This window comes from Pocillopora damicornis, chromosome 7 (genome assembly GCF_964200805.1).
Source record: "Pocillopora damicornis chromosome 7, jaPocDami1.2, whole genome shotgun sequence".
Taxonomy (NCBI): domain Eukaryota; kingdom Metazoa; phylum Cnidaria; class Anthozoa; order Scleractinia; family Pocilloporidae; genus Pocillopora; species Pocillopora damicornis.
This window is the reverse complement of record NC_142676.1, coordinates 22,123,607-22,267,785: the sequence shown is the minus strand read 5'-3', so window position 1 is coordinate 22,267,785 and position 144,179 is coordinate 22,123,607. Positions and strand designations below refer to the sequence as shown.

General features: G+C 37.7%; 8 protein-coding genes across 10 annotated transcripts; all 8 read right to left on the bottom strand.

The window, feature by feature from the left end:
* Positions 1 to 14,194: 14,194 nt before the first annotated feature.
* Positions 14,195 to 19,840, bottom strand: LOC149043144 (CUB and peptidase domain-containing protein 1-like). Its single transcript, XM_089213700.1, has 5 exons — positions 19,715 to 19,840; positions 19,324 to 19,384; positions 18,525 to 18,623; positions 17,906 to 18,062; positions 14,195 to 14,384 (listed from the first exon to the last, which is right to left on the bottom strand). Exons 3-5 carry the CDS (start codon positions 18,616 to 18,618, stop codon positions 14,195 to 14,197), a joined length of 441 nt encoding a protein of 146 aa, XP_089069826.1. The 5' UTR covers positions 18,619 to 18,623; positions 19,324 to 19,384; positions 19,715 to 19,840.
* Positions 19,841 to 23,924: 4,084 nt separating this feature from the next.
* On the bottom strand, positions 23,925 to 32,317 carry LOC149043143 (cysteine repeat modular protein A-like). Of its 2 annotated transcripts, none has more exons than XM_089211340.1 (10): positions 32,145 to 32,317; positions 31,568 to 31,639; positions 30,290 to 30,361; positions 29,945 to 30,019; positions 29,517 to 29,585; positions 28,866 to 29,065; positions 28,199 to 28,324; positions 25,906 to 27,456; positions 25,181 to 25,592; positions 23,925 to 24,545 (listed from the first exon to the last, which is right to left on the bottom strand). In XM_089211340.1, exons 1-9 carry the CDS (start codon positions 32,192 to 32,194, stop codon positions 25,192 to 25,194), a joined length of 2,616 nt encoding a protein of 871 aa, XP_089067466.1. In that variant the 5' UTR covers positions 32,195 to 32,317; the 3' UTR covers positions 23,925 to 24,545; positions 25,181 to 25,191. The 2 variants fall into 2 exon arrangements, with proteins under 2 accessions (XP_089067466.1, XP_089067464.1); XM_089211338.1 differs by having other exon boundaries at positions 25,196 to 25,592.
* Positions 32,318 to 50,294: 17,977 nt separating this feature from the next.
* Positions 50,295 to 51,287, bottom strand: LOC149043142 (uncharacterized). Its single transcript, XM_089213699.1, has one exon. It carries the CDS (start codon positions 51,285 to 51,287, stop codon positions 50,295 to 50,297), a length of 993 nt encoding a protein of 330 aa, XP_089069825.1.
* An 18-nt stretch (positions 51,288 to 51,305) lies between these two features.
* On the bottom strand, positions 51,306 to 55,835 carry LOC149043141 (uncharacterized). The gene has a single exon (XM_089213698.1). It carries the CDS (start codon positions 55,833 to 55,835, stop codon positions 51,306 to 51,308), a length of 4,530 nt encoding a protein of 1,509 aa, XP_089069824.1.
* Positions 55,836 to 57,509: 1,674 nt separating this feature from the next.
* LOC149043139 (uncharacterized) lies at positions 57,510 to 107,471 on the bottom strand. The gene is made up of 6 exons (XM_089211367.1): positions 107,416 to 107,471; positions 106,531 to 106,629; positions 64,774 to 64,930; positions 61,081 to 61,253; positions 59,559 to 59,789; positions 57,510 to 58,800 (listed from the first exon to the last, which is right to left on the bottom strand). The coding sequence occupies exons 2-6, from the start codon at positions 106,622 to 106,624 to the stop codon at positions 58,682 to 58,684; spliced, it is 774 nt and encodes a 257-aa protein (XP_089067493.1). The 5' UTR covers positions 106,625 to 106,629; positions 107,416 to 107,471; the 3' UTR covers positions 57,510 to 58,681.
* Positions 72,581 to 80,948, bottom strand: LOC149043140 (uncharacterized). Of its 2 annotated transcripts, XM_089211337.1 has the most exons (10): positions 80,776 to 80,948; positions 80,199 to 80,270; positions 78,930 to 79,001; positions 78,585 to 78,659; positions 78,163 to 78,231; positions 77,525 to 77,724; positions 76,857 to 76,982; positions 74,561 to 76,111; positions 73,852 to 74,248; positions 72,581 to 73,203 (listed from the first exon to the last, which is right to left on the bottom strand). In XM_089211337.1, the coding sequence occupies exons 1-10, from the start codon at positions 80,823 to 80,825 to the stop codon at positions 73,113 to 73,115; spliced, it is 2,703 nt and encodes a 900-aa protein (XP_089067463.1). In that variant the 5' UTR covers positions 80,826 to 80,948; the 3' UTR covers positions 72,581 to 73,112. The 2 variants fall into 2 exon arrangements, with proteins under 2 accessions (XP_089067463.1, XP_089067462.1); XM_089211336.1 differs by lacking the exon at positions 80,776 to 80,948 and having other exon boundaries at positions 80,199 to 80,411.
* Positions 107,472 to 114,235: 6,764 nt separating the features above from the next.
* LOC149043138 (uncharacterized) lies at positions 114,236 to 120,125 on the bottom strand. Its single transcript, XM_089211347.1, has 3 exons — positions 119,047 to 120,125; positions 115,163 to 115,559; positions 114,236 to 114,458 (listed from the first exon to the last, which is right to left on the bottom strand). Exons 1-3 carry the CDS (start codon positions 119,942 to 119,944, stop codon positions 114,368 to 114,370), a joined length of 1,386 nt encoding a protein of 461 aa, XP_089067473.1. The 5' UTR covers positions 119,945 to 120,125; the 3' UTR covers positions 114,236 to 114,367.
* LOC113672065 (uncharacterized) lies at positions 120,111 to 125,770 on the bottom strand. Its single transcript, XM_089211366.1, has 7 exons — positions 125,139 to 125,770; positions 123,481 to 123,552; positions 123,127 to 123,201; positions 122,696 to 122,764; positions 122,021 to 122,220; positions 121,356 to 121,481; positions 120,111 to 120,597 (listed from the first exon to the last, which is right to left on the bottom strand). The coding sequence occupies exons 3-7, from the start codon at positions 123,138 to 123,140 to the stop codon at positions 120,230 to 120,232; spliced, it is 777 nt and encodes a 258-aa protein (XP_089067492.1). The 5' UTR covers positions 123,141 to 123,201; positions 123,481 to 123,552; positions 125,139 to 125,770; the 3' UTR covers positions 120,111 to 120,229.
* Between the last annotated feature and the right edge of the window lie 18,409 nt (positions 125,771 to 144,179).

The following is a 144,179-nucleotide window of genomic DNA, read 5'->3' as shown; positions in this document are numbered from 1 at the left end:
ATCTGCTGGTTCTTAAGAAGAGAGCCTCGCACTCGTCTTTGAACTAGTACTAGACAAACTCGTGTTAAATCAGAACCATTCCATGTTGATCAAGTTTTCAAACAATCCTTCAGGTAGAAAGGCTATATTATTATCTGGTAGTACCCCGTGAAAACATCGACTCATCAGAATAAGCCTTTTAATTAATTGATTCATTCATTCTTTGAGTACTAAGGTTCGACTAAAAATGACTGCTTTAAACAAAACGTGTAGCGAAATTTGACAGCACTAAATGAACTTGACCTCACTATAACTTTAAGCCCTTGCGTTCTCCCAATAACTTCAGGTTGATCTCTTGGTTCTTCCGGAGAAAGCCTCTTAAGTTTATTAGACAAGCGAAACAAACTCGTGTTCACTCACAGCACTTTCAGGTTGATCAAGTTGTCAAACAATCCCTCAGGTAAAAAGGTTATATCAGTAGCCTTTAGGTCCCGGTAAAAACATCGACTCGTTAAGGTTATATTATTAACGTCCAGCTCCCTGGACTACCCAGATTAAGATAAGATAAGCCTTTTTATTAATTGATTCATTCAAATTTGCTGTGAATACTAAGGTTCGATTAAAAATGACGGCTTTCACTTAGCTTGCTTTAAAGTATTAGATAAGCTAAACAATCTCGTGTTAACTCACAGCCACTTCAGGTTGATCAAGTTGTCAAACAATCCCTCAGGTAAAAGGGTTATATCAGTAGCCTCCAGGCTCCTGTACAAACATCGAATCATTAAGGTTATTTAATTGGTTTGAGCCCCAGAGGTGTCACTATAATCTCAGTTATACTGATCCTTAGCTCTTGCAGAGAAAGCCTTTCGAATTAATAGAAAACCTACACAAACTCATGTTCACTCACAGCCCTTTCAGGTTGATCAAGTTGCCAAACAGTCGGCTTCTTGAGGAACAGCAGTTCTTTGTATATAGCCATATAATTGTTATAATTTTCTCTCAAAACTCTTATAATTTTCTCTCAAAAATGAGTGCTTTAAATAAAACAGAAAGCCAAATTTGACGTCAATATATGAACTTATCCTTACACTGGTTAAGCTTGGGCCCGAATTGTCACTATGATCATGTTTTATTTTTCAGACCGAGCCTATGGGTTTTGATGAGATACAGTTTTGATACATGAAAAGGGAGTTTTAGAGCTTGTTAAGGGGCAGCAGTTCTTAATAGATAGCCATATAATTCTAGTAGTACAATAATATTTAACTACTTGCTAAAAGCACCTTTCCAAAATAATACTCATTTTTCCCTTCCTCGAGGATGGGTTTGTATTTTTTAATTGAAGAAGAGGTATTTCCTTAATTTCAAGAGAAAAAAACAGGTATTTACGGCTACTGCAGCTGTTTGCCAGGTAAAGGGACGTTTTACCTTCCTTGAGAGGTCAGACTATACAAGACAATTCTCCATTTTTTAAATGTCCACGATACTTGCACAGTAAGTGTCTGCTATGAAAAATTGCGAAATGACCTTATAGGGGGCACAGACGACACCCTAGATTACTTGGGTTCGATTGAAAATGACGGCTTTCAACAAAACATATAGCAAAATTTGACGGCAGTAAATGAACTAGTCCTGACTATTGCTAGTTTTGAGCCCTTGCGTTCTCCCAATAACCTCAGGCTGATCTCTCGGTTCTTTTGGAGAAAGCCTCTTCAGTTTATTAGATAAGCTAAACAATCTCGTGTTAACTCACAGCCCCAACAAGTTGATCAAGTTGTCAAACAATCCCTCAGGTAAAAAGGTTATATCATCAGCCCTCAGGATCCTGTGAAAACATCGACTCGTTAAGGTTATTTTATTGCACAAGTTTGAGTCCCAGAGGTGTCACTATAATCTCAGCCAGACTGATCCTTAGCTCTTGCAGAAAAAGCATTTCGATTTGATAGAAAACCTACACAAACTCATGTTCACTCACAGCCCCTTTAGGTTGATCAAGTTGCCAAACAGTCGGCTTCTTGAGGAACAGCAGTTCTTTGTATATAGCCATATAATTGTTATAATTTTCTCTCAAAACTCTTATCATTTTCTCTCAAAAATGAGTGCGTTAAATAAAACAGAGAGCGAAATTTGACGTCATTATATGATCTTATCCTTACACTTGTTAAGCTTGGGCCCGAATTGCCACCATGATCATGTTTCATTTTTCAGACCGAGCCTATGGGTTTTGATGAGATACAGTTTTGATACATGAAAAGAGAGTTTAAGAGTTTGTTAAGGGCAGCAGTTCTTTATAGATAGACATATAATTCTAGTAGTACAATAATATTTAAGTACTTGCTAAAAACACCTTTCCAAAATATACTCATTTTTCCCTTCCTCGAGAATGGGTTTGTCGTTTTTGATTGAAGAAGGGGTATTTCTTAATTCCAAATGAAAAAAAAGGTATCTAAGGTTACTGCAGCTGTTTGCCAGTTAAAGGGACGTTTTACCTTTCTTAAGAGGTCAGACTATACAGGACAATTCTCCATTTTTTAAATGTGCACGATACATACACAGTAAGTGTCTGCTATGAAAAATTGCGAAATGACCCTATAGAGGACACAGACGACACCCCAGATTACTTGGGTTCGATTAAAAATGACGGCTTTCAACAAAACATATAGCAAAATTTGACGGCAGTAAATGAACTTGTCCTGACTATTGCTAGTTTTGAGCCCTTGCGTTCTCCCAATAACCTCAGGCTGATCTCTCGGTTCTTTTGGAGAAAGCCTCTTCAGTTTATTAGATAAGCTAAACAATCTCGTGTTAACTCACAGCCCCAACAAGTTGATCAAGTTGTCAAACAATCCCTCAGGTAAAAAGGTTATATCATCAGCCCTCAGGATCCTGTAAAAACATCGACTCGTTAAGGTTATTTTATTACACAAGTTTGAGTCCCAGAGGTGTCACTATAACCTAAACTGATCCTTAGCTCTTGCAGAGAAAGCCTTTCCATTTAATAAAAAACCTAGACAAACTCATGTTCGCTCACAGCCCTTTCAGGTTGATCAAGTTGCCAAACAATCCGCTTGTTAAGGAGCAGCAGCTCTTTACATATAACTATATAATTGTTATAATTTTCTCTCAAAACTCTTATCATTTTCTCTCAAAAATGAGTGCTTAAAATAAAGTAGAAAGCGAAATTTGACGTCAATATATGAACTTATCCTCACTATTGTTAAGCTTGAGCCCAAAGTTGTCACTATGATCATGTTTTGTTTCTCAGACCGAGCCTATGGGTTTTAATGAGATACAGTTTTGATACATGAAAAGGGAGTTTTAGAGTTTTTTAATGAGCAGCACTTCTTTATCGATAGCCATATATTTCTAGTAGTAAAATAATATTTAACTATTTGCTAAAAGCACCTTTCCAAAATATTGTTCATTTTTCCTACATCGACAATGGGTTTGTATTTTTTAATTGAAAAAGGGGTATTTCCTTAATTCCAAGAGAAAAACAGGTATATACGGTTACTGCACCGGTTTGCCTGTTTAAGGGACGTTTTATCTTTCTTTAGAGATCAGACTATACAGGACAATTCTCCATTTTTTAAAAATGTGCAAGATAGTTTCACAGTAAGTATGTGCAATGCAAAATTGCGAAATGACCTTATAAAGGGCACAGATTACACCCCAGATTACTTGGGTTCGATTAAAAATTACGGCTTTCAACAAAACATATAGCAAAATTTGACAGCAGTAAATGAACCTGTCCTCACTATTGCTAGTTTTGAGCCCTTCTGTTTTCCCAATAATTTCAGGCTGATCTCTCGGTTCTTTAGGAAACAAATGAATAAAGGGGTAAGTTTCTAAAGAAACTGTGGTGCTGCGTCGGTGGGAGAGTATAGCAGGTAATTTAGTGTCAACAACTGGGTTGAAAACGTAAATTAGCCACCGTAAAGGGTAAAAAAGCTAACGTTTCGAGCGTTAGCCCTTCGTCAGAGTGATTAGAGTTTATTAGATAAGCTAAACAAACTCGTGTTAACTCACAGCCGGTAAAGGTTGATCAAGTTGTCAAACAATCCCTCAGGTAAAAAGGTTATATTATTAGCATTCAGCTCCCTGTAAAAACATCGACTCATTAAGGTTATTTTTTTATTGCACAAGTTTGAGCCCTCCATTTTTTAAATGTGCACGATACTTGCACAGTAAGTGTGTGCAATGAAAAATTGCGAAATGACCTTATAAAGGGCACAGATGACACCCCAGACTACTTGGTTTCGAATAAAAAATGACGGCTTTCAACAAAACATATAGCAAAATTTGACAGCAGTAAATGAACTAGTTCTGACTATTGCTAGTTTTAAGCCCTTGCCTTCTCCCAATAACTTCAGGCTGATCTTTCGGAGAAAGCCTCTTCAGTTTATTAGATAAGCTAAACAAACTCGTGTTCACTCACAGCCAGTCCAGGTTGATCAAGTTGTCAAACAATCCCCCACGTAAAAAGGTTATATTATTAGCCTCCAGCTCCCTGTAAAAACATCGACTCATTAAGGCTATTTAATTGCACAAGTTTGAGCGCTAGAGTTGTCACTATAATCTCAAATAGACTGATCCTTAGCTCTTGCAGAGAAAGCCTTTCCATTTAATAGAAAACCTAGACAAACTCATGTTCGCTCACAGCCCTTTCAGGTTGATCAAGTTGCCAAACAATCCGTTTGTTAAGGAGCAGCAGCTCTTTACATATAACTATATAATTGTTATAATTTTCTCTCAAAACTCTTATCATTTTCTCTCAAAAATGAGTGCTTAAAATAAAGTAGAAAGCGAAATTTGACGTCAATATATGAACTTATCCTCACTATTGTTAAGCTTGAGCCCAAAGTTGTCACTATGATCATGTTTTGTTTCTCAGACCGAGCCTATGGGTTTTAATGAGATACAGTTTTGATACATGAAAAGGGAGTTTTAGAGTTTGTTAATGAGCAGCACTTCTGTATCGATAGCCATATATTTCTAGTAGTAAAATAATATTTAACTACTTGCTAAAAGCACCTTTCCAAAATATTGTTCATTTTTCCTACATCGAGGATGGGTTTGTATTTTTTAATTGAAAAAGGGGTATTTCCTTAATTCCAAGAGAAAAAACAGGTATATACAGTTACTGCACCGGTTTGCCTGTTTAAGGGACGTTTTATCTTTCTTTAGAGATCAGACTATACAGGACAATTCTCCATTTTTTAAATGTGCAAGATAGTTTCACAGTAAGTATGTGCAATGCAAAATTGCGAAATGACCTTATAAAGGGCACAGATTACACCCCAGATTACTTGGGTTCGATTAAAAATTACGGCTTTCAACAAAACATATAGCAAAATTTGACAGCAGTTAATGAACCTGTCCTCACTATTGCTAGTTTTGAGCCCTTACGTTCTCCCAATAATTTCAGGCTGATCTCTCGGTTCTTTCGGAGACAAATGAATAAAGGGGTAAGTTTCTAAAGAAACTGTGGTGCTGCGTCGGTGGGAGAGTATAGCAGGTAATTTAGTGTTAACAACTGGGTTGAAAACGTAATTAGCCACCGTAAAGGGTAAAAAAGCTAACGTTTCGAGCGTTAGCCCTTCGTCAGAGCGATTAGAGTCTATTAGATAAGCTAAACAAACTCGTGTTAACTCACAGCCGGTAAAGGTTGATCAAGTTGTCAAACAATCCCTCAGGTAAAAAGGTTATATTATTAGCCTTCAGCTCCCTGTAAAAACATCGACTCATTAACAGTAAGTGTGTGCAATGAAAAATTGCGAAATGACCTTATAAAAGGCACAGATGGCACCCCAGACTACTTGGTTTCGATTAAAAATGACGGCTTTCAACAAAACATATAGCAAAATTTGACAGCAGTAAATGAACTAGTTCTGACTATTGCTAGTTTTAAGCCCTTGCGTTCTGCCAATAACTTCAGGCTGATCTTTCAGACAAAGCCTCTTCAGTTTATTAGATAAGCTAAACAAACTCGTGTTAACTCACAGCAGCTCCAGGTTGATCAAGTTGTCAAACAATCCCTTAGGTAAAAAGGTTATATCATCAGCCCTCAGGATCCTGTAAAAACATCAACTCGTAAAGGTAATTTAATTGCACAAGTTTGAGCCCTAGAGTTGTCACTATAATCTCAACTAGACTGATCCTTAACTCTTGCCGAGAAAGCCTTTCCATTTAATAGAAGACCTAAACAAACTCGTGTTTACTCACAGCCAGTCCAGGTTGATCAAGAGAAAAAACAGGTATATACGGTTACTGCACCGGTTTGCCTGTTTAAGGGACGTTTTATCTTTCTTTAGAGATCAGACTATACAGGACAATTCTCCATTTTTTAAAAATGTGCAAGATAGTTTCACAGTAAGTATGTGCAATGCAAAATTGCGAAATGACCTTATAAAGGGCACAGATTACACCCCAGATTACTTGGGTTCGATTAAAAATTACGGCTTTCAACAAAACATATAGCAAAATTTGACAGCAGTAAATGAACCTGTCCTCACTTTTGCTAGTTTTGAGCCCTTATGTTTTCCCAATAATTTCAGGCTGATCTCTCGGTTCTTTCGGAAACAAATGAATAAAGGGGTAAGTTTCTAAAGAAACTGTGGTGCTGCGTCGGTGGGAGAGTATAGCAGGTAATTTAGTGTTAACAACTGGGTTGAAAACGTAATTAGCCACCGTAAAGGGTAAAAAAGCTAACGTTTCGAGCGTTAGCCCTTCGTCAGAGCGATTAGAGTTTATTAGATAAGCTAAACAAACTCGTGTTAACTCACAGCCGGTAAAGGTTGATCAAGTTGTCAAACAATCCCTCAGGTAAAAAGGTTATATTATTAGCCTTCAGCTCCCTGTAAAAACATCGACTCATTAACAGTAAGTGTGTGCAATGAAAAATTGCGAAATGACCTTATAAAAGGCACAGATGGCACCCCAGACTACTTGGTTTCGATTAAAAATGACGGCTTTCAACAAAACATATAGCAAAATTTGACAGCAGTAAATGAACTAGTTCTGACTATTGCTAGTTTTAAGCCCTTGCGTTCTGCCAATAACTTCAGGCTGATCTTTCAGACAAAGCCTCTTCAGTTTATTAGATAAGCTAAACAAACTCGTGTTAACTCACAGCAGTTCCAGGTTGATCAAGTTGTCAAACAATCCCTTAGGTAAAAAGGTTATATCATCAGCCCTCAGGATCCTGTAAAAACATCAACTCGTAAAGGTAATTTAATTGCACAAGTTTGAGCCCTAGAGTTGTCACTATAATCTCAACTAGACTGATCCTTAACTCTTGCCGAGAAAGCCTTTCCATTTAATAGAAGACCTAAACAAACTCGTGTTTACTCACAGCCAGTCCAGGTTGATCAAGAGAAAAAACAGGTATATACGGTTACTGCACCGGTTTGCCTGTTTAAGGGACGTTTTATCTTTCTTTAGAGATCAGACTATACAGGACAATTCTCCATTTTTTAAAAATGTGCAAGATAGTTTCACAGTAAGTATGTGCAATGCAAAATTGCGAAATGACCTTATAAAGGGCACAGATTACACCCCAGATTACTTGGGTTCGATTAAAAATTACGGCTTTCAACAAAACATATAGCAAAATTTGACAGCAGTAAATGAACCTGTCCTCACTTTTGCTAGTTTTGAGCCCTTATGTTCTCCCAATAATTTCAGGCTGATCTCTCGGTTCTTTCGGAGACAAATGAATAAAGGGGTAAGTTTCTAAAGAAACTGTGGTGCTGCGTCGGTGGGAGAGTATAGCAGGTAATTTAGTGTCAACAACTGGGTTGAAAACGTAAATTAGCCACCGTAAAGGGTAAAAAAGCTAACGTTTCGAGCGTTAGCCCTTCGTCAGAGTGATTAGAGTTTATTAGATAAGCTAAACAAACTCGTGTTAACTCACAGCCGGTAAAGGTTGATCAAGTTGTCAAACAATCCCTCAGGTAAAAAGGTTATATTATTAGCATTCAGCTTCCTGTAAAAACATCGACTCATTAAGGTTATTTTTTTATTGCACAAGTTTGAGCCCTCCATTTTTTAAATGTGCACGATACTTGCACAGTAAGTGTGTGCAATGAAAAATTGCGAAATGACCTTATAAAGGGCACAGATGACACCCCAGACTACTTGGTTTCGAATAAAAAATGACGGCTTTCAACAAAACATATAGCAAAATTTGACAGCAGTAAATGAACTAGTTCTGACTATTGCTAGTTTTAAGCCGTTGCCTTCTCCCAATAACTTCAGGCTGATCTTTCGGAGAAAGCCTCTTTAGTTTATTAGATAAGCTAAACAAACTCGTGTTAACTCACAGCAGTTCCAGGTTGATCAAGTTGTCAAACAATCCCTCAGGTAAAAAGGTTATATCATCAGCCCTCAGGATCCTGTAAAAACATCGACTCGTTAAGGTTATTTTATTGCACAAGTTTGAGCCCTAGAGTTGTCACTATAATCTCAACTAGACTGATCCTCAACTCTTGCCGAGAAAGCCTTTCCATTTAATAGAAGGCCTAACCAAACTCGTGTTCACTCACAGCCAGTCCAGGTTGATCAAGTTGTCAAACAATCCCCCACGTAAAAAGGTTATATTATTAGCCTCCAGCTCCCTGTAAAAACATCGACTCATTAAGGCTATTTAATTGCACAAGTTTGAGCGCTAGAGTTGTCACTATAATCTCAAATAGACTGATCCTTAGCTCTTGCAGAGAAAGCCTTTCCATTTAATAGAAAACCTAGACAAACTCATGTTCGCTCACAGCCCTTTCAGGTTGATCAAGTTGCCAAACAATCCGCTTGTTAAGGAGCAGCAGCTCTTTACATATAACTATATAATTGTTATAATTTTCTCTCGAAACTCTTATCATTTTCTCTCAAAAATGAGTGCTTAAAATAAAGTAGAAAGCGAAATTTGACGTCAATATATGAACTTATCCTCACTATTGTTAAGCTTGAGCCCAAAGTTGTCACTATGATCATGTTTTGTTTCTCAGACCGAGCCTATGGGTTTTAATGAGATACAGTTTTGATACATGAAAAGGGAGTTTTAGAGTTTGTTAATGAGCAGCACTTCTGTATCGATAGCCATATATTTCTAGTAGTAAAATAATATTTAACTACTTGCTAAAAGCACCTTTCCAAAATATTGTTCATTTTTCCTACATCGAGGATGGGTTTGTATTTTTTAATTGAAAAAGGGGTATTTCCTTAATTCCAAGAGAAAAAACAGGTATATACGGTTACTGCACCGGTTTGCCTGTTTAAGGGACGTTTTATCTTTCTTTAGAGATCAGACTATACAGGACAATTCTCCATTTTTTAAATGTGCAAGATAGTTTCACAGTAAGTATGTGCAATGCAAAATTGCGAAATGACCTTATAAAGGGCACAGATTACACCCCAGATTACTTGGGTTCGATTAAAAATTACGGCTTTCAACAAAACATATAGCAAAATTTGACAGCAGTAAATGAGCCTGTCCTCACTATTGCTAGTTTTGAGCCCTTACGTTCTCCCAATAATTTCAGGCTGATCTCTCGGTTCTTTCGGAGACAAATGAATAAAGGGGTAAGTTTCTAAAGAAACTGTGGTGCTGCGTCGGTGGGAGAGTATAGCAGGTAATTTAGTGTTAACAACTGGGTTGAAAACGTAATTAGCCACCGTAAAGGGTAAAAAAGCTAACGTTTCGAGCGTTAGCCCTTCGTCAGAGCGATTAGAGTTTATTAGATAAGCTAAACAAACTCGTGTTAACTCACAGCCGGTAAAGGTTGATCAAGTTGTCAAACAATCCCTCAGGTAAAAAGATTATATTATTAGCCTTCAGCTCCCTGTAAAAACATCGACTCATTAACAGTAAGTGTGTGCAATGAAAAATTGCGAAATGACCTTATAAAAGGCACAGATGGCACCCCAGACTACTTGGTTTCGATTAAAAATGACGGCTTTCAACAAAACATATAGCAAAATTTGACAGCAGTAAATGAACTAGTTCTGACTATTGCTAGTTTTAAGCCCTTGCGTTCTGCCAATAACTTCAGGCTGATCTTTCAGACAAAGCCTCTTCAGTTTATTAGATAAGCTAAACAAACTCGTGTTAACTCACAGCAGCTCCAGGTTGATCAAGTTGTCAAACAATCCCTCAGGTAAAAATGTTATATAATCAACCCTCAGGATCCTGTAAAAACATCGACTCGTTAAGGTTATTTTATTGCACAAGTTTGAGCCCTAGAGTTGTCATTATAATCTCAACTAGACGGATCCTTAACTCTTTCCGAGAAAGCCTTTCCATTTATTAGAAGACCTTAACAAACTCGTGTTCACTCACAGCCCTTTCAGGTTGATCAAGTTGTCAAACAATCCCTCACGTAAAAAGGTTATATTATTAGCCTCCAGCTCCCTGTAAAAACATTGATTCGTTAAGGTTATTTTATTACACAAGTTTGAGCCCTAGATTTGTCACTATAATCTCAGCTAGACTGATCCTTAGCTCTTGAAGAGAAAGCCTTTCCATTTAATAAAAAACCTAGACAAACTCATGTTCACTCACAGCCCTTTCAGGTTGATCAAGTTGCCAAACAATCCGCTTGATAAGGACCAGCAGTTCTTTACATATAGCCATATAATTCTTATAATTTTCTCTCAAAACTCTTATCATTTTCTCTCAAAAATGAGTGCTTAAAATAAAGTAGAAAGCGAAATTTGACGTCAATATATGAACTTATCCTTACTGTTGTTAAGCTTGAGCCCACAGTTGTCACTATGATCATGTTTTGTTTTTCAGACAGAGCCTATGGGTTTTAATGAGATACAGTTTTGATACATGAAAAGGGAGTTTTAGAGCTTGTTAAGGGACAGTAGTTCTTAATAGATAGCCATATAATTCTAGTCGTACAATAACATTTAACTACTTGCTAAAAGCACCTTTCCAAAATATTGTTCATTTTTCCTACATTGAGGATGGGTTTGTATTTTTTAATTGAAGAAGGGGTATTTCCTTAATTCCAAGAGAAACAAAGCATTTACGGTTACTGCACCTGTTTGCCAGTTAAAGGGACGTATTAATTTTCTTGAAAAGTCAGACTATACAGGAAAAGCCTCTATTTTTTAAATGTGCACGTTAGTTTCACAGTAAGTATGTGCAATGAAAACTTGCGAAATGACCTTATAAAGGGCACAGATTGCACCACAAAAAGAATGACCATTAAAAGAAAAAGCCTCTAAGAATCACAAGAATTTCAGCTAGGCTCAACTCTTGGGTTACAGAGGCAGCCTCTCAAATTTAGTATATTCACTAGACGTACGTTCTCTCAATAATTTCAGGCTTATCTCTTGGCTCTTACAGAGAACCTCAAGTTCATTAGATCCCAGAACCTAAAACCAAGTCGTCAAACAGTCCGTCGGATAAAAGGTCCATGTAACTATTCTTCATACTTCTGTGAATACATCAACTTATCAATTCAAAGTTCTTGTTGTTGTTTACTCAACCTTCCTATGAGTTATTTTTTACGGTTATTCCTTTGGAAAAGAACTCAGGCAGATTTTTATTTTCAAACTGTACCCTCGGGTGTTTATCTTAAACAACCTAAAGTTTTGAAATGAAAAAGGACGGCTCTCGAGCTCAAGCATGTTATCAATACAAAGCAACGATAATTATTAGTCTAGTCCTTAGTGAATCTAATTTTAAAAATACAGTCTACTGTAGGTTCATATGCCAGTGTACAAGTGCCCTGAGCCTTAGCTTGTTGTCAATCAGAGCTCAACTTGGCACTAAAAAGCTTGTTTGTGCCTTCTTTTCACAGCATTTTACAATGTTTCCGTCAACGGCGAAAGACACCTCTTTAGTTGTGTTGCTGTCACCTTCTCGCATAAGAGTTTATTTCCAACGCGACTGTTGAACCTCGGAGAACAGGCATGTCCACAATCTGAAAGAAAGGAAAGTAAGGGAAAGGAAAACCAGCAAAACTGATTTAAAAAAGGCCCCAGATCAATAAACTCCAGTCAATAACACCATTGACCTTAAGTTGAGAACAAAGCGTTATGAAGTTGAATCTAAGTGTAGAGGAAAATAAATAGCAGTTGTAGTAATGGTGGTAGCAATAATAATTAGGACTGTGAATACATGAAATCATGTGAACTGCAATGAAAAAATGAATATAGGAGCGCCATCTTCCCGACCTTATTTTCACTCAGTTGGTGGAACGCTGCATCGGTATCGCAGAGGTCATGGGATCAAACTCCGTACGGGCCTGAATCTTTTTTCAGACCTTATTTTTACAACTGTTTAAGTAGTTCAGTTTTGATTAATGCCAAGATCGTTTTATCTACAATAATAGTAGTAACCGTAGCTACCGAAATCTCCCAAAATCAAAGTAAGTAGTATTTATGAGCGAGATTCTGTACATTAAGTGGTCAATTATGGTAAAAGTTGCATTGTTTATCTTTATTTTAATACCCCTCATTTGAGGATCCTGTATTATGCATCCAACCTGTATTTAGCGGTCACCACGCCATTCCATATGGGTTTAATTATTTGTGATTTGATCGTTTGTTCAACTTCCGGAACTATCCATTCAAGTACTATGATTTAGGACGTACCGAGTATGGGGTACAGGACGTACTCCGTATGTCCTTGTTGCAGTGAAGAGGTTAATACAGGTTCGATTGTAGGGGTAGAATTTTCAGAACCTTATTTAACTCAGATGAGTCATGTTCTTAGATTTATGAAATGTCCTTACCTTTAAAAATCACAGAGAACTCTCTCGTATCATATCCATACTTGTTAAAGGCAACAGAGGTGCAATTTGACTCCTTATAGAACTGAAAGGCTGCAGCATATGTTGTGTTCACCAACACGGTAGAGTTTCGTATTACTGCTGTGTATATCGGTGGAGTTCCAGTCACTGGAATTTTCACTCTGTAACCTGGGAGAGCTTCCACAACGGCAGGTAAGGTTATTTTGGGTGGGGCTAACGAAAAGTTGCAAAAAAAAATGAAATGAAAAATAGCTCGTAGTCAGACGAAGTTGGTAATACACGACATCTCTCCGCATTCGTTTTATAATAACATATATGGAAAACGAAATGCGCGGGGAGTTTTGGTATTGAGACATGTCTCAGAGTGCAATGATCTTACATCGTAAAATATGGCTAAGAAAAATGCCGATCGGGAGGATTGTCGGTGCGCAAACCATCTCCGAATGGACAACGGTCGAAATAGGAATGTGCAGCCTTGACTACGTCTTTTGACAGGAATAACAGTGATGGTAAAGCCTAAAACGGAAGTAATCACCAGAAACTACAACGGACACACAGGATGTGAGTAAGTGTTATTGGTTTTACGTGTAAAATATTCATATTTCGAAATATTTACCGTCGTAAATCGACCGTATTTCGTTCCCCATACTATTCCTTATAACGTGTTCAAATTTTCAACGGTTCCTCTCGTAACTTAACACCGAGTCACACAACGCGTGACGCGTCCATGAATTAATCGTTGGCTTTTTCTCGAGACGCGAGCTTGGGTTGCCTGTGCTTGATTAAAATCAAAACGTCCAGCAAAGCGCAAACAACTGGCTAAATGTCGGTGAGTGATGGGCTCCCAAAAACGGCTATGACAAAAATGTTTAAAAGGTAAGAACTGGAGGACCTGAACAAAATTACATCAGAGTTTACGCAACAGCTAGTACGAATGACAGGGATTACATTGCGAGAGTGATAGCCTTCGTGTAAAGCCAATTCTAACTGAGAAAGATCGCAAATACTCAATTGTTCCTGACAGAAAGTTTAAAAGTTGATCCTGATTCTTGCGGGAGGATCCCCAAGACTCTGGAAACAATGCAAAGGTAAGTGGCCGCACCAATGAAAACTGAGTCAAATCTTTGCATGTATATTATTATCAAGTAATCACACGATTTTATCTCCTGCAAATTGGGACAAATCAGGACTCGTAACGTTTTCATAAACTACACATTGAACTTACCCTAGGAGCTCGTGCAATTTGGTTAGCTTTTAAATAGTTTACTTGTGTTGATTTTTCCCAAATTGCACTCGAAATCATGTGATTACCTATAGGAAATAGTTGCCATCGTCCATGAGAGGTTCAGTGACGCCGCTGATAAAAAACGATTTCAGTTGTATAATTATTTTGTTTCTCTCTTTGAGATAACATTACACTGTCACCACTTCATTAAACATTTTGAGAGATTTCCATCCTAAGAACTATACAAACCAGCTGGAACCGTTTTGAAACGGAAGAAGAATCCTCTTTTTCCGACAAAGGAGTCTGTGTGGAATGTTATCAAGGCGAAGTTTCCATAAACAGCAACTGTCTGCCCAGTCCTCCGACCACAGTATTCACCAAGGGTATAGTTCTGATCATTAGCAATCTTCACTATGTCATAACTAGTGAGGAAAATATTAATCGAAGATTTTTTCACAGAAAAACATATTATCCATGATCGAGTTTACTTGACTATAATTAATCTTCAACAAAGATAGAATGAAAGAATAAAGTACAATTTTAAAGATCCACTGATAGTTGAAACGACATTAAAAGTCGTTGAGCTAATTGGAAACCACGAGACATAGCTAGGGATGAAGCTGGCAAATTTAACTATCGTTTCTAATATGTGACCCTCTACGGGATTTCAGGGAATAAGGTGAACGCACGCTCACGGTACACTAGCACGCTTACACAAAAGAACGAGCTTTTAGCACATTAGCTGCGTCTAAGTTACCTGCCTCATTAACTTGGCAGCCATTGTCTTGCTTCGCACGTTAGAAACAAAGGAACGGGTTAAGATCTTGCTTGCAACTTTGCACGATATAACACGGTGACCGTGCCAATTTTATAACACGCTTCTTAAAGTTAAAGTTGCTTTCGATTTGTACAAGAAGTATGTCCTAAGCTTTAAGGCTTTTTAGCTTACCGATACGCCCGACCGATGTACGATACTCAGTATTCAGTGTAACTAATTCGCCAAACATTAAGGACTATCTCGACTTGTTGTGCATTATTTCAAACTGTGTTTGAGTTTTTTCTTACATTTTCGAATTCCTCATTTTCTTAAAACAGCTTGCGAAACACGGGCCGAACGAGTAGACTCCTCTGCTCTTGAAATCGTGCATGAACTTTTGAAGGTAGTAAGCACAAGCTTTTAAAATAATAAGAGCGAACCTGTATGATGCAAAGCAAACGGCTCGAGTGTAAACGGTGTTCTCACCGTGTTTGTCTGTTCTGCTAGTCTCCGAGGCATTATTTATTTATTTTGTTAAATTTGTAAACCGACAAGTACGACAGTCCGTGTGGTGCAGTGGTAGCGTCGTCGTTTTTTTTTCTTTCTACGGATGGAGTTTACAAAATAATGAAATATCTTCTATACCCTTTTGTTATAAACAGACAGTCTATTTGCCAAAGTTTAAGCGTTATAGATTACTTTGACTGTCGTCACCTAACCTTTTTGTAAATGCATTATTTTGGGCACATAAATGATTTTCTAGTTTGCGTTTCATGCCCTCTTTATTCTCTTAATAGTTAGCAATGTTTACTTACGAGGATCAGCCAAAATCAAAATAACTCAGAAGGCAGTTTTGTTGAACAATGGCTAAACTCTGTTCAATTAACCGACCCATAATGTTTTCATGTTAAATGATAGACTAAACATAATAAAATAATAAACTAGTTTTCTTAAGTCTGTGGATAAGAGTCCTCCTCTTTCCTCTATATTTCATGTTAATGCGAGCGGCTATCTGATTTCACTGCTCACTCAAACATAGCGAGTCAAACTTCCTTTATAAAACGGACACAAGAAAGCCTGATTTTCCGCTATCCAACTGCTGGAAATCTTTAGTTCCTGACGTGTTGCACCTGGCCATCTCGTCGTCCGTGAAGAGAACATCAACAGAAGCAAGGGCGGCAGTAAACATCTCAGTTCCCTTCGCTACAATTGCGGTTACTTTGGTTCGTTGCTGATTCGTTGGACCGTGGCTGCCTGATACTATTAGGGAGACGTTCTGATCAAAAGGCTGCAGAGGTGGTCTTGATGGCACCATTGGCGAAGAAAGCACGAGCGACAGGTTTTCTTTGTGGCTTTGACAGAGTGTGCTCAGGACGGGACGCTGAAATTCAGTGGGCTATTTACTGAATGTGGCTGTTTTCTGATAAGTCTGAGCAGGGAGGCTGCTACAGAAACTCACCAGAGATGCAATTGCTTTGGAATTCAGCGTTGAGAAGTCCGAATCATCATCAAATGACGGCATAGAAGTAGGCTCCGACTCATGCTGATGGAGACACTTGAGTGCTGTGAACTACTTAACTACTTCTGTCAGGTTCAATATATGCTGTCGGAGCTCGGTAGTCAAATACTTGTTATATGCTGTTCACTTCAATTCACTTTTCCCATAATAATTAAGTTGTTGTAGATGCAGAAAAGAAAAGTCACACAATGTACGCGCGATCGAGGATACACTTAATTTCACTTTGTCTCAGAATAATAAGTTGTTCCAAATACCGAGCTTTTGTTTCAGAAAGGAAAAACTCACAACTCACACGCCTGCACTTTCGATCGTTCAGATAAATCACACTCCGAAAAGTTAATGTCAACATCGGAGTCAATTTCCTGATCAGTTTTGTCGCTGCTGTCAGAACCGTAGACGTACGGTTGATCATCTTCCACTTCTGTTGGTCTAGCGCGAAAACAATCTTCTGCCAGGGACTCTGAATCTTTTCCGCAGTTCAGAAAGTATGAGAATTCATGACTTTGAGGTTGCATTTTGAAACTTGATAATGAACGATCACGAAGCGTTGGCTTGTTCCTTTGTGCGTGCAAATGTTTTAACTATGGAAACCAAAAGCAAGTGAATGCACGCACAGGGTCCAGAGGAGTTTGAAACTTTTAAGTTTGCTCAGTTTGCGAACTGAAAAACTCGTTAATATCTTTGACAATTTTAATTTTAATTATCCTCGCGTTACAGTTGCGTTGCGCAAGGTATAGACCGCAGTTCTAAAGACTAAGAGCTCGTAAGATGCCAAGATCGGCGTACAAGAAATAATTCGTGGCTTCTCTAGGAAAGCTTCGTTTTGCGCTAGCTAACTAGCAGTTATTTATTTAAAAAATGCCGGTTTACATAGAGTGACGAACAGCGACCGCGTAGGGACATAGAGCCGGATATCTGTTGCGAAAGGATTCACAAAGATTCGGTACTTACAGAAGCGGTAAGGATTTATATATTACAGGTAAGAATTAAGTTTTAAAAAAGTAATTCATGTGTTCAAACTGAGCTCCTCCGGACCTAGTGTTCACTGAATTCCTTGTGAAAATCCTGGGGGAAAGAGCCGTGATTTGCCGTGGATGTTTCCTTTTTTTTATTACAACTTTCGGATAGGACAGAAGATCTTCATTTTCGCCTGTATTTTGTAAGTAATACACTGTACAAACACCATTTTCACAATAATTTACTGTTAAAAAAGGAACAAAAAAATCTAGTGTGTTGTAATAACAAAGTTCTATACCGTGTTAGCCAGATCTGAACAACACACACTTTTTAAAATCAATTGTTGTTATGCGCATATCTGCACGGTAAGCGTGTTATGCCACTAGTGTGCGAGCGTGTCATAACGTGCCGTGTGCGTGCGTTCACATTATTCCCTGAAATCCTGTGGAGGGTCACATATAGAGAAACGCAACGGAAATGACGAAATATTTTCTTGTATAATGATACGAAGGTTTGAAGGAAGTTTTCCTTGCATTTTTTGGACGAGTGTTGTAAAGTTTGCTTCAGCTAAATCATCTGCCCTAGTTTGAATTTTTTATGAAGCTTATTTTGCAAGAGTAGCATCCAAACATAATAGCAGAAACAGAACTCTTGGACCGGACGCCTTTAATGAAAAAATAATCAATTCGTGGCAGAGAGGACTATCTTACCTGCATGATGGGTGAAACTCCACATCAAAGTCAACGAAATATATTCCCATTGGCCCTCCGGGTGGAATAGGAACAGAGTATTCACAATCCATACCTGCTGGATATCTAAATGGATATCCTGGACTTTTCAATGTGCTGTTTACCAAAACCCCACATTCTAAAGAAATAGTAGTGTCAGTACACCTTTGTCACTATCTATTTTTTTTCAACAATGTAGAAATTGTAATAATACTATTATTATTATTATCATTATTATTATTACTATCGTATAATTAATATTGCTATTTGACGTGAGGGTTTGTCACCCTAATGCCCACTCGTACCGGAACATGGGTACGAGAAAAAGCGCCAGTATTCTAGAAGAGTACTTTATGTGGAAAGAGGAACATTCACCCCGCTGGTTTTTACGACAACGAGTGGGATGGGGAAATAATGTCTTAGGTTTCACTGTAGATCGGCAGAGTTCATTGCCTCAAAGAAAGAAGAGCAATATTCCACAGCCATCTCCTGGATAAGAACTCAAGTTTCGTTTGCGCTTTTGCGATCTGCTCTTGCCTGTTTAAGAGGCTCCGGGAACATTATCAAAGTTCAGCATGACATTAACAACTTCATTTCCCACCTTGTGTAGCGAAGGCACTAGAATTTCCATTCCACGCGTTCAAATAAATTGCCAAAAGCAGTGCCATAATGAGCGGGGGTTCCACTGCAACCATAGTTTCTGAAAACGGGTAAAACAGAGTAAAAGAGAAATTAATTCAGTGATAAATCGATTTTATCACCTATCGTATAGAATATCAATATTTGTATTAATTTCCAAATGATCATATTTAATTCTTTCGCCGATTGGTGACAACCAGGTGCAGAAACTCTCTTATAATAGCTCACATAACGCGAAGGCAGGTTTAATTGTGGTCTGTCCAAGCTTCTCCTACGGATCTCTGAGTTGACAAATGATTGCAATGTCATATAAAGCTGTTGCCCAGACGTCACATGGCAAATAATGTACACTCTAAGGTAGCTTCCTGTCAAAAACGCTGCTTCCTACAAGAATTCGTACTTATCTGAGGATATGTTCCAAAAATAATGCCCTTTCGAAAACGTTTGATCCTCTCGCCGAGTAATTCTCATCAACTGTCGATCAAATATTTCATGGTGCATGCAAAAACTCGAGGTGTTTTACAGCAAGTTTTATAGTACGAATACATTTAACCATTTGGGCTGACTGTGTTAGAGAAAGCGAAATCACAGTTTTAGCAAATGTGATTATTCTTATGTATTACTATTTGTTTCGTTGGATCAACCAAACCAATCTTTGTCTTGATCGTAACCATTTCAAGAACAGAAAATTTAATAAATGCCATGTTTTGGTTGCTTAACATCTACTTGACAGGAAGGACACAAGAAAAACATATTCTTACCAATAAAATGACGTTTCGCACCAGTTTATTGATACTCTCTGTCCTTTTACGCCCAAACCACCTGTTTGGAAAATAGGAACCGGAAAAATTGTTCAAGCGAAATTCTCTGAAACAAAAAAGGAATCACGGGAAACACATATGTCTGATTAAAACGAGAAAAAAATTCTACGAGAAATGCTTTCGGTCAGCGCACAAAGCTAAATCTATTTCACATCACCGCTTTTAAATTCTGGAAAGCTTTTAGGAAGTTACAGAGCTTCCGCGATTTGTTTCGTTGAGTTTGTTTGTCAGTAAAGTGATGAACAAGACAGTTGATCCTGTGTTACTAAATTAGAATGATATTCGGTTTTTACAAGAGTTCTAACGATGGAGTTCTTTAAGATTTTCTTACCTCCGTTAACTGATGGGCGCCTCTTCGCTCTGAAGTTTAAATTAAGTTACCAAGACTTTCAAATCTCTTCATAATCGAGAAACTAATGATATTTTTTCAGAGTTGTTTTCATACCGCATAGAGAGCCCCTAACCCAGTGGGAAAGATTGATATTTTTCCTGAGAGTAATGATTCCAACTGCTCGACTTTTTTTTTTAAATGACTCCAAAAAGACTTTTCAATATGACATTCGTTGAATTGTTGCGAAAATGATGTCAAGAAGGATCTCACCAAACTCTACAGCCGAGGAAAGTAAAATTTCTGATACTGAGGTTCGAATGAAGAAAAATGTCAGACAGCTGAGTAAACCTTTTTCTATTATCTAAACTTTAGGGTGTCAGTTTCAAATTTGATTTGTGTTTTGTTTGTTTAAAATTATCTTGAATAATAAAACCATAGGCTTTGTATCAACACCTTCAAATTACCCAAGGTTGCGTTTTTTCTTTTTTTTCGTAATTTGCGTAGATATAAATGAAGGTATAGAGGAGTGTTCATGAAAGGGTAGGAGACGTCAACTAGCTCTTGCAATGTGAAAGTCGCCGAAGCAATCAAATTCGGGTTAAAAGAAACCTTTTCAGCAGAATTTGAGGTTTTTAATGGCTTTAATAATCTGGAGCGAAACAGATGTCTCACAATAAGTTCCTGTATGGAGAAAACAGGTTTAATCTACAAGAAATATTAAAGTTTAGGATTCAGGCGAAATTGTTTAATGAAAAAGTCACCGGTCATATTCAGAAATTCCTGAAGAAATATCTCATTTGAAGAGCTCCGTCACTGAGATAGAAAAATTCTAGAAGACGCAAATGAAACCGACCATAATTATGCTTCACAGTTCACAGAACATTTTCGGCTCCAGATAAAGCTGTTAATAGCTATTCATATACTTTCGACTTATAATGAAAAATTGATTGGTCGTGAGCATTCGTTCAACTATTTACAATAGCTTGTGAAGTTGGCATGATAACCCATACTGCATTAATCATGTTCGAGTTCTCAAATTTTTGCGAACTCAAACAGAAGTGTCTTCTTTTTCAGATTGTTTAAAAAGTTTGTAATAAAACGATTAATGAATTCGGCTTTCGCATTTTATCATGAATTATCAAAACTCTGTGTTATTTGCCTCAGCCTTCTGCTTCGGTTTTGCTAATATATGCTCAAACTCATCCAATAATGGCTTTTTTAGTGGCTGAAGCAAAAAAAACACCTTTTCTTTGCACAAGATTGCTGAGAAGGTAATGTCAGATCTTAAAGTGAAAGGAAACTACCTAAAGCCACAAAGTGAAAAGACGCCCGCAGAGAGTAAACAAAATGGGATGAGAATTTCGCAAAAGTTACTTAACTGCGCCTCAACAATACACTTTATTGACTTGTGGTCATATAAAAATATCCTATGCTCAAGAAAAGTCTGTCTTTCAAATTTCGTCATATTCAATTGCACATGTATGCATATAGTTTACAGAAGACGAAGAATGCAATTTCCTGGAGTCCTATATTTGGAAAACAAAACAAACAAGCTATAATTTATAAGGACTAGGTCTATTTAGAATAACGAATATTCACTAACATTAGCCTATGGTTTTCTTCTCCAGTCTTTTCCATCAGAAAACCTAATATTTCGGTGAAAGCTGCTTCTTACAGTTGTATTTTTAAGTTTCTCTTTTGATTTCAAAAAATACTTACATTCCCCCAACAATGTACAGTACGAAATTCGCGAGGGGTTTCTGTTGTTTGTGTTTGAGGAGGGAGGGAGGGGAAGTTTGAGGACATTAACTCGTTATTATAATTATTTGTTTATCAAGTAAGCTCGAAGATATTAGCATTTTGGCGCTGCTCTGTCCTAACACATACACAACAAAGTCGTGTGAGTGCAGGGCCGGACGGCTTTTTCAGGACTTGCTCATGTCAACCCGTTCGGTCCTACACACATCAGCTTTCACTATTGTGTGCGCGAGGCCGTAAGGGTCATACGATAATATGTACTTACTTCAAACATACTGAGATTGACACAGGAAAAAAGCCCGTCTAAAATTCTTGCGAGACACCCAACTAACCAGGCAATAAGAAAAGCGAGCGACTGTGAAAATTCATCGTTCGTCCAGTCAGAGACACAAACGATAGTACTTTACAGAGGTGAACAACGAGCATGCGACTTTCTGCCAAAATTTGCTCGCCTTCAAATAGCAATAGATGACTTCATAGATGAGCAAGAAGACAAAAACGAGAGAGCAAAGACCGACAGAGACATAAGCCTGTTGAAAAACCTTTCTTCTCAGTATGTATGAAATAAAAAACATCATATCTTGGAAAGTGCTCGAACGATTTTTATTTACGAGTTAGGATATATCAAAAACTTACTCCTTCGCTGCCTTTACTGGTTCGATGGATCCGACTCCTGAGTAAAAATCGTCCGTGTGTAGTTTCCATAGATAATATGTAATTGTCATTTCATTTACCTGACATGACGTAATCTGAAACAAAAAAATGAAAAATAATTAGGCCTCCTGCCTAAAAGCAATCGTTATTGATAAAATTTCACGAGGTCAAAGACTTATCCATAGGAGAAAAAATATTTTTTTTTACTAGTTAAGAAATTTTTTTCTGTAAAACAACGTTCTGAGGGATTGTAAATAGTGGATTCATCTATCTGTGAAGTCGATCTTCACCACAGATGCACTTACTTGCAGAATTTCGAAAAGAACATTTATGCGCAAAACGAACGCTCTAGCAAATAACTGTGAATGGTCACATCAGTTTAGCAGACGAAGCTATCACCAAAGAGTCCAAAATATATCTTTGTACGTGTGAAGTGCAAATAAAAGTCAGTTTACGAGGAAATGATTGTTATTCAAATATTAAACTGGTTTCTCTTCATTGCCCAGGTTGCAGGACGGGCGGGAAATTCAAGACTTGTTTTTGGCTTTATTTTGAAACCGATAAATAGAAAAACGCTAGACTCAAGGAATTAGCAATCATCTAAACCAGGGAGTATGTTTTATCGTAGCATGTTTCATGTTATACATAGAATCAATTTTGAGGAGTGTTTCTACAAACGTAAATCTATCACGCCTTTCAGGTGTGTCCTTGATATTCTCCCTCAGCAAAACGGTGTGGCTTCATGGGAAAAGCACGCTTTGGAATTAAAGAGAGATCTCAGAACCTTTTTTCATCACAAAACTACAGTAAGAGAAACCCTTCCCTCCATGAATTGTTCAATTTCAGCCGTGCCGTTAATGTGTTTCTAGCCTCAACGAAATCTTCTCTAAAAATGATTGGTAATCTATTTGTTAGGCTTTATTATTTAATCTTCATTTGAGGGGTCGCAAGTTATTGTTTACCGTAAGAGTACTGTCTACGTTTGGCTGAAAATGTTTCTATTTTTGGCAAAACCTGAATTAAATGCTCAAACTTAAGGCTGGTTTCTTTTCCAAGACTAAACTATTTGGCTATGTATCACACAAATTTACCAAACTCTTATGGTAGCCGTATTTAAAAAGCAAAAAAAAAGCTTAAACCCGATTTCATTAAAGAGAAAATTCTGTCTGTAGGGGTAGTTGATAATAGCCAATTAACAATACTGTGTTGTTCAATAATTGACAACTAATCACCGAAGTGAAGAGAAAAGTGGTGGACATTTACCGAGCCGCGAAAAGGCAAGGCAACTATCCACCCAAATATGGTCAGGAATTATATTCTTGACTTGCGAATTTGTCTCTTCCGCTGCTTGAGGATAAATAGTACTGGCTAATCACTTTCAAATTAGCCAATCAGAGCGCGCGAAAAGAACTACTCCCTTGGTATAAACTAAAATTAATTATTTACGTTCATATTTACGCGAAAGAATTTTAATTGTGTCATGACGAAATATGTCTCATCCTCTGTAAGGCTCTATAATCACCCTTCCTCCCCCCCCCCCCCTCATTGAAAGTTACTTGGCAGTCAGTTTTCTATAGTCCTTCCTCTAAACTCTGATTTCCCCCCCCCCTCCTTTACCCCTGAAAAACCGTGTGATCCCCTCAAAATTCTTCCTTCTCTAAAGATAATTACAGGTCCCCTAGTTATTTTTTTCCATCCTAAAAGTATTTACATTTGAGATAACTGATTTAAATATCATGTGTCTTTTCGAAAGGGGCTAGGGATCGCATACGTAGCAACAAAGCAAATGATAATATTTGTGCTAAGACTATATTAAAATCACGTATGAACTGAGGTACTTAATTTTACATGTATCGCTGCTATCTTCCTGGACAAGCATTACTACAAACTGAAGAGTACCCGTTTAATAATAAATTCAACTGAAACTGTATCAGTTATTAGCTTATAACAATATTTATGAATATCGCCACTACATGTACCACCTCTACATACATGATACTGCTAATAATGACACCGTACGTTTGTTCAAAACCGGTGCAGCCCGTTTTCAAACGGGAATATCACATGCATATCTGATTATTCTATAGAGTATAGGTTTATGTAAATCTGAACGCTGTCTTCATCTTGGAAATATCCAATGCTACAATTAATACGAGTATTATATGTCTTAAGGTATAAATAATACCCCAAAAAACGTTACCAGAGCTAATCATTAAAAGCCATGTTTCGCCTAAACATATCTGCTCTCGCTATTCTATTAAATATTTTAAAGGAAAGGGGATGCGTTGCCTTGTATGCTAAATTCTATAATATTTCCGGCCGTCTTCTTCATTCTTCATTATTCCTGTCTCTCTTTTCTTCTATTGAGATGGCTTCCTCTGCTTCAGTAAGTGGTATGTGATGGTCAGAGAGCCGACTCCTGAAAAGAAGAGCAATTTTTCAAAGGGTAATTTAGAGTTATCAACTGAGTTGAAAACGTAAATTGGCCAGTGTAAAGAGTTTAAAGGCTGACGTTTCGAGCGTTAGCCCTTTGTCAGAGCGATTGGATCCTTGTGTCTCTTTTACATACTCTTACTTTACTCTAAGAAAATACCACAGTAACTGACCAGCGTACGTAGGAGCTCATTCTCATCGCCTCCCAAAAGAAAGACAATCCTTGAAAATGTGTAACAATTAAATCTATATCACAAATTAGAGAGTCCATTATATTTTTTCTTCAAATGAACGATCACCAACATATCGTATGTCGACGACTAACCAAGAATACAGGTTGGCAGATTCTATAGATGTACAAGCGTGAAAAAATTTCACTTTTGTACATCTCTTTCACAAACGAAATAAAGAGTTCAGTCGGCTTATAGTCTGGAAGAAGTTGCATAACTTATTATTATAATATGTAGGTCAATTCTAAGAGTAAGGGAGACGACTTTGTATTAGGATGACACTTTTCGCTTCTCAAGAGATTTATTAGACCATTAAAGTGGACGATATCTCTGAAACAACATCGCCATCCAAAACACAAAATCAAACAAACAAACGAAAACAGGAACTTACTAGCCATGTACTCACATGGTTATCTGCTGGCACGCTTTCCATGATGCCTGTGCATGTTCAGCAGTAGCGGTAGATACCGGTGCGAGTATTTCTGTTTGTGTCCCACGGTCATATTTAGTGTTGCTGCATTTGGTCACCCTGGATTTTACTGAACTTCTTTCTTGTCTTTCACTGTCTTCATGGGTTGGAGAAAAACTTAATGCTCCACTATCTTTTGCACTGGCCGCAATGGAGGGCTTCCCAATGATCCCTGACTGAAGTTGTGTTTTAAGCATGTTCTTGCCAACCATTCCACGAATCTCGCCTTGAAGGTCATTAAGTGGAAGAAGCAAGGCTAGGCAGCAAGACAAGGACCATTTTGGATTTTTGCGCCACTCTTTGAAGAACTGATGTAAGAATGCCAGGTACTGAACTAAGAAGAAAATGAATGATCAAAGAATTGAACTTTCCCTGTTGAACGATAAACCTTAATCAATTACGTAGGTTCAATTGTTAACCAAATCAATTGAGCTCCTATAGAGAGACTAAATTCCTATTGAGCGTTTCATTAAGTTTAACGTTTAGTTGCTGTTCAGATAAATTCAAGATACGATAAGGTTATCTTTAATGTGTATGATATAACACTTGTGTGGTTATTATTTCATAAAATGGAATTACAGCAATACAAAGTAACAGATAAAAGTTGCAGTTAAGTTTTTTTCTCATCAAACTAATGTTTATCTTACCAGCAAGAAGGCCAATCACCAACGTATTTGCCCCAATAATCAGTATTTTCATTGCCAAAGCGTCCTTGTGATGGTCCTCCATGTTTAATATGTTCTCTGCCGGAATTCTGCTGACAGCACCAATACCCAAGTTTACAATTGTAACGGCAAGGGAAGTGGACATCAGTCTGTTCTCAAAAGTGTCTTGCATGGGTTTGATCCAGCAGAAAAGCACTGCATACATACCGGCAACAACCCAGGCCAATCCAATGAAGGATCTGCTTTCTTGACCCACAAGAATGAGGCCGCATGTAAGAATGAACTTGCGGGACATTTCAACCAGTTCCCAATACCAGGAACGAGGCTTGTAATTTTCGAAGAGAAATCGCAATCCGTCGACAATTTCTGGATCAGAGCCATTATCACGGTCTTTCTTGGTTATGATTGTTCGCCGATGCCTCCAGAGGGCAACGAGAGAAAGAGCAGGTAAAGCAATGATGTATGCAGCTGAAACATAAGCTACAATCACAAGATGATTGTAATTTGCTCCTCGGCATTTTATGCTGTAATCTACTTTCAGGTACTCGTCACATAACTCTTCTCTTTTATCTTTGCAGAGTTTCTGGCAGGCGAACGGCATAACACTGGCTGTCCTCGAACAAGTGCTTAGGTATGTCACGTACAAGAAGAAAAAAACGTTTCTGTAAATAAGAACTTTCCTCTGTGAAATTGTTTGTGCCCTTTCGTCCTCCTCCAGGCCCTGTTTTTTTGAGATCATTATATACCAAAAACCATAGATCACACACGAACCAACAATAACAACGGCGTTCATTGACAAGAGCACAAACAAATCTCCCAAGGCATCCACGTGTAAATTGTGATTAAGGCAGTGAATCGGTGCTACCTGAAGCAGATTCATCTGTAAAATTCCTGAATACTTGGACACAATCTGCAATGAATCTGGCCATTCAATGAACGAGAACACGTCTAGCAAGCCATGAGTGACTTGATAAAAACCAATCATGATCTTAAGCTTTGACAACAAATTGTCAAAACGAGAGAGTCCCCGGTCCTTTGAAAGATTATTTTTCTTTCTGCATACTAAAAGGGCCAACAATATCGCTATAATAGCAGCAATGAGAGATAACTGTCCTGCGATCCAGGTCCGTGAAGGACATTTTTCACAAGAGTGAAATTGTTTGTGGTACCCTGGATTGCATACAGCGCAAAGTGGACCTTGATACCCTTCTCCGCATGGTGAGTCCAAACCACCTTTGCAAGACTCCTCTACCTGACATCTGTGTGGTGTTGGTATTGCATAAGGATATTGCACTGAGAAATCATCCAATGCAGGTAACTCTCGGGCGAGATTTTTCATGAAATATTCGTAGCGATGTTTATGGGACTCGTTCCGCCATTGCCACCAAAAGCCAGGTTTTAGTGAGGCATACTCATCTTGGCATTGCAGCCCGCTTCGGCCACATGTAAAACACTTTTTGAAGAGATGAGCTCGGTAATGTCCTCCCAAGCAGGGACAAGCACGATGTCCAGCGAAAAAATCGGTTTCTGTTCCTGTAAAAATTCAAAATTGTATTAATGAATCAAATCTTACTCACTCCTACCTTCAGTTAGATGAAGCTTGAGCCCAAAAAAACAGCTAGACTCATCATGGTTCCTGTTGTCCTTTTTAATTGTCATTTTGAAAAAGTAGGCTCAAAGTCGTTTTCGTTCTCGCTCCAAATGTTTGGTTGAAGAATAGACAACTCGCAAAAAATGCGGAATCATTGGTGTTATTTATCGGCGCAGGGTGGAAAGAATTCTCTCTTTGAGACCCGATGTTCTGGCAAATGTTGATTGAGGGAACGATCAACTAATAGGTTCACCTATAAACCTTGGGGCGTCAAATAGTACCCTTGAAGTCACTTGACATTGAAGATGACTTCCGCTCGGGTTGTCGAAACGTCAGTTACCAATACCGACAAAATTTTTCCTCAGGACTACACTCACCTGCACGATCCAACTACACTATTACATGTTACCCCCGGGGTTCAAACCATTTACTGTAGTACCCTTGAAGTAAAAAAAAATCTTCAAACCAACCATACACAATGAAGCGAACACAGGGACGGGTTTCGAGACATTCGACTCTTGCCGCGTGCTGGGTTTGTTTCTTAAGATAAATACGACTGTTCGAATTCTATCCTCTACTTTTACGTCATTCTTTCCAGGCTTCTGGACAGCATTTGATTACGTGTGTACACACTGACAACTCAAACCCTTTAGTGACGTTGAGGAGCACATGTTTGGATTTTACCTTCAGGACATGTCTTGCAGTCCAATACAGATTTTCCAGGTTTTTTGTCATATGCCACGTAAGAACCATTTGGACATTTCTTGCAGCCGTCTGCAACATAACCGAGTGTGTCGGAGTAAAAACCACCTGAAAGAGGAACGTGTCAAAGTGCCAGTTGTGGTTATGAGTGGTTTCAAGTACATTTTGATTATATGTGAAAATAAAAATATAAACCGTCAACATACCTGAAACTTGGTGGAATAAGAAGTTTCCACCAGCTTCAAGGTTGAGCGTTTACTTTGGTTCAAAGTCAAATTTTTTTATCAATTTCAGTTTAGTTGATTAAGGAAAAGTTTCCTTTGCAAGTCGTTTTTCTTAAATTGAAATAGTTATGCTTTGGACAAACAGAGGCTATTCTTCATTTATATACTGAAACCTCAAATCCTCTCTCAAGCCGAAATAAATTGGTGTGGTTACTGATGCTTAAAATAAAACGACCCCAACGGACTTTGAGCATTCAAGCTTCCCCAGAGTAAGTGCTGTGGCAATATTGTACATGTACAAGCATGAATAGGTCTATAAAAAGATTATTCCTAGACACACGTCTCCACAAATTAATCGCTTTCACCGTTTCTCATTGTGGCACGAGCTATATCGGGTTCTTACAAACGTCCAGACTATAACATACCAGGAGAACAATAAACGCATTTCCAGCTTCTTGTCCCCAAAGACTTCGAAAATGATCCCAAAGGACATGGGAGAAATACAACGTGTGACTGCTTTTGATTTTCGGTGAAACCCATACTGAGTAGTACTGGCCTAAGGAAGGAGAGTTCACTGCTGCCACGTAAAACTACAATAGCTTCATCGTAGGAATAAAGAGAGTTCCTAAGAGTGAAGATGGTAACAGAGGTATTTTTGGAAATATTGTAGTATATTTACATATATATATATATATATATGATTGCTTAAGCTTGCGTGACTATATCATTCTAAACTTTATCAGACTATACCAGACATTAATGCCGATGACGCTGGTAACGGATTTATATATCATTTCTACTACTTTGATTTTAAACGCTCTGCTTTTCCCCTCAGATCGGTATAGTAGTGTTCCAAACATTCTACATTTGAATGTTAAGTTTTTTTAAATGTTTCTACTCTCCCCGGGTTGTTATTATTCCGTGTTAAAATGCCTCAAAGTTTGTCGCAATTAAATGCTAATTTGAATTAACATTGGTCAGCTGCTTCTCCTCAATTAAAGTTCCATATCAAAACTAATGTGTATGTCGTATGATGTTACGCGTGTACGCTATCATAACATTGATCTTATACTGACAAGTAAATTGTGATTTTCCCTCTTGGAATGGAATAATACATGGTTCTAGCTGTTCTATTCCTTGCAACACTGCAACAGAAATTAGACAATGTATCTATAGGCTGAATCATTCTAAGGTAGCTGAATTCGAAATAAATTAACGTTAGCTATCATAAGTTCGAAAGGTTACTTATTTTATGTTGTTGTGTTTTATGTTTTGTTTTGTTTTGAATTTTTTTCCCGAAAGCATCAACTTATATTGCGATTGGACAGTGAGAACACTCATGGGCTCGGCACCATATATCAGGGAAGAGCGGAGATCGGTTAAGGAATGGACTCAAAGCAGACGAAAATCAGACATTGCAACTGCAGGATAAATTTCAACAAAGATAAAACAAATTGTTATTCTTCCAGCTGATACTGAACGTTTGATCATGTTAGATACGCACAGTTTGAAATTTACAGGGCGGAGGCCCACGAATAAGGCAGAGGTTAACGTCTTTAACTTCGTCCGGAGAAGAAAGCTGTAAAATGAGAGAAGAATAGCAAGAGCTGATATCATCTCATTTAGAGAGAGAGGCTCGCTTACTGCAAATTTGGCACAGGTTCATTGCACTTTAGTGGCAATATATTTGATCTGATTTTGTTTTTCTAGTTCTCAAAAGTTTCAGTCGTCCTTCAAAATCTGGTCGGAAAATATTGAACTTGCAGAAGTTCTTGAATGAGTAATACCTGGATGGAATATCATTCTAAAAGAATTAAAAACCTACTGTACGAATTTTAAGTAAACTTACATCTTCACGCTTAGGGACTCAAGGCGAAAGGCCTCCGGTTCGATAATTTCAAGAGGATTATCAGATAATGTTCTACAGGAATAAAACGAAGGACGATAAATCTGTGGCTGTGAAAATCACGGTGGAATATTTCTATAAAAATATAGTCGAAATATGATTAATTTAATTAGCAGTGGAACAATTGTAACGAATACGATATAATCGAACACCCTCTATAAAATGAAAGCTGTTAAGGTCCTGATTTCGTCATGTCATATTTACTATCAAATTAATCTGTATCCTGGACACCAAAATTATCCCTTTTCGACTCAATTTTGGGTATTTTGACATCTCGTAGCTTAATTTCACAATTCCAATCAATTATTTGATTCTTTGATAAAGTTTTAAAGAACATTTCACAGAACCTTTTAAAAAAAATTTCTGCATGACTGGCGACCATGTCCCACTGCTGGCCTTGTAGCTATACATAGATCAGTTTGTTTTATAAGATATTTTTCCAGCGTACTTTGCTGTCGGCTAAGGACAGTGCCTGCTAAGAAAGATCGGATCTTATTGTGCCAGTAAAGAGGATCTTATGAATAGTTTTCAAAATTCAGGAAGAAAATCGGAAGAAGTCACGAGTAAAATTATTGATTAATAGCATATGTGTTTTTAGAAATTGCTCAATTCGGTCGGTGACAAGGCAATTTCTGCAACACAGTTAATATTAATCCAGAATTTACTTCGGTGTTGGTACTGTAAGATATGTATTTAAATAGCAACCATTTGCTAGAATGGAAACGAGTTACTGCAAATCAGAATTGTGAGCCGATTATATAAAGCAAAGAAAAAAAATACATCCATTCCTATGCTAGATCGATCGCACTTTACTTATCCTTGATTACTCCCTTTTGATAAAAGAGCAAAATTCTATTATATAAAGGTGGTAATAAACGCAATCTATTGCATCAGTGAACGGTAAAAAGCACGAATAAACTGAAGCATGTTAAGCCTACTGGCCACTAAGCTGTACGTCAAACCAGGCAATCAACGAGCTCCTTGATTCCATAATAGTGAAGACATTGTGAAAACCCTCTCAAATTTGGGCATCAAATTCAACAACTTTGGGATAGAAAAGTGGATTTCATCAGTGTTCATCTTAACTTCCGTTGCCGAAAAACATTATCTGCAACTTTTTTGTGTCGCCGCCTTTGTGATCGTCTTTCCAATTTTACGTGCATTTATACCCTTTTTTTCTTCCGTTGTTGGACTTATGGAATGACAGTTAAAAATACTCACAGTAGGTTTAAGTGGGTCACATTATAAAAAGCTCTGTAAGGAATTCTCCTCAACTGGTTCCTGTTGAGGAAGCTAATCGAAACGGCAAAGCAGTCACTGAAGGAAATAAACTTCAAGACTATTTTCATCAGAGACGAGAACGTGTCTGATATTGTGTTAAAAACGAGGTTGTTTCTTTTTCACTGCTTAAAAGACATAATTTGTATTCCCTTCAAGCGCATTAAAATGTAATTTAACGACCAATAGGAAACTTGACGACCATGAAGGACAACAGTACATTGCTTTATTACATCTGAGATTTAAACCGTATTTTTTCTGAATAGGATTGTATTATTATTTGAGTATTTTTGAGGAAAATTGGCTTACGTTGGTATTATCTTGTGATAATAGGCGTTTATTATTGCTTAAAATGGGGATTTTGAAGCCCTCAAAGTAAACCTCTTCAAAGACATGCTACATCTCAATCTGTAACTTAACTTACTTTGAAGTAAGAATTTTGTTGATATCAAATCAAACAAAACAATAAAAAGAAGTAAGGAAATGAATTAAAAGAAAAACAATAAATTGGATCACCAACATTATGCCCAGTAAATTGAAAGGCACACCGAACGCGTTGTCGGGGAACATGGAAAGTTTATTCCAAGAGAAATCCCTGTGGAAACGATTACATAGGGCAATAGAGGTTATTGCAGTCAAAATATATGACCAATATATACCCAAAGGCCTACTATGGGATCTCAAGTCGGCCTAAGAAAACTTTTTCTCTCTAAAAAAACAGGCGATGCAGGCGACCCAGCGCGACTCAAGAAGTAGACTTAACTTCCACAAGCAGTCATAACATTTTTGCAAATTCACGAGCCCCATGTACCCAATGGGCTTTTGAAACCGTATATGACTCGCGTATTTTGAACACAACGCAGTGCAGCTGTGATCAAAAACTCGACAAGCTTCCCAACACACAACAAGACTAAAGCTCAAGAAATTAAAAAGATGGGGAAAGATGTTGGTCAAATCAAAATTTTCACAAACCGTCTGATTAGGGCTGGATCTATTGTTGCTCAAACTTTGCTAGAGAAATAGTTGCTTTGACCGAGGTACCGCAAGGTTCAAGTTATCAAGTGCCCAAGTTAACAGAAGTCGATTTTTAAAAATCGTCAATCAATGGGTCGGTTAATAAGTAAATAGTAAGTTCGAACAAATTAATCCTAGAGAATATTCACTCGTGACCTGATGGTCGACATTCTACTACGGGATGAAAATTGCGCATAAGTGGCATTAGTTAATACTTACAGGAATATCAGCTTCTGACTCGGTAAGCCAGGAAGAGAGGTAAAAGAGTTGAAAGATAGATCCCTGTTAAAATGTTCAGAATTTGATGCAAATAAAATAACTTAAATTAACCTTCGAACAATTTTCACTCTTTAACTGGTTCATGATTAGTAAAATTTTTCCTCTTGAAAAAGTTCTTAAGAAAGCTGAAAACAGTTTTTTTAAGCTCCCACCGGCTACATGTACATTCAAAACCCTCAAACCCAACTTTCTCCCTTCGCAGTCCAACGATTCTCACACAAGCTTTGATCAAAAGATCGAAATTTGAAATAGTGAATGTGGCATGACAATCGCTATGAACATGCGAATGAAATCGAGAAATCCAGTCTGACATTTTTTCGCAGGGATGGGGGGGAGGAAAGGGTAAGGGAGGGAAATTTGTTTTGTGTGATGCGAAATTAGTCGGTCAGAGTTTGGAAAACTATTTCCAACCACCTTTAGTGTAAACTGCTTTCTACAATAAAAATAAATCAATCAATGAAATAAATATTTTCAGATAGACAATGAAAAAAACGGAGAAAGAGAAAGAAGTAGAGCTACTGTCTTAAATGTGTCAGTCAAACCGTCTACAGTCTACTAGGCTACAGTCTTCCTGTCCCTCGCGAAAAAAGAAAGGCCTGCTAGCTATTACTGAGAAAACCTCTCAAGTTAACTTCCTAAGCTAGATAACCTTTTAATGCATAGGGTTCTCAGGTTGGTCAAGCCGACAAACAATCCCTCAGGTAGATTTTCTATATGGTTTGATGATAGAAACCTTTGGAAACATCAAGATGCAGCAGTATTTTGTAGATACCCTATATTCTCCCTTTGATAGCTGTAAGGACAATGATGTTAACGATTTCTTGCTGAATCCATTTAGAGTTTTAGCTCCACCCAGGCCTGTCACTGACAAAAAAATAGAATTTGACAGATTTCAAGTGGCATCCGATCCAACCATTTTCATGAACAACCAAGGATTCCTGCGACTATTTTTCCACTGCTATAAATCTTCAATCAAACTGTTAGACGAGAGACACTATTTCCTCTTAGAGGCTATACTGGCACTTGGATAAGTGTTTTTTTTGTTGCTTTTTTGAAGCTAAATTTCAGCCAAGAGCTGAAGGTTTTCCATTCGCGTTGTCTAATCAGCAATTTCCCCTGCACCAAATAAAGAACCGCCAGCTTAGTTAAAAACTATTGTCCTATCCTCCTCGTAAAAAACTCAGGCCTGTCATTCAGTACTTAAAAAACCTCGCAAGTGAATCAGTTAATTAGATAAGCCAGATAACCATCTTTTTAACAAACAGGGTTTCCAGGTTGGTCAAGTCGGCAAACAATCTCTAAGGTAGATTTCTTATGGGGTTTGACGATAATTTTCTATGGAAACATCAACATATTAATTATATTTTTTTGTTGTTGTTGTCATTTGCTTTGGTAAATAGGCGTATAAGTTATTTGTGAAGCAGCACAAAAACTGCACCAGAAAAAAAAAACAGATAGAGCGAGTCAATTGTATTAATTATCGTCATAATCAAGTTTGAGGAAAATTGATTCCTTTCAATAAAAAAAAGCAAAATTTGGCGTCAGTTAATAGACTGCGAACCGCTATCGTAAAGTTTGATCCAAATGACTGAAAAAAGCAAAAAAAAAAACCAAAATGAGAGCATCAGAATATCAATTTTCTCTACAGAGGAATTGATAAACTTTTAAATTAATAAAGTTTTAGCAGAAAACAAAGCTGGCGCTGACAAACCAACAGAAATCGAGAGATTTTAAATAAAATTTGCATAAATACTAGAGGCAACTGATGCAACCTACTTAGCAAACTAAATAATCATCACAATAGTTAGGTTTGCGTCCCTGAATTCTCACAATGATTCCAGGTTCATCTGCTGGTTCTTAAGAAGAGAGTCTCGCACTCGTCTTTGAACTAGTACTAGACAAACTCGTGTTAAATCAGAACCATTCCCTGTTGATCAAACAATCCCTCAGGTAGAAAGGCTATATTATTATCCGGAAGTATCCCGTGAAAAAATCGACTCATCAGAGTAAGCCTTTTTATTAATTCAGGTAATTTAGTGTTAACAACTGGGTTGAAAACGTAAATTAGCCACCGTAAAGAGTAAAAAAGCTGACGTTTCGAGCGTTAGCCCTTCGTCAGAGCGATTAGAGGAATTGTGGGTTGTGTGTGGATTTATATGTAGAAAGTGGAGCTACGCCATTGGTGGGAATATTGTGACGAGAAAACAGGAATAAATTAGTTGAATGAAAAGCGCTCGTTGATTCCGTGGGGATTAAGGGTGCCGATTTGAAATATAAATTTTTGTTCAAGTGTTTTACGGCTTTCCGAACTGCCTAGATGTAAGGAAAGGCCGCAAACTGCCATATGCTGTTTAGAATGATAAGGAAGATTAAAGTGTCTAGCGACTGGCTTGGATGCGTCCTTGTCATTTATTTCCACATCGCGAAGGTGTTCTCGGAATCGGTCACCCAGTCGTCTTCCTGTCTCGCCGATGTATAACTTATTGCAATAAGTGCAAGTTATGCAGTAAATAACATTGGCGGAGGTACACGTAAAGTGATCAATGATCTTAATGGATCTTTTGGGTCCCGATATTTTCTCTACGTTATGAATGAAAGGACAAGTTTTGCATCGTGAGCGAGCGCATTTAAAAGTTCCAGATTGGTCATTGGTATGAAATGAACTCCTGACTAAAAAGTTGCCTATGTTTTTGTCACGTTTGAATGAAATAAGTGGGGGTTGCGAAAAGATAGTGCCAGTCTCTGAATCGTTTTGGAGTAATTTAAAATTTTTAAGAATGATAGATTTAACTGCGTGGTTGTGAGGGTGAAATGTAAGAGTAAATGGAATGCGATCCGTGTTCTCCTTCTCGGCCGTTTGTAGTGCTGCCTGTCGATCGATTTGTTGGGCACGGTGGTAGCCCGCTTGAACGACAGAAACAGGATAGCTGCGTTTATCGAAAAACTGGCACATTGCCTCTGATTTTTCGGAAAAATCAGAGTCGTCACTACATAAACGACGAAGTCTGAGAAACTGTGAAAAAGGTATGGAGTTCTTGACGTGTGATGGATGTGAGGATGAATACAACAAGTAACTATGTGAATCTGTAGGTTTGTAGTAAACACTAGTACATAAGCCGTTGCCTTTAATTGAAATTTTGATGTCTAGAAAAGCCAAAGAATTGTCGGAAATTTCCCAGGTATATTTAAGAGCCGGATGAAAGGAATTGACGGCGGTTATAAATTGAGTGAGCTCCTCTTTGGTAGAGGAGGTAGCGCCGATGCAATCGTCAATGTAGCGGCCGTAGAGTTGAGGTTTTGGGCCGTGGTATTGGCTAAAAAATTGATGTTCGATAAAACCAACAAAAAAATTGGCGTAGCTGGGTCCCATTATAGTACCCATGGCCACGCCATTAGTTTGTTTGTAGTAGTTACCACCGAATGAAAAGCAATTGAGTGTGAGCACTAGTTCGGCCAGACGGAGTAGTGTTTCAGAGCTAGGTTCCTTAACAGTGCGTTGATCGAAAAAATGTTTGAGGGCCCGGAGACCTTCGTCATTGGGAATGACAGTGTAAAGAGATGTTATATCCATGGTGAAAATAAGTTTGTTTTGGTCGAGGAAACTAAAGTCACGAAAAATTTCAAGTGCGTGTTGGCTGTCCTTAATGTAAGACGGAAGAGTTTTGACGATAGGTGCCATAATTTTGTCTAAATAGCTGGAAATAAGTTCAGTGGGACAACTGCAGGCAGAAACGATGGGTCGACCTGGGTTGTTAGATTTGTGGATTTTAGGTAAAAAGTAAATACACGAAGTTCTAGGAGTAGTAATGATGAGATTTTTAGCAGTGGCCGGCAATTCTTGTTTAGCTATGAGATCGTTAATCGTATTTTTGACAATGTTTTGGTTAATTAAAGTGAGATCTTTGTCGACTTTAGCATAAAAGGAGGTATCGGAAAGTTGCCGCAAAGCTTCTTTTTGATAGAGGTCGGCCCGCCAAACAACAACTGCACCGCCTTTGTCGGCCGCCTTAATGACAATGTCTTTGCGTTTTTTTAGACTTTTTAGTGCCGACCACTCTTCCGAAGAAAGATTGGAAAATTTGGTGTGACGATTGAATTTAAGTTTGTTGATATCGTGGCGACATTTTTTGAGGAAAAAATCTAAAGATGAGAACTGGCCCTCTGGGGGAGTCCATTTAGACTTTCGAATCTGGAGTGTTTCGAAAGTATCTTTGTTAGAGGTGTTAGAATCATCCTCTTTGTCATGAAAAAAGGCTTTCAACTGAACGTGGCGAAGGAATTTTTCAACGTCTTGCTTAACTGAAAATTCGTCGGTTTTTTGTGATATGGGAACAAAATTTAAGCCTTTGCTGAGAACTGATTTTTCTGAATCGGAAAGTAGTAAATTTTCTGGAATGGTAACTACGCCAATCTTTTTGTTGGTTTTATCGAACATCAATTTTTTAGCCAATACCACGGCCCAAAACCTCAACTCTACGGCCGCTACATTGACGATTGCATCGGCGCTACCTCCTCTACCAAAGAGGAGCTCACTCAATTTATAACCGCCGTCAATTCCTTTCATCCGGCTCTTAAATATACCTGGGAAATTTCCGACAATTCTTTGGCTTTTCTAGACATCAAAATTTCAATTGAAGGCAACGGCTTATGTACTAGTGTTTACTACAAACCTACAGATTCACATAGTTACTTGTTGTATTCATCCTCACATCCATCACACGTCAAGAACTCCATACCTTTTTCACAGTTTCTCAGACTTCGTCGTTTATGTAGTGACGACTCTGATTTTTCCGAAAAATCAGAGGCAATGTGCCAGTTTTTCGATAAACGCAGCTATCCTGTTTCTGTCGTTCAAGCGGGCTACCACCGTGCCCAACAAATCGATCGACAGGCAGCACTACAAACGGCCGAGAAGGAGAACACGGATCGCATTCCATTTACTCTTACATTTCACCCTCACAACCACGCAGTTAAATCTATCATTCTTAAAAATTTTAAATTACTCCAAAACGATTCAGAGACTGGCACTATCTTTTCGCAACCCCCACTTATTTCATTCAAACGTGACAAAAACATAGGCAACTTTTTAGTCAGGAGTTCATTTCATACCAATGACCAATCTGGAACTTTTAAATGCGCTCGCTCACGATGCAAAACTTGTCCTTTCATTCATAACGTAGAGAAAATATCGGGACCCAAAAGATCCATTAAGATCATTGATCACTTTACGTGTACCTCCGCCAATGTTATTTACTGCATAACTTGCACTTATTGCAATAAGTTATACATCGGCGAGACAGGAAGACGACTGGGTGACCGATTCCGAGAACACCTTCGCGATGTGGAAATAAATGACAAGGACGCATCCAAGCCAGTCGCTAGACACTTTAATCTTCCTTATCATTCTAAACAGCATATGGCAGTTTGCGGCCTTTCCTTACATCTAGGCAGTTCGGAAAGCCGTAAAACACTAGAACAAAAATTTATATTTCAAATCGGCACCCTTAATCCCCACGGAATCAACGAGCGCTTTTCATTCAACTAATTTATTCCTGTTTTCTCGTCACAATATTCCCACCAATGGCGTAGCTCCACTTTCTACATATAAATCCACACACAACCCACAATTCCTCTAATCGCTCTGACGAAGGGCTAACGCTCGAAACGTCAGCTTTTTTACTCTTTACGGTGGCTAATTTACGTTTTCAACCCAGTTGTTAACACTAAATTACCTGCTTTACTCTCCCACCGACGCAGCACCACAGTTTCTTTAGAAACTTACCCCTTTATTCTTTTTATTAATTGATTCATTCAAATTTGCTGTGAGTACTAAGGTTCGACTAAAAATGACTGCTTTCAAAAAAACATGTAAGGAAATTTGACAGCAGCAAATGAACTTGACCTCAATTTTCTCTCTCCCTAAATGGGAGTTTTAGAGCTTGTTAAGGAGCAGCAGTTCTTTATAGATAGCCATATAATTCTAATAGTACAATATTTAACTACTAACTAAAAACGCCTTTCCAAAATATTGTTCACTTGCACCTGTTTGCCAGGTCCAAGGGACGTTTAACTTTTCTTCAAAAGTCAGCCCATACAGGAAAGCCTCAATTTTTTAAATGTTGATAGTTCCACAGTAAGTATGTACAATAAAAAAATTGCGAAATGACCTTAAAAAGGGCACAGATTACACCACAGATTACTTGGGTTCGATTAAAAATGACGGCTTTCAGCAAAACATATAGCAAAATTTTACATCAGTAAATGAACTAGTCCTCACTATTGGTAGTTTTGAGCCCTTGCGTTCTCCCAATAACTTCCGACTGATCTCGGTTCTTTCGGAGACAGCCTCTTCAGTTTATTAGATAAGCTAAACAAACTCGTGTTAACTCACAGCCCCCGCAATTTGATCAAGTTGTCAAACAATCCCTCAGGTAATCAAAGTGCTCTGTGAGCAAACTCGTGAATTGACACATGATTTTTTAGATTATGTTTAATGTTATCTGGTTTTATGAATTTTGTGGTTGATTGTCATACCTAGAGTACGAGCAGTAGTTCAGTGTTCGCTAATGTAGCAAAGAAACAAAGTAACGTTGGGATAAGAAGGCATTACAATTGAAATGATCATGCTATTACATTTGACAAGGTGGATGATGTCATGTGTTTTAAACGTCTATCATTTTTGTTTCTGGTTCAAAAGAAAAGGTTGGAAGTAAATGTAGCTGAAAAGTGAAATTTACTGTCTTTCGTTGTAAATATTAGAAAATGAAGGCAATACTGTCTTAATGAAAACGTTAACGATTCCCTCTTTATCAAATGAGACAAACGGGAACGAGTTTTGAGTGATATAACTAAGCCAAGCCTGCCACCGTCATTTTGGATCTCCGCCTGGGTAGATTTAAGTCACGTGCTAGGCAACGTATAATCAATAACAAGATAGAATTTCATTTCAGGCCTATTTATCAATTTTGTGGTGTGTAACTTTCGCATTTTAGTACGTTGTATGTATGTTGAATCTTCAAATTGTCTTGAAACTTAAAAGAAAATTGTTCTTTAGAAATTCACCGAAAATCGGTAGCTAAAATTGTTTGTTTAGGTGTTATTTGATTTTCGTGTTAACTTGTTATTTCGTCAGTCGCCGGCATCTTCTGTTGCTTCACACAGGAAAAACACACGCGACGAAACGTAATGATCAATTTTGTCCTCAATCTCACGCTATAACAGAAAAAGCTTTTGAACATCTGTAAACTCCGAGCGCTTCGCAGTAAGTGATATTTTCAATGAATCTTCGGATTGTTTTCAAGTTCAAGGATTGTAAATTACAATTTTATGAAAAACGAAGGTTGTTCTGTTATTTCAGTGTGAATCCTTGCATGCTTGCCAGTCGCTGGCGCCGCTTGTTGAAACTAAAACGAAAAAAAAATCTTTTAAGATTATCATTGGCTTCTTTTTCACCCCACCACTATTCTTAGCAACAAAGGTCGCCATTTCGTCTGTTTATTGCTCGCCAAAAACTATAAAATGCATTCAAAAGCCTAAAATCTAAAAAAAGTTTACAGGAATCGACCAATCGAGCGAGCGAGCGAGCGAGCGAGCGAATGCCATTCCCCACATCGGATCTATAACTCGCTCTTGCGCATGCGCGCAATTCACGAGCTAAAAAGGTTATATCATCAGCCCTCAGGGTCCTGTAAAAACATCGACTCGTTAAGGTTATTTTTTTATTGCACAAGTTTGAGCCCTCCATTTTTTAAATGTGCACGATACTTGCACAGTAAGTGTGTGCAATGAAAAATTGCGAAATGACCTTATAGAGGGCACAGATTACACCACAGATTACTTGGGTTCGATTAAAAATGACGGCTTTCAACAAAACATATAGCAAAATTTTACATCAGTAAATGAACTAGTCCTCACTATTGGTAGTTTTGAGCCCTTGCGTTCTCCCAATAACCTCCGGCTGATCTCGGTTCTTTCGGAGACAGCCTCTTCAGTTTATTAGATAAGCTAAACAAACTCGTGTTAACTCACAGCCCCCGCAATTTGATCAAGTTGTCAAACAATCCCTCAGGTAAAAAGGTTATATCATCAGCCCTCAGGATCCTGTAAAAACATCGACTCGTTAAGGTTATTTTTTTATTGCACAAGTTTGAGCCCTCCATTTTTAACTCGTGAATTGCGCGCATGCGCAAGAGCGAGTTATAGATACGATGTGGGGAATGGCATTCGCTCGCTCGCTCGCTCGCTCGCTCGATTGGTCGATTCCTGTAAACTTTTTTTAGATTTTAGGCTTTTGAGTGCATTTTATAGTTTTTGGCGAGCAATAAACAGACGAAATGGCGACCTTTGTTGCTAAGAATAGTGGTGGGGTGAAAAAGAAGCCAATGATAATCTTAAAAGAGTTTTTTTTTCGTTTTAGTTTCAACAAGCGGCGCCAGCGACTGGCAGGCATGCAAGGATTCACACTGAAATAACAGAACAACCTTCGTTTTTCATAAAATTGTAATTTACAGTCCTTGAACTTGAAAACAATCCGAAGATTCATTGAAAATATCATTTACTGCGAAGCGCTCGGAGTTTACAGATGTTCAAAAGCTTTTTCTGTTATAGCGTGAGATTGAGGACAAAATTGATCATTACGTTTCGTCGCGTGTGTTTTTCCTGTGAGAAGCAACAAAAGATGCCGGCGACTGACGAAATAACAAGTTAACACGAAAATCAGATAACACCTAAACAAACAATTTTAGCTACCGATTTTCAGTGAATTTTTAAAGAACAATTTTCTTTTAAGTTTCAAGACAATTTGAAGATTCAACATACAAACAACGTACTAAAATGCGAAAGTTACACACCACAAAATTGATAAATAGGCCTGAAATGAAATTCTATCTTGTTATTGATCATACGTTGCCTAGCACGTGACCTAAATCTACCCAGGCGGAGATCCAAAATGACGGTGGCAGGCTTGGCTTAGTTATATCACTCAAAACTCGTTCCCGTTTGTCTCATTTGATAAAGAGGGAATCGTTAATGTTTTCATTAAGACAGTATTGCCTTCATTTTCTAATATTTACAACGAAAGACAGTAAATTTCACTTTTCAGCTACATTTACTTCCAACCTTTTCTTTTGAACCAGAAACAAAAATGATAGACGTTTAAAACACATGACATCATCCACCTTGTCAAATGTAATAGCATGATCATTTCAATTGTAATGCCTTCTTATCCCAACGTTACTTTGTTTCTTTGCTACATTAGCGAACACTGAACTACTGCTAGTACTCTAGATATGACAATCAACCACAAAATTCCCTAAACCAGATAACATTAAGCATAATCTAAAAAATCATGTGTCAATTCACGAGTTTGCTCACAGAGCACTTTGATTTAAATGTGCACGATACTTGCACAGTAAGTGTGTGCAATGAAAAATTGCGAAATGACCTTATAAAGGGCACAGATTACACCACAGATTACTTGGATTTGATTAAAAATGACCGGTTTTAACAAAACCTATAACAAAATTTGACAGCAGGAAATGAACTTGTCCTCACTTTTGCTATTGTATATATCCATATAATTCTTATAATTTTCTCTCAAAAATGAGTGCTTTAAATAAAGCAGAAAGCCAAATTTGACGTCAATATATGAATTTCTCCTTACACTTGCTAAACTTGAGCCCGAATTGTCACTATGATCATATTTTATTTTTCAGACCGAGCCTATGGGTTTTGAAACATGAAAAGGGAGTTTTAGAGTTTGTTAATGAGCAGCAGTTCTTTATAGATAGCCATATAATTGTAGTAGTACAAAAATATTTAAGTACTTGCTAAAAACGCCTTTCCAAAATAATGCTCATTTTTCCCTTCATTGAGGATGGGTTTGTATTTTTTAATTGAAGAAGGGTATTTCCTTAATTCCAAGAGAAAAAACAGATAATTGCGGTTACTGCAGCTGTTTCTCAGTTAAAGGGACGTTTTATCTTTCTTGAGAGGTCAGACTATACAGGACAATTCTCCATTTTTTAAATGTGCACGATAGTTGCACACTAAGTATGTGCAATGAAAAATTGCGAAATGACCTTATAAAGGGCACAGATTACACCCCAGATTACTTGGGTTCGATTAAAAATAACGGCATTCAACAAAACATATAGCAAAATTTGACAGCAGTAAATGAACTAGTCCTCACTATTGCTAGTTTTGAGCCCTTGCGTTCTCCCAATAACTTCAGGCTGACCTCTCGGTTCTTTCGGAGAAAGCTTCTTGATTTAATTAGTTAAGCTAAACAAAATGGTGTTAACTCACAGCCAATCAAGCTTGATCAAGTTGTCAAACAATCCCTCAGGTAAAAAGGTTATATCATTAGCCTCCAGCTTCCTGTAAAAACATCGACTCATTAAGGTTATTTTATTGCACATGTTTGAGCCCCAGAGGTGTCACTATAATCTCAGCTAGACTGATCCTTAGCTCTTGCAGAGAAAGCCTTTCGATTTTAATAGAAAACCTACACAAACTCATGTTCACTGACAACCCCATCAGGTTGATCAAGTTACCAAACAATCCGCTTCTTAAGGAGCAGCAGTTCTTTACATTTAGCCATATATTTCTTATCATTTTCTCTGAAATGTTTTATCATTCTCTCTCAAAAATGAGTGCTTTAAATAAAACAGAAAGCCAAATTTAACGTCAATATATGAACTTATCCTTACACTTGTTGAGCTTGAGACCGAATCGTCACTATGATCATGTTTTAGTTTTCAGACCGAGCCTATGGGTTTTGATGAGATACAATTTTGATACATGAAAAGGGAGTTTTTAAGTTTGTTAAGGAGCAGCAGATCTTTATAGATAGCCATATAATTCTAGTAGTATAATAATAGGTTGACTACTTGCTAAAAACGCCTTTCCAAAATATTGCTCATTTTTCCCTTCATTAAGGATGGGTTTGTATTTTTTAATTGAAGAAGGGGTATTTCCTTGATTCCAAGAGAAAAAAAAGGTCTTTACGGTTACTGCACCTGTTTGCCAGTTAAAGGGACAATTTACTTTTCTTGAGAGGTCAGACTATACAGAAAAGTTCTCCATTTTTTAAATGTGTGCGAGAGTTGCACATTAAGTGTGTGCGATGAAAAATTGCGGAATGACCTTATAAAGGGCACAGATTACACCCCAGATTACTTGGGTTCGATTAAAAATGACGGCTTTCAACGAAACATATAGCAAAAGTTGACAGCAGTAAATGAACTAGTCCTCACTATTGCTAGTTTTGAGCCCTTGCGTTCTCCCAATAACTTCAGGCTGACCTCTCGGTTCTTTCGGAGAAAGCTTCTTAATTTAATGAGATAAGCTAAACAAAATGGTGTTAACTCACAGCCAATCAAGCTTGATCAAGTTGTCAAACAATCCCTCAGGTAAAAAGGTTATATCATTAGCCTCCAGCTCCCTGTAAAAACATCGACTCATTAAGGTTATTTTATTGCACATGTTTGAGCCCCAGAGGTGTCACTATAATCTCAGCTAGACTGATCCTTAGCTCTTGCAGAGAAAGCCTTTCGATTTTAATAGAAAACCTACACAAACTCATGTTCACTGACAACCCCATCAGGTTGATCAAGTTGCCAAACAATCCGCTTCTTGAGGAGCAGCAGTTCTTTGTATATAGCCATATATTTCTTATCACTTTTTCTCAAAACTCTTATAATTTTTTTCCAAAAATGAGTGCTTAAAATGAAACAGAAAGCCAAAATTGACGTCAATTTATGTACTTATCCTTACACTTGTTAAGCTTGAGCCCGAATCGTCACTATAATCATGTTTTATTTTTCAGACCGAGCCTATGGGTTTTGATGAGATACAATTTTGATACATGAAAAAGGAGTTTTTAAGTTTGTTAAGGAGCAGCAGATCTTTATAGATAGCCATATACTTCTAGTAGTATAGTAATAGGTTGACTACTTCCTAAAAGCGCCTTTCCAAAACATTGCTCATTTTTCCTTTCATTTAGGCAGGGTTTGTATTTTTTAATTGAAGAAGGGGTATTTCTTTAATTCCAAGAGAAAAAAAAGGTCTTTACGGTTACTGCACCTGTTTGCCAGTTAAAGGGACGTTTTACCTTTCTTGAGAGGTCAGACTTAACAGAACAATTCTCCATTATTTAAATGTGCGCGATAGTTGCACATTAAGAGTGTGCGATGAAAAATTGCGGAATGACCTTATAAAGGGCACAGATTACACCCCAGATTACTTGGGTTCGATTAAAAATGATGGCTTACAACAAAACATATAGCAAAATTTGACAGCAGTAAATGAACTAGTCCTCACTATTGCTAGTTTTGAGCCCTTGCGTTCTCCCAATAACTTCAGACTGACCTCTCGGTTCTTTCGGAGAAAGCCTCTTAATTTAATTAGATAAACTTAACAAACTGGTGTTAACTCACAGCCACCACAAGTTGATCAAGTTGTCAAACAATCCCTCAGGTAAAAAGGTTATATTATTAGCCTCCAGAGTCGTGTAAAAACATCGACTCGTTAAGGTTATTTTATTGCGCAAGTTTGAGCCCCAGAGGTGTCACTATAATCTTAGCTAGACTGATCTTTAGCTCTTGCAGAGAAAGCCTTTCGATTTTAATAGAAAACCTACACAAACTCATGTTCACTGACAACCCTTTCAGGTTGATCCAGTTGCCAATCAATCCGCTTCTTGAGGAGCAGCAGTTCTTTGTATATAACCATATATTTCTTATCATTTTTTCTCAAAACTCTTATAATTTTCTTCCAAAAATGAGTGCTTAAAATGAGACAGAAAGCCAAAATTGACGTCAATATATGAACTTATCCTTACACTCGTTAAACTTGAGCCCGAATCGTCACTATCATCATGTTTTATTTTTCAGACCGAGCCTATGGGTTTTGATGAGATACAATTTTGATACATGAAAAGGGAGTTTTTAAGTTTGTTAAGGAGCAGCAGATCTTTATAGATAGCCATATAATTCTAGTAGTATAGTAATAGGTTGACTACTTGCTTAAAACGCCTTTCCAAAACAGTGCTCATTTTCCCCTAAAAAATGATCTAATGTTATATCATTAGCCCCCAGGATCCTGTAAAAACATCGACTCGTTAAGGTTATTTTATTGCACTAGTTTGAGCCCCAGAGGTGTAACTATAATCTCAGCTTGACTGATCTTTAGCTCTTGCAGAGAAAGCCTTTCGTTTTAATAGAAAACCTAGACAAACTCCTGTTCAGTCACAGTCCTTTCAGGTTGATCAAGTTGCCAAACAATCCGCTTCTTAAGGAGCAGCAGTTCTTTACATTTAGCCATATATTTCCTGTCATTTTCTCTTTTTTTAATCATTTTCTCTCAAATTTTTTATCATTTTCTCTCAAAAATGAGTGCTTGAAATAAAACAGAAAGCCAAATTTGATGTCAATATATGAACTTATCCTTACACTCGTTAAGCTTCAGCCCGAATTTTCACTATGATCATGTTTCATTTTTCAGACCGAGCCTATGGGTTTTGATGAGATACAATTTTGATACATGAAAAGGGAGTTTTTAAGTTTGTTAAGGAGTAGCAGATCTTTATAGATAGCTATATAATTCTAGTAGTAAAATAATAGGTTCACTACTTGCTAAAAACGCCTTTCCAAAATATTCCTCATTTTCCCTTCATTGAGGATAGGTTTTTTTTTTATTGAAGAAGGAGTATTTCCTTAATTCCAAGAGAAAAAAAAGGTCGTTACGGTTACTGCACTTGTTTGCAAGTTAAAGGGACGATTTACTTTTCTTGAGAGGTCAGACTATACAGAACAATTCTCCGTTTTGTAAATGTGCACGATAGTTGCACATTAAGTGTGTGCGATGATAAATTGCGAAATGACCTTATAAAGGGCACAGATTACACCCCAGATTACTTGGGTTCGATTAAAAATGACGGCTTTCAACAAAACATATAGCAAACTTTGACAGCAGTAAATGAACTAGTCCTCACTATTGCTAGTTTTGAGCCCTTGCGTTCTCCCAATAACTTCAGGCTGACCTCACGGTTCTTTCGGAGAAAGCCTCTTCAGTTTATTAGATAAGCTAAACAAACTCGTGTTAACTCACAGCGACTTCAGGTTTATCAAGTTGTCAAACAATCCCTCAGGTAAAAAGGTTATATCATTAGCTTCCAACTTCCTGTAAAAACATCAACTCATTAAGGTTATTTTATTGCACAAGTTTGAGCCCCAGAGGTGTCACTAAAATCTCAGGTAGACTGATCCTTAGCTCTTGCAGAGAAAGCCTTTCGATTTTAATAGAAAACCTAGGCAAACTCCTGTTCAGTCACAGTCCTTTCAGGTTGATCAAGTTGCCAATAAAACCGTTTCTTAAGGAGCAGCAGTTCTTTACATTTAGCCATATATTTCTTAACATTTTCTCTGAAATTTTTTATCATTCTCTCTCCAAAATGAGTGCTTTAAATAAAACGGGAAGCCAAATTTGACGTCAATATATGAACTTATCCTTACACTCGTTAAACTTGAGCCCGAATCGTCACTATCATCATGTTTCATTTTTCAGACCGAGCCTATGGGTTTTGATGAGATACAATTTTGATACATGAAAAAGGAGTTTTTACGTTTGTTAAGGAGTAGCAGATCTTTATAGATTGCCATTTAATTCTAGTAGCATATTAATAGGTTGACTACTTTCAAAAAAACGCCTTTGCAAAATATTGCTTATTTTTCCCTTCATTGAGGATAGGTTTGTATTTTTTAATTGAAGAAGGGGTATTTCCTTAATTCCAAGAGAGAAAAAAAGGTATTTGCGGTTACTGCACCTGTTTGCCAGTTAAAGGGACGATTTACTTTTCTTGAGAGGTCAGACTATACAGAACAATTCTCCATTTTTAAATGTGCGCGATAGTTGCACATTAAGTGTGTGCGATGAAAAATTGCGAAACGACCTTATAAAGGGCACAGATTACACCCCAGATTACTTGGGTTCGATTAAAAATGACGGCTTTCAACAAAATATATAGCAAAATTTGACAGCAGTAAATGAAGTAGTCCTCACTATTGCTAGTTTTGAGCCCTTGCGTTCTCCCAATAACTTCAGGCTGACCTCTTGGTTCTTTTGGAGAAAGCCTCTTAAGTTTATTAGATAAGCTATACAAACTCGTGTTAACTCACAGCCGGTAGAGGTTGATCAAGTTGTCAAACAATCCTTCAGGTAAAAAGGTTACATTATTAGCCTCCAGCTTCCTGTAAAAACATCGACTCATTAACATTATTTTATTGCACATGTTTGAGCTCCAGAGGTGTCACCATAATCTCAGCTAGACTGATCCTTAGCTCTTGCAGAGAAAGCCTTTCCATTTAATAGAAAACCTAGACAAAGTCGTGTTCACTCACAGCCCTTTCAGGTTGATCAAGTTGCCAAACAGTCGGCCTCTTGAGGAGCAGCAGTTCTTTGTATATAGCCGTATAATTCTTATAATTTTTTCTCAAAACTCTCATAATTTTCTCTCAAAAATGAGTGCTTTAAATAAAACAGAAAGCCGAACTTGACATCAATATATGAACTTATCCTTACACTTGTTAAGCTTGAGCCCGAATTGTCACTATGATCATGCTTTATTTTTCAGACCGAGCCTATGGGTTTTCATGACATACAGTTTTGATACATTAAAGATGGAGTTTTAGAGCGTGTTAAGGAGCAGCGGTTCTCTATAGATAGCCATATAATTCTAGTAGTACAATAATATTTTGACTTCTTGCTAAAAACGCCTTTCCGAAATAATGCTCATTTTTCCCTTCACTGAGGATGGGTTTGTATTTTTTACTTGAAGAAGGGGTATTTCCTTAATTCGAAGAGAAAAAGAAAGGTATTTACGGTTACTGCAGCTGCTTGCCAGTTAAAGGAATGTTTTACTTTTCTTGAGAGGTCAGATTATACAGGACGATTCTCCACTTTTTAAATGTGCACGATACTTGCACAGCAAGTGTGTGCAATGAAAAACTGCGACATGACTTTATAAAGGGCTCAGATTACACCCCAGATTACTTGGGTTCGACTAAAAATGATGGCTTTCAACAAAACACATAGCAACATTTGACAGCAGTAAATGAACTTTTCCTCACTATTTCTAGTTATGAGCCCTTGCGTTCTCCTTATAACTTCAGGCTGATCTCTTGGTTCTTTCAGAGAAAGCCTCTTTAGTTTATTAGATAAGCTAAACAAATTCGTGTTAACTCACAGCCGCCACAAGTTGATCAAGTTGTCAAACAATCCCTCAGGTAAAAAGGTTATATTATTAGCCTCCAGTTCCCTGTAAAAACATCGACCCATTAAGGTTATTTTATGCCACAAGTTTGAGCCCCAGAGGTGTCACTATAATCTCAGCTAGACTGATCCTTAGCTCTTGCAGACAAAGCCTTTCCATTTAATAGAAAACCTAGACAAAGTCGTGTTCAATCTCAGCCCTTTTCAGGTTGATCAAGTTGCCAAACAATCGGCCTCTCGAGGAGCAGCAGCCGTATAATTCTTATAATTTTTTTCTCAGGAGTGCTTAAAATAAAACAGAAAGCCAAATTTGACGTCAATATATGAACTTATCCTTACACTTGTTAAGCTTGAGCCCGAATTGTCACTATGATCATGCTTTATTTTTCAGACCGAGCCTATGGGTTTTCATGACATACAGTTTTGATAAAAGAAAAGGGAGTTTTAGAGCGTGTTAAGGAGCAGCAGTTTTTTATAGATAGACATATAATTCTAGTAGTACAATAATATTTTGACTTCTTGCTAAAAACGCCTTTCCTAAATAATGCTCATTTTTCCCTTCATTGAGGATTGGTTTGTATTTTTTACTTGAAAAAGGGGTATTTCCTTAATTCCAAGAGAAAAAGAAAGGTATTTATGGTTACCGCAGCTGTTTGTCAGTTAAAGGGACGTTTTACCTTTCTTGAGAGGTCAGACTATACAGGACAATTATCCATTTTTTATATGTGCACGATACTTGCATAGTAAGTGTGTGCAATGAAAAATTGCGAAATGACCTTATAAAGGGCACAGATTACATCCCAGATTACTTGGTATTTTGCCAGTCGAAGATTAACTCAGTCCACGGTTTTAAACAGCTCCTTTATTGAATTATCGCTTGGAGTAGTCGCGTTCAAAATCCAGTGGTGTCTCACAGTTCTTCTGACTAGCAAGTCGTAATGCAGTGAATTCCGTTTATGATGTCATCACGTTCTGCGATTAGTATTAATTAATTGAAAATTGTGGCCTTAATTAGCTAGCGCAGTAGATAACATATTAAGCAATACACTCCCCCATCTGAAATGAGGTATAGTAAGTATACGATTTACAAGTAAATTTAAGAGTTCAGTCACTGTTCATCAATAGGCAGTATTAATATTAGGCGCTGTACTGGTCGCTGTACACCTATATAGCCTTTTCCTTTATATTTAGTTACAGGCTCATTTGTTATGTTCTTGTATTCGACGTGTACTTTCCGGACTCTCCCATCCGTTCCTGGATATGTATTAGAAACTCTCCCGATCTTCCATTTTCCTCTTAACAAGCTCGAGTCCTGTATAAGAACGATATCTCCAGTTTTTAAGTTACGGTGGGATGTATGCCATTTTTGACGTATCAGCAAACTAGGAAAGTAATTTTGCGTCCACTTCCTCCAGAAAGAAGATATTATCGTTTGTACGAACGAAAACCGTTTTCTATTACTCGCTCGCTCGTCAAAGATCATGCCACTTGGTATTCGTGCCGTTTCTCTTCCAAGCAAAAGATTGTTTGGGCAAAGATATGCACCGTCATCAGGTGACGCAGGGTGCCTTCCTATTGGTCTTTCATTCAGCAAGTTGGCGACCTCGTAAAGTACTGTTTGTAACTCTGAGAATGTAAAGGTACTATCGCCAATAGAAGCGTTAATAGCTCGTTTTACAGATCTTATGAGAGCTTCTGTGACTCCGTTCTGCCAGGGTGCGTCTGCGGATGTAAAGATCCACTCAAATCCCTCAGTTATGCCAAAACCTTTTAGTTTGTTCCAATCCCAAGTCTTGGTCATATTAGAAAGCTCTTTATTTGCTGCGACGAGTTGGGTACCGTTATCTGAGAATAGCTTAGATGGGTAACCATGTAGTGACACGAATCGTCTAAAGACCATTAGGAATTTGTCTGTACTATAGTCTGCTGCTATATCCAAGTAAACTCCTCTTGTCCCTAGACAGTTGAATATCACTCCATACGCCTTAGATGTTGTTCTTTTCTTTACTTCATCGCGAATCTTGTAAGGTCCAAACAAATCGATGCCTGTACTGCTCCATGGAGGGGCTGGTTTCAGCCTTTCAGTTGGAAGGTTGCCCATTACTTGTTCACTGACTTTTTAATCAAGTTTTCTACAAACGACGCATTTGGACTTGATTGATTGCACAAGTTTCAACAGTTTCGGGATCCAATACCTGGTACGCACTTTGCTGGCTGTAGTTAATATCCCATGATGCCCTTTTCTGTGTATTTGCTCTGTAAATAAACGTGAGAATGGGTGATCGTATGGAAGGAGTATTACTTCTCTCTTGTTGTAGCTCATCTCCATCCATAACTCGCTTCGTCCTCTAATCACATATATACCATCTTCTCGCATCTTAGGACATAATCTTTTGTAATTCCCGTTCTCGATATCCTTCCCGATGTCTTGTTGAGCTTCACGTATCCAAAATAATTCAGCCCTTTCCAAATCATGTGGTGTGAGATCACGTGTTGCGTTTTTCAGAGATGTTTTGGGGTTTCTGTCATAGAGTTTCAGAACTCTTGCCGTCACCCTTAAGAGCTTGCTATAATTTGAGTACTTGGTGATATCAATCCTTCCTGCAAGGGTATCCTGAAATCCTTCGATTTTTACAGCCAGTGCCGTCTTGACTCGTTCTGGTAGTTGTGATTCTAAATAATTGCGAGTTATTGGCCAATCATCTTCTGGTTGTCGTAGGAATTCGGGTCCTTTCTGCCATGCGCTTTCGAGCCCGATATCGCTAGGCTTCTTCCCTCTCGTGAGACAATCAGCGATGTTGTGTTCGCTCTCTATCCAGTACCAATCTGTTTGGCTTGTTCCTTCTTGTATTTCTCCAATTCTTGTGGCAGCGAACGTGTTAAAACCGTAGGAATTTTTCTGTATCATAGCATGTACTATTTGTGAGTCAACAATGTGATAGATTTTTTGAAATTGGTATCTGCATTCTTTCTCAATGAAGGTCTTGAGACGTTTGTTCAATACTGCACCACATAGTTCGATACGATCGATAGATATTTTTTTGATTGGAGCTAGGCGATTCTTAGAGATGATCAAGTTACTTTCAAATTGACCATTTTTTCGTTCCCAGCGTACATACGCGCATGCAGCGTAGGCGTCTTGAGATGCATCACTAAATATAATAAGAATAGGTTCTCCAACTGCATCCGACGGCTTCACGCATCTCATGAATCGTACTTGATCCATGTCTTTCAAATCTTTGAAGAAGGTTATCCAGTTCTCTCTATTCTCTTCAGGAATGGGATCATCCCAGTCAAGCTTCTGTTCACTTCCCCATAAGTGCCGCATTAGAATCTTCGCTCTTACAGTGAACGGTCCAGCTAGTCCGAGAGGATCATATACACTAATGATCTGTGAGAGAATCATCCTCTTCGTGAGTTGTTGAGGGGGAAAATCTGTGGTTACGTTATTTGTTTGTAAAGCATGTCTCTTTCCTTTTGGTGAGAACTTGATCTTGACTTCAAAACATAGCTGATCTTCACATGGATTCCATTTGATCCCAAGTATCTTTTCGGTCGACGTATGCGGTGTCTGTACCATGATCGTTTCTTCTTGCTTGTTAATATCTCCTGAGAATATCCACTCTTTAACCTGAAATCCTCCTTTAATAATAGCTTTCTCTATGTCTTGGCTAAGGTCACGGGCCAGTGCAATGTTATCTTTGCTTTCGATGATATCGTCCATGTAAGTGTTGGTTTGAATTATGTCTGCTGCTTCCGGATAATTCTTGCGCATCATCTCTGCCGTTTTTCTCAATGCTACAGTGGCGATCGTGCCGGACGGTTTATCTCCAAATGACACTCGCTGTATTATATAGGTGTCTGGTTCTCTCGTACTATCCATGTCGCGCCAAAGAAATCGGTGAGTATGTTGGTCTAACTTCGACGTTTTCACTGTGTGGTACATTTTCCTAATGTCTCCTATGAAAGCAACTCTGTTCTCTCTAAAGCGTATCAAGACTCCTAACAAGTTATTGAGCAAGTCAGGACCCTTTGCCCAATACTCGTTTAATACGTGCCCCATATAGTTCGCACTGCTGTTGAAAACTATACGAACTGGAGTAGATTTCGATTCTGGTTTGAAAACTTCGTGGTGAGCAATGTAATGCGTAGGGCCTGTGTAGTTTGTTAATTCTTCCTCGGATAGCTTTCTTGCCACATTTCTTGCCACCATGTCCTTTATCTGTTCGTCATACATTTTCGCGTGATCTGCGTTCTTTCTGAGTCGTCGTTTGGTAGCAGCTAATTTCGCCATCGCTACTTTGCGGTTGTTAGGAAGCTTATGGGGGTCTTTTATCCAGGGGTATTCAGCGGTCCATGAGTTGTCTTCACTGTTAAAACTTAAATTCCGCTCAATTAACTCCAGTTCCCTTTCTTCCTGTATGGTATAATCTTTGGCGCCCAAGGAGCATTTTCCGCACTTGCATCCCCCGCACTTCGGTTTGCACTGTACACCAAGTGCCTCGATAGTGTAAAAATCTTCGACATTGACTTTGCCTACAAAGTGTACTCTCGCGTTTCCAAGATTATGGGTCATGCACGTTTCTTTAAGCAGTGGGTGAGTTCCTCCAACGCATCTTCCAAAACGATTTTTCAGTAGTACAAGATGCCCATTATTCTGTTCCCTTTCCGGGTGGAAGGCGGCGTATTCATAACCGATCAACACATCAACTGGACCAGCGGGTCGCGCTATTTCATCCTTTGAAACGTTTCTAAATAGGTGGGCGATGCTCTCTACGTTTACATGCTCGATATCAGAGGTGATTTTGCTGATCCCATATACTTCGAATTCCACGGCTTGACCTCGCTTGTCCAAAAGTGGTAGCTTGTATTTCATTGTTTCGATTTCCTCGTTCTGCCCTCCTATCTTCACTATTGAAAGATTCACTTTGACTCCACTGAGTTTCTCTTGTTTCGCTTTGGCGTTGGTTATGAAGCAAAGTGAGGCTGCGTTGTCCCACATTACATTAGCTGTCCCCTTCCTGGTTTTTACTCTCTGTACTTGGAGAAGACATTTATCGACGTTGGATTCGCTGCATACATTGGCGGAGGCAGAAGCTTGCTGGGGTGTACTTTCATCGTTTTCGTGAATTGATGGGTGATGTTTCCTCGTGCAGCCATTCACGCCGCAATCTCTTTTTATCCTACAAGTCCGCTGCCTGTGACCAGGCTTAAGACAAGCCCAGCATGCTTGCTTTTCTTTGAGAAAATCCCTTTTTTCGTCAACTGTCTTAGCTTGATAAAGTCGGCAATTTGACGTCCAGTGCTTACCATTCTCGTGAATCAGACACTTAGGCCTAGGTTCTTTGGTACTTTCGTCTTTTCCGACTGTGATACCCTCCAAGTAATGTGCTGCGCCTTTGTGATATTGGTTGCTGCTTCCTGCACGGAGTGTAGCACTTTCGTATTCAATGGCATCCCTTTGACTCTGTAGAAAGTCGAGAAGACTTGGAAATTTGTTGCTTTTATCAACAAGACTGTCACGAGAGCTTACCCGTTCGGAACATTTCCGTTTGATATCTGACGGGAGTGCTTTCTCAATTACGCTGACTGAACTTGTGGTCGTGATCTCTGTTTCCAAGCCGAGTCCTTTTAGGTTACGATAACCATCCCCTATGAGGGTTACAAATTCTATAAAGCGTTTATCTTCTCCTTCTCTGAGCATTCTAAATCGCTTTATTTCGTCAATGATGACATAGGCAACTTTGGCTGGGTCTCCATATTTGTCGTCTAAACGATGCCACATCTTGTCTATGTCGTCGTCTACGCAGTTCACCAATCTCGCTGGCTCCCCCTTAAGACAGGTGCGTAGGACGTACGCTGCGTCACCTTTTCGGATTTGAGTCATAACTTGCTTCTGGAAATCTCTTTTAAATTGCGGATACTTGTGCAGTTCTCCGTCAAAGTGAGGCAATCGTACTTTTTCTAGTTGTAGAAAGGAAGCTGAGGCGGTAGACCCCCGCTTTGTTTCTTTAGCTTCTTCCACATCAGTGTAGCTTAGCGCTATTTTCTCCTTTATTTCATGATAACAGGTTTGGATTGTAGCGATCCAATTTATTTCAGCTTCTGCTGAGTCTTGAGTTAATAATTGTAGCAGTTCTGTGTTTGATCGTTTGCGTTCCAAAAATTCTTCTTCAATTTGCGTTTGTAAAACTCTCAATGCAAAATTGGGAATTTCTTTAGATTGCAGCGCGTGCGAGATACTTTTGTATGAAGCTTCGAAAACTGCGCGCGCTGTTTTCTGTCTTGTGCGTGCTTTATCAATGTATTCTTGACGCTCCACGTACGCACGTGTTGATCTTTCTTTCACAGTGATTTGTTCCACATATTTGATTTTGCGATTGGTCGCCTCATTAAACTTCTCTTGGACTTCTGTCATCCACACTTCTGCTTCTTCAGACTGATCGTCTGGCAATAGCTCGATGTAGGCTTCATGTTTGCCTTCGAGTTCATCGTACGCTTCCGCCAGTTTCGCATAGTTTGTTTCAACTATTTCTACGCCTTGGTTGTTGTCTATCGACTTGGTGAGGAAGTTCTTCTTTCTTGTGAATCTTCCTTTAGCTGTTGTACGCTTGCCTTTAGCCTTCTCGATTTCAGCTGCGTTTTCCATCTTCACTTATCCAGTTGTCGCTTTGTAGCAGACCACCGTGGATTTTGAATATTTTGCCAGTCGAAGATTAACTCAGTCCACGGTTTTAAACAGCTCCTTTATTGAATTATCGCTTGGAGTAGTCGCGTTCAAAATCCAGTGGTGTCTCACAGTTCTTCTGACTAGCAAGTCGTAATGCAGTGAATTCCGTTTATGACGTCATCACGTTATGCGATTAGTATTAATTAATTGAAAATTGTGGCCTTAATTAGCTAGCGCAGTAGATAACATATTAAGCAATACACTTGGGTTCGACTAAAAATGACGGCTTTCAACAAAACATATAGCAAAATTTGACAGCAGTAAATGAACTTCTCCTCACTATTGCTAGTTTTGAGCCCTTGCGTTCTCCTTATAACTTCAGGCTGATCTCTTGGTTCTTTCGGAGAAAGCCTCTTTAGTTTATTAGATAAGCTAAACAAACTCGTGTTAACTCACAACAACCCCAAGTTGATCAAGTTGTCAAACAATCCCTCAGGTAAAAAGGTTATATTATTAGCCTCCAACTTCCTGTAAAAACATCGACTCATTAAGGTTACTTTAGTGCACAAGTTTGAGCCCCAGAGGTGTCACTATAATCTCAGCTAGACTGATCCTTAGCTCTTGCAGAAAAAGCCTTTCCATTTAATAGAAAACCAAGACAAAGTCGTGTTCACTCACGGCCCTTTCAGTTTGATCAAGTTGCCAAACGGTCGGCCTCTTGAGGAGCAGCAGTTCTTTGTATATAGCCATATAATTCTTATAATTTTTCCTCAAAACTCTTATAATTTTCTCTCAAAAATGAGTGCTTTAAATAAAACAGAAAGTGAAATTTCACGTCAATATATGAACATATCCTCACTATTGTTAAGGTTCAGCCCGAATTGTCGCTATGGTCATGTTTTGTTTTTCAGACCGAGCCTATGGGTTTTGATAAGATGCAGTTTTGATACATGAAAAGGGATTTTTAGAGCGTGTTAAGGAGCAGCAGTTCTTTATAGATAGCCATATAATTCTAGTAATACAATAACATTTTGAATACTTGCTAAAAACGCCTTTCCAAAATATTGCTCATTTTTCCTTACATTGAGGATGAGTTTGCCTTTTTTAACTGAAGAAGGGGTATTTCCTTTATTCCAATGAAAAAAAATGTATTTACAGTTACCGCACCTGTTTGCCAGTTAAAGGTACGTTTTAATTTTTTTCAAAAGTCAGACTACATAAAAAAAGCCTCCGTTTTTCAAATGTGCAAGATAGTTGCACAGTAAGTATGTGCAATAAAAAATTATGAAATGACCTTATGAAGGGCATAGATTACATCACTGATTACTTGGGTTCGATTATAGATTACACCCCAGATTACTTGGGTTCGACTAAAAATGACGGCTTTCAACAAAACATACAGCAAAATTTGACAGCAGTAAATGAACTTGTCCTTACTATTGCTAGTTTTGAGCCCTTGCGTTCTACCAATAACTTCAGACTGATCTCTTGTCTCTTTGGGAGAAGGCCTCTTCAGTTTATTACATAAGCTAAAGAAACTCGTGTTAACTCACAGCCGGTAGAGGTTGATCAAGTTGTCAAACAATCCCTCAGGTAAAAAGGTTATATTATAGGCCTTCAGCTCCCTGTTAAAACATCGACTCATTCAGGTTATTTTATTTTTTTATTAGTTTTGATACATGAAAAGGGAGTTTTAGAGCGTGTTAAGGAGCAGCAGTTCTTTATAGATAGACATATAATTCTCGTAGTACAATAATATTTTGACTTCTTGCTAAAAACGCTTTTCCAAAATTTTTTTTTCCAACATTGGGGATGGCTTTGTATTTTTTTAATTGAAGAAGGGGTATTTCCTTAATTCCAAGAAAATGAAAAGGTATTTACGGTTACTTCAGCTGCTTGCCAGTTAAAGGGACGTTTTACCTTTCTTGAGAGGTCAGACTATACAGGAAGATTCTCTATTTTTTAAATGTGCACGACAGTTGCATAGTAATTGTGTGCAATGAAAAATTGCGAAATGACCTTATAAAGGGCACAGATTACATCCCAGATTACTTGGGTTAGACTAAAAATGACGGCTTTCAACAAAACATATAGCAAAATTTGACAACAGTAAATGAATTTTTCCTCACTATTGCTCGTTTTGAGCCATTGCGTTCCCCTTATAACTTCAGGCTGATCTCTTTGTTCTTAAGGAGAAAGCCTCTTAAGTTTATTAGATAAGCTAAACAAACTCGTGTTAACTCACAGCCACCCCAAGTTGATCAAGTTGTCAGACAACTCCTCACGTAAAAAGGTTATATTATTAGCCTCCAGCTCCCTGTAAAAACATCGACTCATTAAGGTTACTTTATTGCACAAGTTTGAGCCCCAGAGGTGTCACAATAATCTCAGCTAAACTGATTCTTAGCTCTTGCAGAGAAAGCCTTTCCATTTAATAGAAAACCTAGACAAAGTCGTGTTCACTCACAGCCCTTTCAGGTTGATCAAGTTGCCAAACAATCGGCCTCTTGAGGAGCAGCAGTTCTTTACATATGGCCATATAATTCTTATAATTTTCTCTCAAAACTCTTATCATTTAACTCAGACAGATTTTTGTTTTCAAACTGTACCTTTGGGTGTTTATCTTAGACAACCGAAAGTTTTGAAATGAAAAGGACGGCTCTCGAGCTCAAGCATGTTATTAATACAAAGCAACGATAATTATTAGTCTAGTCCTTAATGAATCTAATTTTAAAAAATGCAGTCTACTGTAGGTTCATATCCCGGTGTACAAGTGCCCTGAGCATTAGCTTGTTGTCAATCAGCCTCTTACAATGCACAGCCTCTTACAATGTTTCCGTCAACGGCGAAAGACACCTCTTAAGTTGTGTTGCTGTCACCTTCTCGCATAAGAGTTTATTTCCAGTGCCACTGTTGAACCTCGGAGAACAGGCATGTCTACATTCTGAAAGAAAGGAAAGTAAGGGAAAGGAAAACCAGCAAAACTGATTAAATAAAGTCTCCAGATCAATAAACTCCAGTCAATAACACCATTGACATTAAGTTGAGAACAAAGCGTTATGAAGTTGAATCTAAGTGTAGAGGAAAATAAATAGCAGTTGTAGTAATGGCGGCAGCAATAATAGTTAGGACTGTGAATATATAAAAATCATGTGAACTGCAATGAAAAAATGAATATAGAAGCGCCATCTTCCCGGCCTTATTTTCACTCAGTTGGTGGAACGCTGCATCGGTATCGCAAAGGTCATGGGATCAAACCCCGCGCGGGCCTAAATCTTTTTTCTCAGACTTTATTTTTACTACTGTTTAATAAGTAGTTTTCATTAATGTGAAGATCGTTTTTATCTACAATAATAATAGTAATCGTGGCTACCGAAATCTCCCAAAATCAAAGTAAGTTGTTTATCTTTATTTCAATACCCCTTATCTGAGGATCCTGTATTATGCAGCTAACCTGTATTTAGCGGTCACCACGCCATTCCATATGGGTTTAATTGTTTACAGTTTGATCGTTTGTTCAACTTGCAGAACTATCCATCTAAGTGCTATGATTTAGGACGTATTGAGTACGTGGTAGAGGACGTGCTCAGTACGTCATTGTTGCAGTGAAGGGTTAATACAGGTTCATTTGTAGGAGCAGAATTTTCAGAACCTTATTTAACTCGGATGAGTCATGTTCTTAGATTTATGAAATATCCTTACCTTTTAAAATCACAGAGAACTCTCTCGTATCATATCCATACTTGTTAAAGGCAACAGAGGTGCAATTTGACTCATTATAGAACTGAAAGGCTGCAGCATATGTTGTGTTCACCAACACGGTAGAGCTTCTTATTACTGCTGTGTATATCGGTAGAGTTCCAGTCACTGGAATTTTCACTCTGTAACCTGGGAGAGCTTCCACAACGGCAGGTAAGGTTATTTTGGGTGGGGCTAAAGAAAAGTTGCATAAAAAAATGAAATGCAAAATAGCTCGTAGTCAGACGAAGTTGGTAATACACGATATCTCTCCGCATTCGTTTTATAATAACATGTATGGAAAAAAATTCAGGTTGCTTATTGGTTAAAGACATGTCAATTTATCCAATAACTTGCAAAAAGTTGAAAAAAATTGATTGGTGGGAAAGTGGCGAAAGCACATAAAAACGAAATGGCGGACAGGTTAGGGGAGAAATAACGACGTCTTGATTCACAGGCCGCCCAAGCTCATGGACAACGGTCGAAATCGGAGTGTGCAGCCTTGACTTCGTCTTTTGACAGGAATAAAAGTGATGGTAAAACAGCAGAAAACGCCGGAAACCACAACGGACACCTGGGATGCGAGTAAGTGTTATGATTTTACGTGTAAAATATTCATATTTTGAAATATTTATCGTTGTAAATCGATCATATTTCGTTCCCCATACTATTCCTTATAAGGTGTTCAAATTTTCAACAGTTCCTCTCGTAACTTAACACCGAGTCACACAACGCGTGACGCGTTCATGAATTAATCGTTGGCTTTTTCTCGAGACGCGAGCTTGGGTCGCCTGTGCTTGATTAAAATCAAAAACTTCCAACAAAGCGCAAACAACTGGCTAAATGTCGGTGACGCATGGACTCCCAAAAACGGCTATGGCAAAAATGTTTAAAAGGTAAGAACTAGAGGACCTGAACAAAATTATATCAGATTTTACGCAACAGCTAGTACGAAATACAGGGATTACATTGCGAGAGTGATAGTCTTCGTGTAAAGCAAATTCTAACTGAGAAAGATCGCAAATACTCAATTTTTTAAAGTTTAAAGTTGATCCTGATTCTTGCGGGAGGATCCCCACGACTCTGGAAACAATGCAAAGGTAAGTGGCCGCACCAATCAAAACTGAATCAAATTTTTGCATGTATATTATTATCAAGTAATCACACGGTTTTATCTCGTGCAAGTTGGGATAAATCAGGACTCGTAAAGTTTTCATAAACTACACATTGAACTTACCCTAGGAGCTCGTGCAATTTGGTTAGCTTTTAAATAATTTACTTGGGTTGATTTTTCCCAAATTGCACTCGAAATCATGTGATTATCCATAAGAAATAGTTGCCATTGTCCATGAGAGGTTCAGTAACGCCGCTGATAAAAAACCATTTCAGTTGTATAATTATTTTGTTTCTCTCTTTGAGATAACATCACACTGTCACCACTTCATTAAATATTTTGAGAGATTTCCATCCTAAGAATTATACAAACCAGCTGGAACCGTTTTGAAACGGAAGAAGAATCCTCTTTTTCCGACAAAGGAGTCTGTGTGGAATGTTATCAAGGCGAAGTTTCCATAAACTGCAACTGTCTGCCCAGTCCTTCGACCACAGTATTCACCAAGGATATAGTTCTGATCATTAGCAATCTTCACTATGTCATAACTAATGAGGAAAATATTAATTGAAGATTTTTTCACAGAAAAACATATTATCCATGATCGAGTTTACTTGACTGTAATTAATCTTCAACAAAGATAGAATGAAAGAATAAAGTACAATTTAAAGATCCACTGATAGTTGAAACGACGTTAAAAGTCGTTGAGCTAATTGGAAACCACGAGAAATAGCTAGGGATTAAGCTGGCAAATTTAACTATCGTTTCTAATATGTGACCCTCTACGGGATTTCAGGGAATAAGGTGAACGCACGCTCACGGTTCACTATCACGCTAACACAAAAGAACGAGCTTTTAACACATTAGCTGCGTCTAAGTTACCTGCCTCATTAACTTGGCAGCCATTGTCTTGCTTCGCACGTTAGAAACAAAGGAACGGGTTAAGATCTTGCTTGCAACTTTGCACGATATAACACGGTGACCGTGCCAATTTTATAACACGCTTCTTAAAGTTAAAGTTGCTTTCGATTTGTACAAGAAGTATGTCCTAAGCTTTAAGGCTTTTTAGCTTACCGATACGCCCGACCGATGTACGATACTCAGTATTCAGTGCAACTAATTCGCCAAACATTAAGGACTATCTCGACTTGTTGTGCATTATTTCAAACTGTGTTTGAGTTTTTTCTTACATTTTCGAATTCCTCATTTTCTTAAAACAGCTTGCGAAACACGGGCCGAACGAATAGACTCCTCTGCTCTTGAAATCGTGCATGAACTTTTGAAGGTAGTAAGCACAAGCTTTTAAAATAATAAGAGCGAACCTGTATGATGCAAAGCAAACGGCTTGAGTGTAAACGGTGTTCTCACCGTGTTTGTCTGTTCTGCTAGTCTCCGAGGCATTATTTATTTATTTTGTTAAATTTGTAAACCGACAAGTACGACAGTCCGTGTGGTGCAGTGGTAGCGTCGTCGTTTTTTTTCTTTCTACGGATGGAGTTTACAAAATAATGAAATATCTTCTATACCCTTTTGTTATAAACAGACAGTCTATTTGCCAAAGTTTAAGCGTTATAGATTACTTTGACTGTCGTCACCTAACCTTTTTGTAAATGCATTATTTTGGGCACATAAATGATTTTCTAGTTTGCGTTTCATGCCCTCTTTATTCTCTTAATAGTTAGCAATGTTTACTTACGAGGATCAGCCAAAATCAAAATAACTCAGAAGGCAGTTTTGTTGAACAATGGCTAAACTCTGTTCAATTAACCGACCCATAATGTTTTCATGTTAAATGATAGACTAAACATAATAAAATAATAAACTAGTTTTCTTAAGTCTGTGAATAAGAGTCCTCCTCTTTCCTCTACATTTCGTGTTAATGCGAGCGGCTATCTGATTTCACTGCTCACTCAAACATAGCGAGTCAAACTTCCTTTATAAAACGGACACAAGAAAGCCTGATTTTCCGCTATCCAACTGCTGGAAATCTTTAGTTCCTGACGTGTTGCACCTGGCCATCTCGTCGTCCGTGAAGAGAACATCAACAGAAGCAAGGGCGGCAGTAAACATCTCAGTTCCCTTCGCTACAATTGCGGTTACTTTGGTTCGCTGCTGATTCGTTGGACCGTGGCTGCCTGATACTATTAGGGAGACGTTCTGATCAAAAGGCTGCAGAGGTGGTCTTGATGGCACCATTGGCGAAGAAAGCACGAGCGACAGGTTTTCTTTGTGGCTTTGACAGAGTGTGCTCAGGACGGGACGCTGAAATTCAGTGGGCTATTTACTGAATGTGGCTGTTTTCTGATAAGTCTGAGCAGGGAGGCTGCTACAGAAACTCACCAGAGATGCAATTGCTTTGGAATTCAGCGTTGAGAAGTCCGAATCATCATCAAATGACGGCATAGAAGTAGGCTCCGACTCATGCTGATGGAGACACTTGAGTGCTGTGAACTACTTAACTACTTCTGTCAGGTTCAATATATGCTGTCGGAGCTCGGTAGTCAAATACTTGTTATATGCTGTTCACTTCAATTCACTTTTCCCATAATAATTAAGTTTTTGTAGATGCAGAAAAGAAAAGTCACTCAATGTACGCGCGATCGAGGATACACTTAATTTCACTTTGTCTCAGAATAATAAGTTGTTCCAAATACCGAGCTTTTGTTTCAGAAAGGAAAAACTCACAACTCACACGCCTGCACTTTCGATCGTTCAGATAAATCACACTCCGAAAAGTTAATGTCAACATCGAAGTCAATTTCCTGATCAGTTTTGTCGCTGCTGTCAGAACCGTAGACGTACAGTTGATCATCTTCCACTTCTGTTGGTCTAGCGCGAGAACAATCTTCTGCCAGGGACTCTGAATCTTTTCCGCAGTTCAGAAAGTATGAGAATTCATGACTTTGAGGTTGCATTTTGAAACTTGATAATGAACGATTACGAAGCGTTGGCTTGTTCCTTTGTGCGTGCAAATGTTTTAACTATGGAAACCAAAAGCAAGTGAATGCACGCACAGGGTCCAGAGGAGTTTGAAACTTTTAAGTTTGCTCAGTTTGCGAACTGAAAAACTCGTTAATATCTTTGACAATTTTAATTTTAATTATCCTCGCGTTACAGTTGCGTTGCGCAAGGTATAGACCGCAGTTCTAAAGACTAAGAGCTCGTAAGATGCCAAGATCGGCGTACAATAAGTAATTCGTGGCTTCTCTAGGAAAGCTTCGTTTTGCGCTAGCTAACTAGCAGTTATTTATTTAAAAAATGCCGGTTTACATAGAGTGACGAACAGCGACCGCGTAGGGACATAGAGCCGGATATCTGTTGCGAAAGGATTCACAAAGATTCGGTACTTACAGAAGCGGTAAGGATTTATATATTACAGGTAAGAATTAAGTTTTAAAAAAGTAATTCATGTGTTCAAACTGAGCTCCTCCGGACCTAGTGTTCACTGAATTCCTTGTGAAAATCCTGGGGGAAAGAGCCGTGATTTGCCGTGGATGTTTCCTTTTTTTTATTACAACTTTCGGATAGGACAGAAGATCTTCATTTTCGCCTGTATTTTGTAAGTAATACACTGTACAAACACCATTTTCACAATAATTTACTGTTAAAAAAGGAACAAAAAAATCTAGTGTGTTGTAATAACAAAGTTCTATACCGTGTTAGCCAGATCTGAACAACACACACTTTTTAAAATCAATTGTTGTTATGCGCATATCTGCACGGTAAGCGTGTTATGCCACTAGTGTGCGAGCGTATCATAACGTGCCGTGTGCGTGCGTTCACATTATTCCCTGAAATCCTGTGGAGGGTCACATATAGAGAAACGCAACGGAAATGACGAAATATTTTCTTGTCTAATGATACGAAGGTTTGAAGGAAGTTTTCCTTGCATTTTTTGGACGAGTGTTGTAAAGTTTGCTTCAGCTAAATCATCTGCCCTAGTTTGAATTTTTTATGAAGCTTATTTTGCAAGAGTAGCATACAAAACATAATAGCAGAAACAGAACTCTTGGACCGGATGCCTGCAATGAAAAAATAATCAATTCGTGGCAGAGAGGACTATCTTACCTGCATGATGGGTGAAACTCCACATCAAAGTCAACGAAATATATTCCCATTGGCCCTCCGGGTGGAATAGGAACAGAGTATTCACAATCCATACCTGCTGGATATCTAAATGGATATCCTGGACTTTTCAATGTGCTGTTTACCAAAACCCCACATTCTAAAGAAATAGTAGTGTCAGTACACCTTTGTCATTATCTATTTTTTTTCAACAATGTAGAAATTGTAATAATACTATTATTGTTATTATCATTATTATTATTACTATCGTTATAATTAATATTACTATTTGACGTGAGGGTTTGTCACCCTAATGCCCACTCGTACCGGAACATGGGTACGAGAAAAAGCGCCAGTATTCTAGAAGAGTACTTTATGTGGAAAGAGGAACATTCACCCCGCTGGTTTTTACGACAACGAGTGGGATGGGGAAATAATGTCTTAGGTCTCACTGTAGATCGGCAGAGTTCATTGCCTCAAAGAAAGAAGAGCAATATTCCACAGCCATCTCCTGGATAAGAACTCAAGTTTCGTTTGCGCTTTTGCGATCTGCTCTTGCCTGTTTAAGAGGCTCCGGGAACATTATCAAAGTTCAGCATGACATTAACAACTTCATTTCCCACCTTGTGTAGCGAAGGCACTAGAATTTCCATTCCACGCGTTCAAATAAATTGCCAAAAGCAGTGCCATAATGAGCGGGGGTTCCACTGCAACCATAGTTTCTGAAAACGGGTAAAACAGAGTAAAAGAGAAATTAATTCAGTGATAAATCGATTTTATCACCTATCGTATAGAATATCAATATTTGTATTAATTTCCAAATGATCATATTTAATTCTTTCGCCGATTGGTGACAACCAGGTGCAGAAACCCTCTTATAATAGCTCACATAACGCGAAGGCAGGTTTAATTGTGGTCTGTCCAAGCTTCTCCTACGGATCTCTGAGTTGACAAATGATTGCAATGTCATATAAAGCTGTTGCCCAGACGTGACATGGCAAATAATGTACACTCTAAGGTAGCTTCCTGTCAAAAACGCTGCTTCCTACAAGAATTCGTACTTATCTGAGGATATGTTCCAAAAATAATGCCCTTTCGAAAACGTTTGATCCTCTCGCAGAGTAATTCTCATCAACTGTCGATCAAATATTTCATGGTGCATGCAAAAACTCGAGGTGTTTTACAACAAGTTTTATAGTACGAATACATTTAACCATTTGGGCTGACTGTGTTAGAGAAAGCGAAATCACAGTTTTAGCAAATGTGATTATTCTTATGTATTACTATTTGTTTCGTTGGATCAACCAAACCAATCTTTGTCTTGATCGTAACCATTTCAAGAACAGAAAATTTAATAAATGCCATGTTTTGGTTGCTTAACATCTACTTGACAGGAAGGACACAAGAAAAACATATTCTTACCAATAAAATGACGTTTCGCACCAGTTTATTGATACCCTCTGTCCTTTTACGCCCAAACCACCTGTTTGGAAAATAGGAACCGGAAAAATTGTTCAAGCGAAATTCTCTGAAACAAAAAAGGAATCACGGGAAACACATATGTCTGATTAAAACGAGAAAAAAATTCTACGAGAAATGCTTTCGGTCAGCGCACAAAGCTAAATCTATTTCACATCACCGCTTTTAAATTCTGGAAAGCTTTTAGGAAGTTACAGAGCTTCCTCTATTTGTTTCGTTGAGTTTGTTTGTCAGTAAAGTGATGAACAAGACAGTTGATCCTGTGTTACTAAATTAGAATGATATTCGGTTTTTACAAGAGTTCTAACGATGGAGTTCTTTAAGATTTTCTTACCTCCGTTAACTGATGGGCGCCTCTTCGCTCTGAAGTTTAAATTAAGTTGCCAAGACTTTCAAATCTCTTCATAATCGAGAAACTAATGATATTTTTTCAGAGTTGTTTTCATACCGCATAGAGAGCCCCTAACCCAGTGGGAAAGATTGATATTTTTCCTGAGAGTAATGATTCCAACTGCTCGACTTTTTTTTTTAAATGACTCCAAAAAGACTTTTCAATATGACATTCGTTGAATTGTTGCGAAAATGATGTCAAGAAGGATCTCACCAAACTCTACAGCCGAGGAAAGTAAAATTTCTGATACTGAGGTTCGAATGAAGAAAAATGTCAGACAGCTGAGTAAACCTTTTTCTATTATCTAAACTTTAGGGTGTCAGTTTCAAATTTGATTTGTGTTTTGTTTGTTTAAAATTATCTTGAATAATAAAACCATAGGCTTTGTATCAACACCTTCAAATTACCCAAGGTTCCGTTTTTTCTTTTTTTTCGTAATTTGCGTAGATATAAATGAAGGTATAGAGGAGTGTTCATGAAAGGGTAGGAGACGTCAACTAGCTCTTGCAATGTGAAAGTCGCCGAAGCAATCAAATTCGGGTTAAAAGAAACCTTTTCAGCAGAATTTGAGGTTTTTAATGGCTTTAATAATCTAGAGCGAAACAGACGTCTCACAATAAGTTCCTGTATGGAGAAAACAGGTTTAATCTACAAGAAATATTAAAGTTTAGGATTCATGCGAAATTGTTTAATGAAAAAGTCACCGGTCATATTCAGAAATTCCTGAAGAAATATCTCATTTGAAGAGCTCCGTCACTGAGATAGAAAAATTCTAGAAGACGCAAATGAAACCGACCATAATTATGCTTCACAGTTCACAGAACATTTTCGGCTCCAGATAAAGCTGTTAATAGCTATTCATATACTTTCGACTTATAACGAAAAATTGATTGGTCGTGAGCATTCGTTCAACTATTTACAATAGCTTGTGAAGTTGGCATGATAACCCATACCGCATTAATCATGTTCGAGTTCTTAAATTTTTGCGAACTCAAACAGAAGTGTCTTCTTTTTCAGATTGTTTAAAAAGTTTGTAATAAAACGATTAATGAATTCGGCTTTCGCATTTTATCATGAATTATCAAAACTCTGTGTTATTTGCCTCAGCCTTCTGCTTCGGTTTTGCTAATATATGCTCAAACTCATCCAATAATGGCTTTTTTAGTGGCTGAAGCAAAAAAAACACCTTTTCTTTGCACAAGATTGCTGAGAAGGTAATGTCAGATCTTAAAGTGAAAGGAAACTACCTAAAGCCACAAAGTGAAAAGACGCCCGCAGAGAGTAAACAAAATGTGATGAGAATTTCGCAAAAGTTACTTAACTGCGCCTCAACAATACACTTTATTGACTTGTGGTCATATAAAAATATCCTATACTCAAGAAAAGTCTGTCTTTCAAATTTCGTCATATTCAATTGCACATGTATGCATATAGTTTACAGAAGACGAAGAATGCAATTTCCTGGAGTCCTATATTTGGAAAACAAAACAAACAAGCTATAATTTATAAGGACTAGGTCTATTTAGAATAACGAATATTCACTAACATTAGCCTATGGTTTTCTTCTCCAGTCTTTTCCATCAGAAAACCTAATATTTCGGTGAAAGCTGCTTCTTACAGTTGTATTTTTAAGTTTCTCTTTTGATTTCAAAAAATACTTACATTCCCCCAACAATGTACAGTACGAAATTCGCGAGGGGTTTCTGTTGTTTGTGTTTGAGGAGGGAGGGAGGGGAAGTCTGAGGACGTTAACTCGTTATTATAATTATTTGTTTATCAAGTAAGCTCGAAGATATTAGCATTTTGGTGCTGCTCTGTCCTAACACATACACAACAAAGTCGTGTGAGTGCAGGGCCGGACGGCTTTTTCAGGACTTGCTCATGTCAACCCGTTCGGTCCTACACACATCAGCTTTCACTATTGTGTGCGCGAGGCCGTAAGGGTCATACGATAATATGTACTTACTTCAAACATACTGAGATTTACACATGAAAAAAGCCCGTCTAAAATTCTTGCGAGACATACAACTAATCAGGCAATAAGAAAAGCGAGCGACTGTGAAAATTCATCGTTCGTCCAGTCAGAGACACAAACGATAGTACTTTACAGTGGTGAACAACGAGCACGTGACTTTCTGTCAAAAACAAAATGGAAGAAGTGACAACATCTGCTCGCCTTGAAATAGCAATTGATGACTTCATAAATGAGCAAGAAGACAAAAACAAGAGAGCAAAGACCGACAGAGACATAAGCCTGCTGAAGAACCTTTCTTCTCAGTATGTATGAAATAAAAAACATCATACCATGGAAAGTGCGATTTTTATTTACGAGTTAGGATATATCAAAAACTTATTCCTTCGCTGCCTTCACTGGTTCGATGGATCCGACTCCCGAGTAAAAATCGTCCGTGTGTAGTTTCCATGGGATAATCTGTCATTGTCATTTCATTTACCGGACGTAATCTGGAACAAAAAAATGAAAAATAATTAGGCCTCCTGTCTAAAAGCAAACGTTATTGATAAAATTTCACAAGGTCAAACACTTATCTATTGGAGAAAAAATAATTTTTTTTTTCTAGTTAAGAAATTTTTTTCTGTAAAACAACGTTCTGAAGGATTGTAAATAGTGGCTTCATCTATCTGTGAAGTTGATCTTCACCACAGATGCACTTACTTGCAGAATTTCGAAAAGAACAATTATGCGCAAAACGAACGCTCCAGCAAATAACTGTGAACGGTCACATCAGTTTAGCAGACGAAGCTATCACCAAAGAGTCCAAAATATATCTTTATACGTGTGAAGTGTAAATAAATGTCAGTTTACGATACGAGGAAATGATTGTTATTCAAATATTAAAATGGTTTCTCTTCATTGCCCAGGTTGCAGAACGGGCGGGAAATTCAAGACTTGTTTTTGGCTTTATTTTGAAACCGATAAATAGAAAAACGCTAGACTCAAGGAATCAGCAATCATCTAAACCAGAGAGTATGTTTCATCGCATGTTTCATGTTATACATAGAATCAATTTTGAGGAGTGTTTCTACAAACGTAAATCTATCACGCCTTTCAGGTGTGTCCTTGATATTCTCCCTCAGCAAAACGGTGTGGCTCCATAGGAAAAGCACGCTTTGGAATTAAAAAGAGATCTCAGAACCTTTTTTCATCACAAAACTACAGTAAGAGAAACCCTTCCCTCCATGAATTGTTCAATTTCAGCCGTGCCGTTAATGTGTTTCTAGCCTCAACGAAATCTTCTCTAAAAATGATCGGTAATCTATTTGTTAGGCTTTATTATTTAATCTTCATTTGAGGGGTCGCAAGTTATTGTTTATCGTAAGAGTACTGTTTACGTTTGACTGAAAATGTTTCTATTTTTGGAAAAACCTGAATTAAATGCTCAAACTTAAGGCTGGTTTCTTTCCAAGACTGAACTATTTGGCTATGTATCAAACAAATTTACCAAACTTTTATGGTATCCGTATTTAAAAAGAAAAAAAAATGCATAAACCTGATTTCATTAAAAAGAAAATTCTGTCTGTAGGGGTAGTTGATAAAAGCCAATCAACAGTACTGTGTTGTCTAATAATTACCGGGATACTTGTGGTAGCCCAATCATAAAATGCCTTTGTTTTTTTTTGTCGTCTTTTTTTTTCCTCCGCCGCAAAGTGGAAAAATTGCGCAATAGTACCCATTGGTCATTGGGCCCTCAACACCATGACAGCTAACTGTGATCCAATGAGGTGTTCGCATGCTGATCACGCGTGTTATCTTAATGATGACTGGCGTTGTCATGCACGGACAGGGCCGGGTCACACGATGAACCACGAGATTTTTGCCCATAAAACTCTTTTGTCAGTCGTTTTGTGTTTCAACGTGTTTGGATTACGATCACCTGGAGTATTATGGCGCAAACGCTCAAAATACTTACAGACGCATACACAAGTCGTATTTTTCGCGGCCAATCCACACTAAAAGATGTTATTGAGCGGTAATTTTGGAACGGATTGAGTCACGAACGCTTGAAAGCCATGAAAGCCTTCAATGCCTTGTATGCCTTGTATGCCAAGTATGCCAATGTCTTAGTTGAAAAACGTACACTTGTTGTAAAAAGCAAAATCTGAAATCTGAAACCAAACTGCATATACTCTATGCAATCTATTGAACAACACTATTACCGTGAGACTGAAGAACAAAACTCTAATGGATGCAAACTGCTGGTGAAGAAAGACGCCATGTTCTTGATGCCAGGAAACGTAGCTACGATAACACTGCGAATGGTTTTAATTTCACGATTAGAAACGTGAATATTATGTTTGTTTTCATTGTAGTTGTATGGATATTCTTTTTAATAAATACATGATCCAAAATCCTGTGTTTTTTGTGTAAAATGTTATTATGTTAAGTATTGTTTACGCAATTGTCTTGTCACAGGCGGCTCAAGCTCACGCCTCGAGAAAAAGCCAACGATTAATTCATGAACACGTCACGCGTTGTGTGACTCGGTGTTAAGTTACTGAAGGAACCGTTGAAAATTTGAACACGTTATAAGGAATAGTACAGGAAACGAAATATGGTCGATTTACAACGACAAACATTTCGAAATATGAACATTTTTCTGGTAAAATCAATAAAAATTACTCATACCCTGTGCATCCGTTGTATTTTCTGGCGATTTCTGCCGTTTTAAGCTTGCTTTACCATAACTGTTATTCACGTCATCTACTTTTATTACGTTGGTAAAAATCTGTACAGACATCACGCCAACCAACTCGCGCGCAAAGTAAGAAGACTATATTGAAGGCTTGAAATTATATTACGATCGATTTTCATCAAGAAATGGGCCAGGAATTTTCCACAATAGTGCAAATAATCGTGAAGGCTGATCGTGGAGAAGCGATTGCGTGACGCTCGGTAAGCAGTAGGATGACGTTTATTATATATCAGACGTAAAAACTCTTCAGATTCTCAGTCTGCATTTTGTACCCACTCTCTACTCTATATTTTGTATCCGGTCTAAAGTCCGCTGTCTGCATTTTGTACTAACAGGTATCCGTGGCACCAATACAGTTTCTTTTTGGTTACATTTATTCGCACAACACACACAATCTACCTCAAAAGAATACCTGTGTGTGAGGTTATTCGACATTTTCGTTCTTTTCCGCGTTAATACTCTTCTTTCCTTTTGTAAGAAAGTAGACCACTTACAATGTTTCAAGTAATCCACCCACCCTACAAAAAATAACTCTTGCATGCATAACATGCCTATGTTTTGAAATAGGTGTATACCCTTGGCCAGACGAGCTCACTATTTCAGTATAGTAGTCCGACACCCGTAGTATCACTACACTTGATTCCAAGGATCCAGTACCATCCAGGTATCCCAGTTACTCTGCTCACAGGGTCTAGTTGACAACTAATCACCGAAGTGAAGAGAAAAGTGGTGGACATTTACCGAGCCGTGAAAAGGCGAGGCAAATATCCACCTATTTCTCATTGACAATGTACCCAAATATGGTCAAAAATTATATTCTTGACTTGCGAATTTGTCTCTTCCGCTGCTTGAAGATAAATAGTACTGGCTAATCACTTTCAAATTAGCCAATCAGAGCGCTTGAAAAGAACTACTCTCTTGGTATAAACTAAAATCAATTATTTACGTTCATATTTACGCTAGAGAATTTTAGGTGTGTCATGACGAAATATGTCTCATCCTCCGTAAGGCTCTATAATCACCCTCCCTCCTCCCCCCTCTCTCCTTTAAAACCTGAAAAACCGTGTGATCCCTCAAAATTATTCCTCCTCTAGAGATAATTACAAGTCCCCTAGTTACTTTTTCCATCCTAAAAGTATTTACATTTGCGATAACTGATTTAAATATCATGTGTGTTTTCGAAAGGGGCTAGGGGATCGCACACCTAGCACTAAAGCAAATGAAAATATTTGTGCTAAGACTTTATTAAAATCACGTATGAACTGAGGTACTTAATTTTACATGTCTCGCTGCTGTCTTCCTGGACAAGCATTTCTACAAACTGAAGAGTACCCGTTTAATAATAAATTCAACTGAAACTTTATCAGCTATCAGCTTATAACAGTATTTATGAATATCGCCACCACGTGTACCACCTCTACTTACATGATACTGCTAATAAAGACAACGTACGTTTGTTCAAAACCGGTGCAGCCCGTTTTCAAACGGGAATATCACATGCATATCGAATTATTCTATAGAGTATAGGTTTGTGAAAATCGGAACACTACCTTCATCTTGGAACATCCAATGCTACAATTAATGCGAGTATTATATGTCTTAAGGTATAAATAATATCCTATAAAACGTTACTAGAGCTATTCATTAAAAGCCATGTTTCGCCTAAACATATCTGCTCTCGCTATTCTATTAAATATTCTAAAGGAAGGAGGATGCGTTGCCTTGTATGCTAAATTCTGTAATATTTCCGGCAGTCTTCTTCATTCCTCATTATTCCTGTCTCTCTTTTCTTCTTTTGAGGTGGCTTCCTCTGCTTCAGAAAGTGGTATGTGATGGTCAGAGAGCCGACTCCTGAAAATAGGAGCAATTTTTCAAAGGGTAATTTAGAGTTATCAACTGAGTTGAAAACGTAAATTGGCCAGTGTAAAGAGTTTAAAGGCTGACGTTTCGAGCGTTAGCCCTTTGTCAGAGCGATTGGATCCTTGTGTCTCTTTTACATACTCTTACTTTACTCTAAGAAAATACCACAGTAACTAACCAGCGTACGTAGGAGCTCATTCTCAACGCCTCCCAAAAGAAAGACAATCCTTGAAAATGTATAACAATTAAATCTATATCACAAATTAGAGAGATCATTATATTTTCTTCAAATGAAGGATCACTAACATAGCGTATGTCTACGACTAACCAAGAATACAGGTTGGCAGATCCTAGAGATATACAAGTGTGAAAAAATTTCACTCTTGTACATCTCTTTCACAAACGAAATAAAGAGGTCAGTCGGCCTATAGTCTGGAAGAAGTTCCATACCTTATTATTATAATATGTAGGTCAATTCTAAGAGTAAGGGAGACGACTTTGTATTAGGATGACAATTTTCGCTTCTCAAGAGATTAATTAGACCATTAAAGTGGACGATATCTCTGAAACAACATCGCCATCCAAAACACAAAAGCAAACAAACAAACGAAAACAGGAACTTACTAGCCATGTACTCACATGGTTATCTGCTGGCACGCTTTCCATGATGCCTGTGCATGTTCAGCGGTAGCGGTAGATACCGGTGCGAGTATTTCTGTTTGTGTCCCACGGTCATATTTAGTGTTGCTGCATCTGGTCACCCTGGATTTTACTGAACTTCTTTCTTGTCTTTCACTGTCTTCATGGGTTGGAGAAAAACTTAATGCTCCACTATCTTTTGCACTGGCCGCAATGGAGGGCTTCCCAATGATCCCTGACCGAAGTTGTGTTTTAAGCATGTTCTTGCCAACCATTCCACGAATCTCGCCTTGAAGGTCATTAAGTGGAAGAAGCAAGGCTAGGCAGCAAGACAAGGACCATTTTGGATTTTTGCGCCACTCTTTGAAGAAATGATGTAAGAATGCCAGGTACTGAACTAAGAAGAAAATGAATGATCAAAGAATTGAACTTTCCCTGTTGAACGATAAACCTTAACCAATTACGTAGGTTCGATTGTTAACCAAATCAATTGAGCTCCTATAGAGAGACTAAATTCCTATTGAGCGTTTCATTAAGTTTAATGTTTAGTTGCTGTTCAGATAAATTCAAGATACGATAAGGTTATCTTTAATGTGTATGATATAACACTTGTGTGGTTAATATTTCATAAAATGGAATTACAGCAATACAAAGTAACAGATAAAAGTTGCAGTTAAGTTTTTTCTCATCAAACTAATGTTTATCTTACCAGCAAGAAGGCCAATCACCAACGTATTTGCCCCAATAATCAGTATTTTCATTGCCAAAGCGTCCTTGTGATGGTCCTCCATGTTTAATATGTTCTCTGCCGGAATTCTGCTGACAGCACCAATACCCAAGTTTACGACTGTAACGGCAAGGGAAGTGGACATCAGTCTGTTCTCAAAAGTGTCTTGCATGGGTTTGATCCAGCAGAAAAGCACTGCATACATACCGGCAACAACCCAGGCCAATCCAATGAAGGATCTGCTTTCTTGACCCACAAGAATGAGGCCGCATGTAAGAATGAACTTGCGGGACATTTCAACCAGTTCCCAATACCAGGAACGAGGTTTGTAATTTTCGAAGAGAAATCGCAATCCGTCGACAATTTCTGGATCAGAGCAATTATCACGGTCTTTCTTGGTTATGATTGTTCGCCGATGCCTCCAGAGGGCAACGAGAGAAAGAGCAGGTAAAGCAATGATGTATGCAGCTGAAACATAAGCTACAATCACAAGATGATTGTAGTTTGCTCCTCGGCATTTTATGCTGTAATCTACTTTCAGGTACTCGTCACATAACTCTTCTCTTTTATCTTTGCAGAGTTTCTGGCAGGCGAACGGCATAACACTGGCTGTCCTCGAACAAGTGCTTAGGTATGTCACGTACAGGAAGAAAAAAACGTTTCTGTAAATAAGAACTTTCCTCTGTGAAATTGTTTGTGCCCTTTCGTCCTCCTCCAGGCCCTGTTTTTTTGAGATCATTATATACCAGAAACCATAGATCACACACGAACCAACAATAACAACGGCGTTCATTGACAAGAGCACAAACAAATCTCCCAAGGCATCCACGTGTAAATTGTGATTAAGGCAGTGAATCGGTGCTACCTGAAGCAGATTCATCTGTAAAATTCCTGAATACTTGGACACAACCTGCAATGAGTCTGGCCATTCAATGAACGAGAACACGTCTAGCAAGCCATGAGTGACTTGATAAAAACCAATCATGATCTTAAGCTTTGACAGCAAATTGTCAAAACGAGAGAGTCCCCGGTCCTTTGAAAGATTATTTTTCTTTCTCCATACTAAAAGGGCCAACAATATCGTTATAATAGCAGCAATGAGAGATAACTGTCCTGCGATCCAGGTCTGTGAAGGACATTTTTCACAAGAGTGAAATTGTTTGTGGTACCCTGGATTGCATACAGCGCAAAGTGGACCTTGATACCCTTCTCCGCATGGTGAGTCCAAACCACCTTTGCAAGACTCCTCTACCTGACATCTGTGTGGTGTTGGTATTGCATAAGGATATTGCACTGAGAAATCATCCAATGCAGGTAACTCTCGGGCGAGATTTTTCATGAAAGATTCATAGCGATGTTTATGGGACTCGTTCCGCCATTGCCACCAAAAGCCAGGTTTTAGTGAGGCATACTCATCTTGGCATTGCAGCCCGCTTCGGCCACATGTAAAACACTCTTTGAAGAGATGAGTTCGGTAATGTCCTCCCAAGCAGGGACAAGCACGATGTCCAGCGAAAAAATCGGTTTCTGTTCCTGTAAAAATTCAAAATTGTATTATTAATCAATCAAATCTTACTCACTCCTACCTTCAGTTAGATGAGGCTTGAGCCCAAAAAAACAGCTAGACTCATCATGGCTCCTGTTGTCCTTTTTAATTGTCATTTTGAAAAAGTAGGCTCAAAGTCGTTTTCGTTCTCGCTCCAAATGTTTGGTTGAAGAATAGACAACTCGCAAAAAATGCGGAATCATTGGTGTTATTTATCGGCGCAGGGTGGAAAGAATTCTCTCTTTGAGACCCGATGTTCTGGCCAATGTTGATTGAGGGAACGATCAACTAATAGGTTCACCTATAAACCTTGGGGCGTCAAATAGTACCCTTGAAGTCACTTGACATTGAAGATGACTTCCCCTCGGGTTGTCGAAACGTCAGTCACCAATATCGACGACATTTTTTCTCAGGACTACACTCACCTGCACGATCCAACTACACTATTACATATTACCCCCGGGGTTCAAACCATTTACTGTAGTACCCTTGAAGTAAAAAAAAATCTTCAAACCAACCATACACAATGAAGCGAACACAGGGACGGGTTTCGAGACATTCGACTCTTGCCGTGTGCTGGGTTTGTTTCTTAAGATAAACACGACTGTTCGAATTCTATCCTCTACTTTTACGTCATTCTTTCCAGGCTTCTGGACAGCATTTGATTACGTGTGTACACACTGACAACTCAAACCGTTTAGTGACGTTGAGGAGCACATGTTTGGATTTTACCTTCAGGACATGTCTTGCAGTCCAATACAGATTTTCCAGGTTTTTTGTCATATGCCACGTAAGAACCATTTGGACATTTCTTGCAGCCGTCTGCAACATAACCAGGTGTGTCGGAGTAAAAACCACCTGAAAGAGGAACGTGTCAAAGGTGCCAGTTGTGGTTATGAGTGGTTTCAAGTACATTTTGATTATATGTGAAAATAAAAATATAAACCGTCAACATACCTGAAACTTGGTGGAATAAGAAGTTTCCACCAGCTTCAAGGTTGAGCGTTTACTTTGGTTCAAAGTCAAATTTTTTATCAATTTCAGTTTAGTTGATTAAGGAAAAGTTTCCTTTGCAAGTCGTTTTTCCTAAATTGAAATAGTTGATGCTTTGGACAAACAGATGCTATTCTTCGTTTATATACTGAAACCTGAAATCCTCTCTCAAGCCGAAATAAATTGGTGTGGCTACTGATGCTTAAAATAAAACGACCCCAACGGACTTTGAGCATTCAAGCTTCCCCAGAGTAAGTGCTGTGGCAATATTGTACATGTACAAGCATGAATAGGTCTATAAAAAGGTTATTCCTAGACACACGTTTCCACAAATTAATCGCTTTCACCGTTTCTCATTGTGGCACGAGCTACATCGGGTTCTTACAAACGTGAAGACTATAACATACCAGGAGAGCAATCAACGCATTTCCAGCTTCTTGTCCCCAAAGACTTCGAAAATGATCCCAAAGGACATGGGAGCAATACAACGTGTGACTGGTTATGACCTTCGGTGAAACCCATACTGAGTAGTGCTTGCCTAAGGAAGAAGAATTCAATGCTGCCACGTACAACTACAGTAGCTTCATCGTAGGAATAAAGAGAGTTCCTAAGAGTGAAGATGGTAACAGAAGTATTTTTGGAAATATTGTAGTATATTTACATATATATATATATATATGATTGCTTAAGCTTGCGTGACTATATCATTCTAAACTTTATCAGACTATACCAGACATGACGCTGGTAACGGATTTATATATCATTTCTACTACTTTGATTTTAAACGCTCTGCTTTTTCCCTCAGATCGGTATAGTAGTGTTCCAAACATCCTACATTTGAATGTTAAGTTTTTTAAATGTTTCTACTCTCCCCGGGTTGTTATTATTCCGTGTTAAAATGCCTCAAAGTTTATCGCAATTAAATGCTAATTTTAATAAACATTGGTCAGCTGCTTCTCCTCAATTAAAGTTACATATCAATACTAATGTGTATGTCGTATAATGTTACGCGTGTACGCTATCATAACATTGATCTTACAATGACAAGTAAATTGTGATTTTCCCTCTTGGAATGGAATAATACATGGTTCTAGCTGTTCTATTCCTTGCAACACTGCAAAAGAAATTAGACAATGTATCTATAGGCTGAATCATTCTAAGGTAGCTGAAATAAATTAACGTTAGCTATCATAAGTTCGAAAGGGTACTTATTTTATGTTGTTGTGTTTTATGTTTTGTTTTGCTTTGAATTTTTTTCCCGAAAGCATCAACTTATATTGCGATTGGACAGTGAGAACACTCATGGGCTCAGCACCATATATCAGGGAAGAGGGGAGATCGGTTAAGGAATGGACTCAAAGCAGACGAAAATCAGACATTGCAACTGCAGGATAAATTTCAACAAAGATAGAACAAATTGTTATTCTTCCAGCAGATACTGAACGTTTGATCATGTTAGATACGCACAGTTTGAAATTCACAGGGCGGAGGCCCACGAATAAGGCAGAGGTTAACGTCTTTAACTTCGTCCGGAGAAGAAAGCTGTAAAATGAGAGAAGAATAGCAAGAGCTGATATCATCTCATTTAGAGAGAGAGGCTCGCTTACTGCAAATTTAGCACAGGTTCATAGCACTTTAGTGGCAATATATTTGATCTGATTTTGTTTTTCTAGTTCTCAAAAGTTTCAGTCGTCCTTCAAAATCTGGTCGGAAAATATTGAACTTGTAGAAGTCCTTGAATGAGTAATACCTGGATGGAATGTCATTCTAAAAGAATTAAAAACCTACTGTACGAATTTTAAGTAAACTTACATCTTCACGTCTAGGAACTCAAGGCGAAAGGCCTCCGGTTCGATAATTTCAAGAGGATTATCAGATAATGTTCTACAGGAATAAAACAAAGGACGATAAATCTGTGGCTGTGAAAATCACGGTGGAATATTTCTATAAAAATATAGTCGAAATATGATTAATTTAATTAGCAGTGGAACAATTGTAACGAATACGATATAATCGAACACCCTCTATAAAATGAAAGCTGTTAAGGTCCTGATTTCGTCATGTCATATTTACTATCAAATTAATCTGTATCCTGGACACCAAAATTATCCCTTTTCGACTCAATTTTGGGTATTTTGACATCTCGTAGCTTAATTTCACAATTCCAATCAATTATTTGATTCTTTGATAAAGTTTTAAAGAACATTTCACAGAACGTTTTAAAAAAAATTTCTGCATGACTAGCACTGCTGGCCTTGTAGCTATACATAAATCAGTTTGTTTTATAAGATATTTTTCCAGCGTACTTTGCTGTCGGCTAAGGACAGTGCCTGCTAAGAAAGATCGGATCTTATTGTGCCAGTAAAGAGGATCTTATGAATAGTTTTCAAAATTCAGGAAGAAAATCGGAAGAAGTCACGAGTAAAATTATTGATTAATAGCATATGTGTTTTTAGAAATTGCCCAATTCGGTCGGTGACAAGGCAATTTCTGCAACACAGTTAATATTAATCCAGAATTTACTTCGGTGTTGGTACTGTAAGATATGTATTTAAATAGCAACCATTTGCTAGAATGGAAACGAGTTACTGCAAATCAGAATTGTGAGCCGATTATATAAAGCAAAGAAAAAAAAAATACATCCATTCCTATGCTAGATCGATCGCACTTTACTTATCCATGATTACTCCCTTTTGATAAAAGAGCAAAATTCTATTATATAAAGGTGGTAATAAACGCAATCTATTGCATCAGTGAACGGTAAAAAGCACGAATAAACTGAAGCATGTTAAGCCTACTGGCCACTAAGCTGTACGTCAAACCAGGCAATCAACGAGCTCCTTGATTCCATAATAGTGAAGACATTGTGAAAACCCTCTCAAATTTGGGCATCAAATTCAACAACTTTGGGATAGAAAAGTGGATTTCATCAGTGTTCATCTTAACTTCCGTTGCCGAAAAACATTATCTGCAACTTTTTTGTGTCGCCGCCTTTGTGATCGTCTTTCCAATTTTACGTGCATTTATACCCTTTTTTTCTTCCGTTGTTGGACTTATGGAATGACAGTTAAAAATACTCACAGTAGGTTTAAGTGGGTCACATTATAAAAAGCTCTGTAAGGAATTCTCCTCAACTGGTTCCTGTTGAGGAAGCTAATCGAAACGGCAAAGCAGTCACTGAAGGAAATAAACTTCAAGACTATTTTCATCAGAGACGAGAACGTGTCAGATATTGTGTTAAAAACGAGGTTGTTTCTTTTTCACTGCTTAAAAGACATAATTTGTATTCCCTTCAAGCGCATTAAAATGTAATTTAACGACCAATAGGAAACTTGACGACCATGAAGGACAACAGTACATTGCTTTATTACATCTGAGATTTAAACCGTATTTTTTCTGAATAGGATTGTATTATTATTTGAGTATTTTTGAGGAAAATTGGCTTACGTTGGTATTATCTTGTGATAATAGGCGTTTATTATTGCTTAAAATGGGGATTTTGAAGCCCTCAAAGTAAACCTCTTCAAAGACATGCTACATCTCAATCTGTAACTTAACTTACTTTGAAGTAAGAATTTTGTTGATATCAAATCAAACAAAACAATAAAAAGAAGTAAGGAAATGAATTAAAAGAAAAACAATAAATTGGATCACCAACATTATGCCCAGTAAATTGAAAGGCACACCGAACGCGTTGTCGGGGAACATGGAAAGTTTATTCCAAGAGAAATCCCTGTGGAAACGATTACATAGGGCAATAGAGGTTATTGCAGTCAAAATATATGACCAATATATACCCAAAGGCCTACTATGGGATCTCAAGTCGGCCTAAGAAAACTTTTTCTCTCTAAAAAAACAGGCGATGCAGGCGACCCAGCGCGACTCAAGAAGTAGACTTAACTTCCACAAGCAGTCATAACATTTTTGCAAATTCACGAGCCCCATGTACCCAATGGGCTTTTGAAACCGTATATGACTCGCGTATTTTGAACACAACGCAGTGCAGCTGTGATCAAAAACTCGACAAGCTTCCCAACACACAACAAGACTAAAGCTCAAGAAATTAAAAAGATGGGGAAAGATGTTGGTCAAATCAAAATTTTCACAAACCGTCTGATTAGGGCTGGATCTATTGTTGCTCAAACTTTGCTAGAGAAATAGTTGCTTTGACCGAGGTACCGCAAGGTTCAAGTTATCAAGTGCCCAAGTTAACAGAAGTCGATTTTTAAAAATCGTCAATCAATGGGTCGGTTAATAAGTAAATAGTAAGTTCGAACAAATGAATCCTAGAGAATATTCACTCGTGACCCGATGGTCGACATTCTACTACGGGATGAAAATTGCGCATAAGTGGCATTAGTTAATACTTACAGGAATATCAGCTTCTGACACGGTAAGCCAGGAAGAGAGGTAAAAGAGTTGAAAGATAGATCCCTGTTAAAATGTTCAGAATTTGATGCAAATAAAATAACTTAAATTAACCTTCGAACAATTTTCACTCTTTAACTGGTTCATGATTAGTACAATTTTTCCTCTTGAAAAAGTTCTTAAGAAAGCTGAAAACAGTTTTTTTAAGCTCCCACCGGCTACATGTACATTCAAAACCCTCAAACCCAACTTTCTCCCTTCGCGGTCCAACGATTCTCACTCAAGCTTTGATCAAAAGATCGAAATTTGAAATAGTGAATGTGGCATGACAATCGCTATGAACATGCGAATGAAATCGAGAAATCCAGTCTGACATTTTTTCGCAGGGATGGGGGGGAGGAAAGGGTAAGGGAGGGAAATTTGTTTTGTGTGATGCGAAATTAGTCGGTCAGAGTTTGGAAAAATATTTCCAACCACCTTTAGTGTAAACTGCTTTCTACAATAAAAATAAATCAATCAATGAAATAAATATTTTCAGATAGAAAATGAAAAAAACGGAGAAAGAGAAAGAAGTAGAGCTACTGTCTTAAATGTGTCAGTCAAACCGTCTACAATCTACTAGGCTACAGTCTTCCTGTCCCTCGCGAAAAAAGAAAGGCCTGCTAGCTATTACTGAGAAAACCTCTCAAGTTAACTTCCTAAGCTAGATAACCTTTTAATGCATAGGGTTCTCAGGTTGGTCAAGCCGACAAACAATCCCTCAGGTAGATTTTCTATATGGTTTGATGATAGAAACCTTTGGAAACATCAAGATGCAGCAGTATTTTGTACATGTAGATACCCTATATTCTCCCTTTGATAGCTATAAGGACAATGATGTTAACGATTTCTTGCTGAATCCATTTAGAGTTTTAGCTCCACCCAGGCCTGTCACTGACAAAAAAATAGAATTTGACAGATTTCAAGTGGCATCCGATCCAACCATTTTCATGAACAACCAAGGATTCCTGCGACTATTTTTCCACTGCTATAAATCTTCAATCAAACTGTTAGACGAGAGACATTATTTCCTCTTAGAGGCTATACTGGCACTTGGATAAGTGTTTTTTTGTTGCTTTTTTGAAGCTAAATTTCAGCCAAGAGCTGAAGGTTTTCCATTCGCGTTGTCTAATCAGCAATTTCCCCTGCACCAAATAAAGAACCGCCAGCTTAGTTAAAAACTATTGTCCTATCCTCCTCGTAAAAAACTCAGGCTTGTCATTCAGTACTTAAAAAACCTCGCAAGTGAATCAGTTAATTAGATAAGCCAGATAACCATCTTTTTAACGAACAGGGTTTCCAGGTTGGTCGAGTCGGCAAACAATCTCTAAGGTAGATTTCTTATGGGGTTTGACGATAATTTTCTATGGAAACATCAACATATTAATTATATTTTTTTGTTGTTGTTGTCATTTGCTTTGGTAAATAGGCGTATAAGTTATTTGTGAAGCAGCACAAAAACTGCCCCAGAAAAAAAAAACAGATAGAGCGAGTCAATTGTATTAATTATCGTCATAATCAAGTTTGAGGAAAATTGATTCCTTTCAATAAAAAAAGCAAAATTTGGCGTCAGTTAATAGACTGCGAACCGCTATCGTAAAGTTTGATCCAAATGACTGAAAAAAGCAAAAAAAAAACAAAATGAGAGCATCAGAATATCAATTTCCTCTACAGAGGAATTGATAAACTTTTAAATTAATAAAGTTTTAGCAGAAAACAAAGCTGGCGCTGACAAACCAACAGAAATTGAGAGATTTTAAGTAAAATTTGCATAAATACTAGAGGCAACTGATGCAACCTACTTAGCAAACTAAATAATCATCAAAATAGTTAGGTTTGCGTCCCTGAATTCTCACAATTATTCCAGGTTCATCTGCTGGTTCTTAAGAAGAGAGTCTCGCACTCGTCTTTGAACTAGTACTAGACAAACTCGTGTTAAATCAGAACCATTCCTTGTTGATCAAGTTGTCAAACAATCCCTCAGGTGGAAAGGCTATATTATTATCCGGCAGTATCCCGTGAAAACATCGACTCATCAGAGTAAGCCTTTTTATTAATTGATTCATTCAAATTTGCTGTGAGTACTAAGGTTCGACTAAAAATGACTGCTTTCAACAAAACATGTAAGGAAATTTGACAGCAGCAAATGAACTTGACCTCAATTTTCTCTCTCCCTAAAAGGGAGTTTTAGAGCTTGTTAAGGAGCCGCAGTTCTTTATAGATAGCCATATAATTCTAGTAGTACAATATTTAACTACTAACTAAAAACGCCTTTCCAAAATATTGTTCACTTGCACCTGTTTGCCAGGTCCAAGGGACGTTTTACTTTTCTTCAAAAGTCACACCATACAGGAAAGCCTCAATTTTTTAAATGTTCACAATAATTCCACAGTAAGTATGTACAATAAAAAAATTGCGAGATGACCTTAAAAAGGGCACAGATTACACCACAGATTACCTGGGTTCGATTAAAAATGACGGCTTTCAACAAAACATATAGTAAAATTTGACAACAGTAAATGAACTAGTCCTCACTATTGCTAGTTTTGAGCCCTTGTGTTCTCCCAATAACTTCCGGCTGATCCCGGTTCTTTCGGAGACAGCCTCTTCAGTTTATTAGATAAGCTAAACAAACTCGTGCTAACTCACAGCCACTCCAGGTTGATCAAGTTGTCAAACAATCCCTCAGGTAAAAAGGTTATATTATTTGCCTTCAGCTCCCTGTAAAAACATCGACTCATTAAGGTTAACTTTTTATTGCACAAGTTTGAGCCCTCCATTTTTGAAATGTGCACGATACTTGCACAGTAAGTGTGTGCAATGAAAAATTGCGAAATGACCTTATAAAGGGCACAGATTACACCACAGATTACCTGGGTTCGATTAAAAATGACGGCTTTCAACAAAACATATAGTAAAATTTGACAACAGTAAATGAACTAGTCCTCACTATTGCTAGTTTTGAGCCCTTGTGTTCTCCCAATAACTTCCGGCTGATCCCGGTTCTTTCGGAGACAGCCTCTTCAGTTTATTAGATAAGCTAAACAAACTCGTGTTAACTCACAGCCACTCCAGGTTGATCAAGTTGTCAAACAATCCCTCAGGTAAAAAGGTTATATTATTTGCCTTCAGCTCCCTGTAAAAACATCGACTCATTAAGGTTAACTTTTTATTGCACAAGTTTGAGCCCTCCATTTTTGAAATGTGCACGATACTTGCACAGTAAGTGTGTGCAATGAAAAATTGCGAAATGACCTTATAAAGGGCACAGATTACACCACAGATTACTTGGGTTTGATTAAAAATGACCGGTTTTAACAAAACATATAACAAAATTTGACAGCAGTAAATGAACTTGTCCTCACTTTTGCTATTGCAAATATCCATATAATTCTTATAACTTTCTCACAAAAATGAGTGCTTTAAATAAAACAGAAAGCCAAATTTGACGTCAATATAAGAACTTATCCTTACATTTGTTAAGCTTGAGACCGAATTGTCACTATGATCATGTTTTATTTTTCAGACCGAGCCTATGGGTTTTGATGAGATACAATTTTGATACATGAAAAGGGAGTTTTTAAGTTTGTGAAGGAGCAGCAGATCTTTATAGATAGCCATATAATTCTAGTAGTATAATAATAGGTAGACTACTTGCTAAAAACGCCTTTCCAAAATATCGCTCATTTTTCCCTTCCTTGAGGATGGGTTTGTATTTTTTAATTGAAGAAGGGGTATTTCCTCAATTCAAAGAGAAAAAAAAGGTATTTCGGTTACTGCACCTGTTTGCCAGTTAAAGGGACGTTTTACTTCTCTTTAAAGGTCAGACTATATAGGACAATTCTCCATTTTTTAAATGTGCGCAATTGGTACACAGTAAGTGTGTGCAATGAAAAATTGCGAAATGACCTTATAAAGGGCATAGATTACACTACAGATTACTTGGGTTCGATTTAAAATAACGGCTTTCAACGAAACATATAGCAAAATTTGACAGCAGTAAATGAACTGTTTCTCACTATTGCTGGTTTTGAGCCCTTGTGTTGTCCCAATAACTTCAGGCTGATCTCTCGGTTCTTTCGGAGAAAGCCTCTCAAGTTTACTAGATAAGCTAAACAAACTCGTGTTAACTCACAGCGTCCGCAAGTTGATCAAGTTGTCAAACAATCCCTCGGGTAAAAAGGTTATATCATTAGCCCCTAGGATCCTGTAAAAACATCGACTCGTTAAGGTAATTTTATTCCACAAGTTTGAGCCTCAGAGGTGTCACTATAATCTCAACTTGACTGATCTTTAGCTCTTGCAGAGAAAGCCTTTCGATTTAATAGAAAACCTAGACAAACTACTGTTCATTCACAGTCCTTTCAGGTTGATCAAATTGCCAAACAATCCGCTTCTTAAGGAGCAGCAGTTCTTTACATTTAGCCATATATTTCTTATCATTTTCTCTAAAATTTTTTATCATTTTCTCTGAAATATTTTATCATTTTCCCTCAAAAATGAGTGCTTTCAATAAAACAGAAAGCCAAATTTGACGTCAATATATGAACTTATCGTTACACTCGTTAAGCTTGAGCCCGAATTGTCACCATGATCATGTTTTATTTTTCAGACCGAGCCTATGGGTTTTGATGAGATACAATTTTGATACATGAAAAGGGAGTTTTTAAGTTTGTTAAGAAGCAGCAGATCTTTATAAATAGCCATCTAATTCTAGTAGAAAAGTAATAGGTTGACTACTTGCTAAAAACGCCTTTCCATAATATTGCTCATTTTTCCCTTCATTGAGGATGGGTTTGTATTTTTTAATTGAAGAAGGGGTATTTCCTTAATTCCACGAGAAAAAAAGGTGTTTACGGTTACTGCACCTGTTTGCCAGTTAAAGGGACGATTTTATTTTCTTCAGAGGTCAGACTATACAGAACAATTCTCCATTTTTTAATTGTGCACGATAGTTGCACATTAAGCGTGTGCGATGAAAAATTCCGAAATGATCATATAAAGGGCACAGATTACACCACAGATCACTTGGGTTCGATTAAAAATGACGGCTTTCAACAAAACAAATAGCAAAATTTGACAGCAGTAAATGAACTAGTTCTCACTATTACTGGTTTTGAGCCCTTGTGTTGTCCCAATAACTTCAGGCTGATCTTTCGGTTCTTTCGGAGAAAGCCTCTTAAGCTTATTAGATAAGCTAAACAAACTCGTGTTAACTCACAGCGTATAAAGCTTGATCAAGTTGTCAAACAATCCCTCCGGTAAAAAGGTTATATTATTAGCCTCCAGGTTCCTGTAAACACATCGTCTCAAAAAGATTATTTTATTGCACATGTTTGAGCCCTAGAAGTGTCACTATAATCTCAGCTAGACTAATCCTTAGGTCTTGCAGAGAAAGCCGTTCGATTTAATAGAAAACCTAGACAAACTCCCGTTCATTCACAGCTCCTTCTGGTTGATCAAGCTGCCAAACAATCCGCTTCTTAAGGAGCAGCAGTTCTTTACATTTAGCCATATATTTCTTATCATTTTCTCTGAAATTTTTAATCATTTTCTCTCAAATTTTTTTTCACTATCAAATTCATGTTCATTAACAACCCTTTCAGGTTGATCAAGTTGCCAAACAATGGGCTTCTTGAGGAGCAGCAGTTCTTTACATTTAGCCATACATTTCTTATCATTTTTTTCTAATAACGCCTTTCCAAATCATTGCTCATTTGTCCCTTCATTGAGGATGTTTTGTATCAAAATTTGTATCAGACTATACAGGACAAGCTTGAGCCCGCATTGTCACTATGATCATGTTTAATTTTCTAGACTGAGCCTATGGGTTATGATGAGATACAATTTTGATACATGAAAAGGGAGGTTTAGAGTTTGTTAAGGACCAGCAGATCTTTATAGATAGCCATATAATTCTAGTAGTACAATGTTTTGATTACTTTCTTGAAAAGCCTTCCCAAAACATTGCTCATTTTTCCCTTCGTTGAGGATGGGTTTGTATTTTTTAATTGAAGTAGGGGTATTTCCTTAATTCTAAGACAAAAAAAAAGGGTATTTACGGTTACTGCACCTGTTTGCCAGTTAAAGGGACGTTTTACCTTTCTTCAAAGGTCAGACTATACAGGACAATTCTCCATTTTTTAAATGTGTGCGATAGTTGCACATTAAGTGTGTGCGATGAAAAATTCTGAAATGACCATATAAAGGGCACAGATTACACCACAGATCACTTGGGTTCGATTAAAAATGACGGCTTTCAACAAAACATATAGCAAAATTTGACAGCAGTAAATGAACTAGTTCTCACTATTGCTGGTTTTGAGCCCTCGTGTTGTCCCAATAACTTCAGGCTGATCTCTCAGTTCTTTCGGAGAGAGCCTCTTAAGTTTATTAGATAAGCTAAACAAACTCGTGTTAACTCACAGCGTAAAAAGCTTGATCAAGTTGTCAAACAATCCCTCCGGTAAAAAGGTTATATTATTAGCCTCCAGGTCCCTGTAAACACATCGTCTCAAGAAGGTTATTTAATTGCACATGTTTGAGCCCTAGAGTTGTCACTATAATCTCAACTAGACTAATCCTTAGCTCTTGCAGAGAAAGCCTTTCGATTTAATAGAAAACCTAGACAAACTCCTGTTTATCCACAGCTCTTTCTGGTTGATCAATTTGCCAAACAATCCGCTTCTTAGGGAGCAGCAGTTCTTTACATCTAGCCATATATTTCTTATCATTTTCGCTGAATTTTTTTATTATTCTCTCTCAAAAATGAGTGCTTTAAATAAAACAGAAAGCCAAATTTTACGTCAATATATGAACTTATCCTTACACTCGTTAAGCTTGAGCCCGAATCGTCACTATGATCATGTTTTATTTGTCAGACCGAGCCTATGGGTTTTGATGAGATACAATTTTGATACATGAAAAGGGAGTTTTTAAGTTTGTTAAGGAGCAGCAGATCTTTTTAGATTGCCATCTAATTCTAGTAGAATATTAATAGGTTGACTACTTGCAAAAAAACGCCTTTCCAAAATATTGCTCTTTTTTCCCTTCATTAAGGATTGGCTTGTATTTTTTAATTGAAGAAGGGGTATTTCCTTAATTCCAAGAGAAAAAAAAGGGTGTTTACGGTTACTGCACCTTTTTGCCAGTTAAAGGGACGATTTACCTTTCTTGAGAGGTCAGACTATACAGAACAATTCTCAATTTTTTTGAATTGTGCACGATAGTTGCACATTAAGTGTGTGCGATGAAAAATTCCGAAATGACCTTATAAAGGGCACAGATTACACCCCAGATTACTTGGGTTCGATTAAAAATGACGGCTTTCAACAAAACATATAGCAAAATTTGACAGCAGTAAATGAAGAAGACTTACTATTGCTAGTTTTGAGCCCTTGCGTTCTCCCAATAACTTTAGGCTGACCTCTCGGTTCTTTCGGAGCGAGCCTCTTCAGTTTATTAGATAAGCTAAACAAACTCGTGTTAACTCACAGCGTAAAAAGCTTGATCAAGTTGTCAAACAATCCCTCCGGTAAAAAGGTTATATTATTAGCCTTCAGGTCCCTGTAAACACATCGTCTCAAAAAGGTTATTTTATTGCACATGTTTGAGCCCTAGAGTTGTCACTATAATCTCAGCTAGGCTAATCCTTAGCTCTTGCAGAGAAAGCCTTTCCATTTAATAGAAAACCTAGACAAACTCCTGTTCATTCACAGCTCTTTCTGGTTGATCAAGTTGCCAAACAATCCGCTTCTTAAGGAGCAGCAGTTCTTTACATTTAGTCATATATTTCTTATCATTTTCTCTGAATTGTTTTATCATTCTCTCTCAAAAATGAGTGCTTTAAATAAAACAGAAAGCCAAATTTTACATCAATATATGAACCTATCCTTACATTCGTTAAGCTCGAGCCCGAATTGTCACTATGATCATGTTTTATTTTTCAGACCGAGCCTATGGGTTTTGATGAGATACAATTTTGATACATGAAAAGGGAGTTTTTAAGTTTGTTAAGGAGCCGCAGATCTTTATAAATAACCATATAAATCTAGTAGTATAGTAATAGGTTGACTACTTGCTAAAAAAGCCTTTCCAAAACATTGCTCATTTTTCCCTTCATTGAGGATGGGTTTGTATTTTTTAATTGAAGAAGAGGCGTTTCCTTAATTCCAAGAGAAAAAAAGGCATTTCGGTTACTGCACCTGTTTGCCAGTTAAAGGGACGTTTTACCTTTCTTCAAAGGTCAGACTATACAGGACAATTCTCCATTTTTTAAATGTGCGCGATAGTTACACAGTAAATGTGTGCAATGAAAAATTGCGAAATGACCTTATTAAGGGCACAGGTTACACCACAGATCACTTGGGTTCGATTAAAAATGACGGCTTTCAACAAAACATATAGCAAAATTTGACAGCAGTAAATAAACTGTTTCTCACTATTGCTGGTTTTGAGCCCTTGTGTTGTCCCAATAGCCTCAGGCTGATCTCTCGGTTCTTTCGGAGAAAGCCTCTCAAGTTTATTAGATAAGCTAAACAAACTCGTGTTAACTCACAGCCTCCGCAAGTTGATCAAGTTGTCAAACAATCCCTCCGGTAAAAAGGTTATATTATTAGCCTTCAGGTCCCTGTAAACACATCGTCTCAAAAAGGTTATTTTATTGCACATGTTTGAGCCCTAGAGTTGTCACTATAATCTCAGCTAGACTAATCCTTAGCTCTTGCAGAGAAAGCCTTTCGATTTAATAGAAAACCTAGACAAACTCCTGTTCATTCACAGCACTTCTCTACATTTAGTCATATATTTCTTATCATTTTCTCTGAATTGGTATATTATTCTCTCTCAAAATGAGTGCTTTAAATAAAACAGAAAGCCAAATTTGACGTCAATATATAAAATTATCCTTACACTCGTTAAGCTCGAGCCCGAATTGTCACTATGATCATGTTTTATTTTTCAGACCGAGCCTATGGGTTTTGATGAGATACAATTTTGATACACGAAAAGGGAGTTTTTAAGTTTGTTAAGGAGCAGCAGATCTTTATAGATAGCCATATAATTCTAGTAGTATAGTAATAGGTTAACTACTTGCTAAAAACGCCTTTCCAAAACATTGCTCATTTTTCCCTTCATTGAGGATGGGTTTGTATTTTTTAATTGAAGAAGAGGAGTTTCCTTAATTCCAAGAGAAAAAAAAGGGTGTTTACGGTTACTGCACCTTTTTGCCAGTTAAAGGGACGATTTACCTTTCTTGAGAGGTCAGACTATACAGAACAATTCTTATTTTTTTTGAATTGTGCACGATAGTTGCACATTAAGTGTGTGCAATGAAAAATTCCGAAATGACCATATAAAGGGCACAGATTACACCCCAGATTACTTGGGTTCGATTAAAAATGACGGCTTTCAACGAAACATATAGCAAAATTTGACAGCAGTAAATGAACTAGTCCTCACTATTGCTAGTTTTGAGCCATTGCGTTCTCCCAATAACTTCAGGCTGATCTCTCGGTTCTTTCGGAGAAAGCCTCTTAAGTTTACTAGATAAGCTAAACAAACTCGTGTTAACTCACAGCCACCACAAGTTGATCAAGTTGTCAAACAATCCCTCAGGTAAAGTTATATCATTAGCCTCCAGCTTCCTGTAAAAACATCGACTCATTAAGGTTATTTTATTGCACAAGTTTGAGCCCCAGAGGTGTCACTATAATCTCAGCTAGACTGATCCTTAGCTCTTGCAGAGAAAGCCTTTCCATTTAATAGAAAACCTAGACAAACTCCTGTTCATTCACAGTCCTTTCAGGTTGATCAAATTGCCAAACAATCCGCTTCTTAAGGAGCAGCAGTTCTTTACATTTAGTCATATATTTCTTATCATTTTCTCTGAATTGTTTTATCATTCTCTCACAAAAATGAGTGCTTTAAATAAAACAGAAAGCCAAATTTGACGTCAATATATGAACTTATCCTTACACTCGTTAAGCTTGAGCCCGGATCGTCACTATGATCATGTTTTATTTTTCAGACCGAGCCTATGGGTTTTGATGAGATACAATTTTGATACATGAAAAGGGAGTTTTTAAGTTTGTGAAGGAGCAGCAGATCTTTATAGATAGCCATATAATTCTAGTAGTATAATAATAGGTAGACTACTTGCTAAAAACGCCTTTCCAAAATATCGCTCATTTTTCCCTTCCTTGAGGATGGGTTTGTATTTTTTAATTGAAGAAGGGGTATTTCCTCAATTCAAAGAGAAAAAAAAGGTATTTCGGTTACTGCACCTGTTTGCCAGTTAAAGGGACGTTTTACTTCTCTTTAAAGGTCAGACTATATAGGACAATTCTCCATTTTTTAAATGTGCGCAATTGGTACACAGTAAGTGTGTGCAATGAAAAATTGCGAAATGACCTTATAAAGGGCATAGATTACACTACAGATTACTTGGGTTCGATTTAAAATAACGGCTTTCAACGAAACATATAGCAAAATTTGACAGCAGTAAATGAACTGTTTCTCACTATTGCTGGTTTTGAGCCCTGGTGTTGTCCCAATAACTTCAGGCTGATCTCTCGGTTCTTTCGGAGAAAGCCTCTCAAGTTTACTAGATAAGCTAAACAAACTCGTGTTAACTCACAGCGTCCGCAAGTTGATCAAGTTGTCAAACAATCCCTCGGGTAAAAAGGTTATATCATTAGCCCCTAGGATCCTGTAAAAACATCGACTCGTTAAGGTTATTTTATTCCACAAGTTTGAGCCTCAGAGGTGTCACTATAATCTCAACTTGACTGATCTTTAGCTCTTGCAAAGAAAGCCTTTCGATTTAATAGAAAACCTAGACAAACTACTGTTAATTCACAGTCCTTTCAGGTTGATCAAATTGCCAAACAATCCGCTTCTTAAGGAGCAGCAGTTCTTTACATTTAGCCATATATTTCTTATCATTTTCTCTAAAATTTTTTATCATTTTCTCTGAAATATTTTATCATTTTCCCTCAAAAATGAGTGCTTTCAATAAAACAGAAAGCCAAATTTGACGTCAATATATGAACTTATCGTTACACTCGTTAAGCTTGAGCCCGAATTGTCACTATGATCATGTTTTATTTTTCAGACCGAGCCTATGGGTTTTGATGAGATACAATTTTGATACATGAAAAGGGAGTTTTTAAGTTTGCCAAGAAGCAGCAGATCTTTATAAATAGCCATCTAATTCTAGTAGAAAAGTAATAGGTTGACTACTTGCTAAAAACGCCTTTCCATAATATTGCTCATTTTTCCCTTCATTGAGGATGGGTTTGTATTTTTTAATTGAAGAAGGGGTATTTCCTTAATTCCACGAGAAAAAAAGGTGTTTACGGTTACTGCACCTGTTTGCCAGTTAAAGGGACGATTTTATTTTCTTCAGAGGTCAGACTATACAGAACAATTCTCCATTTTTTAATTGGGCACGATAGTTGCACATTAAGCGTGTGCGATGAAAAATTCCGAAATGATCATATAAAGGGCACAGATTACACCACAGATCACTTGGGTTCGATTAAAAATGACGGCTTTCAACAAAACATATAGCAAAATTTGACAGCAGTAAATGAACTAGTTCTCACTATTGCTGGTTTTGAGCCCTTGTGTTGTCTCAATAACTTCAGGCTGATCTTTCGATTCTTTCGGAGAAAGCCTCTTAAGTTTATTAGATAAGCTAAACAAACTCGTGTTAACTCACAGCGTATAAAGCTTGATCAAGTTGTCAAACAATCCCTCCGGTAAAAAGGTTATATTATTAGCCTCCAGGTTCCTGTAAACACATCGTCTCAAAAAGATTATTTTATTGCACATGTTTGAGCCCTAGAAGTGTCACTATAATCTTAGCTAGACTAATCCTTAGCTCTTGCAGAGAAAGCCTTTCGATTTAATAGAAAACCTAGACAAACTCCCGTTCATTCACAGCTCCTTTTGGTTGATCAAGTTGCCAAACAATCCGCTTCTTAAGGAGCAGCAGTTCTTTACATTTAGCCATATATTTCTTATCATTTTCTCTGAAATTTTTAATCATTTTCTCTCAAATTTTTTTTCACTATCAAATTCATGTTCATTAACAACCCTTTCAGGTTGATCAAGTTGCCAAACAATGGGCTTCTTGAGGAGCAGTAGTTCTTTACATTTAGCCATACATTTCTTATCATTTTTTTCTAATAACGCCTTTCCAAATCATTGCTCATTTGTCCCTTCATTGAGGATGTTTTGTATCAAAATTTGTATCAGACTATACAGGACAAGCTTGAGCCCGCATTGTCACTATGATCATGTTTAATTTTCTAGACTGAGCCTATGGGTTATGATGAGATACAATTTTGATACATGAAAAGGGAGGTTTAGAGTTTGTTAAGGACCAGCAGATCTTTATAGATAGCCATATAATTCTAGTAGTACAATGTTTTGATTACTTTCTTGAAAAGCCTTCCCAAAACATTGCTCATTTTTCCCTTCATTGAGGATGGGTTTGTATTTTTTAATTGAAGAAGGGGTATTTCCTTAATTCTAAGACAAAAAAAAAAAGGTATTTACGGTTACTGCACCTGTTTGCCAGTTAAAGGGACGTTTTACCTTTCTTCAAAGGTCAGACTATACAGGATAATTCTCCATTTTTTAAATGTGCGCGATAGTTGCACAGTAAGTGTGTGCAATGAAAAATTGCGAAATGACCTTATAAAGGGCATAGATTACACCACAGATCACTTGGGTTCGATTAAAAATGACGGCTTTCAACAAAACATATAGCAAAATTTGACAGCAGTAAATGAACTAGTTCTCACTATTGCTGGTTTTGAGCCCTCGTGTTGTCCCAATAACTTCAGGCTGATCTCTCAGTTCTTTCGGAGAGAGCCTCTTAAGTTTATTAGATAAGCTAAACAAACTCGTGTTAACTCACAGCGTAAAAAGCTTGATCAAGTTGTCAAACAATCCCTCCGGTAAAAAGGTTATATTATTAGCCTCCAGGTCCCTGTAAACACATCGTCTCAAGAAGGTTATTTAATTGCACATGTTTGAGCCCTAGAGTTGTCACTATAATCTCAACTAGACTAATCCTTAGCTCTTGCAGAGAAAGCCTTTCGATTTAATAGAAAACCTAGACAAACTCCTGTTTATCCACAGCTCTTTCTGGTTGATCAATTTGCCAAACAATCCGCTTCTTAGGGAGCAGCAGTTCTTTACATCTAGCCATATATTTCTTATCATTTTCGCTGAATTTTTTTATTATTCTCTCTCAAAAATGAGTGCTTTAAATAAAACAGAAAGCCAAATTTTACGTCAATATATGAACTTATCCTTACACTCGTTAAGCTTGAGCCCGAATCGTCACTATGATCATGTTTTATTTGTCAGACCGAGCCTATGGGTTTTGATGAGATACAATTTTGATACATGAAAAGGGAGTTTTTAAGTTTGTTAAGGAGCAGCAGATCTTTTTAGATTGCCATCTAATTCTAGTAGAATATTAATAGGTTGACTACTTGCAAAAAAACGCCTTTCCAAAATATTGCTCTTTTTTCCCTTCATTAAGGATTGGCTTGTATTTTTTAATTGAAGAAGGGGTATTTCCTTAATTCCAAGAGAAAAAAAAGGGTGTTTACGGTTACTGCACCTTTTTGCCAGTTAAAGGGACGATTTACCTTTCTTGAGAGGTCAGACTATACAGAACAATTCTCAATTTTTTTGAATTGTGCACGATAGTTGCACATTAAGTGTGTGCGATGAAAAATTCCGAAATGACCTTATAAAGGGCACAGATTACACCCCAGATTACTTGGGTTCGATTAAAAATGACGGCTTTCAACAAAACATATAGCAAAATTTGACAGCAGTAAATGAAGAAGACTTACTATTGCTAGTTTTGAGCCCTTGCGTTCTCCCAATAACTTTAGGCTGACCTCTCGGTTCTTTCGGAGCGAGCCTCTTCAGTTTATTAGATAAGCTAAACAAACTCGTGTTAACTCACAGCGTAAAAAGCTTGATCAAGTTGTCAAACAATCCCTCCGGTAAAAAGGTTATATTATTAGCCTTCAGGTCCCTGTAAACACATCGTCTCAAAAAGGTTATTTTATTGCACATGTTTGAGCCCTAGAGTTGTCACTATAATCTCAGCTAGGCTAATCCTTAGCTCTTGCAGAGAAAGCCTTTCCATTTAATAGAAAACCTAGACAAACTCCTGTTCATTCACAGCTCTTTCTGGTTGATCAAGTTGCCAAACAATCCGCTTCTTAAGGAGCAGCAGTTCTTTACATTTAGTCATATATTTCTTATCATTTTCTCTGAATTGTTTTATCATTCTCTCTCAAAAATGAGTGCTTTAAATAAAACAGAAAGCCAAATTTTACATCAATATATGAACCTACCCTTACATTCGTTAAGCTCGAGCCCGAATTGTCACTATGATCATGTTTTATTTTTCAGACCGAGCCTATGGGTTTTGATGAGATACAATTTTGATACATGAAAAGGGAGTTTTTAAGTTTGTTAAGGAGCCGCAGATCTTTATAAATAACCATATAAATCTAGTCGTATAGTAATAGGTTGACTACTTGCTAAAAAAGCCTTTCCAAAACATTGCTCATTTTTCCCTTCATTGAGGATGGGTTTGTATTTTTTAATTGAAGAAGAGGCGTTTCCTTAATTCCAAGAGAAAAAAAGGCATTTCGGTTACTGCACCTGTTTGCCAGTTAAAGGGACGTTTTACCTTTCTTCAAAGGTCAGACTATACAGGACAATTCTCCATTTTTTAAATGTGCGCGATAGTTACACAGTAAATGTGTGCAATGAAAAATTGCGAAATGACCTTATTAAGGGCACAGGTTACACCACAGATCACTTGGGTTCGATTAAAAATGACGGCTTTCAACAAAACATATAGCAAAATTTGACAGCAGTAAATGAACTGTTTCTCACTATTGCTGGTTTTGAGCCCTTGTGTTGTCCCAATAGCCTCAGGCTGATCTCTCGGTTCTTTCAGAGAAAGCCTCTCAAGTTTATTAGATAAGCTAAACAAACTCGTGTTAACTCACAGCCTCCGCAAGTTGATCAAGTTGTCAAACAATCCCTCCGGTAAAAAGGTTATATTATTAGCCTTCAGGTCCCTGAAAACACATCGTCTCAAAAAGGTTATTTTATTGCACATGTTTGAGCCCTAGAGTTGTCACTATAATCTCAGCTAGACTAATCCTTAGCTCTTGCAGAGAAAGCCTTTCGATTTAATAGAAAACCTAGACAAACTCCTGTTCATTCACAGCACTTCTCTACATTTAGTCATATATTTCTTATCATTTTCTCTGAATTGGTATATTATTCTCTCTCAAAATGAGTGCTTTAAATAAAACAGAAAGCCAAATTTGACGTCAATATATGAACTTATCCTTACACTCGTTAAGCTCGAGCCCGAATTGTCACTATGATCATGTTTTATTTTTCAGACCGAGCCTATGGGTTTTGATGAGATACAATTTTGATACACGAAAAGGGAGTTTTTAAGTTTGTGAAGGAGCAGCAGATCTTTATAGATAGCCATATAATTCTATTAGTATAGTAATAGGTTAACTACTTGCTAAAAACGCCTTTCCAAAACATTGCTCATTTTTCCCTTCATTGAGGATGGGTTTGTATTTTTTAATTGAAGAAGAGGAGTTTCCTTGATTTCAAGAGAAAAAAAGGCATTTCGGTTACTGCACCTGTTTGCCAGTTAAAGGGACGTTTTACCTTTCTTTAAAGGTCAGACTATATAGGACAATTCTCCATTTTTTAAATGTGCGCGATAGTTGCACAGTAAGTGTGTGCAATGAAAAATTGCGAAATGACCTTATAAAGGGCACAGATTACACCCCAGATCACTTAGGTTCGATTTAAAATGATGGCTTTCAACGAAACATATAGCAAAATTTGACAGCAGTAAATGAACTAGTCCTCACTATTGCTAGTTTTGAGCCATTGCGTTCTCCCAACAACTTCAGGCTGATCTCTCGGTTCTTACGGAGAAAGCCTCTTAAGTTTATTAGATAAGCTAAACAAACTCGTGTTAACTCACAGCCACCACAAGTTGATCAAGTTGTCAAACAATCCCTCAGGTAAAGTTATATCATTAGCCTCCAGCTTCCTGTAAAAACATCGACTCATTAAGGTTATTTTATTGCACAAGTTTGAGCCCCAGAGGTGTCACTATAATCTCAGCTAGACTGATCCTTAGCTCTTGCAGAGAAAGCCTTTCGATTTTAATAGAAAACCTACACAAACTCATGTTCACTAACAGCCCTTTCATGTTGATCAAGTTGCCAAACAATCGGCTTCTTGAGGAGCAGCAGTTCTTTGTATATAGCCATATATTTCTTATCATTTTCTCTCAAAACCCTTATAATTTTCTTCTAAAAATGAGTGCTTTAAATAAAACAGAAAGCCAAATTTGACGTCAATATATGAACTTATCCTTACACTTGTTAAGCTTGAGCCCGCATTGTCACTATGATTATGTTTAATTTTCTAGACCGAGCCTATGGGCTATGATGAGATACAATTTTGATACATGAAAAGGGAGTCTTAGAGTTTGTTAAGGAGCAGCAGTTCTTTATAGATAGCCATATAATTCTAGTAGTACAATAATATGTTGACTATTGCTGAAAACGCCTTTCCAAAATATTGCTCATTTTTCCCTTCATTGAGGATGGGCTTGTATTTTTTAATTGAAGAAGGGGTATTTCCTTAATCCCAAGAAATAAAAAAGCATTTACGGTTACCGTTCCTGTCTTGCCAGTTAAAGGAACATTTTACGTTTCTTGAAAGGTCAGACTATACAGGAAAAGCCTCCCTTTTTAAAATGCGCACCATAGTTGCACGGTAAGTGTGTGCGATAAAAATTTGCGAAATGACCTTACAAAGGGTACAAATTACACCACAGAAAGAATATTGAAAGAAAAAGCTACCAAGAATCAAAAGAATTTCAGTTAGGCTGATCTCTTGGTTTACAGAGGTAGCCTTGTTAAATTTAGTATATTCACTTGACGTACGTCCTCCCAATAATTTCAGGCTTATCTCTTGGCTCTTACAGAGAACCCCAAGTTCACGAGATCCCAGAACCTAAAACCTAGTCGTCAAACAGTCCATCGGATAAAAGGTCCATGTAACTATTCCTCATACTCCTGTGAAAACATCAACTTATCAATTCAAAGTTTTTGTTGTTGTTTACTCAACCTTCCTATGAGTTCATTTTTTACGGTTATTCCTCTGAAAAAGAACTCAGACAGATTTTTATTTTCAAACTGTACCTTTGGGTGTTTATCTTAAACAACCTAAAGTTTTCAAATGAAAAAGGACGGCGTTCGTGCTCAAGCATGTTATCGATACAAAGCACCGATAATTATTAGTCTATTCCTTAATGAATCTAATTTTAAAAAATGCAGTCTACTGTAGGTTCATATGCCAGTGTACAAGTGCCCTGAGCAATAGCGTGTTGTCAATCAGAGCTCAACTTAGCTCTAAAAAGCTTGTTTGTGCCTTATTTTCACAGCCTCTTACAATGTTTCCGTCAACGGCGAAAGACACCGCTTAAGTTGTGTTGCTGTCACCTTCTCGCATAAGAGTATATTTCCAGTGCCACTGTTGAACCTCGGAGAACAGGCATGTCCACAATCTGAAAGAAAGGAAAGTAAGGAAAAGGAAAACCAGCAAAACTGATTAAATAAATTCCCGAGATCAATAAACTCCAGTTAATAACACCATTGACAATTAAGTTGAGAACAAAGCGTTATGAAGTTGAATCTAAGTGTAGAGGAAAATAAGTAGCAGTAGTAGTAATGGGGGTAGCAATAATAGTTAGGACTGTGGATATTATGAGAACTGTAATGAAAAAATGAATATAGGAGCGCCATCTTTCTGACGTTATTTTCACTCAGTTGGTGAAACGCTGCATCGGTATCGCAGAGGTCATGGGATCAAACCCCTTACGGACCTGAATCTTTTTTCAGACCTTATTTTTACTACTGTTTAAGCAGTTTTCATTAATGCAAAGATCGCTTTTATCTACAATAATAATTGTAACCGTTGCTACCGAAATCTCCCAAAATCAAAGTAGTATTTATGAGCGAGATTCTGTACATTAAGTGGTCAATTATGGTAAAAGTTGCATTGTTTATCGTTATTTTAATACCCCTTATTTGAGGATCCTATATTATGCAGCCAACCTGTATTTAGCGGTCACCACGCCATTCCATATGGGTTTAATTATTTGCGGTTTTGTCGTTCGTTCAACTTGCGGAACTATCCATCCAAGCACTCTGATTACGAACTGAGTATGTGGTACAGGACGTACTCAGTACGCCCTTGTACCAGTGAAGGGTTAATACTGGTTCGATTGTAGGGGTAGAATTTTTAAGAACCTTATTTAACTCGGATGAGTCATGTTCTTAGATTTATGAAATGTCCGTACCTTTAAAAATCACAGAGAACTCTCTCGTATCATATCCATACTTGTTAAAGGCAACAGAGGTGCAATTTGACTCCTTATAGAACTGAAAGGCTGCAGCATATGTTGTGTTCACCAACACGGTAGAGTTTCTTATTACTGCTGTGTATATCGGTGGAGTTCCAGTCACTGGAATTTTCACTCTGTAACCTGGGAGAGCTTCCACAACGGCAGGTAAGGTTATTTTGGGTGGGGCTAAAGAAAAGTTGCCTAAAAAAATGAAATGCAAAATAGCTCGTAGTCAGACGAAGTTGGTAATACACGACATCTCTCTGCATTCATTTTATAATAACAAATAAGGAAAAAATTCAGGTTTCTTATTGGTTAAAGACATGTCAATTTATCCCATAACTTGCAAATAGTTGAAAAAAATTGATTGGTGGGAAAGTTGCGAAAGCACATAAAAACGAAATGGCGGACAGGTTAAGGGAGAAATAACGACGTCTTGATTCAAAGGCAGCCCAAGCTCACGTCTCGAGAAAAAGCCAACGATTAACTTATGAACGCGTCACGCGTTGTGTGATTCGTTGTTAAGTTACGAGAGGAACCGTTGAAAATTTGAACACGTTATAAGGAATAGTATGGGGAACGAAATATGATCGGTTTATAACGATAAATATATCGAAATATGAATATTTTACACGTAAAATCAATAACACTTACTCGCATCCTGTGTTTCCGTTGTATTTTCCAGCGTTTTCTGCTGTTTTAAAAGTTGCTTTACCATCACTGTTATTCCTGTCAAAAGATGAAGTCAAGGCTGCACACTCCGATTTCGACCGTTGTCCATGCGGAGGCAAACTGGACAGGGTCGCGGAAGAAACTTGGGTACGAGGTTAATTTTCTCTCTACCGCGAGTGGTACGGTCGAGCAATATACCCAAGTTTCTTCCGCGGCCTTTTCCAGTTTGCTTGTTCAAAGCATAACCAGAAAGAAGCGAACTCGGAAATTCAGGTAGAAAACGCTCGTTTCCAGCGAAATGCGCAGGGAATTTTGGTATTGAGACATGTCCCAGAGTGCAATGATCTTAGATTGTAAAATATGGCTGAGAAAAATGCCGATCGGGAGGATTGTCGGTGCGCAAACCACCTTCGCATGGACAACGATCGAAATCGGAGTGTGCAGCCTTGACCTCGTCTTTTGACAGGAATAACAGTGATGATAAAGCAAACCTAAAACGGAAGAAATCACCAGAAACTACAACGGACACAAGATGTGAGTAAGTGCTATTGATTTTACGTGTAAAATATTCATGTTTCGAAATATTTACCGTCGTAAATCGACCATATTTCGTTCCCCATACTATTCCTTATAACGTGTTCAAATTTTCAACGGTTCCTCTCGTAACCTAACACTGAGTCACACAACGCGTTCATGAATTACTCGTTGGCTTTTTCTCGAGACGCGAGCTTGGGTCGCCTGTGCTTGATTAAAATCAAAAACGTCCAGCAAAGTGCAAACAACTGGCTAAATGTCGGTGGGTGATGGGCTCCCAAAAACGGCTATGGCAAAAATGTTTAAAAGGTAAGAACTGGAGGACCTGAACAAAATTATATCAGAGTTTACGCAACAGCTATTACGAATGACAGGGATTACATTGCGAGAGTGATATCCTTCGTGTAAAGCAAATTCTAACTGAGAAAGATCGCAAATACTCAATTGTTCCTGACAGAAAGTTTAAAAGTTGATCCTGATTCTTGCGGGAGGATCCCCACGACTCTGGAAACAATGCAAAGGTAAGTGGCCGCACCAATGAAAACTGAGTCAAATCTTTGCATGTATATTATTATCAAGTAATCACACGATTTTATCTCGTACAACTTGAGATAAATCAGGACTCGTAAAGTTTTCATAAACTTCACATTGAACTTACCCTAGGAGCTCGTGCAATTTGGTTAGCTTTTAAATAATTTACTTGTGTTGATTTTTCCCAAATTGCACTCGAAATCATGTGAGTACCCATAAGAAATAGTTGCCATCGTCCATGAGAGGTTCAGTAACGCTGCTGATAAAAAACCATTTCAGTTGTATAATTATTTTGTTTCTCTCTTTGAGATAACATCACACTGTCACCACTTCATTAAATATTTTGAGAGATTTCCATCCTAAGAACTATACAAACCAGCGGGAACCGTTTTAAAACGGAAGAAGAATCCTCTTTTTTCGACAGAGGAGTCTGTTTGGAATGTTATCAAGGCGAAGTTTCCATAAACTGCAACTGTCTCTCCAGTCCTCCCACCACAGTATTCACCGAGGATATAGTTCTGATCATTAGCAATCTTCACCACGTCAAAACTAACGAGGAAAATATCAATCGAAGATTTTTTCACAGAAAAACATATTATCCATGATCGAGTTTACTTGACTATAATTAATCTTCAACAAAGATAGAATGAAAGAATAAAGTACAATTTTAAAGATCCACAGATAGTTGAAACGACGTTAAAAGTCGTTAAGCTAATTCGAAACCACGAGACATAGCTGGGGATGAAGCTGGCAAATTTAACTATCGTTTCTAATATGTGACCCTCAACGGGATTTCAGGGAATAAAGTGAACGCACGCTCACGGTACACTAGCACGCTAACACAAAAGAACGAGCTTTTAGCACATTAGCTGTGTCTTAGTTACCTGCCTCATTAACTTGGCAGCCATTGTCTTGCTTCGCACGTTAGAAACAAAGGAACGGGTTAAGATCTTGCTTGCAACTTTGCACGATTTTATAACACGCTTCTTAAAGTTAAAGTTGCTTTCGATTTGTACAAGAAGTATGTCCTAAGCTTTAAGGCTTTTTAGCTTACCGATACGCCCGACCGATGTACGATACTCAGTATTCAGTGCAACTAATTCGCCAAACATTAAGGACTATCTCGACTTGTTGTGCATTATTTCAAACTGTGTTTGAGTTTTTTCTTACATTTTCGAATTCCTCATTTTCTTAAAACAGCTTGCGAAACACGGGCCGAACGAATAGACTCCTCTGCTCTTGAAATCGTGCATGAACTTTTGAAGGTAGTAAGCACAAGCTTTTAAAATAATAAGAGCGAACCTGTATGATGCAAAGCAAACGGCTTGAGTGTAAACGGTGTTCTCACCGTGTTTGTCTGTTCTGCTAGTCTCCGAGGCATTATTTATTTATTTTGTTAAATTTGTAAACCGACAAGTACGACAGTCCGTGTGGTGCAGTGGTAGCGTCGTCGTTTTTTTTCTTTCTACGGATGGAGTTTACAAAATAATGAAATATCTTCTATACCCTTTTGTTATAAACAGACAGTCTATTTGCCAAAGTTTAAGCGTTATAGATTACTTTGACTGTCGTCACCTAACCTTTTTGTAAATGCATTATTTTGGGCACATAAATGATTTTCTAGTTTGCGTTTCATGCCCTCTTTATTCTCTTAATAGTTAGCAATGTTTACTTACGAGGATCAGCCAAAATCAAAATAACTCAGAAGGCAGTTTTGTTGAACAATGGCTAAACTCTGTTCAATTAACCGACCCATAATGTTTTCATGTTAAATGATAGACTAAACATAATAAAATAATAAACTAGTTTTCTTAAGTCTGTGAATAAGAGTCCTCCTCTTTCCTCTACATTTCGTGTTAATGCGAGCGGCTATCTGATTCCACTGCTCACTCAAACGTAGCGAGTCAAACTTTCTTTATAAAACGGACACAAGAAAGCCTGATTTTCCGCTATCCAACTGCTGGAAATCTTTAGTTCCTGACGTGTTGCACCTGACCATCTCGTCGTGCGTGAAGAGAACATCAACAGAAGCAAGGGCGGCAGTAAACATCTCAGTTCCCTTCGCTACAATTGCGGTTACTTTGGTTCGCTGCTGATTCGTTGGACTGTGGCTACCTGATACTGTTAGGGAGAAGTTCTGATCAAAAGGCTGTAGAGGTGGTCTTGATGGAACCATTGGCGAAGAAAGCACGAGCGACAGGTTTTCTTCGTGGCTTTGACAGAGTGTGCTCAGGACGGGACGCTGAAATTCAGTGGGCTCTTTACTGGATGTGGCTGTTTTCTGATAAGTCTTAGCAGGGAGGCTGCTATAGAAACTCACCAGAGATGCGACTGCTTTGGAATTCAATGTTGAGAAGTCCGAATCATCATCAAATAACGGCATAGAAGTAGGCTCCGACTCATGCTGATGGAGACACTTGATTGCTGTGAACTGCTTAACTACTTCTGTCAGGTTCAATATCTGCTGTCGGAACTCGGTAGTCAAATACTTGTTATATGCTGTTCACTTCAATTCACTTTTCCGATAATAATTAAGTTGTTGTAAATGCAGAAACGAAAAAGTCACACAATGTACGCGTGGTCGAGGATTCCTTTCACTTTGTCTCAGAATAATAAGTTGTTCCAAATACCAAGCTTTTATTTCAGAAAGGAAAAACTCACAACTCACACGCCTACACTTTCGATTATTCAGTTCAAAAGTTAAAGTCAACATCAGAGTCAATTTCCTGATCGGTTTCATCGCTGCTGTCAGAACTTTAGACGTACAGTTGATAATCTTCCGCTTCTGCTGGTCTAGCGCTAAAATAATCTTCTGCTAGGGAACCTAAATCTTTTTCGCAGTTCAGAAAGTATAAGAATTCATGACTTTGAGATTGCATTTTGAAACTTGATAATGAACGATTACGAAGCGTTTGCTTCTTCCTTTGTGTGTGCAAACGTTTTGTAGTGTAAATGACGTAACTATGGAAACCAAAAGCAAGTGAATGCACGCACAGGGTCCAGAGGAGTTTGAAACTTTTAGGTTTGCTCAATTTGCGAACTGAAAAACTCGTTAATATCTTTGAAAATTTTAATTTTAATTATCCTCGCGTTACAGTTGCGTTACGCAAGGTATATACCGCAGTTCTAAAGACTAAGAGCTCGTAAGATGCCAAGATCGGCGTACAATAAACAATTCGCAGCTTCTCTAGGAAAGCTTCGTTTTCCGCTGGCTAACTAGCGGTTATTTATTTAAAAAATGCCGGTTTACATAGAGTGACGAACAGCGACCGCGTAGGGACATAGAGCCGGATATCTGTTGCGAAAGGATTCACAAAGATTCGGTACTGGGCCTATTAACTTCCTGAAGCGGTAAGGATTTATATATTACAGGTAAGAATTAAGTTTTAAAAAAGTGATTCATGTGTTCCAACTGAGCTCCTCTGGACCTAGTGAAACACGTCGTGTTCACTGAATTCTTGTGAAAATCCTGGGGGAAAGAGCCGTGATTTGCCGTGAATGTCTCCTTTTTTTATTACAACTTTCGGATAGGACAGAATATCTTCATTTTCGCCTATATTTTTTGAGTAATACAATGTACAAACACCATTTTCACAATTATTTACTAAGAAACTGACAAACACAAGCAACAAAGTAGGCTGGGTTGTACAAGATAAGCTAGCGTGTTAAGGAACAAACTGGAACTCAGCGTGATAAAAAAAGAACAAAAAAATCTAGCGTGTTGTATTAACAAAGCTCTATGCCGTGTTAGCCAGATCTGAACGACACACTTTCTAAAATCAATTGTTTTTATGCGCATATCTGCACAGTAAGCGTGCTATGACATTAGCGTGCGAGCGTGTCATAACGTGCCGTGTGCGTGCGTTCACCTTATTCCCCGAAATCCCGTGGAGGGTCAGGTATAGAGAAAAGCAACGGAAATGACGAAATATTTTCTTGTCTAATGATACGAAGGTTTGAAGGAAGTTTTTCTTGCATTTTTTTGACGAGTGTTGTAATGTTTACTTCAGCTAAATCATCTGCCCTAGTCTGAATTTTTTATGAAGCTTATTTTGCAAGAGTAGCATGCAAAACATAATAGCAGACACAGAACTCGTGGACCGGCTGCCTACAATGAAAAATAATCAATTCGTGGCAGAGGACTATCTTACCTGCATGATGGGTGAAACTCCACATCAAAGTCAACGAAATATATTCCCATTGACCCTCCTGGTGGAATAGGAACAGCGTATTCACAATCCATATCTGCTGGATAGGTAAATGGATATCCCGGACTTTCCAATGTGCTGTTTACCAAAACCCCACATTCTAAAGAAATAGTAGAATCAGTAGATCATTATCATTATATTAACATGTAGAAATTCCAATATTACTCTTATTATTATTATCATTAGCATTATTACTATTGTTATAATTAATATTATTATTTGACGTGAGGGTTTGTCACCCTCATGCCGACTCGTACCGGAACATGGGTACGAGAAAAAGCGCCAGTATTCTAGAAGAGTACTTGACGTGGAACGGGCAACACTCGCCCCGCTGGTTTTTACGACAACGGATGGGATGGGGAAATAATGCCATAGGTTTTATTGTAGATTGGCAGAGCTCATTGCCTCAAAGACAGAAGAGCAATATTCCACAGTAATCTCTTTGGTAAGAGCTCAAGTTTCGTCAGCGCTTTTGCGATCTGCTCTTGTCTGTTGAAGAGGCTCCAGGAACATTATCAAAGTTCAGCATGACATAAACAAATTCATTTCTCACCTTGTGTAGCCTGGGCACTAGAATTTCCATTCCACGCTTTCAAATAAATTGCCAAAAGCAGTGCCATAATGAGCGGGGGTTCCGCTGCAACCATAGTTTCTGAAAACGGGTAAAACAGAGTAAAAGAGAAATTAATTCAGAGATAAATCGATTTTATCACCTATCGTATAGAATATCAAAATTTGTATTTATTTCCAAATGATCATATTTAATTCTTCCGCCGATTTTCTACCTCTGTTGTTAGTATGGTTTACTTTAATACGAGTATGAGCTGTTAAATCATAATGTAGTGAAAACCTTTTCAGTGTTTCAAAAGTTTGCTATGCACTCTAATGCTTTTGTTAGAAGGGCGTCATCTTGTTCTCTAAATAATAATTCGTGAAAACCAGTTTTAATTTAGCAGCAAAAAAATTATAATTTGTATCCATTCATTGCCTATGTACCTAACTATTCTTTTTTTTTTCTTAACGAGAGAAAAAAAATACGCGGGACTCCTGAGTTTTAAATTCACTATGGTGTCCGAATATTCCTCAGTAGACAAGAATAGCTGGTGTGTTTCCATAGAGCTGCACACTAACGCAGCCCAGCTAAAAGATGGAGGTAAGGAATACAATCACATTTGCAATTTCTTTCTTTGCTCTGTATTACATCTGTCTTATCAAAACTCATCTCTCATAAATGCATTCTGATTTGCGACTTCACGACGTTTTATTTTGAGATCATTCAGCGGGTAAGGCAGAGGTGACAATTGAAATATCTTTCGTTGGATCAACGAAACCAATCTTTGTCTTGGACCATTTCAAGAACAGAAAGTTTAATAACTGCCATTTTTTGGTTGCTTAACATCTACTTGACAGGAAGGACACAAGAAAAACGTATTCTTACCAATAAAATGACGTTTCGTACAATTTAGTGTTACTCTCTGTCCTTTTACGCCCAAACCACCTGTTTGGAAAATAGAAACCGGAAAAAATGTTCAAGCGAAATTCTCTGAAACAAAAAAGGGAATCATGAGAAACACCTATGTCTGATTAAAAAGAGAAAAAATTCTAGGAGAAATGCTTTCGGTCAGCGCACAAAGCTAAATCTATTTCACACCACCGCTTTTAAATTCTGGAAAGCTTTTAGGAAGTTACAGAGCTTCCGCGATTTGTTTCGTTGAGTTTGTTTGTCAGTAAACTGATGAACAAGACAGTTGATCCTGTGTTACTAAATTAGAATGATATTCGGTTTTTACAAGAGTTCTAACGATGGAGTTCTTAAGATTTTCTTACCTCCGTTAACTGATGGGCGCCTCTTCGCTCTGAAGTTTAAATTAAGTTGTCAAGACTTTCAAATCTCTCTTCATAATCGAGAAACTAATGATATTTTTTCAGAGTTGTTTTCATACCGCATAGAGAGCCCCTAACCCAGTGGGAAAGAATGATATTTTTCCTGAGAGTGATGATTCCAACTGCTCGACTTTTTCTTTGAAATGGCTCCAAAAAGACTTTTCAATATGACATTCCTTAAATTGTTGCGAAAATGATGTCTAGAAGGATCTCACCAAACTCTACAGCCGAGGAAAGTAAAATTTCTGATACTGAGGTTCGAATGAAGAAAAATGTCAGACAGCTGAGTAAACCTTTTTCTATTATCTAAACTTAAGGGTTACAGTTTCAAATTTGATTTGTGTTTTGTTTGTTTAAAATTACCTTGAATACTAAAACCCTAGGCTTTTTATCAACACCTTCAAATTACCCAAGGTTGCGTTTTTTCTTTTTTTTGGTAATTTGCGTAGATATAAATGAAGGTATAGAGGAGTGTTCATGACAGGGTAGACGTCAACTAGCTCTTGCAATGTGAAAGTCGCCGAATTTATTTGCGAATTTTTGAGTAAATATTTCTGGAAGCAATCAAATCCGGGTTAAAAGAAACCTTTTCAGCAGAATTTGAGGTTTTTATGGCTTTAATAATCTGGAGCGAAACAGATGTCTCACAATAAGTTCCTGTATGGAGAAAACAGGTTTAATCTACAAGAAATATTAAAGTTTAGGATTCAGGCGAAATTGTTTGATGAAAAAGTGACCGGTTATATTCAGAAATTCCTGAAGAAATATCTCATTTGAAGAGCTCCGTCACTGAGATAGAAAAATTCTAGAAGACGCAAATGAAACCGACCATAATTATGCTTCACAGTTCACAGAACATTTTCGGCTCCAGATAAAGCATTTAATAGCTATTCATATACTTTCGACTTATAATGAAAAATTGATTGGTCGTGAGCATTCGTTCCACTATTTACAATAGCTTGTGAAGTTGGCATGATAACCCATACTGCATTAATCATGTTCGAGTTCTCAAATTTTTGCGAACTCAAACAGAAGTGTCTTCTTTTTCAGATTGTTTAAAAAGTTTGTAATAAAACGATTAATGAATTAGGCTTTCGCATTTTATCATGAATTATCAAAACTCTGTGTTATTTGCCTCAGCCTTTGCTTCGGTTTTGCTAATATATGCTCAAACTCATCCAATAATTGCTTTTTTAGTGGCTGAAGCAAAAAAAACACCTTTTCTTTGCACAAGATTGCTGAGAAGGTAATGTCAGATCTCAAAGTGAAAGGAAACTACGTAAAGCCACAAAGTGAAAAGACGCCCGCAGAGAGTAAACAAAATGGGATGAGAATTTCGCAAAAGTTACTTAACTGCGCCTCAACAATACACTTTTTTGACTTGTGGTCATATAAAAATATCCTATACTCAAGAAAAGTCTGTCTTTCAAATTTCGTCATATTCAATTGCACATGTATGCATATAGTTTACAGAAGACGAAGAATGCAATTTCCTGGAGTCCTATATTTGGAAAACAAAACAAACAAGCTATAATTTATAAGGACTAGGTCTATTTAGAATAACGAATATTCACTAACATTAGCCTATGGTTTTCTTCTCCAGTCTTTTCCATCAGAAAACCTAATATTTCGGTGAAAGCTGCTTCTTACAGTTTTATTTTTAAGTTTCTCTTTTGATTTCAAATAATACTTACATTCCCCCAACAATGTACAGTACGAAATTCGCGAGGGGTTTCTGTTGTTTGTGTTTGAGGAGGGAGGGAGGGGAAGTCTGAGGACATTAACTCGTTATTATAATTATTTGTTTATCAAGTAAGCTCGAAGATATTAGCATTTTGGTGCTGCTCTGTCCTACCACATACACAACAAAGTCATGTGAGTGCAGGGCCGGACGGCTTTTTCAGGACCTGCTCATGTCAACCCGTTCGGTCCTACACACATCAGCTTTCACTATTGTGTGCGCGAGGCCGTAAGGGTCATACGATAATATGTACTTACTTCAAACATACTGAGATTTACACATCAAAAAAACCCGCCTAAAATTCTTGCGAGACACACAACTAACCAAGCAATAAGAAAAGCGAGCGACTGTGAAAAATCATCGTTCGTCCAGTCAGAGACACAAACGATAGTACTTTACAGTGGTGAACAACGAGCACGTGACTTTCTGTCAAAAACAAAATGGAAGAAGTGCCAAAATTTGCTCGCCTTGAAATAGCAATAGATGACTTCATAGATGAGCAAGAAGACAAAAACAAGAGACCAAAGACCGAAAGAGACATAAGCCTGCTGAAAAACCTTTCTTCTCAGTATGTATGAAATTAAAAACATCATACCATGGAAAGTGCTTGAACGATTTTTATTTACGAGTTAGGATATATCAAAAACTTATTCCTTCGCTGCCTTTACTGGTTCGATGGATCCGACTCCTGAGTAAAAATCGTCCGTGTGTAGTTTCCATGGGATAATCTTTCACTGTCATTTCATTTACCGGACGTAATCTGAAACAAAAAATAAAAAATAATTCGGCCTCCTGTCTAAAAGAAAACGTTATTGATAAAATTTCAAAAGGTCAAACACTTATCCATTGGAGAAAAAATAAATTTTTTTTCCTAGTTAAGAAATTTTTTTCTGTAAAACAACGTTCTGAAGGATTGTAAATAGTGGATTCATCTATCTGTGAAGTTGATCTTCACCACAGATGCACTTACTTGCAGAATTTCGAAAAGAACATTTAAGCGCAAAACGAACGCTCTAGCAAATAACTGTGAACGGTCACGTCAGTTTAGCAGACGAAACTATCACCAAAGAGTCCAAAATATATCTTTGTACGTGTGAAGTGTAAATAAAAGTCAGTTTACGAGGAAATGATTGTTATTCAAATATTAAACTGGTTTCTCTTCATTGCCCAGGTTGCAGGACGGGCGGAAAATTCAAGACTTGTTTATGGCTTTGAAATTTTGAAACCGATAAATAGAAAAACGCTAGACTCAAGGAATCAGCAATCATCTAAACCAGAGAGTATGTTTTATCGTAGCATGTTTCATGTTATAAATAGAATCAATTTTGAGGAGTGTTTCTAGAAACGTAAATCTATCACGCCTTTCAGGTGTGTCCTTGATATTCTCCCTCAGCAAAACGGTGTGGCTTCATAGGAAAAGCACGCTTTGGAATTAAAAAGAGATCTCAAAACCTTTTTTCATCACAAAACTACAGTAAGAGAAACCCTTCCCTCCATGCATTGTTCGATTTCAGCCGTGCCGTTAATATGCTTCTAGCCTCAACGAAATCTTCTCTAAAAAATGATTGGTAATCTATTTGTTAAGCTTTATTATTTAATCTTCATTTGAGCGGTGGCAAGTTATTGTTTACCGTAAGAGTACTGTCTACGTTTGACTGAAAATGTTTCTATTTTTGGCAAAACCTGAATTAAATGCTCAAACTTAAGGCTGGTTTCTTTCCAAGACTGAACTATTTGGCTATGTATCAACCAAATTTACCAAACTCTTATGGTATCCGTATTTAAAAAGAAAAAAAAATGCATAAACCTGATTTCATTAAAAAGAAAATTCTGTCTGTAGGGGTAGTTGATAAAAGCTAATCAACAATACTGTGTTGTCTAATAATTACTGGGATACTTGTGGTAGCCCAATCATAAAATGCCTTTGTTTTTTTTGTCGTCTTTTTTTTTCCTCCGCCACAAAGTGGAAAAATTGCGCAATAGTACCCATTGGTCATTGGGCCCTCACATGACAGCTAACTGTGATCCAATGAGGTGTTCGCATGCTGATCACGCGTGTTATCTTGATGATGACTGGCGTTGTCATGCACGGACAGGGCCGGGCCACACGATGAACCACGAGATTTTTGCTCATAAAACTCTTTTGTCAGTCGTTTTGTGTTTCAACGTGTTTGGATTACGATCACCTGGAGTATTATGGCGCAAACGCTCAAAATACTTACAGACGCATACACAAGTCGTATTTTTCGCGGCCAATCCACACTAAAAGATGTTATTGAGCGGTAATTTTGGAACGGATTGAGTCACGAACGCTTGAAAGCCATGAAAGCCTTCAATGCCTTGTATGCCTTGTATGCCAAGTATGCCAATGTCTTAGTTGAAAAACGTACACTTGTTGTAAAAAGCAAAATCTGAAATCTGAAACCAAACTGCATATACTCGATGCAATCTATTGAACAACACTATTACCGTGAGACTGAAGAACAAAACTCTAATGGATGCAAACTGCTGTGAAGAAAGACGCCATGTTCTTGATGCCAGGAAACGTGGCTACGATAACACTGCGAATGGTTTTAATTTCACCATCAGAAAGGTGAATATTATGTTTGTTTTCATTGTAGTTGTATGGATATTCTTTTTAATAAATACATGATCCAAAATCCTGTGTTTTTTGTGTAAAATGTTATTATGTTAAGTATTGTTTACGCAATTGTCTTGTCACAGGCGGCTCAAGCTCACGCCTCGAGAAAAAGCCAACGATTAATTCATGAACACGTCACGCGTTGTGTGACTCGGTGTTGAGTTACTAGAGGAACCGTTGAAAATTTGAACACGTTATAAGGAATAGTACAGGAAACGAAATATGGTCGATTTACAACGACAAACATTTCGAAATATGAACATTTTTCTGGTAAAATCAATAAAAATTACTCATACCCTGTGCATCCGTTGTATTTTCTGGCGATTTCTGCCGTTTTAAGCTTGCTTTACCATAACTGTTATTCACGTCATCTACTTTTATTACGTTGGTAAAAATCTGTACAGACATCACACCAACCAACTCGCGCGCAAAGTAAGAAGACTATATTGAAGGCTTGAAATTATATTACGATCGATTTTCATCAAGAAATGGGCCAGGAATTTTCCACAATAGTGCAAATAATCGTGAAGGCTGATCGCGGAGAAGCGATTGCGTGACGCTCTGTAAGCAGTAGGATGACGTTTATTATATATCAGACGTAAAAACTCTTCAGATTCTCAGTCTGCATTTTGTACCCACTCTCTACTCTATATTTTGTATCCGGTCTACAGTCCGCTGTCTGCATTTTGTACTAACAGGTATCCGTGGGACCAATACAGTTTCTTTTTGGTTACATTTATTCGCACAACACACACAATCTACCTCAAAAGAATACCTGTGTGTGAGGTTATTCGACATTTTCGTTCTTTTCCGCGTTAATACTCTTCTTTCCTTTTGTAAGAAAGTAGACCACTTACAATGTTTCAAGTAATCCACCCACCCTACAAAAAATAACTCTTGCATGCATAACATGCCTATGTTTTGAAATAGGTGTATACCCTTGGCCAGACGAGCTCACTATTTCAGTATAGTAGTCCGACACCCGTAGTATCACTACACTTGATTCCAAGGATCCAGTACCATCCAGGTATCCCAGTTACTCTGCTCACAGGGTCTAGTTGACAACTAATCACCGAAGGGAAGAGAAAAGTGGTGGACATTTACTGAGCCGTGAAAAGGCGAGGCAAATATCCACCTATTTCTCATTGACAATGTACCCAAATATGGTCAGAAATTATATTCTTGACTTGCGAATTTGTCTCTTCCCCTGCTTGAGGATAAATAGTACTGGCTAATCACTTTCAAATTAGCCAATCAGAGCGCTTGAAAAGAACTACTCTCTTGGTATAAACTAAAATCAATTATTTACGTTCATATTTACGCTAGAGAATTTTAGGTGTGTCATGACGAAATATGTCTCATCCTCCGTAAGGCTCTATAATCACCCTCCCTCCTCCCCCCTCTCTCCTTTAAAACCTGAAAAACCGTGTGATCCCTCAAAATTATTCCTCCTCTAGAGATAATTACAAGTCCCCCTAGTTACTTTTTCCATCCTAAAAGTATTTACATTTGCGATAACTGATTTAAATATCATGTGTGTTTTCGAAAGGGGCTAGGGGATCGCATACCTAGCACTAAAGCAAATGACAATATTTGTGCTAAGACTTTATTAAAATCACGTGTGAACTGAGGTACTTAATTTTACATGTCTCGCTGCTGTCTTCCTGGACAAGCATTTCTACAAACTAAAGAGTATCCGTTTAATAATAAATTCAACTGAAACTTTATCAGCTATCAGCTTATAACAATATTTATGAATATCGCCGCCACGTGTACCACCTCTACTTACATGATACTGCTAATAAAGACAACGTACGTTTGTTCAAAACCGGTGCAGCCCGTTTTCAAACGGGAATATCACATGCATATCGAATTATTCTATAGAGTATAGGTTTGTGAAAATCGGAAAACTACCTTCATCTTGGAACATCCGATGCTACAATTAATGCGAGTATTATATGTCTTAAGGTATAAATAATATCCTATAAAATGTTACTAGAGCTAATCATTAAAAGCCATGTTTCGCCTAAACATATCTGCTCTCGCTATTCTATTAAATATTTTAAAGGAAGGAGGATGCATTGCCTTGTATGCTAAATTCTATAATATTTCTGGCCGTCTTCTTCATTCCTCATTATTCCTGTCTCTCTTTTCTTCTTTTGAGGTGGCTTCCTCTGCTTCAGAAAGTGGTATGTGATGGTCAGAGAGCCGACTCCTGAAAATAGGAGCAATTTTTCAAAGGGTAATTTAGAGTTATCAACTGAGTTGAAAACGTAAATTGGCCAGTGTAAAGAGTTTAAAGGCTGACGTTTCGAGCGTTAGCCCTTTGTCAGAGCGATTGGATCCTTGTGTCTCTTTTACATACTCTTACTTTACTCTAAGAAAATACCACAGTAACTAACCAGCGTACGTAGGAGCTCATTCTCAACGCCTCCCAAAAGAAAGGCAATCCTTGAAAATGTATAACAATTAAATCTATATCACAAATTAGAGAGATCATTATATTTTCTTCAAATGAAGGATCACTAACATAGCATATGTCTACGACTAACCAAGAATACAGGTTGGCAGATCCTAGAGATATACAAGTGTGAAAAAAATTCACTCTTGTACATCTCTTTCACAAACGAAATAAAGAGGTCAGTCGGCCTATAGTCTGGAAGAAGTTCCATACCTTATTATTATAATATGTAGGTCAATTCTAAGAGTAAGGAAGACGACTTTGTAGTAGGATGACACTTTTTGTAGAGCCATGTCGCTTGGCATCTTATTCAACTCTTCTATGATAAGCAGGGACGCTTCTCAAAAGATTTATTAGACCATTAAAGTGGACGATATCTCTAAAACAACATCGCCATCCTCCAAAACACAAAATCAAACAAACAAACGAAAACAGGAACTTACTAGCCATGTACTCACATGGTTATCTGCTGGCACGCTTTCCAGGATTCCTGTGCATGTTCAGCGGTAGCGGTAGATACCGGTGCGATTGTTTCTGTTTGTGTCCCACGGTCACATTTAGTGTTGCTACATCTGGTCACCCTGGATTTTACTGAACTTCCTTCTTGTCTTTCACTGTCTTCATGGGTTGGAGAAAAACTTAATGCTCCACTATCTTTTGCACTGGCCGCAATGGAGGGCTTCCCAATGATCCCTGACTGAAGTTGTGTTTTAAGCATGTTCTTGCCAACCATTCCACGAATCTCGCCTTGAAGGTCATTAAGTGGAAGAAGCAAGGCTAGGCAGCAAGACAAGGACCATTTTGGATTTTTGCGCCACTCTTTGAAGAACTGATGTAAGAATGCCAGGTACTGAACTAAGAAGAAAATGCATGACCAAAGAATTGAACTTTCCCTGTTTAACGATAAACCTTAACCAATTACGTAGTTTCAATTGTTAACCAAATAAATTAAGCTCCTATAGAGAGACTAAATTCCTATTGTGCGTTTCATTAATTTTAATGTTTAGTTGCAGTTCAGATAAATTCAAGATACGATAAGGTTATCTTTAATGTGTATGAGATAACACTTGTGTGGTTACTATTTCATAAAATGGAATTACTGCAACACAAAGTAATAGATAAAAGTTGCAGTGACGTTTTTTTTCCCATCAAACTAATAGTTTGTGTAGTGTGATCGTCCGGGTGAGTGTAGTTCTGAAAAGAACTGTTGTTGGTGACTGACGTTTCGACTATCTGTGCGATAGTCATCTTCAGAGTCAAGTAAGGAATAGTTGTCAGTCGATGATGTTATAAAGTCTGGTCTGTTGAACGTGATTGGTCTGTTTAGCCGTGATGTGATTGGCTGGAAGACTCATGTAGAGTTTGTTAACAGTCATTGGTCGGTTTCGATCCGTCTGTTGTTTGTCGGTCTGTTTGTCGGTTTGTTCACGTCGTTAATGAGTCGTTTGTAAGGTGCTGGTAATTGTTGACATCTGTTGAGAGGCGTCTGTTCTAAGTTAGTGAACCAGCTTTCCAGAGTCAGTCGTTGAAAGTAGTTTGTACTGTAGGTTAAGCATTTAGCAGAGTCCCAGTCGATTCTGTGATTAGTTTGTCGGTGATGTTCAGAAATGTGATTGTTTACATCGCCATTTCTAGTAGATCGTTTGTGTTCAGTTAGTCGCGTGTTAAGGTTTCTACCAGTCTCACCAATGTAGGAGGCCTGGCAGTCGGAGCATTCGATCTTATAAATCGCTCCCTGTCTGTTGTTGGGTTCGTCTTTGTCTTTAACGTTGGTCAGCAAATGTCGTAAAGTAGTTATAGGCCTGTGAGCTACGCGAATGTTGTAAGGTTGTAGGATCCGTGCGATAGCCTCAGAAGTGCCTTTGATGTAGGGTATAGTAGCTGTAGTCGTGATAGATGTGGATTCGCTGTTAGTTTCTGTAGTGTCGGTCACCCTGTGAGTGTTTCGTCTAATGAAGTCAGTGTTGTAGTTGTTTTTGTCAAAAACACGGTCAAGGTACTTGTTTTCGTCAGATAAACTGCCCGGTGTGTTGCAAACAAGTTGCGCTCGTCTTGTCAATGTCTTGATAGTCGTAGCTTTGTGGGAAGTCGGGTTGTAGGATGATTCGTCAAGAAGTCTGTCGGTATGCGTCGGTTTTCTGTATACTGTTGTTCGTAGTTCGTTGTTGTTTCGGCCTACCAAACAGTCGAGAAAAGGAAGCTTGCCGTCTTCTTCGATCTCCCTGGTAAACTGAATGTCGGTGTTTTGTTCGTTAAGGTGATTGTGAAAAGCGTCAATTTCGTCTTTGTGTACGGCGGTAAATGTGTCGTCTACGTAGCGTAACCAAAGCGGTATGGTTTGTCGGCAAGTTGCAAGGGCGCGTTCCTCGATGTTTTGCATCACAATTTCTGCGACAACAACGGAGACCGGCGACCCCATAGCTGTTCCGTGCAACTGCTTGTAGTGTTTCCCGTTGTACTGAAAGTAAGTCGATGTAAGGCAGAGGTTAAGTAGGTCCATAATGTCTTCTGTCGGTAATGGTAGTGCATCAGTAGACTGATGGATGGCGGTTTCAGTACACTGTAGAGCCAATTGAAGTGGAATACTGGTGAACAGTGATTTCACATCAAAAGACACGAGTTTGTAGTCGTCAGGTATCTGTACGTCTTTGATAGCGTCAATAAAGTTCTCAGTTGATTGTAGTTTACGTCTCGATTTGTCAGTCAGTGGTTGCAGTATCGTCGTAAGGTATTTCGACAGTTGGTACGTCGGGGACCCACAGAATGAGACTATAGGTCGCATAGGTATCCCAGGTTTGTGTAGTTTCGGTAGTCCGTAAAGTTTAGGTGGTTGTGGTACAGAGCACCTCAGTGGAATACTGGTGCACTTCAATTGGCTCTACAGTGTACTGAAACCGCCATCCATCAGTCTACTGATGCACTACCATTACCGACAGAAGACATTATGGACCTACTTAACCTCTGCCTTACATCGACTTACTTTCAGTACAACGGGAAACACTACAAGCAGTTGCACGGAACAGCTATGGGGTCGCCGGTCTCCGTTGTTGTCGCAGAAATTGTGATGCAAAACATCGAGGAACGCGCCCTTGCAACTTGCCGACAAACCATACCGCTTTGGTTACGCTACGTAGACGACACATTTACCGCCGTACACAAAGACGAAATTGACGCTTTTCACAATCACCTTAACGAACAAAACACCGACATTCAGTTTACCAGGGAGATCGAAGAAGACGGCAAGCTTCCTTTTCTCGACTGTTTGGTAGGCCGAAACAACAACGAACTACGAACAACAGTATACAGAAAACCGACGCATACCGACAGACTTCTTGACGAATCATCCTACAACCCGACTTCCCACAAAGCTACGACTATCAAGACATTGACAAGACGAGCGCAACTTGTTTGCAACACACCGGGCAGTTTATCTGACGAAAACAAGTACCTTGACCGTGTTTTTGACAAAAACAACTACAACACTGACTTCATTAGACGAAACACTCACAGGGTGACCGACACTACAGAAACTAACAGCGAATCCACATCTATCACGACTACAGCTACTATACCCTACATCAAAGGCACTTCTGAGGCTATCGCACGGATCCTACAACCTTACAACATTCGCGTAGCTCACAGGCCTATAACTACTTTACGACATTTGCTGACCAACGTTAAAGACAAAGACGAACCCAACAACAGACAGGGAGCGATTTATAAGATCGAATGCTCCGACTGCCAGGCCTCCTACATTGGTGAGACTGGTAGAAACCTTAACACGCGACTAACTGAACACAAACGATCTACTAGAAATGGCGATGTAAACAATCACATTTCTGAACATCACCGACAAACTAATCACAGAATCGACTGGGACTCTGCTAAATGCTTAACCTACAGTACAAACTACTTTCAACGACTGACTCTGGAAAGCTGGTTCACTAACTTAGAACAGACGCCTCTCAACAGATGTCAACAATTACCAGCACCTTACAAACGACTCATTAACGACGTGAACAAACCGACAAACAGACCGACAAACAACAGACGGATCGAAACCGACCAATGACTGTTAACAAACTCTACATGAGTCTTCCAGCCAATCACATCACGGCTAAACAGACCAATCACGTTCAACAGACCAGACTTTATAACATCATCGACTGACAACTATTCCTTACTTGACTCTGAAGATGACTATCGCACAGATAGTCGAAACGTCAGTCACCAACAACAGTTCTTTTCAGAACTACACTCACCCGGACGATCACACTACACAAACTACTGATACTCCTGGGTTCAAACCATTTACTTTACATCAAACTAATGTTTATCTTACCAGCAAGAAGGCCAATCACCAACGTATTTGCCCCAATAATCAGTATTTTCATTACCAAAGCGTCCTTGTGATGGTCCGCCATGTTTGATATGTTCTCTGCCGGAATTCTGCTGACAGCACCAATACCTAAGTTTACAATTGTAACGGCAAGGGAAGTGGACATCAGTCTGTTCTCAAAAGTGTCTTGCATGGGTTTGATCCAGCAGAAAAGCACTGCATACATACCGGCAACAACCCAGGCCAATCCAATGAAGGATCTGCTTTCTTGACCCACAAGAATGAGGCCGCATGTAAGAATGAACTTGCGGGACATTTCAACCAGTTCCCAATACCAGGAACGAGGTTTGTAATTTTCGAAGAGAAATCGCAATCCGTCGACAATTTCTGGATCAGAGCCATTATCACGGTCTTTCTTGGTTATGATTGTTCGGCGATGCCTCCAAAGGGCGACGAGATAAAGAGCAGGTAAAGCAATGATGTATGCAGCTGAAACATAAGCTACAATCACAAGATGATTGTAATTTGCTCCTTGGCATTTTATGTTGTAATCTACTTTCAGGTACTCGTCACATAACTCTTCTCTTTTATCTTTGCAGAGTTTCTGACAGGCGAACGGCATAACACTGGCTGTCCTCGAACAAGTGCTTAGGTATGTCACGTACAGGAAGAAAAAAACGTTTCTGTAAACAAAAACTTTCCCCTGTGAAATTTTGCTTGCCTTTTTGTCCTCCTCCAGGCCCTGTTTTTTTGAGATCATCATGTACCAAAAACTAGAGATCATACACGAACCAACGATAACAATGGCGTTCATTGACAAGAGCACAAACAAATCTCCAAAGGCATCCACGTGTAATTTGTGATTAAGGCAGTGAATCGGTGCTACCTGAAGCAGATTCATCTGTAAAATTCCTGAATATTTGGACACAACCTGCAATGAATCTGGCCATTCAATGAACGAGAACACGTCTAACAAGCCATGAGTGACTTGATAAAAACCAATCAAGATCTTAAGCTTTGACAACAAATTGTCAAAAAGAGAGAGTCCCCGGTCCTTTGAAATATTATTTTTCTTTCTCCATACTAAAAGAGCCAACAATATCGCTATAATAGTAGCAATGAGAGATAATTGTGCTGCGATCCAGGCTCGTGAAGGACATTTTTCACAAGAGTGAAATTGTTTGTGTTACCCTGGATTGCATACAGCGCAAAGTGGACCTTGATACCCTTCTCCACATGGTGAGTCCAAACCACCTTTGCAAGACTCCTCTACCTGACATCTGTATGGTGTTGGTATTGCATAAGGATATTGCACTGAGAAATCATCCAATGCAGGTAACTCTCGGGCGAGATTTTTCATGAAATATTCATAGCGATGTTTATAGGACTCGTTCCGCCATTGCCACCAAAAGCCAGGTTTTAGTGAGGCATACTCATCTTGGCATTGCAGCCCGCTACGGCCACATGTAAAACACTTTTCGAAGAGATGAGTTCGGTAATGTCCTTCCAAACAGGGACAAGCACGATGTCCAGCGAAAAAATCGGTTTCTGTTCCTGCAAAAATTCAAGATTGTATTATTAATCAATCAAATCTTACTCACTCCTACCTTCAGTTAGATGAAGCTTGAGGCAAAAAAACCAGCTAGACTCATTATGGCTCCTGTTGTCATATTTAATTGTCATTTAAAAAAAGTACACTCAAAGTCGTTTTCGTTCTAGCTCCAAATGTTTGGTTGAAGAAGAGACAACTCGCAAAAAATGCGAAATCATTGGTGTTATTTATCAGCGCAGGGTGGAAAGAATTCTCTCCCGGGCTTTCAGACACGATGTTCTGGCCAATGTTGATTGAGGGAAAGATCAACTAATAGGCTCACCTATAAACCTTGGGGCGTCAAATAGTACCTTTGAAGTCACTTGACATTGAAGATGACTTCCGCACGGGTGGTCGAAACGTCAGTCACCACTACCGACATGTACAACAGTCCTTCTCAGGACTACACTCGCCTGAACGATCAAACTACACTATTACATGTTACCCCAGGGCTCAAACCATTTACTGTAGTGCCCTTGAAGTAAAAAAAAATTCTTCAAACCAACCATACACGATGAAGCGAACACAGGGACGGGTTTCGAGACATTCGACTCTTGCCTACGTGCTGGGTTTGTTTCTTAAGATAAACTCGAATGTTCGAATTCTATCCTCTATTTTTACGTCATTCTTTCCAGGCTTCTGGGCAGAATTTGATTACGTGTGTACACACTGACAGCTCAAACCCTTTAGTGACGTTGAGAAGCACATGTTTGGATATTACCGTCAGGACATGTCTTGCAGTCCAATACAGATTTTCCAGGTTTCTTGTCATATGCCACGTAAGAACCATTTGGACATTTCTTACAGCCGTCTGCAACATAACCAAGTGTGTCGGAGTAAAAACCACCTGAAAGAGGAACATGTCAAAGTGCCAGCTGTGGTTATGAATGGTTTCAAGTACATTTTGATTATATGTGAAAATAAAAATATAAACCGTCAACATACATGAAACTTGGTGGAATACGAAGTTTCCACCAGCAGTCAAGGTTGAGCATTTACTTTGGTTCAAAGTCAAATTTTTATCAATTTCAGTTTAATTGATTGAGGAAAAGTTTCCTTTGCATGTCGTTTTTCCTAAATTGAAATAGGTAATGCTTTGGACAAACAGAGGCTATTCTTCATTTATATACTGAAACCTGAAATCCTCTCTTAAGCCGAAATATATTGGTGTGGTTACAGACTCTTAAAATAAAACGACCCCAACGGACATTGAGCATTCAAGCTTCCTCAGAGTAAGTGCTATGGCAATATTGTACATACAAGTATGAATAGGTCTATAAGAAGGTTATTCCTAGACACACGTCTCCACAAATTAATCGCTTTCACCGTTTCTTATTGTGGCCCGAGCTACATCGGGTTTTTACAAACGTCCAGACTATAACATACCAGGAGAGCAATAAACGCATTTCCAGCTTCTTTTCCCCAAAGACTTCGAAAATGATCCCAAAGGACATGGGAGAAATACAACGTGTGACTGGTTTTGGTTTTCGGTGAAACCCATACTGAGTAGTTTTGGCTGAAGGGAGTAGTATTCAGTGCTTTCACGTACAACGACAATAGCTTCATCGTAGGAATAAAGAGAGTTCCTAAGAGTGAAGATGGTAACAGAAATATTTTTGGAAATATTGTAGTATATTTACATATATATATATATATATATATATATATATATATATATATATATCATTGCTTAAGCTTGCGTGACTATATCAGTCTTGACTTTAGCAGACTATACCAGACACTAATGCCGATGACGCTAGTAATTGATTTATATATAATTTCTATTACTTTGATTTTAAACGCTCTGCTTTTTCCCTGAGATCGGTATAGTAGTGTTACAAAAATCCTACATTTGAATGTTAAGTTTTTTTAAATGTTTCTACTCTCCCCAGGTTGTTATTATTCCGTGTTAAAATGCCTCAAAGTTTATCGCAATTAAATACTAATTTTAATAAACATTCGTCCGCTGTTTCTCCTCAATTAAAGTTACATATCAAAACTATTGTGTATGTCATATGATGTTATGCGCGTACGCTATTAAAACATTCATCTTATACTAACAAATAAATTGTGACTTTCCCTCTTGGAATGGAATAATATATGGTTCTAGCTGTTCTATTCCTTGCAACACTGCAACAGAATTAGACAATGTCTCTACAGGCTGAATCATTCTAAGGTAACTGAAATAAATCAACGTTAGCTATCATAAGTTCGAAAGGTTACTTATTTTATGTTGTTGTGTTTTATGTTTTGTTTTGTTTTGTATTTTTTTCCCGAAAGCATCAACTTCTATTGCGATTAGACAGTGAGAACACTCATGGGCTCGGCACCATTTATTAGGGAGGAGGAGAGATCGGTTAAGGAATGGACTCAAAGTAGACGAAAATCGGACATGGCAACCGTAGGATAAATTTCATCAAAGATAGAACAAATTGTTATTCTTCTAGCTACTTAGTGCAGATACTGAACGTTTGATCATGTTAGATACGCACAGTTTAAAATTCATGGAGTGGAGGCCTACGAATAAGGCAGAGGTTAACGTCTTTAAAGTCGTCCGGAGAAGAAAGCTGTAAAATGAGAGAAGAATAGCAAGAGCTGAGATCATCTCATTTAGAGAGAGAGGCTCGCTTACTACAAATTTGGCACAGGTTCATTGCACTTAAGTCCTAAACTTGGCGATATATTTGATCTGATTTTGTTTTGTCTAGTTTTCAAAGGTTTCAGTCGTCCTTCAAAACCTGGTCGGAAAATATTGAACTTGGAGAAGTCCTTAAATGAGTAATACCTGGATGGAATATCATACTAAAAGAATTAAAAACCTACTGACGAATTTTAAGTAAACTTACATCTTCACGCTTAGGGACTCAAGGCGAAAGGCCTCCGGTTCGATAATTTCAAGAGGATTATCAGATAATGTTCTACAGGAATAAAACGAAGGACGATAAATCTGTGGCAGTTAAAATCACGATGGAATATTTCTATAAAAATGTAGTCTAAATATAATTAATATACCTAGCAGTGGAACAATTGTAACGAATCCGATATAATCAAACACCCTCTATAAAATGAAAGCTGTTAAGGTCCTGATTTCGTCTTGTCATATTTACTATCAAATTAATCTGTATCCTGGACACCAAAATTATTCGTTTTCGACCCAATTTTGGGTATTTGACATCTCATAGTATAAATTCACAATTCCAATCGATTATTTGATTCTTTGATAAAGTTTTAAAGAACATTTCAGAGAAAGTTTTTAAAAAACTTCTGCATGACTGCCGACCATGCCCGACTGCTGGCCTTGTAGCTATACATAAATCAGGTAATTTAGTGTTAACAACTGGGTTGAAAACGTAAATTAGCCACCGTAAAGGGCAAAAACCTTTCCTTACATCTAGGCAGTCTGCCTAGATGTAAGGAAAGGTTTTTACCCTTTACGGTGGCTAATTTACGTTTTCAACCCAGTTGTTAACACTAAATTACCTGCTATACTCTCCCACCGACGCAGCACCACAGTTTCTTTAGAAACGTACCCCTTTATACATAAATCAGTTTGTTATGTAAGGTATTTTTCCAGCGTACTTTGCTGTCGGCTAAGGACAGTGCCTGCTAAGAAGGATCGGATTTTATTGTGCCAATAAAGAGGATCTTATGAACAGTTTTCAAAATTCAAGACGAAAATCGGAAGAAGTCACGAGTAAATTTAATGATTAATAGCATATGTGTTTTTAGAAATTGCCCGATTCGGTCAGTGACAAAGCAAATTTCTGTAACACAGTTAATATTAATTCAGAATTTACTTTGGTATTGGTGCTGTAAAATAAGTATTTAAACAGCAACCATTTGGTAGAATGGAAACGAGTTACTGCAAATCAGAATTGTGAGCCTATTACATAAAGCAAAAAACGTAACTGTGGTCAAGTGGTCAGTGACAAGGCAAATTTCTGCAACACAGTTAATATTAATTCAGAATTTACTTTGGTATTGGTGCTGTAAAATAAGTATTTAAACAGCAACCATTTGGTAGAATGGAAACGAGTTACTGCAAATCAGAATTGTGAGCCGATTACATAAAGCAAAGAAAAAAAATGCATCCATTTCTATGCTAGATCGATCGCACTTTACTTTTCTATGATTACTCGCTTGTGATAAAAACGCAAAATTCTATTTTATCAAGATGATAATAAACGCACTCTATCGCATCAATGAACTGTAAAAAGCACGAATAAACTAAGCTGTACGTCAAAACAGACAATGAACAAGCTCCTTGATTCCATAATAGTGAAGACATTGTGAAAGCCCTCTCAAATTTGGGCATCAAACTCAACATCTTTGAGTAGAAAAGTGAATTTGATCAGGGTTCATCTTGACTTCCGTTGCCGCAAAATATTATCGGCAACTTTTTTATGTCGCTGCCTTTGTGATCGTCTTCCAATTTTATGTGCATCTATACTCTTTTTTTTTCTTCCGTCGTTGGGCTTATGGAATGACAGTTAAAAATACTCACAGTAGGTCTAAGTGGGTCACATTATAAAAAGCCCTGTAAGGAATTCTCCTCAATTGGTTCCTGTTGAGGAAGCTAATCGAAACGGCAAAGCAGTCACTGAAGGAAATAAACTTCAAGACTATTTTTATCAGAGACGAGAACGTGATATTGTGTTAAAAACGAGTTGTTTGTTTTTCATTGCTTGCATTTCTTTCAAGGGCATTAAAATGTAATTCAAAGACCAATAGGAAACTTGACTACCATGAAGGACAACAGTACATAGCTTTGTTACACCTGAGTTTTAAACCGTTTTTTTTCTGAACAATATTGTATTATTATTTGAGTATTTTTGACGCAAAAGGTCTTTCGCTGGTATTATTTTGTGATAATCGGCGTTTATTATTACTTAAAATGTGGATTTTGAAGCCTTCAGAATAAAGCTCTTCAAAGACATACTACATCTTAATCTGTAACGTAACTTACTTTGAAGTAGGAATTTTGTTGATATCATATCGAACCAAACAATAAAAAGAAGTAAAAAATTAATTAAAAGAAAAACAATAAATTAGGTCACCAACATCTTACGCAGTGAATTGAAAGGCACACCAAACGCGTTGCCGGGGAAAAAGGAAAGTTTATTCCAAGAGAAATCCCTGTGGAAACGATCACATAAGACAATCTATGTTATTACAGTCAAAATATATGACCAAAATACACCCAAAGGCCTGCTATGGGATCTCAAGTCGCCCTAACGAAAAGAAAAATTAGGAATCTTCTCCCTAAAAAAACAGGCGATGCAGGCGATCCAGCCTGACTCAAGCAAGAGACTTAACTTCCACAAGCAGTGATACAACTTTTGCAAATTCACGAGCCCCATATACCCAATAGACTTTTGAAACCGTTTATGACTCGCTTATTTTAAACACAACGCGGTGCAGCTGTGATCAAAAACTCGACAAGCTTCCCAACACACAACAAGACTAAAGCTCAAGAAATTAAAATGGTGGGGAAAGATGTTGGTCAAATCACAATTTTCCCAAACCGTCTGATTAGGGCTGGATCTATTGTTGCTCAAACTTTTCTGGAGAAATAGTTTCTTTGACCGAGGTACCGCAAGGTTCAAGTTAGCAAGTGCCCAAGTTAATAGAAGTCGACTGTAGATGTTTAAAAATCATGAACCAATGGGTCGGTCAATAAGTAAATAGTAAGTTCGAACAAATGAATCCTAGAGAATATTCACTCGTGACCCGATGGTCGACATTCTACCACGGAAGGAAAAATTGCACATGATTGGCATTAGTGCTTACAGGAATTCCAGCTTCCCAGAACTCGGTAAGCCAGGTGGAGAGGTAATAGAGTTGAAAGATAGATCCCTGTTAAAATGTGCAGAATTTGATGCAAATAAAATAACTTAAATTAACCTTCAAACAATTTGCACTCTTTAATTGGTTCATGATTAGTACAATTTTTCCTCTTGAATTCAAGTTTCTTAGGAAAGCTGAAACAGTTTTTTTTTAGCTCTCATCGGCTACATGTACATTCAAAACCCTCAAACCCAACTTTCTCCCTTCGCAGTCTAACGATTCTCACTCAAGCTTTGATCAAAAGATTGAAATTTGAAATAGTAAATGTGGCATGACAATTGCTATGAACATGCGAATGAAATCGAGAAATCCAGTCTGACATTTTTTCGCAGGGGTGGGGGGGGGGAGGAAAATTTGTTTTGTGTGATGCGAAATTAGTCGGTCAGAGTTTGGAAACTATTTCCAACCACCTTTAATGTAAACTGCTTTCTACAATAAAAATAAATGAATCAATGAAATAAATATTTTCAGATAGAAAATGAAAAATAAGGCAAAAAAAGGAGAAAGAGAAAGAAGTAGAGCTACTGTCTTAAATGTTTCAGTCAAACCGTCTTTTTTCTTACAGGCTACAGTCTTCCTGTCCCTCGGGAAAAAGAAAGGCTGGCTAGCTATTACTGAGAAAACCTCCCAAGTTAACTTCCTAAGCTAGATAACCTTTTAACGCATAGGGTTCTCAGGTTGGTCAAGCCGACAAACAATCCCTCAGGTAGATTTTCTATATGGTTTGGTGATAGAAACCTTTGGAAACATCAAGATGCATCAGTATTTTGTAGATACCCTATATTCTCCCTTTGATAGCTGTAAGGACAATGATGTTAACGATTTCTTTCTGAATCCATTTAGAGTTTTAGCTCCACCCAGGCCTGTCACTGACAAAAAAATAGAATTTGACAGACTTCAAGTGGCATCCGATCCAACCCTTTTTCATGAACAACCAAGGATTCCTGCGACTGTTTTTCCACTGCTATAAATCTTCAATCAAACTGTTGGACGAGAGACACTATTTCCTCTTAGAGGCTATCCTGGCACTTGGATAAGTGTTCTTTGTTTGTTTGTTGCTTTTTTGAAGCTACATTACAGCCAAGAGCTGAAGGTTTTCCATTCGCGTTGTTTAATCAGAAAATTCCCCTGCACCAAATAAAAAACCGCCAGCTTAGTTAAAAACTATTTTCCTTTCCTCCTCATAAAAGACTCAGGCCTATCAGTCGGCACTTAGAAAACCTCGCAAGTGAATCACTTAATTAGATAAGCTAGATAACCATCTTTTTAACGAACAGGGTTTCCAGGCAGGTCAAGTCGGCAAACAATCTCTAATGTAGATTTGCTATGTGGTTTGGCGATAATTTTCTATGAAAACATCAAAATATTAATTATATATATTTTTTTTGTTGTTATTGTCATTTGCTTTGGTGAGTAGGCGTATAAGTTATTTGTGAAGCAGCAAAAAAACTGCACCAGAAAAAGAACAGATAGAACGACTCAAAGGTATTGAGTATCGTCATAATCAAGTTTGAGGAAAATTGATTCCTTGCAATAAAAAAGCAAAATTTGGCGTCAGTTAATAGATTGCGAATCATTACCGTAAAGTGTGAGTCCAAATGACTCAAAAAAGCAAAAAAAACAACATGAGAGCATCAGAATATAAATTTCCTCTATAGAGGAATTGGTAAACTTTTAAATTAATAAAGTTTTAGCAGAAAACAAAGCTGGCACTGACAAACCAACAGAAATTGAGTAATTTTAAGTAAAATTTGCATAAATACTAGAGGCGACTGATCCAACCTTCAGCTACTTAAGTTTATCAGACCTCGTCTGCATCAACCATATCCATTGTTAGGTTGGAATCAAATTAAGGGAGAATTGACGTGAGCAAACTAAATAATCATCAAAATAGTTAGGTTTGCGTCCCTGAATTCTCACAATGATTCCGGGATCATCTGCTGGTTCTTAAGAAGAGAGCCTCGTACTCGTCTTTGAACTAGTACTAGACAAACTCGTGTTAAATCAGAACCATTCCATGTAACCATGTTGATCAAGTTGTCAAACAATCCTTCAGGTATAAAGGCTACATTATTATCCGGCAGTATCCCGTGCAAACATCGACTCATCAGAGTAAGCCTTTTTCTTAATTGATTCTTTCAAATTTCCTGTGAGTCAATTTTTTGCGGTTGGTTATTCCTCTGAAAAAATATCTGTAACGATGTTTTTCTTAAACCCTTCCTATTGTTTTTTTTTTCTGTTGTTGTTGTTGTTTTTTTTCGTATGGCAACGTTAAGTTTTAAAATTAAAAAAGGAGCGTCCTCGAGTCGCTAAGGAGTATTTTCTAAACTTGTATTTCCAAAAATTGTTCGTTTTCCTACACTGGGAATCGGTTGGCCTATTTTTCCCGGACGATCACATTGATTCATCGATCACCTTTAGATTTCTTTTACCATTGCGTCTTTTTTATGTCTTAATGTAGTGTTGTGTTTTAAAAAACAGCAGTTACCAACCAGTCCCTTGGGAAACAAACCATTTCGTCTCCTTCGAATTTCATTAGAAAAGAAATGATAGAGCTGAGAAAATCGTGTATAATGAGAGAAAAATCTACCATTTCTGAGTTATTTTAAAAAAAAAACTCTATGTTAGCATATAGAGAGTGGTATGTTGCTCGCACCAATCAGATCGTTTAGGGTATGTATCTCGCACCAATCAGATGGCCGCATTAATGTACGAATCTCGCACCAATCAGAGTGTCGTTTTTGTTCTTTGGTTTGAGAGGTGTTCAAATTTCAACGAAGTAATGCAGGATTCAGAGAGAACGGTTCGTAAAATGGACTCATTTTAAAGAATGAGAAATGTTGGCTTTTCTGTGCTTTTAACGTGTATTTAAAAATTGAGAAATGCGACTCTACTGGACAGGTGAAAGATACCAGATTACCTATAGTAAACATGTTACTCATGCTTTGAAAATAGTGGGTAGTTTTTCGAAAGAAAATGGAGTTCTGTTCACTGTTTCACGATCATGGTTGTTGTTCCTGACGACGAGAGTGAGTGGAAAAAACTTTGAATCAAATATTGCTTGAGGCGTTGATGAATTGCACCAAACATTTTGATTTAACCAGTTCTTTAACGGCAAGCTGTGTTGCAAGATTCGTGATTTGTTGAGTGTGCAGATTATATTTTTCTGGATTGGTTTGCTCGGTGCTATCTCTAGATGAATGTTTGATTAAAATCAACTATGGACGATTTTGTGTGGCTCTTAGGAAGCTTTTTCGGCCCGTGTGACATCGTGTTTGATTGATATTCAATGGTAAAGGCCTATTTACACGGTACGACTTGCATGCGACAAGCTTACGACAGGCCTACGACATGACTTAGGACAATTTACAGGCGCACGACATTTTCACCTACGACATGCCAAAATTGCGTGCAATTCCACTCGTTTCGGCCGCGGTCATTGTTTCAATAATTTGCAAGAGAAGGAAAAGAACCTCTTCCTCGCTCCACAGTGATATCATATTCTCTGTTTCCTCATCTGAGAATGTATTTTTCGCTTTGGAAGCAGTCTTCGACTTTCCGGAGGCGACTTCCTCCGCCATTTTGACGCAAGAAAATTTTACCTTCCTCCCCTACTCAGAAGAAATTTGTCACAAAATACGTCATTTTCTAATTTCGGCTACAATTGTCGCAGCGTTTTAAAACATGTTTAAAATCCTACGACATTTTTCGTGACGTGCACGACAGTCGTAAGCGAGTGGTAGGTTTGATTTACACGATACAATTCGTGTCGTAGGCCTGTCGTAAGCTTGTCGCATGCGACAAAGTCGTACTGTGTAAATAGGCCTTAAGAGGTGTTTTTATTGGCTGAGTTCTCTCTTTGGTGGTTTGCTTGCAGTCAATTTCATGGTAAACATCGTAGTGTGTTACTCTTGGATCGGGTCTTTCGATGTTAGAAGTTTGAACCGTTGCAAGGTAGATTTTGTGTCATTATTGCTGTTAAGGGAAATTGTTAGGCTATTTCGGGGGTAATTTTGAGAACAGTGGACGAACGGAAATGCTTTCGATGCCTTGAGAAAGTGATCTTGTGGAGTCGTTTATGTTTGGCCATGTTTATTTGATTTTGGGTGCGTTCCTTTGGGAGGATCCGGATTAGGCTGTTGTTTCGTTAATGGAGGAACTTTCCGATGATTCAATACTTCATGATAGTTGCACAGTAAGTATGTGCAATAAAAAATTGCGACATGACCTTATAAAGGGAAGAGATTACACCACACATCACTAAGGTTCGACTTAAAATGACAGCTATAAACAAAACATATAGCAAAGTTTGACAGAGGTAAATGAACTTTTCCTCACTATTGCTAGTTTTGAGCCCTTGCGTTCTCCTTATAACTTCAGACTGATCTCTTGGTTCTTTCAGAGAAAGCCTCTTTAGTTTATTAGATAAACAAACTCGTGTTAACTCACAGCCGGTTGAGGTTGATCAAGTTATCAAACAATCCCTCAGGTAAAAAGGTTATATTATTAGCCTCCAGCTTCCTGTAAAAACATCGACTCATTAAGGTTATTTTATTGCACAAGTTTGAGCCCCAGAGGTGTCACTATAATCTCAGCTAGACTGATCCTAAGCTCTTGCAGAGAAAGCCTTTCCATGTAATAGAAAACCTAGACAAAGTCGTGTTCACTCACAGCCCTTTCAGGTTGATCAAGTTGCCAAACAGTCGGCCTCTTGAGGAGCAGCAGTTCTTTGTATATAGCCGTATAATTCTTATAATTTTTTCTCAAAACTCTTATAGTTTTCTCTCAAAAATGAGTGCTTTAAATAAAACAGAAAGCCAAATTTGACGTCAATATATGAACTTATCCTTACACTTGTTAAGCTTGAGCCCGAATTGTCACTATGATCATGTTTTATTTTTCAGACCGAGCCTATGGGTTTTCATGACATTCAGTTTTGATACATGAAAAGGGAGTTTTAGAGCGTGTTAAGGAGCAGCAGTTTTTTATAGATAGACATATAATTCTAGTAGTACAATAATATTTTGACTTCTTGCTAAAAACGCCTTTCCAAAGTAATGCTCATTTTTCCCTTCATTGAGGATGGGTTTGTATTTTTTACTTTAGGAAGGGGTATTTACTTAATTCCAAGAGAAAAAAAAAGGTATTTACGGTTACTGCGGCTGTTTGCCAGTTAAAGGGACGTTTTTCCCTTTCTTAAGAGGTCAGACTATACAGGAAGATTCTCCATTTTTTAAATGTGCACGATACTTGCACAGTAAGTGTGTGCAATGAAAAATTACGAAATGACCTTATAAAGGTCACACATTACACCCCAGATTACCTGGGTTCCACTAAAAATGACGACTTTCAAAAAAACACATAGCAAAATTTGACAGCAGTAAATGAGCTTTTCCTCACTATTGCTAGTTTTGAGCCCTTGCGTTCTCCTTATAACTTCAGGCTGATCTCTTGGTTCTTTCGGAGAAAGCCTCTTTAGTTTATTAGATAAGCTAAACAAACTCGTGTTAACTCACAGCTTCCCCAAGTTGATCAAGTTGTCAAACAATCCCTCAGGTAAAAAGGTTATATTATTAGCCTCCAGTTCCCTGTAAAACATCGACTCATTAAGGTTATTTTATTGCACAAGTTTGAGCCCCAGAGGTGTCACTATAATCTCAGCTAGACTGATCCTTAGCTCTTGCAGAGAAAGTCTTTCGATTTAATAGAAAACCTAGACAAAGTCGTGTTTACTCACAGCCCTTTCAGGTTGATCAAGTTGCCAAACAATCGGCCTCTTGAGGAGCAGCAGCTCTTTGTATATAGCCATATAATTCTTATAATTTTTTCTCAAAACTCTTATAGTTTTCTCTCAAAAATGAGTGCTTTAAATAAAACAGAAAGCCAAATTTGACGTCAGTATATGGACTTAACCTTACACTTGTTAAGCTTGAGCCCGAATTGTCATTATGATCATGTTTTATTTTTCAGACCGAGCCTATGGGTTTTGATGACACACAATTTTGATACATGAAAAGGGAGTTTTAGTGCATGTTAAGGAGCAGCAGTTCTTTATAGATAGACATATAATTCTAGTAGTACAATAATATTTTGACTTCTTGCTAAAAACGCCTTTCCTAAATAATGCTCATTTTTCCCTTCATTGAGGATGGGTTTGTATTTTTTACTTGAAGAAGGGGTATTTCCTTAATTCCAAGAGAAAAAAAAAGGTATTTACGGTTACTGCAGCTGTTTGCCAGTTAAAGGGACGTTTTACCTTTCTTGAGAGGTCAGACTATACAGGAAGATTCTCCATTTTTTAAATGTGCACGATACTTGCACAGCAAGTGTGGGCAATGAAAAATTGCGAAATGACCTTATAAAGGGCACAGATTACATCCCAGATTACTTGGGTTAGACTAAAAATGACGGCTTTCAACAAAACACATAGCAAAATTTGACAGCAGTAAATGAACTTTTCCTCACTATTGCTAGTTTTGAGCCCTTGCGTTCTCCTCATAACTTCAGACTGATCTTTTGGTTCTTTCGGAGAAAGCCTCTTTAGTTTATTAGATAAGCTAAACAAACTCGTGTTAACTCACAGCAACCACAAGTTGATCAAGTTGTCAAACAATCCCTCAGGTAAAAAGGTTATATTATTAGCCTCCAGCTCCCTGTAAAAACATCGACTCATCAAGGTTATTTTATTGCACAAGTTTGAGCCCCAGAGGTGTCACTATAATCTCAGCTAGACTGATCCTTAGCTATTCCAGAGAAAGTCTTTCGATTTAATAGAAAACCTAGACAAAGTCGTGTTCACTCACAGCCCTTTCAGGTTGATCAAGTTGCCAAACAATCGGCCTCTTGAGGAGCAGCAGTTCTCTGTATATAGCCATATAAATCTTATAATTTTTTCTCAAAACTCTTATAATTTTCTCTCAAAAATGAGTGCTTTAAATAAAACAGAAAACAGAAAGCCAAATTTGACATCAATATATGAACGTATCCTTACACTTGTTAAGCTTGAGCCCGAATTGTCACTATGATCATGTTTTATTTTTCAGACCGAGCCTATGGGTTTTCATGACATACAGTATTGATACATGAAAAGGGAGTTTTAGAGCGTGTTAAGGAGCAGCAGTTCTTTATAGATAGACATATAATTCTAGTAGAACACTAATATTTTCACTTCTTGCTAGAAACGACTTTCCAAAATAATGCTCATTTTTCCCTTCATTGAGGATGGGGTTGTATTTTTTACTTGAAGAAGGGGTGTTTCCTTTATTCCAAGAGAAAAAGAAAGGTATTTATGGTTACTGCAGCTGTTTGCCAGTTAAAGTGACGTTTTACCTTTCTTGAGAGGTCAGACTATATAGAAAAGATTCTCCATTTTTTAAATGTGCACGATACTTGCACAGTAAGTGTGTGCAATGAAAAATTGCGAAATGACCTTATAAAGGGCACAGATTACACCCCAGATTACTTGGGTTTGACTAAAAATGACAGCTTTCAACGAAACAAATATCAAAATTTGACAGCAGTAAATGAACTTTTCCTCACTATTGCTAGTTTTGAGCCCTTGCGTTCTCCTTATAACTTCAGGCTGATCTCTTGGTTCTTTCGAAGAAAGCCTCTTTAGTTTATTAGATAAGCTAAACAAACTCGTGTTAACTCACAGCTTCCCCAAGTTGATCAAGTTGTCAAACAATCCCTCAGGTAAAAAGGTTATATTATTAGCCTCCAGTTCCCTGTAAAAACATCGACTCATCAAGGTTATTTTATTGCACAAGTTTGAGCCCCAGAGGTGTCACTATAATCTCAGCTAGACTGATCCTTAGCTCTTCCAGAGAAAGCCTTTCCTGTTAATAGAAAAACCTAGACAAAGTCGTGTTCACTTACAGCCCTTTCAGGTTGATCAAGTTGCCAAACAATCGGCCTCTTGAGGAACAGCAGCTCTTTGTATATAGCCATATAAATCTTATAATTTTTTCTCAAAAATCTTATAATTTTCTCTCGAAAATGAGTGCTTTAAATAAAGCAGAAAGCCAAATTTGACGTCAATATATGAACTTATCCTTACACTTGTTAAGCTTGAGCCCGAATTGTCACTATGATCATGTTTTATTTTTCAGACCGAGCCTATAGGTTTTCATGACATACAGTTTTGATACATGAAAAGGGAGTTTTAGAGCGTGTTAAGGAGCAGCAGTTCTTTATAGATAGCCATATAATTCTAGTAGTACAATAATATTTTGACTTCTTGCTAAAAACGCCTTTCCAAAATAATGCTCATTTTTCCCTTCATTGAGGATGGGTTTGTATTTTTTACTTGAAGAAGGGGTATTTCCTTAATTCCAAGAGAAAAAAAAGGTATTTATGGTTACTGCAGCTGTTTGCCAGTTAAAGGAACGTTTTCCCCTTCTTGAGAGGTCAGACTATACAGGAAGATTCTCCTTTTTAACTCGTGAATTGCGCGCATGCACAAGAGCGAGTTATAGATACGATGTGGGGAATGCCATTCGCTCGCTCGCTCGATTGGTCGATTCCTGTAAACTTTATTTAGATTTTAGGCTTTTGAGTACATTTGATAGTTTTTGGCGAGCAATAAACAGACGAAATGGTGACCTTTGTTGCTAAGAATAGTGGTGGGGTGAAAAAGAAGCCAATGATAATCTTAAAAGAGTTTTTTTTTTTCGTTTTAGTTTCAACAAGCGGCGCCAGCGACTGGCAGGCATGCAAGGATTCACACTGAAATAACAGAACAACCTTCGTTTTTCATAAAATTGTAATTTACAATCCTTGAACTTGAAAACAATCCGAAGATTCATTGAAAATATCACTTACTGCAAAGCGCTCGGAGTTTACAGATGTTCAAAAGCTTTTTCTGTTATGGCGTGAGATTGAGGACAAAATTGATCATTAAGTTTCGTCGCGTGTGTTTTTCCTGTATGAAGCAACAGAAGATGCCGGCGACTGACGAAATAACAAGTTAACACGAAAATCAAATAACACCTAAACAAACAATATTAGCCGATTTTCAGTGAATTTTTAAAGAACAATTTTCTTTTAAGTTTCGAGACAATTTGAAGATTCAACATACATACAACGTGCTAAAATGCGAAAGTTACACACCACAAAATTGATAAATAGGCCTGAAATGAAATTCTATCTTGTTATTGATTAAACGTTGCCTAGCACGTGACTTACATCTACCCAGGCAGAGATCCAAAATGACGGTGGCAGGCTTGGCTTAGTTATATCACTCAAAACTCGTTCCCGTTTGTCTCATTTGATAAAAAGGGAATCGTTAATGTTTTCATTAAGGGAGTATTGCCTTGATTTTCTAATATTTACAACGAAAGACAGTAAATTTCACTTTTCACCCTCATTTACTTCCAAGCTTTTCTTTTGAACCAGAAACAAAAATGATAGACGTTTAAAACACATGTCATCATCCACCTTGTCAAATGTAATAGCATGATCATTTCAATTGTAATGCTTTCTTATCCCAACGTTACTTTGTTTCTTTGCTACATTAGCGAACACTGAACTACTGCTCGTACTCTAGATATGACAATCAACCACAAAATTCCCTAAACCAGATAACATTAAACATAGTCTAAAAAATCATGTGTCAATTCACGAGTTTGCTCACAAAGCACTTTGATTTTAAATGTGCACGATACTTGCACAGTAAGTGTGTGCAATGAAAAATTGCGAAATGACCTTATAAAGGGCACAGATTACACCCCAGATGACTTGGGTTCGACTAAAAATGACGGCTTTCAACAAAACACATAGCAAAATTTGACAGCAGTAAATGAACTTTTCCTCACTATTGCTAGTTTTGAAACCTTGCGTTCTCCTTATAACTTCAGGCTGATCTCTTGGTTCTTTTGGAGAAAGCCTCTTTAGTTTATTAGATAAGCTAAACAAACTCGTGTTAACTCACAGCAACTTCAAGTTGATCAAGTTGTCAAACAATCCCTCAGGTAAAAAGGTTATATTATTAGCCTCCAGCTTTCTGTAAAAACATCGACTCATTAAGGTTATTTTATTGCACAAGTTTGAGCCCCAGAGGTGTCACTATAATCTCAGCTAGACTGATCCCTAACTCTTGCAGAGAAAGCCTTTCCATTTAATATAAAACCTAGACAAAGTCGTGTTCACTCACAGCCCTTTCAGGTTGATCAAGTTGCCAAACAATCAGCCTCTTGAGGAGCAGCAGCTCTTTGTATATAGCCATGTAAATCTTATAATTTTTTATTAAAACTCCAATAACTTTCTCTCAAAAATTAGTGCTTTGAATAAAACAGAAAGCCGAATTTGACATCAATATATGAACTTATCCTTACACTTGTTAAGCTTGAGCCCGAATTGTCACTATGATCATGTTTTATTTTTCAGACCGAGCCTATGGGTTTTCATGACATACAGTTTTGATACATGAAAAGGGAGTTTAAGAGCGTGTTAAAAAGCAGCAGTTCTTTATAGATAGCCATATAATTCTAGTAGTACAATAATATTTTGACTTCTTGCTAAAAACGCCTTTCCAAAATAATGCTCATTTTTCCCTTCATTGAGGATGGGTTTGTATTTTTTACTTAAAGAAGGGGTATTTCCTTAATTCCAAGAGAAAAAAAAGGTATTTACGGTTATTACAGCTGTTTGCCATTTAAAGGGACGTTTTACCTTTCTTGAGAGGTCAGACTATATAGAAAAGATTCTCCATTTTTTAAATGTGCACGATACTTGCACAGCAAGTGTGTGCAATGAAAATTTGCGAAATGACCTTATAAAGGGCACAGATAACACCCCAGATTACTTGGGTTAGACTAAAAATGACGGCTTTCAACAAAACACATAGCAAAATTTGACAGCAGTAAATGAACTTTTCCTCACTATTGCTAGTTTTGAGCCCTTGCGTTCTCCTTATAAAGTCTGGCTAATCTTTTGGTTCTTTCGGAGAAAGCTTCTTTAGTTTATTAGATAAGCTAAACAAACTCGTGTTAACTCACAAAAACGCCAAGTTGATCAAGTTGTCCAACAATCCCTCAGGTAAAAAGGTTATATTATTAGCCTCCAGTTTCCTGTAAAAACATCGACTCATTAAGATTATTTTATTGCACAAGTTGGAGCCCCAGAGGTGTCACTATAATCTCAACTAGACTGATCCTTAGCTCTTGCAGACAAAGCCTTTCCATTTAAGAGAAAACCTAGACAGAGTCGTGTTCACTCACAGCCCTTTCAGGTTGATCAAGTTGCCAAACAGTCGGCCTCTTGAGGAGCAAAGGTTCTTTGTATATAGCCATATAATTCTTATAATTTTTTCTCAAAACTCATATGATTTCCTCTCAAAAATGAGTGCTTTAAATAAAGCAGAAAGCCAAATTTGACGTCAATATATGAACTTATCCTTACACTTGTTAAGCTTGAGCCCGAATTGTCACTATGATCATGTTTTATTTTTCAGACCGAGCCTATGGGTTTTGACGACATACAGTTTTGATACATGAAAAGGGAGTTTTAGAGCGTGTTAAGGAGCAGCAGTTCTTTATAGATAGACATATAATTCTAGTAGTACAATAATATTTTGACTTCTTGCTAAAAACGCCTTTCCTAAATAATGCTCATTTTTCCCTTCATTGAGGATGGGTTTGTATTTTTTACTTTAAGAAGGGGTATTTCCTTAATTTCCAGAGAAACAAAAAGGTATTTACAGTTACTGCAGCTGTTTGCCAGTTAAAGGGACGTTTTACTTTTCTTGAGAGGTCAGACTATACAGGAATATTCTCCATTTTTTAAATGTGCACGACACTTACACAGCAAGTGTGTGCAATGAAAAATTGCGAAATGACCTTATAAAGGGCACAGATTACATCCCAGATTACTTGGGTTCGACTAAAAATGACGGCTTTCAACAAAACATATAGTAAAATTTGACAGCAGTAAATGAACTTCTCCTCACTATTGCTAGTTTTGAGCCCTTGCGTTCTCCTTATAACTTCAGGCTGATCTCTTGGTTCTTTCGGAGAAAGCCTCTTTAGTTTATTAGATAAGCTAAACAAACTCGTGTTAACTCACAGCAACCACAAGTTGATCAAGTTGTCAAACAATCCCTCAGGTAAAAAGGTTATATTATTAGCCTGCAGCTCCCTGTAAAAACATCGACTCATTAAGGTTATTTTATTGCACAAGTTTGAGCCCCAGAGGTGTCACTATAATCTCAGCTAAACTCAACCTTAGCTCTTGCAGAGAAAGCCTTTCCATTTAATAGAAAACCTGACAAAGTCGTGTTCACTCACAGCCCTTTCAGGTTGATCAAGTTGCCAAACAATCGGCCTCTTGAGGAGCAGCAGTTCTTTGTATATAGCAATATAAATCTTATAATTTTTTCTCAAAACTTATAATTTTCTCTCAAAAATGAGTGCTTTAAATAAAGCAAATAGCCAAATTTGACGTCAATATATGAACTTATGAATACAATAATACAATAATATTTTGACTTCTTCCTAAAAACGCCTTTCCAGAGTAAAGCTCATTTTTCCCTTCATTGAGGATGGGTTTGTATTTTTTACTTGAAGAAGGGGTATTTCCTTAATTCCAAGAGAAAAAAGAAAGGCATTTACGGTTACTGCAGCTGTTTGCCAGTTAAAGGGACGTTTTACCTTTCTTGAGAGGTCAGACTATACAGGAAGATTCTCCATTTTTTAAATGTGCACGATACTTGCACAGCAAGTGTGTGCAATGAAAAATTGCGAAATGACCTTTTAAAGGGCACAGATTACATCCCAGATTACTTGGGTTAGACTAAAAATGACGGCTTTCAACAAAACACATAGCAACATTTCACAGCATTAAATGAACTTTTCCTGACTATTGCAAGTTTTGAGCCCTTCCGTTCTCCTTATAACTTCAGACTGATCTCTTGGTTCTTTCGGAGAAAGCCTCTTTAGTTTATTAGATAAGCTAAACAAACTCGTGTTAACTCACAACATCCCCAAGTTGATCAAGTTGTCAAACAATCCCTCAGGTAAAAAGGTTATATTATTAACCTCGAGCTTCCTGTAAAAACATCGACTCATTAAGGTTATTCTATTGCACAAGTTTGAGCCCCAGAGGTGTCACTATAATCTCAGCTAGACTGATCCTTAGCTCTTGCAGAGAAAGCCTTTCCATTTAATAGAAAACCTAGACAAAGTCGTGTTCACTCACAGCCCTTTCAGGTTGATCAAGTTGCCAAACAGTCGGCCTCTTGAGGAGCAGCAGTTCTTTGTATATAGCCGTATAATTCTTATAATTTTTTCTCAGAACTCTTACAATTTTCTCTCAAAAATGAATGCTTTAAATAAAACAAAAAGCCAAATTTGACATCAATATATGATCTTATCCTTAGGGACGTTTTACCTTTCTTGAGAGGTCAGACTATACAGGAAGATTCTCCATTTTTTAAATGTGCACGATACTTGCACAGCAAGTGTGTACAATAAAAAATTGCGAAATGACCTTATACAGGGCACAGATTACATCTCAGATTACTTGGGTTAGACTAAAAATGACGGCTTTCAACAAAACACATAGCAACATTTGACAGCAGTAAATGAACTTTTCCTCACTATTGCTAGTTTTGAGCCCTTCCGTTGTTTTTATAACTTCAGGCTGATCTTCTGCTTCGTTCGGAGAAAGCCTCTTAAGTTTATTAGATAGGCTAAACAAACTCGTGTTAACTCACAGCAACCACAAGTTGATCAAGTTGTCAAACAATCCCTCAGGTAAAAAGGTTATATTATTAGCCTCCAGTTCCCTGTAAAAACATCGACTCATTAAGGTTATTTTATTGCACAAGTTTGAGCCCCAGAGGTGTCACTATAATCTCAGCTAGACTGATCCTAAGCTCTTGCAGACAAAGCCTTTCCATTTAATAGAAAACCTAGACAAAGTCGTGTTCACTCACAGCCCTTTCAGGTTGATCAAGTTGCCAAACAGTCGGCCTCTTGAGGAGCAGCAGTTCTTTGTATATAGCCGTATAATTCTTATAATTTTTTCTCAAAACTCTCATAATTTTCTCTCAAAAATGAGTGCTTTAAATAAAACAGAAAGCCGAACTTGACATCAATATATGAACTTATCCTTACACTTGTTAAGCTTGAGCCCGAATTGTCACTATGATCATGCTTTTTTTTTTCAGACTGAGCCTATGGGTTTTGATGACATGCAGTTTTGATACATGAAAAGGGAGTTTTAGAGCGTGTTAAGGAGCAGCGGTTCTTTATAGATAGCCATATAATTCTAGTAGTACAATAATATTTTGACTTCTTGCTAAAAACGCCTTTCCGAAATAATGCTCATTTTTCCCTTCACTGAGGATGGGTTTGTATTTTTTACTTGAACAAGTGGTATTTCCTAAATTCCAAGAGAAAAAAAAAGGTATTTACGGTTACTGCAGCTGCTTGCCAGTTAAAGGGATGTTTTACTTTTCTTGAGAGGTCAGATTATACAGGACGATTCTCCACTTTTTAAATGTGCACGATACTTGCACAGCAAGTGTGTGCAATGAAAAACTGCGACATGACTTTATAAAGGGCACAGATTACACCCCAGATTACTTGGGTTCGACTAAAAATGATGGCTTTCAACAAAACACATAGCAACATTAGACAGCAGTAAATGAGCTTTTCCTCACTATTTCTAGTTATGAGCCCTTGCGTTCTCCTTATAACTTCAGGCTGATCTCTTGGTTCTTTCAGAGAAAGCTTCTTTAGTTTATTAGATAAGCTAAACAAATTCGTGTTAACTCACAGCCGCCACAAGTTGATCAAGTTGTCAAACAATCCCTCAGGTAAAAAGGTTATATTATTAGCCTCCAGTTCCCTGTAAAAACATCGACCCATTAAGGTTATTTTATTCCACAAGTTTGAGCACCAGATGTGTCACTATAATCTCAGCTAGACTGATCCTTAGCTCTTGGAGAGAAAACCTTTCCACTTAATAGAAAACCTAGACAAAGTCGTGTTCAATCACAGCCCTTTCAGGTTGATCAAGTTGCCAAACAGTCGGCCTCTTGAGGAGCAGCAGCTCTTTGTATATAGCCATATAAATCTTATAATTTTTTCTCAAAACTCTTATGTTTTTCTCTCAAAAAGGAGTGCTTTGAATAAAACAGAAAGCCAAATTTGACGTCAATATATGAACTTATCCTTACACTTGTTAAGCTTGAGCTCGAATTGTCACTATGATCATGTTTTATTTTTCAGACTGAGCCTATGGGTTTTCATGACATACAGTTTTGATACATGAAAAGGGAGTTTTAGAGCGTGTTAAGGAGCAGCGGTTCTTTATAGATAGACATATAATTCTAGTAGTACAATAATATTTTGACTTCTTGCTAAAAACACCTTTCCAAAGTAATGCTCATTTTTCCCTTCATTGAGAATGGGTTTGTATTTTTTACTTGAAGAAGGGGTTTTTTCTCAATTTCAAGGGAAAAAAAAGGGTATTTACGGTTACTGCAGCTGTTTGCCAGTTAAAGGGACGTTATTTTTTAAGAGGTCAGACTATACAGGAAGATTCTCCATTTTTTAAATGTGCACGATACTTGCACAGCAAGTGTTTGCAATGAAAATTTGCGAAATGACCTTATAAAGGGCACAGATTACATCCCAGATTACTTGGGTTAGACTAAAAATGACGGCTTTCAACAAAACACATAGCAAAATTTGACAGCAGTAAATGAACTTTTCCTCACTATTGCTAGTTTTGAGCCCTTGCGTTCTCCTTATAACTTTAGAATGATCTCTTGGTTCTTTCGGAGAAAGCCTCTTTAGTTTATTAGATAAGCTAAACAAACTCGTGTTAACTCACAGCAACCACAAGTTGATCAAGTTGTCAAACAATCCCTCAAGTAAAAAGGTTATATTATTAGCCTCCAGCTCCCTGTAAAAAACATCGACTTATTAAGGTTATTTTATTGCACAAGTTTTAGCCCCGGAGGTGTCACTATAATCTCAGCTAGACTGATCCTTAGCTCTTGCAGAAAAAGCCTTTCCATTTAATAGAAAACCAAGACAAAGTCGTGTTTAATCACAGCCCTTTCAGGTTGATCAAGTTGCCAAACAATCGGCCTCTTGAGGAGCAGCAGTTCTTTGTATATAGCCGTATAATTCTTATTATTTTTTTCTCAGGAGTGCTTTAAATAAAACAGAAAGCCAAATTTGACGTCAATATATGAACTTATCCTTACACTTGTTAAGCTTGAGCCCGAATTGTCACTATGATCATGTTTTATTTTTCAGATCGAGCCTATGGGTTTGCATGACATACAGTTTTGATAAAAGAAAAGGGAGTTTTAGAGCGTGTTAAGGAGCAGCAGTTTTTTATAGATAGCCATATAATTCTACTAGTACAATAATATTTTGACTTCTTGCTAAAAACGCCTTTCCAAAATATTGCTCATTTTTCCCTTCATTGAGGATTGGTTTGTATTTTTTAATTGAAGAAGGGGTATTTCCTTCATTCCAATGAAAAAAAATGTATTTACAGTTACCGCACCTGTTTGCCAGTTAAAGGTACGTTTTAATTTTTTTCAAAAGTCAGACTACATAGAAAAAGCCTCCGTTTTTCAAATGTGCACGATAGTTGCACAGTAAGTATGTGCAATAAAAAATTATGAAATGACCTTATGAAGGGCATAGATTACATCACAGATTACTTGGGTTCGATTATAGATTACACCCCAGATTACTTGGGTTCGACTAAAAATGACGGCTTTCAACAAAACATACAGCAAAATTTGACAGCAGTAAATGAACTTGTCCTTACTATTGCTAGTTTTGAGCCCTTGCGTTCTTCCAATAACTTCAGGCTGATCTCTTGGCTCTTTGGGAGAAGGCCTCTTCAGTTTATTACATAAGCTAAAGAAACTCGTGTTAACTCACAGCCGGTAGAGGTTGATCAAGTTGTCAAACAATCCCTCAGGTAAAAAGGTTATATTATAGGCCTTCAGCTCCCTGTTAAAACATCGACTCATTCAGGTTTATTTTATTTTTTTATTAGTTTTGATACATGAAAAGGGAGTTTTAGAGCGTGTTAAGGAGCAGCAGTTCTTTATAGATAGACATATAATTCTAGTAGTACAATAATATTTTGACTTCTTGCTAAAAACGCCTTTCCAAAATATTTTTTTTCCAACATTGGAGATGGCTTTGTATTTTTTTAATTGAAGAAGGAGTATTTCCTTAATTCCAAGAAAATGAAAAGGTATTTACGGTTACTTCAGCTGCTTGCCAGTTAAAGGGACGTTTTACCTTTCTTGAGAGGTCAGACTATACAGGAAGATTCTCTATTTTTTAAATGTGCACGACAGTTGCATAGTAAGTGTGTGCAATGAAAAATTGCGAAATGACCTTATAAAGGGCACAGATTACATCCCAGATTACTTGGGTTAGACTAAAAATGACGGCTTTCAACAAAACATATAGCAAAATTTGACAACAGTAAATGAATTTTTCCTCACTATTGCTCGTTTTGAGCCATTGCGTTCTTCTTATAACTTCAGGCTGATCTCTTTGTTCTTAAGGAGAAAGCCTCTTAAGTTTATTAGATAAGCTAAACAAACTCGTGTTAACTCACAGCCACCCCAAGTTGATCAAGTTGTCAGACAATTCCTCACGTAAAAAGGTTATATCATTAGCCTCCAGCTCCCTGTAAAAACATCGACTCA

Bases quoted from the DNA above. Each gene is read 5' to 3' on its own strand.
- LOC149043144 (XM_089213700.1), bottom strand. From the start codon at position 18,618: ATGGTTGCAGTGGAACCCCCGCTCATTATGGCACTGCTTTTGGCAATT. The intron at 18,063-18,524 runs GTGGGAAATGAA...CTATTTCTTTAG, and splicing joins TAGTGCCTTCGCTACACAAG to AATGTGGGGTTTTGGTAAAC. The intron at 14,385-17,905 runs GTAAGATAGTCC...TTTCCTCACTAG, and splicing joins GAGTTTCACCCATCATGCAG to TTATGACATAGTGAAGATTG.
- LOC149043143 (XM_089211338.1), bottom strand. From the start codon at position 32,194: ATGTTCCCCGACAACGCGTTCGGTGTGCCTTTCAATTTACTGGGCATA. The intron at 29,066-29,516 runs GTCAGTATAAGA...CTTCACTCTTAG, and splicing joins GGGAAAATCACAATTTACTT to GAACTCTCTTTATTCCTACG. The intron at 25,593-25,905 runs GTAAGATAAACA...TTTTCTTCTTAG, and splicing joins GGTGATTGGCCTTCTTGCTG to TTCAGTACCTGGCATTCTTA.
- LOC149043142 (XM_089213699.1), bottom strand. From the start codon at position 51,287: ATGGGCAACCTTCCAACTGAAAGGCTGAAACCAGCCCCTCCATGGAGC.
- LOC149043141 (XM_089213698.1), bottom strand. From the start codon at position 55,835: ATGGAAAACGCAGCTGAAATCGAGAAGGCTAAAGGCAAGCGTACAACA.
- LOC149043140 (XM_089211336.1), bottom strand. From the start codon at position 80,326: ATGAAAATAGTCTTGAAGTTTATTTCCTTCAGTGACTGCTTTGCCGTT. The intron at 77,725-78,162 runs GTCATTGTAAGA...CTTCACTCTTAG, and splicing joins GGGAAAATCACAATTTACTT to GAACTCTCTTTATTCCTACG. The intron at 74,249-74,560 runs GTAAGATAAACA...TTTTCTTCTTAG, and splicing joins GGTGATTGGCCTTCTTGCTG to TTCAGTACCTGGCATTCTTA.
- LOC149043139 (XM_089211367.1), bottom strand. From the start codon at position 106,624: ATGGTTGCAGCGGAACCCCCGCTCATTATGGCACTGCTTTTGGCAATT. The intron at 64,931-106,530 runs GTGAGAAATGAA...CTATTTCTTTAG, and splicing joins TAGTGCCCAGGCTACACAAG to AATGTGGGGTTTTGGTAAAC. The intron at 58,801-59,558 runs GTAAGGATATTT...CCTTTCTTTCAG, and splicing joins GTTCTCTGTGATTTTAAAAG to AATGTAGACATGCCTGTTCT.
- LOC149043138 (XM_089211347.1), bottom strand. From the start codon at position 119,944: ATGAATCTGCTTCAGGTAGCACCGATTCACTGCCTTAATCACAAATTA. The intron at 115,560-119,046 runs GTAAGATAAACA...TTTTCTTCTTAG, and splicing joins GGTGATTGGCCTTCTTGCTG to TTCAGTACCTGGCATTCTTA. The intron at 114,459-115,162 runs GTGAGTACATGG...TCCTATTTTCAG, and splicing joins GCGTGCCAGCAGATAACCAT to GAGTCGGCTCTCTGACCATC.
- LOC113672065 (XM_089211366.1), bottom strand. The intron at 122,221-122,695 runs GTTAGTATAAGA...CTTCACTCTTAG, and splicing joins GGGAAAGTCACAATTTATTT to GAACTCTCTTTATTCCTACG. The intron at 120,598-121,355 runs GTAATATCCAAA...GAATTTTTGCAG, and splicing joins CTGCAAGACATGTCCTGACG to GAACAGAAACCGATTTTTTC.